Genomic DNA, 144179 nt, shown 5'->3' with positions numbered 1-144179 from the left:
TTGAAATATTCAAAGTTCGTGTCAACTATATCAATGATCAGTAGGTTAGTATACACAATATAGATAAAACTTGCTTCGCTTTAGTGACAGATCTACCTTTTCTTATCCATAAGTGAAGACAGGTCTATCAACACCTTTTCTCTTGAGGGTTTTACAAAGGTAGTAACATATGTATATAGATGTGTGTGACATGTTGGGGCAGTGCTTGCATTGGCTGACTGCAAGTTGTATCATTGTACAAACGACAGTATAAGGCTACCTATTGCTGCTACAATGTGTAACATTAATTGATGAATTAACTAATCTTCAAGCTAAGTTGTTTTGTGGTATGAAGTTGGATCTACACAGCCTGTCATATATATATATATATATATATATATATAACTAAAAGCAAGTGCAAAAGCATATAAAAAGAGAACTCTACACTAAAAACCCAAAAGTTTTAAAACCCAAAGGATTTTAGTTCAATTGCGTCTGAGGAGTGCTTCGCACGAAACAAATTTGTAACGCAAATACTAAAAGTTTACTTTTTTCGCAATAATTTTTCAAATATATATATATATATACATGTATATATATAAGTTGAGTTGTACAAAAGTGCGCTAATGGGAACAGCTAAGATCTTGAGGCAAGTGCTCAAACTCCCAGGTCTCTAGTAGGAGACCCGAGTTAGAGCAGAAATTATCACCCATATGGGTTAACCGGGGTGATAAAACAATTTATATACATATATAAATTGTTTTATCACCCGGTTATATATATATATTGTTTCATCACCCCGGTTAACCCATGTGGGTGATAATTTCTGCTCTAACTCGGGTATATATATAATATCATATATATGCATATATGCATATATACACAAACCATTATCAGTTGGACTCACAAGTTGTATCACTATACTTGAAGAATTGTACAGAATGTGATTGTTTTCAAGCTTATGGTCATCTTGTTGCTATAGCACCACACTTGGATTGCATTCAGGTCTTTATTACATTGCTGTTCAAGTTCTCTCAAGTCAACATGTGATCAAATAAAAATGAATAATAATAAATAATCAAAAAAAACTGTGTCATCAGCATAGCATATGCTGTAGAGGGCAATCTAATTGTTAAAAGATCATTGATATACATGTATATCAAAAATAAAGTTACAGGAAGTACAGACCATTGCGGAACTCTAATTACAATGGTAAGTTTACGGCACTGAAGATCGTTGAAGTTAACCATCTGATGACGATTTTTCAAGTAAGAAAGAATAATTTAACACCGTGATCCTACTATGTGGAAGCTCTCTAATTTCTATCTCGGAGTGATATGGTTCACACCCACCGTCAAAAGCTGTCATGTGATGCATCATTGGGTAAAAACAAAACGGATAGGCATATACTAGCGATCTTCAAATAATTCTGCACCTGTTAGCCACCTGCTGATATCCAGCCTTTAGCTCAGCAGCTAATAAAATATAAAAGAATTATGTTCTTAACCCTGGGATTCAACAGGCAACACAAACTCTTAAAGGTTGACTTGCAACAAAATTCACGTTACCGTTATTTGATATCAAAAGATTCACCATGTCTTACTCTGCTGTGTTGCAGGGGCAAAATATGTGGAAATGTGATTACAAGCTCTTGTCACGTGTCAAAACAATAACCAAATTGTTTGATTACGTCAGAGAAATAAATTGATTCCAATCAACAGCATTTTCAAGATGGCTGCGATTAACTGTTCTTTTTTGAGCTTTTAAGAGCTTGTAATCACATTTCTACATATTTTGCACCTACCACACAGCAGAGTAAGACATGGTGAATCTTTTGATACCAAATAACTGTAATGTGAATTTTGTTGCAAGTCAACCTTTAACATCGTTCATTTTAGTATTTCTATAAATAGGTCTATTTTCAAATGATGATACAAAAAAATGTTTTAGAATGCAAATTAAAATTGAAGTGTTTCTATATGAGCCTAATATTTACTATGAGCGCATTGTCCATTAATAAACAACTATAGTTGGGGAGGTCAAGGTCATGGCTAATATGATCAGGACTCTGCTCCACTTGCACTTCCATGACTTTCTCTTCCCAGAGCTTACTTTGATGTTACCTATATCTCTGTGGTTTAACGAGTTCTTGGTCATTCTAGCCAATATTTTTCCATTTCCTTGAATCTGTCTAGCTGTGTAAATGCTGTGTTACCATCTCTTTCCCAGTTTCCTTCCTTTTTTGTTCTTCAGTATCACTTTCCTTGCTTTTGTACCCTTCAACTGTTATTGACTGAGTGCCAGAATGTTGTATCTAATTTATCAGCTAAAATATTTTAGTCCAGTAGAATTCTGCTATGGCTGTAAGGCATTAGATAAAATGAATGAAATCTTTCTGGCAGATGCAAGGGGCTGGAATGGGCGATGTTAAATCTGCTATGACAAGGGCGTTATGCACAACATTGTTTAACCTACATCAATGCTGACAATTTCTGGCAGCTGGCTGGCCTTGTGACTAAATATACACGAATTCCAAAACTCATGAGAGCAATATGCACTTTTCCTTTTTGCAGTCATTTCAAGAAGTAAAATAGTGACAGCTTTGGCAAGGTTACAGATCTATTACATACATGTGCCCAGCTACACCTTTGCGCTTTATCTACTAATTCAGAATTCACAAAAAGGAACAAATTGGGCTCATGAAAAATATTCAACCAGTCAAGTTGAATTAAATTTATCATAAAACTAGAATCAAGTTTCGTTTAATTGAAGTTCAGGCAGCAATTAGAAAGGGGCGTTAACATTAACACTATATAAGGTACCGAATGTTACATTTGTTTCATCCAACAGCGCTGTCCAGGGAAGACAACAATCTGTTTCATTTTGCCTTATGAACATATCTAAGGTAGCTGACAAGTTGTTCATCTACCTTTATGAAGGCGTTTAAGGAACCTGACAAGTTGTTTCACTCACCTACGTGAAGGTAAATGTATTTAGAGTACCTGACCAACTCTTTAACCTGGGTACATATCAAATTGCGATACAAGGACATTTAATGGTTATGGTAATAGCTCCGTGTTTCTCTGAACAAACTATGATTATAAATCGTGTTTGCCTTTTGAATCCGGCCACATGTTTTATAACTATAGCTACTTGCAGTAGATGATTTAGTTAAAGAATTAATTGATTTCGTGAATATGTACATGTATAAGGGCATTACCAGGCTAGATTACGCTACAGTTGCGTTTAGTGGTTCGTGACAATAGATATACAACTCCTGTTGCAATTTCTACCATTATCCTGTTTTGTCATTAAATGATGTTATTCTCTTTAAAACTAACCGCACAGTCGTAGGTTGTTCTGGGAAAATCACCTCAAAGCTGTAGACGGTGCTAAATTGTTTTAGAGGGTAAATCCAGACAAGCGGCAAATGATCGTACAAAGTTGTTTGGCATCAAGTAAAACTTATCTAGTCTCATTATTATAAATAATTTCATGTTAGCATCATAGATTTAGATATATTATTAATTGCGTAATTGAGGTAGGAAGATGGGAGAGAAACGGTTAGGCAAAATTAACACATGACGCAGTCATGTTACTCGGCGTGTTGTTTCTTTTCAACAAATGGATGGCTATGGCAGCAGCCTATTTATATTTCTCTGATTATATTAACAGACCTGCCAATATATGGACCTATTGTTACAAACCATTAATCTCAAACATTAGACATGAACCGTGCAGTGGGCGGAGTCAATCGCGTATAAAGGCTGTAGCCTCACCGGTGGATATTTATTGTGCATGTAAACGAAGCCGAAGCCTGAGCAAAACTGCTGGGTTGAGAGATTTTGAGGCAACATGGATCTGATTACAATCAGTTTGATAACTGTGGTTGCACTTTTGTTTTGGGTTGTCAAGAGAAAAACTGATCCACTCAATCGAATTCCAGGACCCTTTCGTTTACCCATTTTTGGAAACATTCAATTTAATTTTCCGAGAATGCACATGCAATTTACTGAGTTTGCGCAGCGTTACGGAGATGTCTTCCGAATACAGATTCTTAGCCAGCCAGCGATAGTGATAAATTCTTACGCAGCTCTGAAAGAAGCCTACTTGCAGAAGGGCAAGCATTTTATTGGTCGACCACACATGCTAAGATTTGAAGTCGTCAGAGCTGATAAAGGCATTGCTTTCCAGGTGAGTCACCAGTATTTGTTACATATACATGTATGGTGTATCGGAGGCTAATTCCTACTTAGTAATGTATTATCGTTAAAGCCACTAGTTTTGTAAAGAATAATAAGGAGCGTTCAATACACTAAGTGCAGAGTGAATTCTACTACAATATAAAGAGCACATAGCTGTCAGCCAATCACTGCAAGTTAGTTTTACCCGCTTTCATCGAATGACAACTTCAGGAAATGAGCTGAAGTTATCACATGATGAGAGCAGTCCATAATCTGCTTAAAACAAATTGGTAGTGATTGACTAAAAGTGATCTTTGGGCAATTTTTAAATTATAGTATATATATAATATAACTCAAATATAATAGATAAAATATATAATATGCAAATATATATATTTTTTCATTTTTAGCTAGGAAATATAGCAATAGACATGGTGCAGTAAAGAAGCGTAACATGGTTTTATCACAGAGACATAAATACATGTAACAGTTAAGGATGTTGTGGTATCCAGGTGCCAGAGGGGGGGGGAAATGTTTTAGCTATAAGCCTTTTCTAACTAGGTTATCCGAAACCAAGGAAATGCAGTTCTCTCTCAAACATTCAAGGGAGGCTCCCATTCAGTTGTAATGCCAAACTCACAAAAAACTGTTCCCACAATTTGTAAGAACAGGAATGCTTTGATAAGCTCACCAAGGGTGGGCCCTTCCTCTAGTTGCTAGAGAGATTTATCCTGAATAACTGCCACTATTGAAGCAGGGCATCACATTAACATCACTTGTACCCAGCAAAACAATTCCTATTCTAATATTCCGAGTCTATTGTAACGATTTAAATTATGGAAGTCTCTGTTTGAGTGCAGACAGTGCTTAAATTCAAGCAGCAAGCATAAGATGCGCACTCAGCACTCATTAATTCTGCATTTTTCTTCACTGCCATAGATAAACTTTTGCTGAGAATATAACGAATCTCTGAATCCTGAACAAAAATGTTGATTTTTGATCAGATTTTCGTTGTTATAAATAAATTTTTTTTAAACATAAATATATTAAAAATATTATTATGTTCCTACGCCACCACTATACACAATTAGCCAGCAACCAAGCAACGTAACGCGATTGATATACAACAAAACATTTTACCTCAAATTATTTGTTGCAATTGAAAGCTTGAAAGCGTTAACAATAATTTTGGTCTGCGCGATGCACCTGTGAAATGATTGATATCTTGTTAAAAAGGATATGACTAATGATTGTGACACGAGTTGTAAAGCTTGGGTGCTAGCGTGAATCACAAACGGAAGGTAGCATAATGGATTAAGATTACACGCTGGATGGACGGAAATGTCGAAACATCCAACCAAGTTGTCTCGATGAGAATAGATAGTGTATCCACTAGCTGTGTCACTAATCCGTTATAGTTCTCTCAAGTCTATTTACGTAAAACACAAATAATAATATTTTATAAATATATGGGTCTTATGACAATTCTACTTTGCGGTAAAAAACCACAAAAATATCATTCATTAATCAACTCTGTCACAGTGAGACTTGAAAAAGCCTCTATCGAGTGTGCTGTTGATAAAAAGTGCAATTTCATGGTCTTTGTGTTGTGCAGGGGTACTCAGAAAAGCAGAAACACCTGAGGACAGAAGGGATAAAGGCACTCCGTATGGAGAGCCTCGACCATCTGAGCAGCACGATCAATGAGAACCTTGCTGACCTCACGAAGATGATAAGAGCCCAAAATGGACAAGCTTTCAACCCCAAAGTACTGATCAAAAAGTGCCTAGTGAACGTCATACTATCTATGGTAGGTGGAGACAACTGCTGCTAAACTTGTGGCACAGACACTGAGATTTTATTGACAACTTATGTTTGCATTCTTATTTGACAGCTTTTGTAAAATTTTTGTAGATTTTCGGAGAAAAAGTTGACAGTGACGACCCGATTTTGGAGAAAATCATTGAGTTCAACAAGGTAGCAGTAGAAGTTGCCACTATTGGTAGAGAAGATGTCGATGTCTGGACTTGGACTCGACACTTTAATCCAAATTATGCTCTGAGTGTGAAAGGTCGCGAGGTCTTTGACAAAAACATCATGCCTCTCTATCTCAAATATAAGGTTAGTTTTTTGACCAGCTATAAACAAAGGCTATCTAATGCAACAAATTTAGCATTTTAACAAAAGCGGACAACTCTCATTGTAAGTAGCAGCCTGATAAAGCAACTTCAAATGCTAAAAATCCTTATAATAAAAGTTGACAAATAATTAAAATTTGGTTGGCCTGTTTTGGAAAGCTCAACAGAATTAAATACTCACACCATTCTCAACAAACCTATCACCAGACAAGTCAAAGACATCCAAAGAAACATAAACCTTTCCCGGAGTATCTCATACGCAAAGCATTCAGTTTTACAAGCATCTAACCTCCTTGTTTCTTACGGCTATTTCCATGTTTATTTTAGAGCACTTATATAGAAGGTCATGAGAGAGGTGTTATAGACAAATACATCTCACAAGTGAATTCCGGAAAAATCACTGATGAGAATGTCTGTGGGCTTTTGATAGACTATTTCGTTGGCGGTGTAGAGACAACAGCGACCACACTTTATGGATTTCTTCTCATCCTCGCTCATTTACCAAAGGTTCAGGAGCGCCTACAGAGTGATGTCGATGAGATCATCGGCAAAGACAGACATCCTAGAATATGCGATAGACCGATGCTGCCCTACGTGGAAGCTTGTCTTCTCGAACTTTTTCGATACCAGTGCACTCTTCCCATACTAGTACCACGAGAGACCATCAGCGATACCGAGCTATGCGGATACGAGATACCAAAAGGAACCTGGGTAAGTTTATTTTTTAAGAAATGTTTGATAGTAAAGATCGAACTAAAAGAGTTAAGTTGGCTTAAAATATTTCAATGATCAGTTCTGACATAGCCCTAGTTTTATGATCTTAGCCTGATTTTGTTTGCTTTATTAAAAACAAACTGCTTGTGTCATCACAGGTTTACACCAACTCTTGGGCTATCCACCACGATGAGAATTTATATCCAGATTCTATGTCATATAAACCTTCCCGGTTCCTCGACACTGAAGGCCAAATACTGCCACAAGAGCATATCGCACGCAAAAGGTTGGTTGTGTAACTGTCATAGTATTTGCCTGCACTAAAAGTAATTAACTGTCAAGGCACCTGCCGCGGCATGCGCAGATTCTAATTTAACACTAATTTGGCATGCAAAATATGCTACAACCAATCAAATGTTAGTGCGGTCAAGCAAAGTGTTGCAAAATTGTTTATATAAGCACTCATATTTGATAGCGAAAACTGTTTTAGCAATATTTTTAATTTTTGTAATTGAGTAGCTGCCAAAGTGAGTGTTTTATGTTTTGACAATTGATGTTTGTGCTTGTAGCCTGGTGACATTTGGAATGGGTGGAAGGAGCTGTATAGGAGAAAACCTAGCCAAGAACAGACTCTTCCTCAGTATTTGTACCTTGATGCAGAACTTCACTTTCGAAGCTGACAAGAGCTGCCCCCTCCCTAGCTGTGATGCAAGAGATTACAAACTTAAGATTGTGTTTGACATCCATGACTATAGCATAGTCGCAAAGCCACGGTGCTGATTTCAATAGTGAATTATACTGTAAATAGTGTTTATACAAAAGCTTTTCTGTGATACAAAAGCTTTTTTTAATACAAAAGCTTTTTTTTTATATTTTACCCTTCTTGAAACCTACTGATAATAAACTATATAATTTTTAATCATTTAAAGTTATATCACATCTTTAATGGAAATCTAACATTTTGTACATAACTTCACAATTATTATAATATATTATTTTTGTTTGCTAGTCTGAAGAAAGCTAGTCGTTGTCAAGTACAGTATAAGTGTTTACAATAAAGAGATAGAAATTTAGCGGCAGTTGATATTTGTAGATCTTGACTCTATCACGTGCGCACTCTTAATAATGCGCTCTACTCAAAGGCTTATGTCATTATTAATTAAAATCATAGCAATTACTTGTCGTTGGCAGGGTATTAACTAACTCAAGCTATTGCGGTCACTTCACTCCTGCAATACCATAGTAACACTATAGTAACATCAAGTCATGGACATAGTAGCATCATAATAACACTAGAACATAAGTGTTTATACGACAGCATTGGTACGCTGTTATCACTGTATGGCTCAAAAAAGATTTGAGTACTTTATCTGGCTGAAAGTAGTAAAATATTGAATTCACGCTGGGGATTCTATTAGTTTTTCAGCAGTGACCCTGAAATACCTTAGTTTCAGGGCTGTTATGTATTGATTACAAAGAAGCTGAATAAATATTTCATAACTTAGTAATGACAACTGCATAAATTGGCAAAAAAGACATACCAAAAATTCCAAAAATTATATTTTTGCAAAAAAAAAGAAACAGAAAAAACTATAAAAAAAGAGATAAAATGAGTTGATCACCCTACCTTTGCCTTGCTAGAATGGTAGCCCACCATCACATGTATCAGATATGGTGCTGTGTAGAATACTCTGACAGAGATATTGCATTATCTTGTAAGAATGGGTATTCGTTGTTTTCCTAGGCACCTTCTATTGGTTTTATCTGACAACCATTTTTGGTTTGTAGCCTAGAATAATTAATTACATGATTAAATTATATTTTTGCAGATAAACAGAAACAGAAAAAACTATAAAAAAGAGATAAAATAAGTTTATCACCCTACCTTTGCCTTGCTAGAATGGTAGCTAACCATCACATGTATCAGAGATGGTGCTATGTAGAATACTATGGACAGAGATATTGCATCATCTTGTTAGAGAAATGGGTATTCATTGTTTTCCTAGGCACCACTATTAGTTTTCTCTGACAACCCTTTTTGCTTTGTAGAATAATTAATTAAATATCCAGCCCATATATATGCGCTATTGTACTTTGTTTACTGTATGTAAATTGGAGTCTTTCATGTACTTATTATAATCTTTGCCATTTCTCTTTGAAGGTTGAGCGCGTTCTTATATTATTTCTAGAAATCTATGCATTGGGAGAATAGTTGTGGGAGGATGGAAGACGGCTGGGCGCCGCCAATAAGGAAGACACGAACACTTATACTGCAATATACGTGTCAGCAAGAAAACATTTATTAGGGTTTGATAGTACACCAAACAGAAGTAAGCAACTTTTCTATAACCACTGAATACCCCTGATCTATTTATAACGATATCTACCTATAAACAGTCTGTAGGACAGCCTATCATTGTGAAGGGGGGATGCGCTGTCTAGATGAGTCTGGGAGGCCTACTTTGCTATAAGGGTGAATGATCTGGCTTGAGAGCTCATAAAAAGGGGCAAGGGGAGGATGCAGCCTCACCCTTAAAGTTAACAATATACGGGTGAAGATACACGTGACAGACTTGACTTTGTAGCCAAACTGTTGAAGTTCACCACATTCCTGTTTTCTATCTCCACTTTAATGTTTTCAACGGTTATCACAGATTTATAATAATAAATTTAAAAATGTGTTGAGTGAATATTTTTTCTATAAGGGTTACGCATATACCTGGTTCCCATATACGCCACAAGCACTGGCAACAGTGCCACAGGCTATCAATGGTGAAATGTGGACCTATGCGCCGAGTACCGCCGGTAAGTGTTGGCGGTCAACGCAAGAGTTTAGCGCTGTTCAAATTTTGCGAAGAGCCGCAGGCAAAACCTTTCGGAAAGGCACTGTACAGGTGAAGGTCAGTATTATTGAAACGGTATGGCGAGCGAACATTATTATGCGATTAGTAGCGATGCAGCTTTATGTGAACAGAAGACGCCGAACCTAGCGTCGCAGGTGTTCTGCTGCGCAAGATTACCGTCAAGGTTTTGCATTCGATATGGGAACCAGGCTTTAGTCGAGTGAAATGCCTTTGCTAGGGTTTCCCTATGAGCAGAGATAATTATTGCAGGCAAAGTTAATTACCATAAAACTGAGGTGCAAAATATATTCTATTAGAGTGTCTAAAAGCGGCAAATGAAATGACTCTAAGTAGACTTCAGCAGCAAATTAACAGACAGTTCATGTGACTAGATGTATAAAAAGCTCTAGTAATTATAAGTTTCGATGCATTGTATAGATAAACGAGGCATTGTAGTAGTTGTCTTACTTCTGTCAGCTGACAGCTGTAACCAGATTTCTGTGTGTTCATAGCATGAAACGTAAAGCACGATGCATCCTCTCCTATAAATGCAGTCTGCTTACTGCCACACCCCACTATTTATTACAAGGATTTGCTGCCTGTTACACCCCTAAAGAGCTAACCATTGTGTCGCTGTGCTGTCAGCGCTGCTACAATTTAGGCAACTACTAACTAATCAGGCCCTTACGATAATAACAATGATCCGTATTATATGATGATAGCTTATAAGGGAGTCGTACCATCTTTGTCTGATTGTGTCTTCCATAGCTTTGAACTAACGATTATTTACAACTTGTACATAATCAAGAAAAAAGAGGCCGATTTTAACTCAATTAGCAGATAAATGCGACTCACGGAAGCCGAAGAACGGCTTTTCTTTGTAGGCGTGCTGACCTAAAAAGAGAGGACAACTAGCAGGTCTAATCGCTACTGGAAGCTCGTCATGCAGAAAAACAAAATTACAAGTTATAGGTACAATGTACACAACCTCATATTTCAGCAAATATGTTATAGTTTGTATTTTTTATATCAACTTACTCTCTAATAACCTTTTGCAGTTAACCTACTTTTGTATGCCCAAACATACATACGTTTGTATGTACATACGTTTTGTACATGCGTTTGTATGTACAAACATTACAACAGACTGTATTCACTATAAAATGCTTGCTTTCTTGTTTAGGATATCGCGATTATTTGAGGGTTTTTCGTGTCACTCAAACAAAAATTTGTTCACTGACTTTCTTGTTAAACAACTCTTTCTCTGCTCACTGAAAACTAAGTGTTAAACACTACTTCTCCATGTTGGAGTTTATCGACTATACGTACAAAGATGTAGCCTTCCTCTCAAAGTTGAAAGCACTTTGACAAAACCTTCTTGATGGGAACCTAATAAAAATATCACATCATAAAAAACATTATTTTAATCCGAATGAACTAGCCAGTAGTTGATGAATACTTTCCAAGTAGATATTGGCAAGTGTTGCTTTGATTTACTAATTCTTCCAAGCGCTAATACATGTATATGCAGATCATCTATATATAGTATAGTTTAATGCACACACACAAATGTGTACCAGGGCATTGAAGCCTTATAGCTACTTCCTGCCAGCTGAATGAATTGACATTTATCATGCCCTGTTTTACCTTCCATTTCAAACAGTAAAATTGAACTAACAGGGGCTAGGCTTTAGCTAAATCTTTCACCTGCTTACCACCTGTCTTTGAATGTCCAATGCACTGCCTTAATGTCTTTTCTTGCTAGAAAATTAATTAACAAAAAATACACCATTAGGTTATTATTGTGGTAGCAGGCTTGGCAGGTTAGGCTGAGACAAGAGAGTAAGTTAAAATATTACCTACGCTAGAGTTTATGTTAAAAGACTGATTTCCCAATCCGAGAAGAAAATAAATCTATTCTGTGGCTACTAAATCACTTATCTTGCTATTTTTATTCTTGAGCCATTATTGCAATATAAAGTGGAAGTTTTTAAACCAAGATATGGCTAGGCGTGGAGGAGATAGGAGAAGAAACAAAACATGGTTGCTGAAAGCATGTGGAAAAAAGGAGAGAGTTAGAAGAAGAAAAGATTGCTATAAAAAAAAGTTAAAAAATATGCTTATTATCGTCTAGCTGTCGATTGCAAGAACTTTCACAGGCAATTTTATTACGCTTTATTTATGACTATACTTAAATAAAGATTAATAAAGCTAATCTAAACAATACCATGACACGACTTTGTACTTCCGTTATGTCAGCTTTACTAAAACTATTGAAATACAATTGTTCCAACACTAGAAGGCTCAGTTATTATTATTTACTTTATTATTATTTTTTCATCAAATGAGATTTAAAGTTATCATGCTATTAAAAGGGATTTAGTAAAGATGTATAAGGGATTATATTACAGAGGTCTGCAGATTCCGCCTGAGCTAAGCTATATTGCCTACTTAAAGTAAGCCTATGCGTTTATTACGGAAATACTCATGGCACTCGAGTGTCATAAAAAGTAAATGTCGAAAAAGTCTGGGATGTTTGTCTAATCCTGTGGATATTTTTCTCCTTATTGATAATCAAAGAGAAAAATTTAATTAAAAAAGGAAAAAAAGTTGAGTGATTAATAAATGAGTTGGAGTCATAATCTATGAACACAAACCAAAGATAATTCAATCTAATCATAAACATAAGAAAGTGGGTCAGCATTAGACAATAAACCTTTTATCATGGAGCCATTGTTTCGGAAATAGAAAAACATAATTTAAAAGCTTATCTAAGCTTACTGCCAACATGTCTTTAGCGCTTGCCACAGCCTTGGCTAAACTTTTAATAATCTAAAGCCATAATTTTTCACTTTCATAAAGATAACACAACTCAGCTAGCTTGAGATATCAGCTTGTAATAAAGCTCTTCTTTGCAGTTACTTGGTCATCTTTATGGATCACCTTAGCACACAGAATGCTGTTGACAAAATACCTGTCGAGTCTGAGCTAACCGTTTGCATCGAGAACTAAAATGAATGCTTTTAATTTAAATCATACTGAATTTATGAAGTTCACATATATGATGTTGTTGTTATGTTTTAATACCGAAGTGGACTTAACCTTTTGGCTAACAAAACAAATTTTTGTAGGTTTGACTAAATATATTTATGTTTACAAATATGTTTACAAATCTTTAGCTATAACAATATCCATAATTAAAATAGCAGGTATGTCCTAACTGGCATGTCTGGTGCTAACATAACTGCAGCAATGTTTAGCTTGAACAAAGTGTTTTCGCCATGTTGATGTACAGTTGATTTATTTAAACTACTAAAAATCTTTTAAAGAAAATTAAATAAAATACATTAATCATATTGCATAAATAATCTTGAAAAGCTTGAAAGCAAATTTTCTTCACACTCAAAGTTTCCATTGGAATTTTTATGGCCTAGCTCTTACCATTATTATTCTATAGATAGAAATACCATCGATACTTGAACGATATATTCAACACTTTTGAAAAGTTGCACGCAGCACCAAGCTGCAATAATAGCACAACAACCTCCTCTTCGCCACCAGCCTTCACCACCACAGCGATACACGCCCACAGCCGACTGCTGTCACCAATCTCACAGCAGTCTCTACTGTCAACCTGCGCCCAAGCTAAATCAGCAGCCTCACTGCCATACGATAGTCTTTTGTGACCAGACTACCACACCCAGATTTCCTGTCAGCAAAGGCACGACCACTCATAAGCTCATTTAACTGGCTCTCCTCACTGAGGTTTTTCCGCATCACCATCTAATTCATGCCTGTTTATATAGCGAGACCTGTGAGATGGTCTTTTTTGTGAAAAGCTAGCTTTTCAGAAGCCCTGACTTTCTATGCAAACCAGCCTTTGCATTAACCTCGGATTTTCACATAATATCTCACAGAAAGAAGGAAATGCACTCAGCGTGGCAAGACAACTTCCAAGTGTAACCATTCACAACCAAGGAGCTCCTACAATGAAATCTTTCATTTTTAATGACATAACTACAATAATTGTTCAGATTTATGAACTAGTATTGATGCAGCGTCTGTTTAAAATATTCCGCTCAGTTGAACTTTGTAGAGAGATAATCACTTTTTCTTAACTTTCTGTTGAATGAACAAGTATCCTGTGTAAAATCGGAGTTGCTTTCTCTGGTTGCTTATAAACGTGGCAAGAGTAAAGATTCTACCGATGTAGCAGAGGTTGTTGGCCCTTGATAGATTGACTGTCCAATTGACTCGCGATATCGCTACCGTAGACCAATGAGCGTCCTACCATAGAAAACTTGTATCTAAAATCGAAGCGGCGCATCTCGGTTTGGTCGCTATCGGCTATAACAGTCCGTAAGAACGAACGTGGTGCTATCGCTGCCTTTGCTTATTAATAAAATAACATCATTCAATTTCAAAGCAACCTTCTACAATGGACTGGAACTTTTACAGCATTTGTGAAGCCTTTACGCTTTTGCAAATGTGGCCCGTTTTTGATGTTGTGCATTACATTTTGATGGCTTTAAATATGAAAAGGGAGCTTAGTACTTCGGGTAAGTTTGAGGTTCAACAGCGGCCTTACCTTGGTTGCTACAATGGTAGTTATGAAACATTCCTACCCTTATTGTGAACATACTTTATAAGCACGAAGCTCACATTTGTTCAGGGCTCAGGTAAATCTACTTGGATCTGTTTTTGCTCAGCAAGAAAACAAAGATGGCATTTGATATGCTCTATTATACTTGACAACCAAACGATGAAGCCAACTACATATGCTTGTGTCACGACATAAAAACTATAGTGTGTTTTATTGAGGCCCTTTTTTCATTATCACTAATGCTCTAGGTTCTGATGTTTGATGGCTTGTTATATTCTTGCTAGTGTGGTGAGCGACCTAATTATATTAAACATGTATTACGATTTATGTGTTAGCGTTACTCATCAAAATCCGCGACGAAAACGTTACCTTGCTAATACTGAGTGCCTTGATATGATGCCAGCCAACTGATCACCCTCCATTTGGCTGCACTACTTGCTTAGGAAGGGCACATGGCTCCTTTACTTCACTATCAACCGGCGAATTAGTCAGTAGTCACTGACATTTCTGGTGTCACCATTTGTGTGCATCTCAGTAAAGTATAAAGTTAAGTGTGAAGTTATAAACGGTTGCGCATGACTAAGACACTACCATACCGGTGATAAGTATGTGCAACACTAACGCCTCGTTTTCCAGATGTTAGAATTGGGCCAATGTATTAAGTTCATATTGTATTGCCGGTTTATTGGGTAGTTTTGTGATTATTAAAATCAGTTTATTTACTTGCAGCAACTTCCTATTTTAAGACGTTTGTTACAGCTAACTATAACTTTATACAGTGTAGATAGGTTTATATGCATGCCAGACTGCAATCCGACACTAGAATAATATGCAAGTTTCCATCTTTACTTTTCATCTTACTAGTAGCGTAAAACTAATGGTTAACTCTTGTAAAAATAATGGTAGTGCGTGTACGAGTTTTGTCATCTCAGATACATGCAATAATTTTGGTTTCTTTCAGTCTTCTCTCTGTCACCCAAATTATTCTTCAAAGTTTGTTGTATTGTAGTTTTGAAACGTTTTCAAAAAGTTTTTGTTAGTTTGTTGAAAAGTTTGTCGTAGTTTTGAAAAGTTACTATTTGTTAAACATTTTTCTTTTGTAACAATTTTTAGAACTGTAGCACAAATAATGGCAATGTGGAATATATTGTTTGAGTCACGCATGATCTGATTGCTCCTACATTTCTTGTAAAACTAGAAATCCTAGCGAAACCTTTTCGCGAGTTTCTTCAACAACTTTTCAGCCACATTTGTTTTAGTTCAAACCTAGACGTTGTTTCATGTTACAGCTTTCAAAGAGACATTATGGTTATACGTTTTTAGAGGAAGTTCAAACCTAGAGAAGTCCGATCGGAACTACAACAGTGTTTATATAGTTTTTACTAGTGCACATTGCACCTTACCTCAGGTGCTTGCATAGTGTTTGTGAATATTTCTAGAAGCATGAGCAGAGCGTGCTTTTCATTTCTTCTGCTTGCAGCATGGATTGAATTTGTTTTAGTTGCTTTCGCATTCGAGAGAAGGCACCCTCTTGCCTCTTGGATAACCACCATGCTACTCTGTAACGCTGGCCCTATTCTGGTGTGTCTATATTTGGGGAAGCCTCTTGCCATCATACTCAAGAGCCCAGAAAAAATTGCCGTATCTACTCTAGTCTGGTGGGTATCGCCGGCTGTCAGTTTATACAATTTATGTTATACAATACATTCCAAGACAGCCATTTTGGAGTCTCCTAAAATATTGCTTATCTATATGTTCAGGTATGCAGTAAACTATGTACCTGGAGTGTTCACTCTGCTCACTAACCGCTGGATTACCTGTCTCCTCGTGTCCGCTAAGGAGGTGCAGAGAGTCTATGGTGTTTATGGGGGTGTGCAGGAGGCAAGCCAGTTGTACTCCTCCTATTATGTGGTCCTATTCACACTGGGGTTCATCAGAGGTCTGTTTCATCTGCTTATGTCATTTCTGTCTATCATGGCTGATGGGCGATCAACGCAATATATATATATATATATATATTTAAGGTTAATTCATTGATTATAATATATCTAAAAGCTATCAAGTTTGTACTTTAATTTTGTTTGAACTTTATTTCAGAATATTGTCAAACCGCCAGACACAAAATTAAACAAGGTTAATCCTAACAGAGATTTCCTTGGTATTCCTAAACTTTATGTTGGAGCAAATATTCTTATCGAAATACACTTTATTTTCTTTAATTTATTTTATAACTTAAAAATTTAGCGATAAAGTATGTCTATATATATAATTCTCAGTTGGTCTGTCTGTGTTTGTCCGCCTATAGCTATTAAAATCTAGAAATTTAAAATTTCGTATTATGATGGATTTGAACTCACTGAGCTATACAAGGCGTATTGATCAAACATGTTATCATATACCGTATAGCGTATGCACACCCTAAATGACGTATTATTTGAAACTATGAATTTTACTAACTATGAAACACGATGCGAGAAACTTTTATTTTCGGTTTTTTTTTAAACCGAATATAGAAGTTTGAACTCACCTTCGAACTTCTATTTTTGGTTTTCCATAAGGTTCAATTGCTATATCCGCGGAAAAGGCCAACTCTTTTCATGCAGACAATTATATTATCTCCGTAGGAAGAGCCTCGACATTCTCTCTCCCTTCGGTGAGACAATAACAGTACGATATCTCATGTTTAAATTTGTACCAGTATTGAGAGATACCAGTGTCGTCGTATTCAAAGTTCTGATGGATAGCTTCTGGTGGAACAGTAACCTTTTTTTATACACACTTCTATGCACGAATTGTTATTATTAATTCAACATATTCAGAGTTTTTATTTTTTTCTCAGTTCGTATTAATTGTATCGTACCCAAATCATCTTTTATTGTAATTGGAACAAGACAGACTTAATTTAGCTATTACTTGCTAATTATTTCACATTTACATTTAAACTCTTTTATAGTTCTTTTATTTGGTTTCTTAATTTATTTGACCTACACCAAATCAACAAAAATTTTCCTCATGATATGAAGTTTGCATGTTACGGTTCTTTGACAAAGTTTGAAAACCTTTACAGTTGTCTTTATTTTTTTCTGTTAATTTATTTAAACTTCACGAAACACTTTTCATGGTATGAAGTTTGAAAGTTAGAATGGTAACTGTTGTTATATGTTAAATAAAAACAATTTTTCTGTGCAGAGACTTATCAATCGAGCAATGCCGGGCATTCAACTAGTATATATATATATATATATATATATATATATATATATATATATATAATACAAATGCATTACTATATGAACTTATAGTAATGCATAGTTTATAGGTATGCATAAGTTTATAGGTACATTCAAACATGGATAACTCGTCCACGGATAGCTCGAACACATGGTTAATTCGAACGGTTTCTTTGGTCCGTTCCCACGTAATGATAAATTGCTATAGATAACTCGAACTCAACACTGTTAATTCGAACTGTTTTTTTGCCCAACGGCTACCGAAACGGTTGTTATCGCTTTAGAAAATCACTTTATTCAAAGCCATAGAGGTAAACCTCATCTTTTCGTAATTCATAAGCGTTGTTATTACCACCATCGGCAAAATAATTTTGTCAACGACTTTTCTAAAGGTTTGGTCAAATTTGATTTATACTGCTATACGATTAATAGCACGGGCTTGCCGGGTCACACGCGCAAGGATTTTCGCCGCGCACATACAAAACAAAAACAGCATGTTGTTTTGTATGTGCGTGGCGAAAATCCTTGAGTGCGTGACCTGGCTAGCCCGTGACGAATAGTTTTCCGACGTTGATTCCGTGTTGAATCAACGTCGGAATGTTGAATGTTTAAAACGTCTTAAAAATTGTTTTTATTAAACGTATACGTTGTCTTAGCTAAAAAACTATTCATCGTTTGACCTAAACACAGAATACGTGTGTACATTCAATAAGTATCCATTCAAAAAGCGTGAGTGATATACAATGTACCGTTAAACCTCGTAAAACTTTTAATTGAACTGCCTCGGAGTGTTGCTCTTAACGAATCCCAGGTAAAGTAAGGGATTTTTCTTTGGTAACTTTTTCTTGAAGTTGCATAAACTTCAAGAAAAATTGGCAAAATTGATCGTGGGTAAAACGCTCAAAAGAAAAAGATGTCTTTTCTTTTGAGCATTTCAACAACGATCAAGTTTTTCCAATGTCAATCTAAAAAAACGTCCTGGCAATAACATCACCTCAAACAACAAACCAATCTCAAGTGATAGAAAAATCTCTATACTTTTTGATAAAAACGTTTTAAACTTTACATTAGAAGCATTTAATTTGAAACAAGCCATTTGTGCTTTTGATTTATATTATAGTTTGCATATGTACATGTATCTACTAATAAATAAGTAAATACATGGACTTGTGACAGTGCTCTGATAACTTGAACGCTCTGATAATTCGAACACTTTTGCTCGGTCCCGTGAAGTTCGAGTTATCCATGTTTGACTGTATATAAACTTCTGGATTAAACTAATAGGAAGTCTTTATTGTCTCTTTGCCTTTACAGTAAGTTGAACCGCGTGTCTGTTTTAACTTTTATGATAAAAGAGACACGCTGTGTTGATTATAGGGATGTGGAGGTCTAATTCAGTTTATTGGAATATTAAATATACCTCATTTTTTTCATATTTTTATCTGTAATTGTCACATTCAGTTTTTCTACTTCTAATTGCTTGTATTTATCTGCATCTTCACTTTCTTCCTCGCGATATCCACTAGACGCCTTCTTAGATTTCTTTTTAAAGAGTTGATGTTTTCTTACCTAAAATTGTTTACTTTGATTATGAGAAAAGCATCGCCTTCTTTTTCAATCGATGATTTTAAAACTCATTTTTAAAACAAAAAATGAGGGTATGAAACATCGTTTAATAATATTGGAAATTATTTTGTATGTCAAGAGAAATATTTGCTCAAACTTAACGTACTACCTTGAAAAATTCATATGTAGAGGTTCGACTAGGTTATGCTTCTTTGGCAAACATTGAATCATGCTCTGCAACAACACCGCAGTGGATGTTTCCTTAACCAGGCCTCCTTTGCCATCCCTCACGTATTCTATAGAAAAATTTCACTCTGTTTTGTACTCTTTGTTTCTTTACCTTATCAATTATGACACTTGTGGGCAGCGTCAGCTGTGGCTATAGTAAATGACCTTGCCTATCTTTGTCTGTCATATAGTTGAACGTTGCATATGGGTATCTGTAGGCACAGCTTCGGAAATAATGATGGTCTTCGCTAGGTTGTTAGCTGGCATTATAAAAGTACATACAGCACAGACTGTCTCTCCCAACGTGTAAGTTTTGTACTGTTTCCATCGCATAGGTGGTTGGTTTATCTATTGGCACACTCTCTCTCTCTTTCTCTTTTTGGGAGAGAACACAACTCCATTTATTGGATGGCTTTCAGTTTGAATTCATTTGAATCTAGATAAGACATGCTTCATGAACCAGATGTCCTAAAGACATTATGATTACATAGTTGTGTTTACTTTGGAATGGTGTTAAGACTGAAATAGCTGATTATCATTGAATAATTATAGCAGATCATCTCTTCAATTGAATTATCATAGAGATAATTCAATTGAAGAGATCTTGGCCAAGTATGTGGATGATTTATCAAAACTTTTTGTGGAAAGCTTACTGTTTTCCTGGTATTATCTCCCTGCTCATAAAAAAGATGGCAAGCTAACTATTTTTGAGTTTCATGATTGCCACAGCTGGTTCATTGCAGTTTGTTTGGCTCCTCTTTGCTGTAGAATAATGAAATCATTTTCAGTAACTGTAGTTTTTAGATCTCGTCTCTTGAACTAACCTTTACAATAAAAAAAATTTATTCCAAAATTATTAACTGCTTTTAACGCAGAGAGTTTATATCATAAGTTCACGGTATTAAGTAATGTTTTGGCTGCAGTATGTATGATAACCCGTTGAATGATTAACGCTCAGCGTTGTTTCTCATAGAATCTTTAAGCAATCAAATTCAAATCTATACTGTATGAATATTTTTGCAGATTTCTTTTCCCCTCGTGGTAAGTACTGACTGGCTTGTATTTGCTAAGCTAACACTGTTCATGATTTAATCCTGTGTTGTGAGACTTGTGTTGTGATGTGTCTTGTAGAGAGACAGCGGTTTTGTTTTAGTTCAGGGTCCATCTAGACACGGTCTAATGTGCAAGGATAGAGATAACAAACCATATCCAGATAAATATGGTTTACAATATGCTAATAGCTAATGGTTATTTAGTAAATTTAGCTATTGTCTGCGCTACGCGCTCATTTCTTTAGGTCATAAAGTGTAACCTTTTTAGCCACAAAGTTTCTAGCAGATATCAAATTGTGAGCAGATAATCTTATTTTACCAGCGCCATCCACTGTGTTGTTTATGAGTATACTGTGCAGACAACTCATAAGATTGATTAAAAGAATTGAAAATATTTGCTAAGCCATATATGAGACTGATTATTATTGAGCCAACTTTTGGTGTTGACAAGAAAAATCATTCAAACAAATCCGATTAATAGATGGCTGGTTAAGATCTGTAGGAGTTTTTGAAGCAGTTATTCAAACATGGCTAAGTCAAGGACTCAAAGCATTATTGTACTTGCATTAGTTTATCAACTCCTTATTGCTGTGTTTATATAAATTTTAATTTTTATATAAAAATATGCTTGACCACATCTGCTCAGCTATTCACTAATTTTTACCTTATACGCTTTGAAAATTGTGAGTATGTATAATGTACATTAGAAAATCTTTAGATATTTCTGTTCAACTCGCAAGAGGAGCACCCTTACACCCTATATGTCTATGCCTTACATACGGAATGGGACTTTTTGGCCTGACAATTTCTGGCGTGGACATTTTGTCACAGGTTATGAGCTCAATTTATCTATCTTTCATCGCGAGTTATTACGGTTCAACAAACAAATTTTAAGCAAAGCGGGAAAAGAAATATTTTACATAACAGCTACATTCACATATTTGACAGATGTAGTTCACAAGATCCTTTAGTCGAATTTGGCGATGTGAACGTATACTTTCATGTAATTAACGAAATAGTGATTAAAAGCGAAAAGGAATGGCCACGGATCATTACTTGAAGCTACTCAAGCTAAATGTGCAATAAAACTCCCGAGTAAAGTATGGCAAACCGAACTAAAAATTTCTGTTCATTTTCTCTTATTTATTTCTCATGTGTGTATGTATATTTTTATGTGTGTATGTATCACGATTAAAATTTTTTTACATTTTCATGTTATTATAAAGGTGTTATTTTTTTACTGTATAACCCGTAAATAATCTTTCGGTGTAAAAATAAGAATACTATGAAGTCTGGAACCACAAAGTCCTGCATCAGAAAGTCCTAGACCGAGGTACTTAACATGCCATGTAGCTAATTACTGTCTGTTAAACATAATCAATAAGCTAAGCCCAATTTTCTGTGTACATTAACTTTTTGTTTGTTGTTGTAATATGACTCACTTGGATTTCACTCAGACTTGACTGTTCTTCAGACCTTTCTGTATGTGATTAACTACTTTCATTCGTCAGTCTGCTATCATACAATCGTTTACATTTTCAGTGCAAGGACTGTATTATACTTTATTCAGCCTGTCCTGTGTACATGTACGGCTGATACATGTGAGAATACAGCATCCGCTGCTCTTATCTCACTGTGTGGCCCTCTCATGTGGGCAGATTACTGAAATATAATAATCAAGCTTTAAGCTTAAGCTGTGCATGATGCGGGTTTTATTGCATGGAGTTCCGCACACTTATTTAATTGGTGGTGATGCACGTGGAAATATAATAATGAATGTAGGGTTGGAAAAAATCATGATTTTTTAACAAATCGAAAAATCTTTTTTTTTGCTCTAAATCGATTTGGTCAATTTTTTAATGTTTATGATTTTTTTCATAAAGTTGATTTTTGCTCATATTTGCTCATGCGAATTGTATGTGTAGCGCATCGCACATCAGAATGCTGGTAAGCCCACTTTTCAGTGCTAGTAACTTACATGCTTCAATTTGACAGCTTTTTATATTCCTTACAGTCAACAGTCATATAAAATTATATTGTGGAAAACACATTTAAGGTAGTGGAGTTGAGCTACTAGCAGCTTTACACAAACGTCGAATGAAAATCAAGACACTTTCTTCCTTGGTGTGATCGATGCAGTTGATCCGATGAACTGCATCGATCACACCAAGGAAGAAAGTGTCTTGAATATTTCATACCACTTTTTCATGTCCTTGATTTACGTGTATTTTCCACAATATGACTTTATATGACTGTTGACTGTGATAAATATAAGAATTTGTCAAATTAAAGCTTGTAAGTTACTAGCACTGAAGACTGGATTCACCAGCATTCTGATATGTGATCAAACTTGATCATGTTAAATCCAAATACCAGCTTGTCAGCTCTTTTAGTATCAGTTTGTTATTTTGGAATAAAAAGAACAATACTCTTTCAATGCATCCGAGCTGATTGCGGTATTAAAGTTTCACGTCATGCCATTTATTAACAGAGTAGTGAGGAGGAACTGTACCGGTTATAGTTGCTATCTCACAATTATTCCTGCTTTAAGGTTTATTAAATAAACTCATAGGTCCTAACTTCAGAGGTCCTTCCGTAGCATTGCACTGCACATATAATCAATTACCTCCCTCACACTTGGTAATTCATGACAAAGAAACGTTTACAAATTTATTACACATACATCAAAAACCAGATTGTTTGTCAAGCAACACTGATTTTTGCATAATTATAAAAAATTAATAAACGTTGATTTTTTCGTAAAAAATCATTAATTGAATCTACAATTTGAATCATTTGGTTTTTTGTGCCAACCCTGATCGCATGTAGAATGTTTTCATTGAATACAAGAGTGATAGTGTATGATAATTATATGCTGTGGCTATCAGTGTGTACGACTAAGTACATTTGTTGGTGGCATAAAGCGCATAATGGTAGCAGAGTGTTATTTATATTTTGTAGCTTGTTCAAGGCGAGTGCATTGGTGTCTGCGATGTTTTGCTTGGAGCACTATTCATACATACAGGTCAACCACAGCGTCTTATTCTCCTGCACCATCGCGGTTCTCATATACTTGCGTATTCTCATGATTCTCGGCGTCATAGCCGATCCTTTTGTGCCTTTTGAGAACCTGTTTTGTGCCATAGTCTTCGGAGGGATGTGGGATGCCTATAAGCTGGTTGTTAGGCAAGATCGAAAGGGTACACAGGCTAATGGAGCCGTTCATCATCAAAAAATGAAAACCAGTTGATTTTATTCTATTTATTGGCAGCTTGTATATTCATGGTGTAGGTGAATATTTCTGGTTGGTTCACCAGGGCTGCTCGTGGAATAGTTCTACTTAAATCCTTCTTCACTGATAGTTTCTAGCCAAATAAGCGATGCATATATCAAACAAACTTTTACAACCCGGTTATTTAAAATAAGATTTGTGTTGTCCTAGCTCAACTAAGTATTTTCATACCGATGTCCTTCTCAAGTTGAAAACGTAAATGAGCTCTATGGTTTAACCGGATGATAGCTTAATAGCTGTACATTAGAGTTGTTTCTCCCACATGCAACATATGTAAAAGTTAGAACATTTACGAGTTATTGGTTTGTGCCATATTATATTGCTATGTTAGTAACGAATAGATTTGGTGCTTTTAGCAGTTCTAGGACTTCGTATTAACGCATCTTGTAGCCATTATCTTAGAATTGCTCAACCTATCGGTAAGATCTGAGGCTAACTAGCTATTTCTAGCAATTACCATAATAGTTTATACAGGCTACATTAGTAGTGAAGGTCTATTACATTATTCGTGCAGCTAGATAAGCTTCATCAATAGTTTCAGAGTCCGCACAGCAGGTCTATTATTTTGATCACACGCTATGCACCGTTTAGTTCGTCCATTTATACAGAGAATTCAGATCATTATTATAATCTATGTTTTAAAGATTATTATATGTTCAGAGAGGTGTTGTATGAAAGATGTTAAAATTGTATTTTATAATATTGTGGAAGACATGGACTGCCTTTCATGTTTAGAAAAATATACAGACCTCTATGAATGATATGCAGATTAATTACAGCTTTCTACTAACAATCATCGAAGGGCGCAGACGCAATAGAACAAACAAAATAAAATCTAGCATTGAATCAGTCATATTTATTCAGTGTAATGTTGTTTGTGGTATGTGCAACCATTTGCCAATCAGTTTTGTCTACGAGGTGGGCAGGACTTCAGGTAATAGGGTTCACAATAGTCTATTAGCCATCGCCAAACATTTTCAGTTACTCTCTCACTTCCCTATCATCTTTGTTCTCTTCTGTCACTACTGGAATATCTTCTGTAGTTGATTTGTGCAAGGGCGGTGCATAAACTCGGGTTTTGGTCCCGTCTTCATGCTTGATATCATAGGTCTGTTCATCCTTCTCACTCCCTGATTCATCTTCCTTCCCTGAAATGTCAATAGAGTTACCAATAGAGTTATTCTCTGAAATGTTAATAGAGTTTAATGAGCAAATAAAGTGAAAGATGGAAATGCAAAATGAAAACAGAAGCTTTCATTTTGCTCTACACACTCTTCGTTTCGCGCGATTGCTTTTCTTCTTGGTTTTCTGTTGAGGAGATTTCTTCTATAGCTTGCCCATCTTTGCTAAGATGTCCATCCTTTGTCATGTTCAACCCTGTCCCATCTGTAAAATGTGTCACCATAAACCAACTTGTAAAATTAACACTGTCCATACAGCCTATTTACATCTCAGGAGCCACCACATGTACTTGAGTTGATAACAGATAGTTTCATGTACAAGTAGAACAACTTATTTACAAAAAACAAATTCTGACTGCTTGTTGGAATCTGTGCTTAAATACGGGTCAGTTGTGCGATTACTGGTAAAACTGCCTACCTGGTTCAGTTTCTCTGACAGGAGGAGGTGGTTGCTGCCAAAACCCATCCGATCTGAAAAATGAAAAGCAAACGAATGAATGATGCCTCTTTATGTATCAAGTTCAACCGTATTACATAAGATCTGGATAGCCCTGCTAACGAATGCCAGAAAGAAGACTAGAATAAGCTGTGTGGGTTTAGTCAATTTTTTGTTGCGTTGGCCTTGCACAGTCAACTCCAAACTGCTTATGCAAATTGAAATTTGGGTTTCGCCGAATTGAAATGCACAATTCAATCAGACAACAAATTCAGGGGTTCAAAGTTTAGGAGTGAGCCATGGCACAACGGTGAGACAGTTTGAACGAATCAATACTATACTCTTCTTCCGCAGTCCTCTCCTCATCGGAATGGTGAGGAGGCGCATTGCTCGTTTGTTCATTTCGCATTCTGAACTTGGAACTCTTTGGCCTACGACTGCGGAATTCAGTAGAATTCTCTCTCTTTGGACTGTCAGGTTCTGAGTACATCATATACTCAGTGGTAGTATCCACAGGCCTAGATAACACCAGCAACGAAGTGTGGCAACAAGATGATACAGACATCAAATAAGTCCTTCAAAAACCCTTGGTTAGCTCAAGCCTCTTGCCAAACAAAAATCTGGTTTCATTGTCTGTTTCAATACATTGGTCATCACAATAGGCTTTCTTTAAAGGTATTGTATGAACAAGTTGTTCTTATTTCTGCTACCAACAAGATTGTTTTAAAAGCTTGTGGTTTGTACAGAATGTAAATCAGTTTTGCAATGCTTGAAACTCGCTAAGCACAATCGAAGCTGTATAACAGTGTCCATGAAATAGTGTGAATTATCTACAAAAACCATCAATACGGTATTGATAATAACAAACATTTAGCCTACTCACTTTTTCATTCCTGCTTGCCTTTCTGAATCTTTGTCTTCCCTCTGATGGGCCGTAGACTCCTGAACTGCAGGAGCGCGCTGCTCAAATGGTTTAGGGGCAGATTGCCTTGGACTAACTTCCAAATCTCTTTCTTTCTGATCATTTCTGGCAGAGGCTGATCTCCTATTGTTCGGAAATTTGTTGACATATTTCCGAGATGATTTCGAAGCGGGAAATCTGTAATAAGCTGGAGGCGGGGGTTTACTGTTGAACTGCCTTGTGCGCTCACTGTTCAGATATTTAACATACTTGGTATACTCCTCCGGGGTGAAGAAATCTGTTGAGTAGTTAAGCAATTGTTATACAATGCTGTCGGCAGCTGTGCAGTGAAGCAAGACTATTAGCCAGCGATTTTTATCAGTTGAGCCTCAAAAGATAGTTTTTATCAACCAGCACCACGGCAAACATTCCTATCCAACAGCGTGTTAGCATTCTCAAACTTTTCTATGGCAAATCATGCTTATCTCTGTTGCCATGTATTAGTTAACACTCGGGTCACTCTGTGAATACACCTTAAGTGATAGCTACTATGTGTCTTACTGACAGCTACAGGGGATAACACGATTCTTTAAACTTTGTCAAGTCCAACTAACATTCTTCTTTTTTTGTGTATTAGGCAAAACAAACCTAGGTCCATTCTCTAATCGACAAAACAAAAATATCATTTTAAGTTCATCCAAAAATAACTAGAATTCGTTTTTTTTACTTCGACTCAATGCCTTGTTAGCGTGAGCTCAAGATTCATGCAGCAAATCCACTCCATAAAATAAATAAGCGTCTAAAAAGCCAATCAATGCGTGCTCAATTGTCTAAAGCAGTCAGTGTGAACAGCATAAACTTACAGAGAGCTGTAAAAATATATAAAAATGTTGATAATGGTTATTATTGATTATAAAATTGTGTGACTTGCAGTATCAAATCGTAACTAGTAGAGAGAGTTACTATTTGAGTGCCATGCTTGCAATATTATAAAACATGAGCAGCAGGTGTTGCGAGACCAACCTCTTGCTATAACAACATGAGACTAGCAATATCAAATCGTAACTAGTAGAGGGAGATACTATTTGAGTACCGTGCTTGCAATACTGTAAAACATGAGCAGCAGGTGTTGCGAGACCAACCTCTTGCTATAACAACATGAGACTAGCAATATCAAATCGTAACTAGTAGAGGGAGGTACTATTTGAGTGCCATGCTTGCAATACTGTAAAACATGAGCAGCAGGTGCTGCGAAACCAACCTCTTTGCTGCTCTCGGTAAATAAGCTGTAAATACTGGGCCTGTTTTAGCTGCTTCATGTGCGTCACGTCGTAGGTACATGCTATTGAGTTCATGTACTTCTTCTGACCGTAAGTCATGTCAGGGTGTTGCAACCATTTCTTGTCTTGCCTAACAAGTACATGTAATTACAAAATTTATATAGAGAGTGTTTTAGTATATTACGATTATTTATAAGCACCTGAAATGAAATGAGCTTAAACCGGTGTACTAGAATTTTTCACCAGCACTTAAAGTGCACAGAAAGAAAAGAACAAATAGACAGATGAATATAAAGCTGCACAGGACAATTTTAATGCACAAAATACCTCAACAGGAAGGTCTTAACCTTTTTTCAATGATTATGATAATTTAAAATTTGAAGGTCATTCACTAGCTCATCAAAGATTGAAATGTCAATCACACCATTTTACAAATCTATATCTTAAACCTACGGTATTAAGGCGTTTTCGTCATATGTGTTTCATTTTTATGTCAAGTTACAATTTCGGACACATAATGTCATTGCTGTCACCTGAAGCAAGGAGGCGGCTCTATAGCCTTAGATTTACGACCAGCAGACTTGCTTCGTACAGGAGGTGCGCTGTACACACGGCTGGGCCGGTCTACTTGACTGCTGTAATGGTGCCATTCTCTAGGTTGAGGAGATCCAGGAGTAGCGGGGTACCGATATTTTAGTACAGTGTGATCACCACCGGAAGTTGGGGGTCTTAGAGGGGTGGGGTAAAATATGGGAGAAGTTGAATCTCTGCAGGCCTCATGTCTGTCGGGCTTGTTTAAACTGTCTGAAAGACAACACAGGAAGTCATACACGCATGTCTATAGCTCTGTCAAAAGAAACGATTGGCTAAAACTTGGGCTAAATAATATATTTATGTGAGTATAGCATAGAATGAACAGAGCCTATGTTGGCTAAAAGATTTTACTAACCTCCAGTAGGTTGGTTGGGATCAGCAGCGGTTCCCTTCTCTTCACTGCTGCAAAATAGCGGAACAGTGGTAAGTCTAATAGCAGGGCTATAATAATAATTATACAAACAGTAACCCTAAGATAGAAATGATAATATTTTTGCAAAAACATATTTATTCAAACCATCTTTAGTATGCTTCGTCAATTTTAGCTAAAAATCGGCTTGTTAAAAATTCCAAAACAACATAGCTTCTAGCATTTTATTTTAGTAATGCATGTAGGCCTACACTCAGTGTTTATCGAACCAATCAGAAGAAAGCTACCAGTCACTCACATAAATATTTATAAATTTACATAAATCAGCTATTCATGCAGAGACTCTTTGTGACACCATGCTAAAATAATTTCAAATAAGCAGCAAATAACTTGATGCACAGACCTGTCAGAAGACGATTGGTATCTCCCTGACTGAACACGCAGATGACTTTTCTGTAAGGAAAAGATAACTAGCATCTAAAACTGCACCAAAGTAGACGCCATAGACCTATTAACTATACTTAATATAGTATAGTCAATAGGTATATCATGGTAAACACTAATTCATAAACATATTATATGTAATCTATAAATGCCCATATACCACTTGTTGACAGCCGCTTATTCACAGTATGACAACCCGGCTAGTTGTGCAGTTGAAGAGAGAGAAAAACTTATTGAGCAGCCTTTGAATATGAATGTAAGTAACAAACAGTACTTACTTGAGTCTAAACCTCTCTGGTAAGTACCTTACCTTCCGCATCTTGTTGTTGAGAATAATGAGGTTAGAGGAAGTGTTCCTGATGTCATATATCTGGGCAACAGGGCTCTCTGGTGGCCAGTCTTTTTCTGGAATGCTTGCTCTGCAAAATCAATACTACAAAGTAATATAGAGTAATACAAAATAATAATTTACAAACATGAGACAAAAACTTTGCGTTCAGCACAAAGCTGTGTCCTGTACAATATTGAACCACTGAACAAGAGTGTATTACCAGCTCTGATTGACAAAGTAAGTGAGCTTGGCAGAAAAAACTGTCCAATATATATATTCTTTGAGAATAATCAAAGTGCATTCATCTTATGTAAACATTTAACTGTAAACTAATCAATACTCATTTCTTTTTACAATCTTTTGAATGAATTGTTGCTTTTTTGGTTGCAAAGGCAAGACTCACAATGTTACCCATTTATGTCTATGAGATTGCAGACTAGTGAATAAGCCTGAGGCTATGAAGCCTTTTACTGTAAACAACACCTGAAACAATTCGAAATCAATTTACTGTGTTGCCTTAAGCAAAGCCCTCTATGTATTTCGGCTAAGAGATTGTATTGATTGAACATTTATCAATGCAACAGATTAATTGGAAATGCGGAGTAGACATAGTAATGAGATATAATAATTATCATCACATCAGTTAAAAATAATCCAATGTGTGACACTGAGAACAGGAAGTAATGGTGATCCTGGTTACTCAGATGGCTTAGTGCGAGAAGAACAATAGGCTCATTACCTTTTCAGGCTATGAACAGCAAAAGCTTGTGCACTTCCTCTCGTATTACATCAATATACGCGTTTACATAAACAGGCGCATTTACAAAATGTGCCTGTTTATTTATGCTTCTACTTAATTTTATGCTAACAGCTTGAATACAGCTGTTCTGATGTTACATGCTTGTGTGATGACACTCATCAATACACACAGGATCCATTATATACACTGTACTCTACAGTATTATATCCCTACACACTGTACTCTACAGTATTATATCCCTACACACTGTACTCTACAGTATTATATCCCTACACACTGTACTCTACAGTATTATATCCCTACACACTGTACTCTACAGTATTATATCTATACACACTGTACTCTACAGTATTACATCCCTACACACTGTACTCTACAGTATTATACCTATACACACTGTACTCTACAGTATTATATCTCTACACACTGTACTCTACAGTATTATATCTATACACACTGTACTCTACAGTATTATATCTCTACACACTGTACTCTACAGTATTATATCCCTACACACTGTACTCTACAGTATTATATCTCTACACACTGTACTCTACAGTATTATATCCCTACACACTGTACTCTACCGTATTATATCCCTACACACTGTACTCTATAGTATTATATCTCTACACACTGTACTCTACAGTATTATATCCCTACACACTGTACTCTACAGTATTATATTCCTACACACTGTACTCTACAGTATTACATCCCTACACACTGTACTCTACAGTATTATATCTATACACACTGTACTCTACAGTATTACATCCCTACACACTGTACTCTACAGTATTATATCTATACACACTGTACTCTACAGTATTATATCTCTACATACTGCACTCTACAGTATTATATCTCTACACACTGTACTCTACAGTATTATATCTATACACACTGTACTCTACAGTATTATATCCCTACACACTGTACTCTACAGTATTATATCCCTAGACACTGTACTCTACAGTATTATATCCCTACACACTGTACTCTATAGTATTATATCTCTACACACTGTACTCTACAGTATTATATCCCTACACACTGTACTCTACAGTATTATACCTCTACAGTACTCTGCAATACTGCTGTACTCTGCAGTATTGGATCCTATCAATGTGTCACTTCTAATTGGTAGTGCATAAAGCACAGGCTACAATACATTATGTGCGTGTTTTTTTACCAACCTGCGGTATTTGGACTTGACTAAGTCAGAGGTGGCTGTGATCTGGGTGGGTGTGTGCCGTCGGTTCAGACCTGGAGCTTTGAAAAGAACTCCTGGAGAGAGACTTGACATTGCCATGTCTGACCTACATAGAGATACAGGTATGATGGTGATACACATGTATATCATACAGTAATATACAACTAAAAACTATCAACTCAGTGCACTGAGTTGATAGTTTTTAGTTTGGTAAGTATGTACAGATATAGACTCCTGTAAGTTAACATATAGCTCAACAGACTTTATATAAACAGGAGGCTCAGCCTTTGAAAATATGTAAAACAAACTATTTTGGTTTAGCCTAAGGTTCTGGTGAGTTGGTTTGAATTGCTTTGTTGGGCTTCAAATGTAATCCTCCCTTTTAATATCTTTAAATTTTGAGCCATTTTTACCGTTGGCACTTTGTCCTTGTGGATGTGAAAACACAAAGTTTTAATATACATGTACCGCAAACTGTCACTTGATTCAATAGATTGCAATGATATAAGTAACAACTAGCAAGTATTTATGATGCAATGTATAGCAGTACTACACATCACAAATACTAGGTACCAAGAGAAGGATACTTTTTCATGAGCCACTTTCTATAGTAAAATTCAGATAAATGTATGATGTAAGAGCAAAGCACTTTAAAGTTTTTCTCCAGCATACATCGAGCAGTTGAAAAAATATTTTGCGAGACAATGACCGGCTCGCCGAATTGTTATGATTTTAATAAAAAGAAAAAAGCAGTTTTGTTAGTTTTTCTATTCTTATTGGATGAAAAATTTAAACTGCTGATTTGTATAAGCAACTTCAAACAGAAAAAACTAGGTTTTTAAAACACATATTTTGCAAATAAGTGTTTACGTTGTCTTTTGCGTAGCTAAGAAACAAAACACGTGCTTGAACCATTAATGGACACGGATTGAGTCTATGCAGCTGTTTAACACTTTAGAGTTGAGCCATAATCCATGCCAAAAGCATTAAATTTGAAAAATAACTCCTATCTAGGTAACTGACTGATGAAGCACAGATCAACACTATTATCTATCTTCTGAATTGCAAGCAGGGACTAGGCCCTGCGCTCTTTATTATGTTGCATAGATCTTAGTCTATGTAACTCCAGAAAACTCCAACCTTCAACTTTTCTAATGTAAAAACAATATTTTAGTAGCAGAAGATAAGTAATACCTGTAATTTAAAATCAGAAGTTTAATAAGTTATCCAGAATGAAACAGCCACACAGATTCAGCTCATAGTCTTGCAAATGAGCCGAGTTCTTGAACACTTTTTCACCGAGTGTTATTGATTACCAAACATGTCAAGTGAAGTGTCTATACATGACACGACATGCCAAGTGCTCCAAGTGCTCGGTTCACTACTAGCTTGTAAGCATGTACGGGTTACTGTTGCTATAGGCCGCTGGTAGCTATGCAATATATCTTGAATGTGTACACTAGGAGCTGTTTCAACACAATACATAAGATAATGAGGTATATTAGTGCGTATTGAGTTTCAGTTGAAAAGTTGAACTGTTGGTCTATAAGCAGAGCTGAATAGAGCTCTTGTTACTGAGCACAAAGAACTCATTCCAGCTCCTAGAAGGAATTCAATCTAGTTCTTTTCTTATCAAGTAGGCTGGTTTACGTAAATGTTATGCAACAACCAATCATAGACGACTTATTAACAAGCTCACAAAAATGTAATAGAATGATATTTGAAAACCTGTTCTGCGGTTTGCAAATGATATCAGCGTGACAATAAAACTTTTATACTGTAGTATTTTAGCTATTTCATGTGTGATGTGAAATGTATAAAGCAAGTTCTCAAATATACAAGCGGATGGAGTTTTAAACAAATTATAACCAGCCTAAAATTTGCTCTCAACTCAAATGATAAAAGTTTATTAGCAGTGCATACTAGCATGGATGTTAGCAGATTGGAGCTGCTAACAGCAAATATCGGGAGTTGATGGCGAAGGGAACATTCACATATTCCTTTTGAGAGTGATCAATGTAATCTCGTTCCTTGTCAGAGTGGAAAAACTGACATACTGTGTCTTGTTACAGAAAAGAACTAGCTTTACGTAATAGGTTGCTGATGAGCCTCAGTACTATATGACATAGCCTCAGTACTATATGACATTGCTGACAGTAAAACAGTTGCTGACTATTATTTTCCAAAACAGCTAAGAAACCAAAGTTGTCTTCACCTACACATTATAGCTTTGTTTCTCAAATAACCACGCTTCCTCCCATTTGACAAATTCGGTAAAAATAACACAAAGCTTGCAATGCAAGCAAACTTTAATTGTGGGGTATTATTATTTCTGCAGCTACCGTCATAGATAGATAGATAGTTTTATTTTACTGGTTTAAAAACATTGATAAACAGAATTACGAGCTGGGCTTGTTATTCTAATTCAAAAACATAACATAAGAGAAAACGAGATACTATGAAGTACCTCGTTTTCTCTTGTGTAATGTTTTTGAATTAGAATAACAAGCCCAGCTAGTAATTCTGTTTATCAATGTTTTTAAACCAGTAAAATAAAACTTGACACGCATTTCTGAAAGGCCTTATTAATCTCTTCAAAGTTATAATAATGCTTAACAAACTGTTATTTACTCACATTAATACTTCAAACAAACTTTTACTGCCGCGTATTGATTGATCAGAATATATTTGCATGCTGCATTTGAAAATGACTGCATAATACTCAAAAGCGGCTTACTCGCTTCTACGGCGTTTTTAATAGCGCTTCATCTTGGCTTGGCACCGCCCCTCAGCAGTATGGTTGACTCGGCAACCGACCCTTCTCCGACTGGAGGTATCAGCGGGGGCGTGCTGTCTGCCAAGTCAGGACTCGGCCCGATCCTGGCATCAGTCACCTCGGGGTCGGCTTCTCTCTCAGATCCGGCTCTGGCCTTGGCAACTCGGCGTTCACCACAGTATCTCCATTACACTAGGGGGCAGTGGCACTCTCATTGGCAGAGTATGCACAGAACCATTCATTCTTTGGTGTAGGGGTTTTGTCTACACTGAAAGTATGAAGTGTTAAATAATTTCTGTTACAGTTATTATAGTTATTATTTTGTAAGTTGGTCCGTATTTCTTTCTTTCTTCTCTTTTATGTTGTTGAAGATACACACATACAATGTTATGTAAAGGTGCACTTATAACAATTTGTATTTACCAATGACTCTATTTCTAGTTGTAGCGGTGGAGGCAGGAGATGTTTTTTCTTAGGAGGGAGAGGGGCGCAGGGCGAGGCATGACAGAAAATAATTGAGAATCACTGCATTAACATGAAGTTGGAGTAACAAAACGAAATAAGAGTTATCATTTCCTGCTAACGATTGACGAACGGTTGTTCGGTCACTTCTGCTCGACAGGTTCTACAGTATGCATCCGCAAGCTGCTTGCTGATACGCGTAGTGATACAAAAACGTAAAGCTCCACGTGCTGCGATTACTTTTGACCGCGAGTTACAAAAAGTATTGTACATGTACGTTTAATAATGATCACGCACAATGGATGACTTACGCTTGGGATGGCTAATGAAACAAGTAAATTTAGCTCTTGATGTTAAAGATAACCAAATATTTGAAGAATTTTTATTGCGAGACAACAACGAAGAGGACTTGAACCGTTTTCTTTCAAATCCTAATCCAAGCAAGGAGCGTAATTCAAGGACCGTATTTTTCTACAAGCAAACGTCTCATGTTGAAACTGAAGAATTAATAACAGTACCCGCAGGTAATTTATTTTATAATGTCACGCATATTGCGTGTTTACGAAAAAAGAAGAAAGTTTTTGCTTGTTAAAAGCTTGTTATTAACAAGGTTTCCACGTTGTAGGTTGCAAGGAACCCGTATCACAAATTATGCCCATGAAATAATTTTCATGTAATGATTACATAGCGTGTAAGAGTTCGAGTCTGTGCATTACTAGATTAATATACATATGTAACAAATTTGCAAAAAGGCAGCTTGTTTGCCCCATAGATAAATACGTACTTATAAGAGTTGTCACTCCTACGATGCTAATGAGATGGCAATAGTTTCCTACCTCGCTGTGCCAGTCATGGCATAAATTACGCATAAATGATTGATTACCCGACTATAATAATTCACACTCGATAATTACTGTAAAATAAACAAAGAAGAATAACATGGTGAAGTGAACGTACTAGGCCAGGTAGACAATTCCCAGTGCAATGGCGAGCCAGCACTAGACTCGAGACTGAGCCGATAAACAGACTTGCGGGTGAGCCGATAAACGGACTCGAGGGTAAGCCGATAAACAGACTTGAGGGTGAGCCGAAACAGACTCTTGGATGCCTTTTCCCAAATTCTACACCCTGGTAAACCAATGTAATAGTTTTTGATGTTCAGTCAATAGCACTTACGGTGAATGCTGCCATGATTCGCTGGCTGATATCACAATGCTAAAGTCAGAAACAGTGTCAAGAATTTGATACTCTACTTTCCTTTGGCAAATCAAGCAGAGCTATAGGTGGGAGTGAGGTGAAATGGCACAATTTTTGGTTTTTCATTTCTAGTTCATAGACCATTCTGGAGAAACAACTGAATTTATAGGAACCCATGTGGATACATATTACCCACCAATTTGTTGAAATTAAAGGTTGTAGACTTTTTTGAATTTTGTATATGACTGATAGCCTAGTTAAAGAACGCAGTATCTCTATTGGTACTATAACTCACAGCGCAAGCAGTAAAACACCCAGAAATGGTGAATCTGAAAAGTTATATAGCAAACCAAGGGAAAAATCCACAGGCAATTGGCTGCACAATGTTTAAGTTATAATAATAATAATAATTGTTGCCACTATAAAATATTTCAAACACAAAAACGATAATATTTGTCACTAACTAATCGTGTAACTCGAATATTAACAATTTTTTGAGTATTTATATAGTAACACGCAAATCCTAAAACAGTATGGTAATAAATGGTCAACATAAAAATTGCTATTATAAACCATATATATACTTGTATATACTACATCGGACAGATGTTAAGCGAGCGCATTGTAATTAACTATTCAAATTTAAATAAACTGGGATAAATCAAATTTCATACAACGTAATATAAGCGCATAGAGTCAGCAATTTAGAGCGGCCGAGTTATAGACTTATCTAGGGAACGAATCACCAACCTTATTACGCACACTGGCAGCCTGTAAATACGGGTATTAACTGATAGTCATTTTATTCATTCTCTTTTCCCATCTCGGCCTTCCTCAAGGCCACCATTTGTGTCTCAAGACTTCTATTTTGCGATGACAATGATGAGATATCCGTGTCGTAATTATTGCCAGCTTTTTTAATTACAATGAGATAAACTCCTCCAAAGCTCATGGTACGACTAATGTCGACAGAAAAATATGAAGTGGTGAAAGGTTGCATTAGGCTGCTAATGACCACCCACTGAAAACAATCTTAATTTGTGAAGCAATAAATATTGGCTATTCAAACATGTCCAACATCAAAATTAATGGAAAAGCATGAAGTATGAGTTCAGGATAACAATTTAGTTGCCACTATAGCTGGTTTAGAAGTTTTTAGTGAGACACAAAAAATTGTGTGAGACGGTTTGGGCAATTGGGGAATTGTCTGACACTGGTAATGGACCAGCTGCAAGATTGAGCAATTCCTGCTAATTCATGCCAATCTACCAGCTGGCGAGTACACAATAAGGTAGTCTTAAAATGGTTAATTTGATGAAGCACAAGTATGAATATACCGTATATAAACTAGAAGGCATATATCTACTTTGACCACTCCCAAATAAACTATCAACACGCACCGGATTTACAGAGATGGACTCACATTATGTAAAAGAAATACAAAGCAGGTAGAGAGAACAAAAATTAATCTGTAAAACCAGCAAGCAACAACCTAAAACTAAAAATCGAAGCAAAGAAACAAATTTCAATTTTTTTGATGTAATTTTCAACTTAATGGCAAGTCCGCACACTCCCTACCTAAAACCAGACAATCGCATAATATATGTACATAAACGGAGCAACCATACAAAACCGTCATCAGTAACATTGGTATAGACATAAACAACTAAGCACACATTCATCAAACAAAGGAATTCAACAAGATGAAACAACCATACCAAGGTGCAGTTAAACAAAGTGGCTATAACCACCAACTTCAATACACAACAGAAACAACTACAAAAACAGTAGACAATGCAAAACAATGTGGTACAACACCCATATAAATCAAATGTTACAACCAACAGAAAAGAACATTCAAAATATTGCCTAATGCTTCCGCAATGAACATTTTGCACAAAGTCTTAAGCCAGCACATGGCAAAACTCAGCTACTCGTGCATCCCAAATATGAACAGCGTAATAAATGCACAAAGCATTAAACTCACCTAAGAAAAACACAATAAATCAAGCAAAGACGCAATTGCAGACAAAGAGACAAATGCGCACTAGACAATAATAAGTATGCGAGTTGATAGTCACGTGGTGCTCGAGGGGAGCTCGTACAAGTTTGTCGGCATTCACCACCTGATGTAGAGAGTCGGCCATGTTGCATTCTGGTAAAGGGCACTGTTTAGTTAGCTCGTGATTTGAGACCTTCGCGGTGTTTTTTCGCTGTTACAGATAAACTATCTTTTCTTGTCTGTTTGGGTCTTGGTGACTGGTGGTTATATTATCTCTTAGAGTAGTCTGGCACTACGGTGTTTTCTGGCAAGACGCGCAGGTAGAGTAGGAGTGACATAGGGGGAGGTTTGGAGGGTCACCGCTAACAGTCTGGTACTGTGAAATTTTTCTTACAAAGTTCATTACCAAAAACATAAGTTATAAAGCTAATGTAACAAATGTAACCAACAAGAAAACATAATCAAACATTAGATTGAGTGCAACAGAAATCGAATCCAGATACAATGACAATAAAGCTTGATTCAACCAGAAAAGTGAACTAAACCAAACAAAATTAAGTAAATACATGAAATTTGAAAACAAAAACAAAACTTTGATATTAATTGGAAAGCAACTGCTACAACTTATGTCTATCAGCAAAAATATTACAATGTTCAAACCAGTATTACCAACACCAAATAAAAGCCATGAATTCACATCACGGAGGTTGGCACGTGACTATCTTTTCGGGGATTCATAAGTACCGCCTCTACACCCGGCCATCTTGCCAAACCATCAAGCGTTTAACAGCAATGTAGCTGGCACCACAAATTTTAGTTGTACCAAGCAAATCTTATCTAGTTATTTGAGTTGTATCTAGTTAAATATCTTAATAAATGATTTAAAGGTTGACTTGCAACAAGATTCACATTACAGTTATTTGGTATCAAAAAATTCACCATGTCCTACTCTGCTGTGTTGTAGGTGCAAAATATGTGGAAATGTGATTAAAAGCTTTTGAAAGGTCAAAAACGAACAGTTAATTGCAGCCATCACGAAAACACCATAGATTGGAATCCCTTTTCAAAATGGCTCGAATGGGACATAGATGAACACGATGTGTTTCTGTTTACACTTTCATGCAGCCTCATCCATCGAAATATTTTCACAAATATACTTCACGCATTCAATAAAACCATGGCTATTGCCCTTATGCGTCTATTTCATCATCATTGTAATACTGTCACTTTAAGCACTGATATCTCAAAACCTACCATAAAAATTCAATTAATTTTTAATCTTAACTCGAAGGAGTGTATATCATCCTTTAATAAACATGACGAGCCTGTTGATCACCTGTGATAGTCGAAAAATGCTGCAGAAATTGTTCGCGCCATTTCGCAAAAAGTATGGGTCACATGATCAGATTACGACTAGATGATTAGACCATACTGAAACAAAACTGTAACATAGCGAGCATCTATATTTGATAAGAGCTTTTCAGTAGAACCCCGAAGTGTTTGTCATAAACTAGTGCTACGAGACGTTTTATATTTAGCTTTTTATTGGCCTTTAATTTCACGTGATCAAAAACAATAACCACAATGTCTGAGCACGTCGTCGAAATAAAGAGATTCCAATCTACGGCATTTTTGTGATGGCTGCGATTAACTGTTCACTTTTGAGCTTTTAAGAGTTTGTAGTCACATTTCCACATATTTTGCACCTACTACACAGCAGAATAAAACAGGGTGAATCTTTTGATACAAAATAACTGTACTGTAAATTTTGTTGCAAGTCAACCTTGAAGTAATGGTTTGTACTTAGCTTTCAGCTACTCTCAAAATCAAGGATGCTGTAGTTCTTCTCATTAAGCTATATATATACATATTGTACCATTTCAAGTTTGTTGCTTATAACATATATAATACACTTTTTAAATAAAACTTGAAATGGTTTTATAATAGTATGTTGACCAGGTTTGTTTTTAAATAACAACCATAAAAGCACATTTTTAAAGGATCTTTTTTAGGAAGTGAGCTTGAGATTGGAGAAAGTCAAGGTCATGCAGAGTCTAGCAGAACAGATATATCTACTGACCATGACTTGAAAGGCACGGCTTCTGTTGGCTCTACAGTAAAACAAAGAAACAAAAAGGCGAAACTCAAAGCCCAATTGAGTGGAAGCAGAAGCAAAAGTGGGAGCAGGAGTCGTAGTAAGAGCAGGGATGAGAATGTTGCAAGTGGGGATATTGCAGCAGCTAGAAGCAATTCAGGTGGGCGGGCTGCAGCCTCCGCCAAAACGAAAGGGAAGAAAACGACAGCTCGTAGTCGTAGCAAAAAGGTCAAGCCTGGTAAAAGTAAGTACCTTTTTTACCATTGTCTTGTATGACCAGTTTGATTTCCGACTGAAAAGCCCCTTTTAATTGCTCATAACTATTAGTTAAACCTTGTTTTCTATGTAACTAGCTGTCAATTTGTTGATAGATTAGTCTTTCTGTTTCCTATATAAGAAAAAGGCAAGGGAAGCACCCTGGTTGTGAACAAAGTGAGTTTGCCTCAACTTGACCTGCCCCAAATAGATATTCCTACAGAAATCGAAGAACCTATTGCACTGCCTGTCTTTCAGCCAACCACAGAGGTAAGTTATATTTCTTAATTTACGTTGTTACTCTTAACTGAAGCTTTTAAATGTTCATGTTATCTTGGAGTAATGGTAGAGTGTCTATGGTTGTAGGAGGTGAGAAGAGTGGTAAAAGAGAGCACTGACATTCACATGGTCCTGGGAAATCCTAACACAGAAATCTGTGAGGCTGAGCATGCAGTCTACTTCAGCAGGGTTGGGGAGGGGTTCATTCCCGATGCTACCACTCCCGAGGAAGCCAATTCCTTTATGTGTAAAGGTCTAGAAATGGGAACTTTTCGCACAAAGAATATTGCTGATTTAGATAGATTGTTGGAACAGGTAAATATTTGCATTGTATTTCAGCTAATCTTACTACTTTCTCCTACATACGAGTTGAGAGACACCAGTGTAGCACACCTTTGATATGTTTCTTGTTAACTTAAGATATAGAGTGAGGTGTAATCAAATCCAAAAAGCGTATCACTTACACCATGATAAATTGGCTCAATCAAGAAATGTGACCCAATAATTTTGCACCACTTTTTAGATTTTGAGTTATGTCAAAGCCAAATGTAGATGGTTATGTTGGCCTGCCATTTGCGCAATGATATGAATTTGATATATGTGAATGATATGAACCGCTGATTTTTAAAAGCATGCAGTAAAAATTTGGATTGTTTTTATGTTCCTAGGCCACTAAATTGCATATGTTGTTCTCACAATATTCAAATGAGTTTGTTATCAAAAAGCTATAATATAATTTGAAATAAATTTGAAAACGCCTTTTGAAATATTGCAACAGTGATGTAATATAACGCATATCAGTTGACAGAGCCACATAATCGACTTGACTTGGCACTGAAACTTGGTAACGACAAATGCACAATTAGGACTGTGGGATTTGTTTTCTTCACTTGTATTAGCCCATGTGCAACAAAAAATCTGGGTGATAATGCTGTGTTGCTAAAAGCATAATGTAGCTGGATAAATTGTTGGATACATTGCCCAACAACAATAGGCCATTGCTATAACAACAGTAGGTCTTTGCTATAACAACAAGAACAGGCCATTGCCATAACTACTAGTAGTTGTTACTACAACAGTTAGTAATTTTTGCCATTCATTTCCTGTATGCGAGCGTCCTGAACACAAGAAATTCATAACTTTACTTTGATTAACTTATAGTTATTTTTCCAAAATTTGTTTTTACAACATACGTACATTAAATGCATACACATTGACTGTAGAGAAGTCCATGACATAGAGTAATCACTGACATAGAGTAATTACTGACATAGAGTAGTCACTGACATAGAGTAGTCCATGGTACACAAATATCGTCCTACTTTGAAAGTGATCAAAAATAGTTTTAGTGTCAGGTATAAAGTCAAAGTAACCGTAAAAAGGATTTTGGGTACTTTTTAAGTTTGTAAATCATCACAAACGTTAGAATAGAGGAAAGCTGCTCGATTGCTAAAGTTGCAAGCCTTTGGCTCTCAATATGCTGGAATAGACCATTCAGTTTGCTTGTTGTATGTTGTTTAAAATATGAAATCTTTGGCAATTTACGCAAGCTATGGAGCAACCACTTTCTGCACATTTCCATGATTCCGTAGACTTTAAATTTGCTAAGGTATATGCTTGTCGATAAAAGACGGAGATATAAAATGTGAGATTTGTTGGCAGAAGGGTAGAATGACAGTTGGGGAAGTGAGCTGACAGAGATTTGACTTTAAGATACAGCGATGCCAGAAACTTCTACATATAACGTTATGTCCACCAGTGTGTAATGATACATTTCGAGTTAGTCCGAGTTTCTTGTTTCTTACAGCTCTACATCCCAATGCTAGCCTATGACTCTAAAAGGTACAGCATGCATGAAGGAGAGGCAAAACAGCATGCCAAAAATGGTACACCCATGACCAACACAAGAGATGAGTTTTATGGAGCGATGTTACGTTTTTCTAATATAATGAAGCAAACTTCTGAACAACTGGAAGGTGCAGCAATATTAACACATAACATTTCCTACTTCACTTTATCTACCTTTTATCCTTACATCAAATGGTAATAGCAACAGCAACAATGGTGTGTAACACGCTTTTTAACATTAGGTACTGTGACTCTGGACCTTCCGACACTTCCAGCCCAAATCAGTGACAATCCTCAAGAAAATGCTGCCAACCATGAATTGATGACAGCAGTCACTGAAACCTGTGGTACCTGGTTCAGCAAGCTGTCTACCGCTTTGGCTGCTCTCAATCAGGGTGAACCGAAGGCTAACGGTCCTCTTGCTGAGATAGCCTACTGGAGGGAGCGGCATGCCAACTTGAGCGCTCTCAGTGAGCAGCTTAAGAGACCAAGAGTTCAGGAGATAATCAAGGTGAAGTTTTAACATATGCTGAAAACACACAAACAGATTTTCAGTGTGTGATTAAGGATAGCTGAAACTCAAGCCGTTCAATTTTGTTTATGATCCGGTCTCTAGCTGTCACAAAAAAATATGGCAGTGTCTCACATTGAATCTATTGCTCCTTTCCAGCTTATAAAGCATATTGGAATAAATAGTTCGTCAAACAGCATTTAAAAACATTTATGCATTTAAAAACTCAACCTGGTAGATTTGTTGTTTTTAATATCTGACCCATTTGAGTTTATCATTTTCGTCTGTGTTTACTGCTGAACCTCCTCTCACCTGTATTTCTGTTCTTGTTAAAGAATAGAGAAAGCATAATATTATTATGCTTTATTATTCATCTTGAGGTGTTGACTGATGTTCTAAAAAAAGAATCAAGGAGATTGACCAACCAGAAGCTGAGATATAGCCAGCCAAACACAGGTCTACCAAAAAACAAAAGTGTTTTGGTAATCATCAATATATGACGTATGAAATCGACTTGTGTGTCATTGGTCAATTAAGCCAACTAATGCGCTCTCCTATAACAATCACGGCGTTTTAATTGGTTTAATCCCTGGAAGTATAGAACAATCAAATTGGGCCTAACAATCATCGCTCCTAGAATTCCGAACCAGTCCCTCTGACGTGTAGATTAGTTTTAGCATAAAATAATTACACGCATCTATTATTTCGCAACATTTCGCTATCTTGCTAGTTCAGCTCAGTTTTGTTGTTCTCCTACTTAGCTTCCCTATTCAGACTCATCTTTAGCGTTGTTCAGATTTTTTAACTATAGCTAATAAATAGAATCAATTAAATCAATCTCGGTTATCATTTGGAATTTTCTACAAATTATATTAGTTACATCATTTATTCTATACGCAGTTATATTATTATTTTGTATAATATGCATTATGAATATTATATAAATCATAAAAAATAATCATAGATAAGATAATAGATCAATAGAAAAATCAAAGCAAAAGTTATCGTTTTCTTTTCTTATAGCAAGAGCAGCACGGTCAAGTTAGTCTTTTTAAGATTATGGCTGTAGTGAACTTCCAGTCTGTTAATAGTGACGATAATCATGAAAATCAACTGAATGCTGCAGTAGATACACAGTAGAAAAATGATGAAGGAACAAAAAGTCCCATTCCTATTTCGTATTCTAAAAAAACTGCAATCGCGGATATCGCATATAGACTATACACGCGCCGTTCGTTGAACAGATGATCTTCGGAGCATATCCGTGGAGATCGAGTTAAAATTTGAAGCACAATAGTCAAAATCTGCTCTTCTGCTTTAAAAAATCATGACGAGGGGTTGTGGGCAAATGCCTTTACCACACAATGTTTGGATGATTTTCCTGAGAAACCAGAGCTAGTATGTAAATTATTTACTATCGCGAGAAGCGTTTCACATCTCGTAGCCAAAACAATCATTATAAGTAACGGCGGTAAGGGTGCGCAACTCCGGCACATGACCATTAAGTCGATTTTATACGTCATAGTTTTCGGGATTTTCGAAGGGTTTTCCTCTGATTCTTTATTAGGTAGACCTGTGTTTGGCTGTCTATATCTCAGCTTCTAGGGGGTCAATCTCCTTGATTCTTTTTTCAGAACATCAGTCAACACCTCAAGATAACTAATAAATCATAATAATATTATGCTTTCTCTATTCTTTAACATCAATTATAGAATATGTGATTTTTAAAATTCCTTTCCATGTTAAGCATGTATAAATCTTACTTTTCAAACCTACTCCTCGTGATGCAACACTTTCCATAAGCTTTTGCAATAAATCAAGTAGAGTGATACATGTCTTTGGCTGTAGTGTACTGGGTTGGTTATCTTTGTAATGTGATGGTACAGTATCTTGTACTTTCACTCTGGTGTCCTGGGTAAGTTTTACTTGTGATGAGTTGAGATTCTGTATCAACACTTTGGTGTGCTGAATGAGTTATTTTTGTGATACGATGGTATCTTGTATATTTACTGTGGAGTATTGGGCAGGTTATCTTTGCGATTTGATTAGGGTTTGAATATCATGTCATTACTTGCTTCATAGCTATGATGAAATTATCACTTGTTCAGGTGAACAGTCAAGTAGACAACAGTTTGGAGTACCTACGAGAGGACATACACAAGTACTTCACAGAAGCCAAGGACAATGCACGGTTCCTCAGTACTGTTGACAGACACATGAAGAATATAACTTATGGTTCTACCTTTGCTATGGTTACAGAGACCCTACCCAACTTGATGGTAGCCTTGAGAATGGTTTGGATAATCTCTAGGTATTATCTTTGTTCACTCAACGATTATATTCTTAAAAATTTTTATGTTACTTGTTCTATACTGTGTTTAGGGTCTTCGATTGGGTTGGCCCTATGTTGGTCGACCTTTGAGACATTGTTTCCCTTCTTAACTAGCAGGTCCTGTCTACTAAAGCTTTGGTAGAAACCATACAACACTTGATCTTATTTGATAACATATTTTTTACAACTACTACTCCTTGTCTTTCCAACTTTCCTTGTCTTTCCATGTTTCGGATGTTAGATGCATGGTAGTCTTCTCCATGTGTCTACCATTACTTCTACGATGTAATGAGTGTTTCACATACATTTGTGTAGTCAATAACATACAGGAACCAACGTTTTCTTCAGCCTTTTTATTGTACTATTATATATTTAAGTTTTAGTTGTATTGGGCACTACTCTGGACTGTTTTAATATGACGGTACTAGCTGGTCTCTTGTCCAGTTCATCACTCTTTATTTTACTATCATTTTAACTTGGTATATCATGCTGGTGATGCTCATATCAGCAGCGGTATGCTTATTATTTCTATCTAAGTTGACTGAGAGTTCAACTGAAGGTTCATTTAAGATTTCATATAAAAATGTATAGGAAATTTTTTTTAAATGGCGGTTTGTATATTTCTGGAGTAGCTAAAAAATAGGATATGCCATGTGTATGCCTACTGATTTGAAATATTTACTAGACAGTGGAATGAAATAGACATAGAATCCTTAACAATGTGTATCTAAAAATCTAAGCGTGATAGTAATGCAAATTAATATAAGTTGTTTGACTAATAGTCATTTTCATAAAATAGGTCGACTCTGCCTCTATAACGCCTACTTTAAAGGTTGACTTGCAACAAAATTCACATTACAGTTATTTGATATGAAAAGATTCACCATGTCTTACTCTGTTGTGTTGTAGGTGCAAAATATGTGGAAATGTGATTACAAGCTCTTTAAAGCTAAAAACGAACAGTTAATCGCAGCCATCACGAGACCGCCATAGTTTGGATTCTCTTTCCAAAACGGCTCAAATGTGACGTAGTTGTGGTAGATGGTTTCTGTTTACACTTTCATGCAACCTTATTCGCCGAAATATTTTCACAAATATACTTCACGCATTCAATAAAACCATGTCTATTGTTCTTACGCGTCTGTTTTATCGTCATTGTAATGCTGTCACTTTTAGCAGTGATATCTTATAACTTACCGTAAAAATTTGTTTAATTTTTTAACCTTAGCTCGAAGGAGTACATATCATTGTCTGGTAATCATGACGAGCCTGTTGGTTACCTGTGATAATCGAAAAATGCTGCAGAAATTATTTGCGAAGTATTGGGTCACATGATCAGATTATGACTTGCCGATTAGACCAAGCCGAAGCAAAACTGTAAAGTAGCGAGCATCTATATTTGATACGGGGTCTGATTTGATTTGTTACTTAGGGATTTGATACTATTGCTACGATAAGTTTTATATTGAGCTTTTTATTGGCCTTTCAATTCACGTGAAAACATCACGTGACAAGACAATAGCAAACTGTAATGAATGCTTCAGATAAATGAAGAGATTCCAATCTACGGCGGCTTTTCGTATTTCAGCTTTTAAGAGTTTGTAATCGCATTTCCACATATTTGGCACCTACAACACAACAGGGTAAGACATGGTGAATCTTTTGATACCAAATAACTGTAATGTGAATTTTGCTGCAAGCCAACCTTTAATGTTAGCATATGCTGATGATGATATACCGTTGAATTGATCCTGCAGGTATTATAACACAGACAACAGGATGGTTCCTTTGCTAGAGAGAATAGCCTGGCAGCTGTGTGAGAGGGTCAAGAGGGTCATCAATGTCAGCACACTCTTTGAGTATGTACCTTAGCTGCTGGTTGACTCCAACTGTTAAGACGGTACAAACCTATCTATAAATGGTTTACTTCTATTGCAGGGAACAACCTGAAGTTGTCACTCAGAAGTGCCTAGATGCAAAGAGAATGTTAGACATGTGGAGGTCATCATATTTTCAAACTCGGGCTAAGATCGAAGATTCAGGCCGAGACTCTCGATGGGAATTTGATAGAAAGAGGCTATTTGAGAGGACAGATTATATGTCTAAGATATGTGAACACCTTGCGAATATTGCTAGGGTGGGTTGTACTGTTTCATGCCTACATATTACAATTCATATATTAATACATATCCCTGTTGAGGGTCTCGTTTAATCATGTTATGGAAGTTTTCAAACTGCCATTTGTTAATGTCTAACAAAAAAAATATTATTAATTCATCAAACATGTTGTGTCAGCTGTTGTGATTGTTTTGTAAGCCTTTCAGTTGATTAGGCTGCATTTTAACAGCATTAATTTGTTGAATCTACATGCTTTTCTGATGCAAGTGGGAAACTATTCTTTTCGCAGTCGCTGTCATCTTGATGACATGAACAAACAGTTGGCAAGTTCAATATTACTTATAGACGTTTTTCTCCCAACACATATTTGGTTACCAGACAAGTGTAAATGTCTCGTCTGCTTGTCTATTCAGATGGCTCAACAGTTTGGGAGTAATTGCAAGACACTTAGAATACTAGTTAAATACTCGATGTAGCGTTGTTCTACTTATTTGTTACCTATATGGCTCCCATATATGCACCTTGATTAACAGTAGATCGATCTTCTAAAAGATACGGTAAAATCTAAAGTTAGGGTATTTGCCCTTTTGACCTTGACATTTGAATCTAAGGTCTCCCATTCTGTGTGATGATAAAAGTTAAAATAATAACTTAGGATTAGGCTAATGATGTCACGAGATTGGCAGCCTCAATGGTTGGCTCAGCTGGTACTTGGATGTCTGAAAATTGTCAGCCATAGCTATTACTTTGTGATGTTATGGCTACTTTTTGACCCCATCAATTCTTACATGAGCGATATTTTCTTGATAGGATTGAGCTTTCAAGCTTTAAGCTCTAGTTTCTGATGTTCTTAGTCAATATCATGTCGGCCCATGCTTATCTTTCTATTGATCTTGTAACGTATCCATCTTTTGCTGATCCAATCTATGTCATGAACTGTGGCTCTGTTTGGTGCATGGTTCTGCAGAGCCTATGGACAGGGCCTTCCTTCCGGTGCAAGGTGTCTGAACTCTCAACCATTTAACCCCTTTTCTTAAGGTCGTTCGACCCTCTTTCCATTGACCTTATAGCATATTTTTATGCAGAAGACTAGATTATACAACAAATAGATTGGCTTGTTTAGGTACCCATTGCTTTACTATTATTCGAAGCATTTATTAGAGGGTGCATGTGGTTGACACGTCCATACAGTTGCGCCAGGCTGGCTGTTTGAGATAACCAGCCAATAACAAACAGTTTTTGTGGTAGAAACACCTTTAGACATGTTTTATTGGTCTATAATATCCACAACATTATTCACTGTCTTTTTGGTATAACTGCATTTGTTTAAGATTGAGTCTCAATAAAGGTTAATATTCTGGTATCAATTCCTAATCACCTATTGAGTAAGTAGTTGTTATATAAAAACAACATATTTATTCCAGCTTTAGTTATCACTAGCAACAGTGGCCAATGTCCATTAATTGTTGATGATATTTTGTTTTTACTATATGAGTTGTTGGCATAAACAACTTATTTGTGTCAATATTCATTATTTTAGCCAGTTTTTTGTGTCTAAGATTCAATGTTTATCAAAAATTCCATGGTAAACTTTTTGTTCCCAGGCTATTCACGAGTTCCAGACAATATTCAACAGTGACTTGAAAAATGTGACGGGGGAGGTCAAACTTGTCAATAGCATTCTTGCTAAGGTGGACAACCTTGTGGTGCCTATTAGCACTGTGAGTATTTCACATCCTAGTATCTTTTATTTCTTCATTCACTAATTCGCTAACAGTTGTTTCTAGTCAATTTTCTATTTGTAATTACCGTAAAACCTCTAATTGAATGCCACCTCTATTTGAACGTCACACTATTTGACCGCCAATAAAATATAGCGCCATGGCGTTCAATTAGAGGTTTTATAGTACCTGCTTAAATCATTACTCGTAATTTAACCACATTCTTTCATTTTGCATTCGAATGTTCGATTAATCTGTCTCCATATGCATTTTTTGAAGTTATATGAACTTGTAATGGCATCTAATTTTGTAGAGCTGATTGTTAACCCATTTTATGCTTTTGCCTTTCTCACTTTTGAATAACTCTCTGTTGAAAAGCGAGGTTTACTTCCTGGCAATGTTATTTTTCGATTGACAGTTCAAGGAAAATCCTTTTGACAAGCAACACGCCAACATTTGGAGTCGAACTGTCGACTGGTTTGCGGTTGAAGTAGCCAAAATTGAAGAGGAGACTATAAACTTCATAAATGAATCATTTAAGAAACTGAGATCAGCAGAAGCAGCGTATGACCTGTTCCAAAAGTTCAGGCATGTTCGCTCTCGCAGCAGCATCAATGAAGAAATGATGAAACGCTTCAATGACATTCTCCTTCAGTTTACTAAAGAGGTCAGTGTATAGCGAGCGACCTCGCTAATCTCTCTATAGCGTCATACGTGGATTCTAGTTAGTTTTACAGTTGGTTGTCAAGGTTTGCCATATTTTATTTTTGCTTGACAATGTATTTTAGGGTCTCTTTTTCTGCTGTGTTCTCTTCTCTATTTTGGGTGGCCTTTCTCTGCAGGTCGAAAAAATAGAAAAGATATTTAGGGAGAACAGACGAGACCCGGCAATTGCGAGGAGTGATCCTCCAGTAGCTGGGGCTATTCGCTGGTCGAGTATGCTGCTGTTTAAGCTCAAGACGACGGTTCTCAAGTTCTCTGTAATGGATGAGTTCACCACTACTGAGACTGGAAAACGGGTACCTTCTTTTCTATAGATACTTCAGCTCTACAGCTGCCATACACTACTGCCAACTACTATACATCTGTGCCTTCTGAGTTCTGATATATTACATCGGTACTCTCAACCATATCTAAGAGTAGAGTATAACCAGTAAATTACTAGTTTTCTGTGTTAACTGTTTGCTTTTTATGATTGCACAGGCTCGAGGCAAGTATCTCTATGCTGGCCGTACTATGAAATCATTTGAGGACAGCAAATACTTAGCTTGGAGAAGTCATGCTGAGAATATTGTTGCCACCCTTCTTAAACGTAACCTTTTAGTGAGGGCATCATCCAAGGTTTCATCAGTCTACATAGACAAGGAGGCATTTGACAAGGTATGTGTTTAACTATGTCCACTAGACGAGCTGCAAACGTTGTGGGATATGATTTTATGTCAAGTGATGTTACACTGAACTTATATGACATCATTACTGTATCCAAGTTGAATCATATGAGATGTATTGATGTGCATGAATTGCATGGTTCTTTGTGTTCATTCCTGCTAGGTACTAAGGCTAGTCTCAGGTAATAGGAATGCCTATCGCTATGGTAGACAGATAATCAAACCGGAGGACACAGATGTTGACATCGCGTCTCGGATGCCCTTGAAAAATGCCAACAACGTCGTCATAGGTAAGGTATCGCTCCTAATAATCTCCTATTAGTATTATGTAGAAAACTTTGGATTACCAGCTGCACACAGAATCTTCTTTTAGACATGAAGATGAGATTTCTCATCAACTTTGATCCCGAGCTGTTGGAGATAGCCTGTGAGAGCAAGCACTTGGAGAAGCTGGGCTACCACATACCTGAGCTGACACGTAACCTCGCTCTACAGCTACCGAAATACCTCACTGCCCAAAACAGACTTCAGATAATGATAGACAAATATCACCTCTTGTTGGACAGCCTCAATGTGGCTGAGGTCAGGTTTCCTAGCTTGCCACGTTTTGCACTATTATAGTCTTCTATTCATCAGCAATGATTTATTCCAATCTTTCCTTTATTTTTGAAAAGACGAGATGGCAATAGAAGATGCTTTCGTATTGGTGTCAAATTGTCATTTAGAGTGTATATGGTTCTATCCAATACCATCATTGTGTATAGTAGTAGTAGTAGCCGTAGTACTTGTTGCTACGCCGTAACTACTCACATGGCTGTACTTGGCATCTATTAATAAGGAGATTAATTGTCTGATAACTACTGACTTATTCATACCAAAGAATATAATTTACTTGTGCCCAGCTCCTAAGATAAGTTCGGATACATACTAAATACTCAGTTGATGGTTGTTATACTTATTTTATAAATGCTTTTAGACAAAACTTCTAGACAAAGAGTTGCGGGATCTGCGACGGACCCTGAAGCCCGGAATGACTAGATTGAACTGGTACACTCTTGGTATTATAGACTTTTCCGTCAAGTGCATGCAGGTACTTGCTTATTGTATTTGAATTTATATGTAACTCCGCAGGACCTGTTACATACCTACACATACTTCTATGCTCTTTTTATGACTGCGCCATATCTGTGAAGGCTTATAGCTTGTAAAAGTATTCTCCTACTAGGCTATCGAGAAGGTAGAGACTCTAGTCAACCAAGTGCATAAGAATGCTGCTGACTTGCAGAGCAGAGTTGACATCATCTCATCTACCAACTTGTTCTACCTGCCCAACATGAACAGCACCACGGGTTTGCCTACAACTAAGGTAGGCCATCCTTTCATTACTTCTGTTCTTTATTAGTGTTAATTAAATACATCAAACTGTGACTGTTATTATATTTATTAAGTTAATCAAGTTAAAAAATTATACGGTTGTGCATAAAAAGGCACATGTAGACTAGGCGTTTGTATTAGATATCCTGATACAATCGTTACGGAGGTTAGGATGTGACTCATTTAGTTAAACCAGCAATTTGTAATTAATTTGTTTTCCTTTGATGTTCACTAAAAAAATTCATTGTATAGCAGCTACTGGTAATGGCGAATTAATACTCAGTATACCTTTGTTTTATTTTATAGATCGTTACTGGGGTCAAATGTGCCACAAAGAAACAAATGAGAATTATTGTAATGACTAAAAACAAAGTGCTATTTTATCTTGCTGATTAACTGCCAACAGTACAATCATGTAGAGTACAGTTAGAGTGATATGGGAGTCAATGTTTGTACCTTTATACCTTTTGTCATTAGTGATTTGAAACTGCGACCCTTCATTAGATCTGGAAATCCAAAAGCACTTTTAGTGATGGTGAATTCTCTTTAGGAGTTCTTTGAGCAGCTGGAGTACCGAAGGAACTCTGCAAGGATGACACTGGTAACTAGCTATAGAGCACTGAGCCCCATCCTCACCAAAATAGAAGGTCTTGTGGTCAACAAAAATACAGGGAAAGCTTGCAAACTGGCTCCATACTACCGATATTGGGAGCAGATTATCTATGACAGTATTAGACAGGTACTTCCAGCTCTTGGCAACACCTGTCATATACCATGTTCTCCACCTTATATTCTAGCCTCAGACTTGTTATTGGTCTCCATCATTTATTCGCAATAAGAGTGTTTAGACAAGCTAAAGGTTCTAGTAGTTAAGGTGAAAGTTTGAGTTGTTCGGAGGCGAGTCCATCGGTCATAGTAATTTCCTCCTTTTAATTCTTTTCTATCCTCTCTATGTTAATTTACCCTCTAAAACGGTTAAATGTACAGAAATTTGTATTGTATGTAACCTAAACACCTCTCCATCTACCTTGCACAGTAGACTGTCAATTAGTACATAATGATTGTTTCATTCTTTTATACTGGGAATTATCTGCTGGTGAAGCATGATAGTCTACGAATCCTTCTTTAGCAACTCTTTTACACTAGCTTATCCACTTGTTAAACATGATTGGTTCACTATTCTCTCTGGTAACTATTCTTACAAACATCCACACTTGCAGCCATATTTAGTCATAAAAAACTTAGGTGATGGAATCCTGAAAATTTCTACCTTTTAGTCTAAGTGAGCATTCCTTGTGAGTCTCCTTGTGAGTAATGCTCAGCAGATGTGAGCAATTCACCATCCAACCTCACCCGCTACCACTTCTTACACTGCTAGTATCATCCTAACCAATCTTATTAGTTCAATACATATTCTATTTCATTCTGTCATATCATCTGTGCTACGGCTTTCTATTCAGTTCGTAATAGCAAATCTGAAGAGGCTTCTGGGTATGGTCATTCGGTCAACACCGTACTTTGTGGTGGAGTGTGCATTGGTGCCCCCAGAGGTCACTCTTATGCCTAGCTGTAATGACCTCTTCAAAAAGTTTGTTAGCTGCACTCGAGAGACAATAGAAATGTAAGAATGTTGATTGCATGCTCATTGTTTGCAGTTCAGTTTTCTGTTGTCATTCTTATGTTATATCAGAGCTTTTTTGTTTCCTTGTTTAGGCAAGGTCATTGAGATGTCACAAATGTGCCCAAACAAAATGATTTAGCATGTTGATCACTCTGTTAATTAGTCTCTTGTACTTATTACCTTCACAAATTGAATACTGACCAATGATATTATTAGGCCTGTCGCTTTATTGTTTTCTTTTTTTCTAGTAGAAGTAATAAATTTGTTCTTAATAATGTGAGAAGATCCTTGGACTCTAGCAAATATGAAGTAGATTCGAGCAAAGGAGAATTGTTAACACAATGTCTTGTCTGATTCCTATTTCTCTTATACACCTTTTTCTTCTGAGCCTTTTAATTGCGTTTAAATTCTGTCAATTTTAATCTTGAAACACACTGGCCAGTCAGATCACCTAATACAACAAAAAATCTCAAATGATAGAAAAATATCTATACTTTCTGGTAAAATCTACTAGAATTTGATGTGGTCATATCTTTAATGTCATCTTCCTGTGAGGCAACTTCATCCTGTTTGATAGTGTCTTATTTGCCTCATCCTATTTACACTCTGGAGCTGACTTGCAAAACTACATTGACACTCTATGAATAGAAGATAAGTTAGTTGTGGTTGAGAGGCCTAGTAGCTGTCAGTCTTATTGGCCATGCTGCCAATGCTATGCATTTACAGGTCCATGGCTTTCGTTCGTTGGATGAATGGTACGTGCATAGAAACGCCCCCTCAACCAGTTGCTTCATCTGATACTCCATTCATCTTCACCTTTCACCCTGATGTGGTTAACCATCCAGATGTAGTTGATCTCACCAATGAAGTCCTATCTAGAACTAAGGATGTTCTCACCCGCCTTCAAAGATACTTCCTGAGATGGGCCAAATACAAGCAAGTCTGGGTTCTTGACAAGGTGAGTCTCAGCCGGTATGAATATCCCAGTAACCACTTTCTATTTTACTTTTTTAACAATAGAACATAGATATATTGACTTGCTGTCATTTCTTGCTACAGCAACAAAGAGCTGAGAAATGGTGTGCTAAGGAGAAGATACTGCAAGCGGAGCAGTATGATGAGAAGATGCTTCATTATAAAACTATAATGGATAAGATGGATGGATTAGGTACTACCTACACAGTAAACTGTGTGCAACTGAGTCTAACCCCATTGCTTGTCGGCATCAAGACTCATGCTAAAGAATGGCTGACGATTTTTGGAAATTTGCTTCAAGAAGTAGCTAAAACCCACCTTGTCAATGCCCTCTCATATATCAAGGTACCTTTACTAGCGCATACCCAAGAAATATTCAGACGGTTTTGCTTGTAAGTTTTTGAAGAGTCCAAGTGTTTAAAATCTCAAACAACCGCAATATTTGTGTGACGTTTTGGATGGTTTTAGGAGAAATATGAAAACCTAAAGCGTGTACCCGAGGCTATAGATGACCTCAAGTACTGCTTAGGCCAGATCGCTGAGGTGCGCAGCAACACAGTGGAGAATGAGTATAACATGAGAATGATGCAAGAAATGTACAGAACTCTGGCTTCTTACGGTCACAATGTGAGTAGAGTGTTCGCTTTGTGTTGCGTTTTTCTGGGGGAAAATGGCAGCAAACTAATTCATTGCTCTTTAGCATCACAATGCGCATGTTATTCTTGCTATAATAGCTTGTGAAAACAACAGTAAAATTGTACAAAAGTTTGATATATTTTCGCAGGTAGCTGCGTCTGATAAACAGAGCAGCCAGCTTGTGCTTAATCAATATATGGATCTCCTCTACCATACCAAGACTGTGGAGTACGAGCTCAACCCTGCTAAACTCCAGTTCATCAACGTAAGTCACTCACTATTCATCGTTCAGTAGGTGTGTATGACTAACTTAGGCATCAGTAGTGGGAGCTGTCATCAGGTTGGGAACCCGACATCTTTCATAAATGTATGAATGTTGTTTTAGTACACTAAGGATCAGATCAAGCAATTTAAATTGGATCTGTACGAGTTTTCTCACCAGATGGCTGTAGAAGGCCCAGGGACTGTTGGCAGGGAGTTAGGACGAGGTTAGTCACTGTCATGATTTGAATGGTGGTCAATGTATGACTAGAGGTTCCCAAGGTATTACCAAAAGTGTCGAGGTATGGCCAGAGGCAGTCGAGGTATGACCAGAGGTGGTCGAGGTATGACCAGAGGTGTTGAGGTATGACCAGAGGTGTCGAGGTATGACCAGAGGTGTCGAGGTATGACCAGAGATGTCGAGGTATGACCAGAGGTGTCGAGGTATGACCAGTGGTGTCGAGGTATGACCGGAGGTGTGTCGGTATGACCAGAGATGTCGCGGTATAACCAGAGGTGTCTCAGTATGACCAGAGATGTCGAGGTATGACCAGAAGTGTCAAAGTATGACCAGAGGTGTCAAAGTATGACCAAAGGCGTCAAGGCAGTTAGCGAAGGAAGTCACTAGCTGTGTACTAATTTAAACTAAGAATGTTGCTTTAGTTTAGGCAGCGTTACAACTATTTATATCAGTGGAGATAACCAGTGTTAATAGAAAGTGAGGGTAGGTGTCTGTCCTTGGAACCATATGTCAATGATGAACCACAGTATTGCTGGCCAGGTGTTGAGCTGATGGAGATTTTCAAAGCAGCCTTGAGGGAGTTGGAAAAAAGACAAAGGGAATTAGTGCTTGCTGAGAAACTGTTTGACCTGCCCATTACTATGTATAGCAAGCTGGTACAGGCTCAGAAAGAGTTGGCAGACCTCAGCAAGGTCTATAGCTTGCACAAGTCATTCATGGTGAGCTTGCTAGTAGCTCTGTCAGTCGTTGTATATTGTGATTAGTATACAGATTTGTTGAGTAAGTTTTGTCCATGTGTTGCAGACATTGTCTATGGCCCTTGTTGGTTGCATAAACAACCATTATAACTGAGATAGATTACTTGTCCTGTCAGATGGTCAACTTTATAATAATGCTATCAATGCAATCACTCAGCTGACGAGTTATGGTGAAAGTAAATTTAAGTGCTCTTTTGTTGGTATGTGATAGCATCAGTATGGTCATCATTCTCTACTTGCCGTGTGTCATATGCTACTATGATATGATAGTTTTACTAAATTGACTGCAAATTTTCTGCAAGCCTTTTAAATTATCAGTAAAGTTTTTATTTACACATAGCTTTTGGCAATTTATGGATAATTACAGGTCAAACATTATTCTTAACGTGAGCATCACAAGTCCACAATATGTCAGCGATAATAATTAAAAAAAAGTGGCACTTTAGCATGTGTTGATGATTCTTTGCTCCGTAGAGCACTCAATGCATTTACTTGCCAACAGACCATGAAACTATGTGTGTAGGAGGAGAAGCGACAGTGGAGCGAGACTCTTTGGGTGAACTTAGAGACAAGAGTTATAACAGAGAGCCTTGATGAACATATTCGCCAATTGCGCAAGATGCCAAAGGATATTCGGCATTTGCCACTCGCTAAAGTAGTTGATGACCTAATGAGAGAGTTTCGAGACTCTCTGCCCCTATTTTTAGATCTCAAGCATGAGGCACTTAGACCAAGGTAAAACGCGTTGCTCTTTGCTTGCCCTCTTACATGTACAACCGCATTCTCAAAAGTCGTGAGCAATCCTAAACACTTAATCGAGCCAATCATAGCCACTAGTAGTTGATCACTGTAGTAACATCAGTGTAGCATCAGTAACATCACTAATATCATCGTATCTCTTTCATTTATTATATCACCTATCTGTTTCCGGTTCGGTTTTCACAATAACTAGTAACGAATAATGCCAAACTGAGTGATTTCTGAATTACTGAGTGAGAGGGCGAAAAATTTGCATGTTGTACATCGTAGGGCGAAAAAAAATCCTGTCAATAATATAGTACTGTATATTATTCCAAGGTCAGGTAATAGTGATCAGCACATTTCATTTGTGCGCAGCTTCATCTTTCTCAAACATATTTCTGTGGTGATCAACGTTACACGCATAAAGATTTTGAGTGGGCTGCTTCATGTGAAAAGAATACACTTTGGATCCTCATGTACTTGGAGCTGATGAATATAGCTAACAGTTTCTCTCATATTATTTTGTAGATTGTACTCTACTGCGTGTCCATGATGGTTGCGATTAACTGTTCGTTTTTGAGCTTTTAAGAGCTTGTAATCACATTTCCACATAATTTGCACCTACAACACAACAGAGTAAGACATGGTGAATCTTTTGATACCAAATAACGGTAATGTGGATTTTGTTGCAAGTCAACCTTTAAGGCTCAAACGCCCTATGTAACTCAATATCGCGCTGTGTGGCACCAATCCGCGCCGGAACTCGCCAAGCAAGTTGTTGCTGAGCGATACGCTAGACTTTTTCTATTAGAACTTTATCGTGCAGGAGGTGCATTTCGATTGGTTGCTTTTATCCAGAATGCAATGCTTTGTCTGCTAATTTTTTCGTGTCATTGTTTACCAATGAACAGCAACAACATTTTGCTATTTTATTACGATTGAAACATCATCAATATGAACACTGAATTTTTCATAGATTTAATAAGAGTGATATTCATAGATTCAATAATAATAATTTGCAAGTCAACCTTTAAATTAATTAACAACCTTGCAGAACATGGCGATATGAAATTTTATTGGCTGTTTGTGAGCATGCCCGCATTATCACTTACCGGTGAATCATAAATGTGTAGTCTACTCATGACGCGCGTGATAATATTGCCTAGTGTGTTTGCACCATTAGGCTAATAAATATGCCCTTACCAGTCAGAACTCACATAAATACCGTATATGCATAGTTGATTATTGAATTTATGACAGATCACCTGAAAAGTTAGCAACACATTGTGGTAAATAATAAAATACGGATAATGCTATTGAATCAAGTCTTTTACGATATTTCCATGCTGAAAGCTGTTATTTCTAGAGTTTCATCCTATATCATTGCCAGACAAACCTTAACAATCCTGTATGGAGTTTAGATCTGAGATCAAACTTTATGGGTCATACTGATGTTTCCTGTTAACTAATAACTCTTTTCCGTTCTTGTAACATACCTGAATCTATATCTCTTCTACATATATCTCTTCTCTCTATATCTCTTCTCTCTATATCTCTTCTCTCTATATCTCTTCTCTCTATATCTCTTCTCTCTCTATCTTTTCTCTCTATATCTCTTCTCTCTATATCTCTTCTCTCTATATCTCTTCTCTCTATATCTCTTCTCTCTATATCTTTCTCTCTATATCTCTTCTCTCTATATCTCTTCTCTCTATATCTCTTCTCTCTATATCTCTTCTCTCTGTATCTCTTCTCTCTATATCTCTTCTCTCTATATCTCTTTTAAATATATCTCTTCTACATATATCCATGCAGTATGGTTCACATTGGGCACTGTCATTTCACCCACATACTCTCACAGTTTATATCGATCTTGCATGATAAAAACAGTTTAATGAAGCCACACATTGTCATCTGTATCGCATGTCTTTTACTTGCTAATTTTGTGTCATTCTATTTAGTCAATTTTGCTCAGGAATGATGGAGGCTAATAAGGAACGAAATAATGGTCGCATTGAACACTCAAGATACACTTGCTTTTTAAATTGTTCTTTTTCCTGGACCCAATCATATGTTTTTAAACTGTTAGCATGTTGGCTAAACATGCTGAATGTGTTGCATGTTATGCTAGTATTGGCTCCTTTTGTCTAGTGAAAATGGACCTTAGAGATTCTTGGTATCACTGGTTAATTTGCTATAGACATTGGAATCAGTTGATGCAGCAGACTGGTCAGTCATTTGACATAAATCCTGACACTTTCACCTTGGAGAATGTATTTGCCATGGAGCTTCATCAGTACAAGGAAACCATCAGTGACATAGTAGCCGCAGCTCAGAAGGAGCTTAGCATTGAAAAGGTCAGTGCGCAGCTTGTCTATCATGCCATGTTCAAAGCATAAAGGAGATGTTAGCAGCTGTTTCTCTCACATTGCTCATGCAGCTCGTGAAACAGTAGATGATTGAAGATGCTGATATCTAATGAAGTCATGTGAAGTTATGGCAACCAATGAATTTCATGTGATACTCTAATTCTTGAATCGTCTAAACATCTTAAATGTTGACTTGCGACAAAATTCACATTACCGTTATTTGATATGAAAAGATTCACCATGTCTTACTCTGTTGTGTTGTAGGTGCAAAATATGTGAAAATGTGATTACAAGCTCTTAAAAGCTCAAAAACGAACAGTTAATTGCCTCCATCACGAAACCGCCGTAGATTGGATTCTCTTTCCAAAACGGCTCAAATGTGACGTAGTTGTGGGAGATGGTTTCTGTTAACACTTTCATGCAACCTTATTCGTCGAAATATTTTCACAAATATACTTCACGCATTCAATAAAACTATGTCAATTGTTCTTACGCGTCTGTTTTATCGTCATTGTAAAGCTGTCACTTTTAGCACTGATATCTTATAACTTACCGTAAAAAATCGTTAAACTTTTTAACCTTAGTTCGAATGAGTATATATCATTGTCTGATAATTATGACGAGCCTGTTGGTCACCTGTGATAATCGAAAAGTGCTGCAAAAATTATTTGCGAAGTACTGGGTCACATGATGTAAAACTAGGTCACAATGGTCACAAAACTGTAAAGTAGCGAGCATCTATATTTGATACGGGGTCTTCGGTAAAACCCGAAGTGTTTGTCATAAACTAGTACTACGATAAGCTTTGTATTGGCCTTTCAATTCATGTGAGAACATACGTGACAAGACGATAACCAAATTCCGTGGTTATGTCATCAAAATAAAGAGATTCCAATCTACGGCGGCTTTTCGTTTTTGAGCTCTTAAGAGCTTGTAATCACATTTCCACATATTTTGCACCTACAACACAACAGAGTAAGACATAATGAATCTTTTGATATCAAATAACTGTAATGTGAATTTTGTTGCAAGTCAACCTTTAAGGAAATTTATCTTGCATGTAATACTAATACTAACTGGATGCTTATTCTATTTAAATATTCAACTTTCTCTATTCAGATAGGTAGATAGGTTTGTATATAGGTAGGTAGTCTCCGGTACTATATGTTGTACTAGTAATATTAATAGTAACTAAACTGCGGTATTACTACGAGTCTCCATTACAGATAGCGAGCAAAAAATTCATTATAAAAATTCAAACATGTTTCTAAACTTCAGAAATTGCAATTGCGTAGAGTCCCTCGACACAAGGAGATATGTAAAGTTGTGACAAGTTTTTGTTTGATGTTCATTCCTTGAAGAATACGAAAGATATGTCAATGAATGGGATTAACAGACTTTAAAGATTTCAGCTCCTTCAGTGGTAGCCAGTTTGTCTTCACAGCTGGCTGTTAAAACTTTCATCTGGCCATATATATCCATATTTGTATACTATAGTGAAAAATTAGTTTAATATAGTTTTAAGCTAAAACCAAATCTCAAAAACTGCCTACTAAACTTTTAAAATATAAATAACCTTCAAGACGAATTATTGAATTTGTAGATCGAAAGTTGTAAACAGGCGGAGTACATCAACAACTATTTGCAATGCGTTCAGCAATTTATTAGTTTGTTTACCCTGGTTTTGGCTTAGAAATTATAGTGATTTGTAAAATTGAGCTACCCCCAGTTTGCTCTTGGGAAAGCTGCCTGATTTTGTATGATTTCTGTGAAGGATACCTTTGAAGCTTAAACATGCAGTGATTATCTGTATTTAATTTTGGCTGAAGATCACTAAATGCCATCCCATTATGAAGTCAATTTTATTCACACCAAAATAATTACCAAAAAATATGTATACTGGAGCAAACATCAAGTTTGAGCACATTTTATAGTGTAACTCCTGAGATAGCCTCTGCGCACAGTCTAAAGAGGTGAAAAACTTCAAGAAACTCAGGCTTTAGACCACACACTACTTTAATACATATAGCACTTCCGTCATTTTGCTTAGGCCCTTTTGTGTCCATCTTTCTCTTTGCTCATGTCCTTCTGCAGTCAGTTCAACACTTTCAATCTCTGTCAATTCTTTTTCATTCCCAAAGTACTCTGCCAACTCTTCTTTTGTCGTGGCCAATGGTGGTCCCCCGTATTCGTTACGATCGTATTCGTGAACACACAACATATGAACACCGTTGTTATCCAAAAGTGACTGCATAAGTTGTGCGTACCTGCTTCGATCTTGCTCATTGAGTGCTTCGTAGGAACCTCTATCCCATATCACGTCGTATTTGTCAAATGGAAGTTTGTGAACATCATTAAATAGGAATAGATCACCTTGTCCTAGGATTAATCTACCGTCTGCAGTCATAGTATATGGTTGGTTTGCAGTATTCGTTTCTGTTAGTCCATTATCTTCAAAAAACTCGGTGATCGCTAGTGGGGCATACTCTATACCCACCACTGTGCAGCCAAGCTTGTACAGAAGGTACATATCATAACTCTTCCCACACAATGGTACAAGCACCTTCAAATCCTCTGGCTTTCGTCCCGGAAAGTTTTCCGTAATAAGCTTATCCAAATGCTTCCACATCAATTGGTTTCCACTTTTTTGGTGAAACGTGATGTTTCTGTCTGTTGGTGACCACCGCTGCTCCCACATGCTGAGGGTATAGTTGTTGTTTGCCGGAGAAGGCTTGACTTTCTCTTCCTCTGTCATACTTACTGCAACGTATAACTGTTAATTGTCACTCTTTTTCCCCCTTGCACTAGTAGCTACTTATCAGTTCAGCTGTGGGCTCATTCACTGTCATCTATTCATTCAAGCTGGCGATTGTTGGTTTTATCGCTAGTGTTCACTGAAGCGTGTTACCACTGATTACTATTACATTGATCATATCAATGCATAGAAATTTAGGTGAATTGATCTCGCAATTTGTCTAACAATTTGTATGCAGGCTGTTCTGGTATGAACCGAGTTTAGCAATTAGCTGTTCCTCCAAATTACCGTATTTGTTTTGTAGCATGCTATTGATTTGAACAACGTAGTGATAGAACTACATGGATTTTTAATATAACAAAAGTTCAACCTTCAATATTGGTAAGCTGATATAAAAGAAAAGCTTAACAATGGCGAGCCACACTTTCTATTCTTCTTTTATTAAAGGTAGCAGCTGTTCTCTATTATTAATAACACACATAAAACAACTGCGGTGTGTTACTCATAAATATGTCATCGTATATGTAGTGAGAGAGCTTACAAGAAATTATCTGCTTCTGTTAATAGTTCGGCAAAACAAGGAAACATCAACATACATCTATATACATAAATATCAAAGTTTGTCGTCTGTTCAGATGTCTGCCTGTCCAATTATAGCTATTATAATCTTGGAATGAAAAGTTCACTTCATGCTGGATTTGAACTCACGGAGATTGCAACCACAAGTATTAAATGATGCCTTTAATCACTGAGCTATACAGTCTTTATCATTCTATCGCTCTTATCATATAACGTATATCATGTACCGTATACTGTATGCACACACTGAATGTGCACTTATGATTATTAACTAATATTACCTTCTGCATTTTTTACTTTTTGAAATTGTTTAAAAACTAATTTTTTGCTACCATTACCAATTTTTTCAATTTGTAATTTTTAAACGAGTCGTTTCAATTTCAAATGTGTCGTTACACTTCTATTTCCAGTTTTTCGTAAAGTTCGATCGTTAAACGGTGAAGGCTAATAATTTTCACGTGGACAGTTGTATTATCTCGAGTAGGAATAGCCTCTACATTCTCTCTCCGCTCGGTCAGACAAAGGCAGTACGATCTCTCATTTTTACAGTTGTACCAGTATCAAGAGGTACCAGTATCGTCGTATTCAAATTTTTGATGGATAGCTTCTGGTGGAACAGTAACCTTTTTTTATACACACACACTTCTATGCACGAATTGTTATTATTAATTCAATATATTCAGGATTTTTATTTTGTTTTTTTTCAGTTCGCACTATTGTATCATTACTAAATCATCTTTTATTGTAATTGTAGCGCAACAGGCTTAATTTAGCTATTACTTGCTAATTTTTTCACATTTACATTTAAACACTTTTATAGTCGTTTTATTTTATTTCTTAATTTATTTGGCCTGCACAAAAAATTTCCTTCATGATATGAAGTTTGAAAGTTACAGTGGTTTGAAAAAGTTTGAAAACCTTTACAGTTCCGTCTCTCTCTTAATTTATTTATACTGAACAAAACATTTTTCATGATATGAAGTCTGGAAGTTAAAATGGTACCTGTTGTTATATGTTGAATAAAAATAAATCTTTTGTGCAAAGATTTTCATTGCCCGGGCAACACCGGGCATTCACCTAATCTATATATATATTTCTCCAAGTTTGTGTGTATACGCGTTGTCCAGCTATAGCTATTAAAATCTTGGAATAAAGGATTTGTAGAGTAGAAGATTTAATCTCGGAACCTCCCATTCACCAGTCGACCGCCTTACTAGCTGAGTCACAGAGCTTGATCGATTGGCCAAGCAATATATGTCACTATATGAAAGCAAATAGGTAGGCTAGCGCTTTAGATCAGGACGTTAAATCATCATAGCATAGCTCCGTAGCAGCCGTAGCTCTCATTAGTAAGCTTACTCAAATTTTTCATTGGCATTGTGCCAGGCTAATAGCAAGTGGCAGGCGACTCTAAATACCTCTCAATGTTTATAAGCTGATTTTTAGTACCCGGGTAATGCCGGGTAACACCGCTAGTGTAGTTATAAAATCAACTCCCAAATAATAGCATGAGTTCATCATGCAATAACAAACAGCATCGAATCTTAGCTTTCAAGTTCCTACATTTGACCGAATACAGGGTGTGAAGGAGATAGATGACCAATGGAAGCTAATAAAGTTCACAGTGATCAAGTATATGAAGGGCGAGTCTGAGAGGGGCTACATACTAGGTGGAGTGGAGGAAGTCATGGTTCTTTTAGATGAACACATAATGAACCTTCAGGGCATGTCAGCGTCGCGATATATTGGCCCCTTTCGGAACACAGTCTATGAATGGGAAAAAAGTCTCAGCTATATATCTGAGGTCATAGAGGTTGGTATAACTAGTTTTTCAGCAGCTCTTTTACTGGTGTCTACATTTGAGGTAATTTCTAGCAAATGATGCCCAGTTACGTAAACCACTGCAGTTCGTAAGTCGGTACATATGTACTAATTTTTCCTTTTCAAAGTGTTTCTATGGTGTTCAAATAATACTCACTATTAAACAGCATTACATACTTTTCTCCTCAGTTTTATAATCATGGACACTGTAAGGTTCCTCCTCTTGTGTTGTCAAGGTTGTTCCCCCATTTGCCTGTCTTAAATGTAAAGTTGAAGAGACCATAAAAATATTTTTTGTTGATTGTTAATTAATTAATTTAGTTCTTTGCAAAGTTTAATATGGTTCATTTGTATTACTATTTTGTATAATTAATCGACTTCTATATTGTTAGCTTTAGAGCTGTGGAATGAATTAACACAACTACAATATATTCTACAAGAATATTTGCTATGGCATGACTGGTTTGACATATATGGCAAATATCGCAATGGATCAATGTTAACGGATTCTATGTAAATATAGGCATTAAAGATGTAGTTGCGTCAAATTTGAGTTCATTTTAAAAGAAAGTATTTATTTTGTCTATCAGTTGATATGTTGCTTGTTGTGTTAGGCGATCTCATTGTCAAGATATTTGGAGATTAAAAAACGCTCAGACCAAAAAACATGCCCAGACTTGCCAAAAATGATACAACCTGTCTCTATCTCTCGTATTCCCATCGGCTAATGCAATAAAAGTCTAGTCCTACGTGGCTCTATTGGCATATATTTTAGTTTGTATTTCCTCATGTTGGCTAGAATAAAATTTTAAATCCAGCTACAGATACATTATTATGAATGTTTCAAATGCCTCAAATAAGGGAAATTGAAAACTTGTCATATTAGCTACCTCTAAATGTGTAAACATTTGAGTACCGACTACCAATTTTACTGGTCTAGGGTAATTAGGTCGTCGAGTTAGCTTATTTCATCACAGCCTTTGTATCAGTTAAGTTCTCAGTTGCTACACGCACACCGGAAACTAGCTACTAAATAAAATAGGCACGCCGCCATCTTTGGAAATAATATATTCGAATATATGGTGAAACCAACTGCATCCCAAAAAGTCATGTATAGTCTACGTTATCTAGTCATTATTAGTATCAATTTGTAGAAAATTTTACTGGTCCATTCGATTACTCAATTCAAGTACAAAACAAATGGGTTTATGAGTTGACCGAAATAGTGAACGCAAAACAACGTCAAGTTCGTTGAAATCAATTAACTCACCGATTCTGGTAAAGGATTAATAAAACCATTATTGCACCTGGTTGGCGGTTTGTGGACTCAGCTGTTGTCGCTTAGTAGGGTAGCGCATAAAATTTTTTGAACTTAATATTTGGTCCGTTGGAATTGAGTCAAGCTATTCAAAAGTACTTGTCAATACAGCTCTGATTACACTTCATAAATCCATCTATCAGAGAAGATTTTAGCACAGATGATAACAGGGCTATAATGTATTCAATATGTTCTGCAAATCATGTCTTGCATTGTCTTCAACAATATTATTTTCTTATATAATTTTACAAGCCCAAAATTTTTTTATCGCAGCACAAAGTTTTTATTAAAAACATCCATCCAAGTCGTGGCCATTCACATAGTTTCAGTTCATATAACAGGACAAATTATTCTACTGTAGTAAACTCAAACAAAACATATTATGGTTTGTGCAGCACACATTTGTGTCTCTCTTTCCCATTTATGGCAGTTTCCAGACCGACACGACTGCTCCTCTAGTGAACCTGTAAACATAAACATCCTGCAACATTAAAACAAATGTAATAAATGTCATTCATATATCTATGTCATTCTAACGCTTATCTACTGAAAGCTTTCAATTTGAGAGTTAGATAGATTGCGAGTGTAATTTTCAAAACGAATAAATGTTTAACAAAAGCATAAATACGCCAAGCCAACAATTCGTAGCTTTGTTTCTGAGAGTTGAAGATGAGCATTGATCAATCGATTTTCCTCACTTTTTACACCCGGAACATAAATTCTGATAATAAATCTAATTTACTAGCTAAAAATACCAAAGAAAATGCTATAGCTAGGTGAAATGACAAAAAGTTGTGAAATGATTAAAAAGTTATGCAATGATGATTCGTGATTGCAAAAAGTTGTAATTTTACTTATTAGTAGATGTATTCATGAGTAGGCCTACTAAAACTATTACTGTTAGCTTAGAATATATGTAAAGGATACTCAAAGTTGAAAATAAATTCACCTCCATTCTCCTATCTTCCTCTGCAGCATAACGCTGCTGACGCCTGTCAGTTCTAACCATAACCTGTCTGATGATTAATGTAAAATAAATATGTCGATGCATGTAGCTACTAGAATCTACTAGTAGTCGATACGCGTAACTAACTAGTAATAGAGTAATCTCCCTAACAACGAGAATCTGCGACATCACAGACAAACCGTTTTACAAGCGATAACATTTAATATGACCTATATAAAAAATTCGCCCTAATGATTGGCTAAAGAAGAGATCTTATATTTTTCGCTCATGGACTCTTTTCTTATGTACCACCCATGACGTCACGAATGAAGCACCCGCTGGAATCTGAGCTTTTTAAAAGATGGCCTCATTCAAACGCATTTTTTTCTGGACAGGGTTAGTCTACAAAGACAAAAATAACATCAAATTGTAGCTGATGTTTTAACATTTTATTGGTCTTAATTTCATTAAATCGACCATTTTGACGCAGCCACATCTTTAATGACTTATAACGCAAGCACCAAGCTGTGGATGTAAATCTGCCTAGTAAAATAAAGGTTCGGTGTGAAGCATGTTACAGGAACACAATATGGGATTTATAGACTAAAGATAGTGGTGTAGCCTAGGTTACCAAACCAAAACATTCTCTATCATGCTACAAATACTCCAAAATATTTGTCATTAGACAAACACTTTGTTGCTAAGGTTCCCCATCAGTCTGGCCAGATTAAACCCGGACATATTAAACCCAAATGCAGTATCAAAGAAGTTTAGCATGTAGATTCAAGTGTAAATTATATTTATCTGACCTTATGTATTCCTCTGCAAATATCTTCTCTCACATCTTATTTGACTTTGCTTACTTAAAAAAAATACTAGACATGAATTGCTGCGCAAAGCTCAGCTTGTAAAGGGGTTTGCTGCGCAAAGCTCAGCAACCCACTTTACAAGTGCCTCTACAAAGGCACTCGTAGCACGCAAAGACATGCTACGAGCGCCTTTATATGCCCTTTTGTTTCTAACTTTTTCAAGGCTCAAAATTATAAGGAGATTGTAAATATAAACCACACCATTCATTCAATTCTGCAGTTGATGTATTTGTTGACTGTTTGCCCTATTACTGGGTGCATTTAAGTCATGCTCACAATGATAACAAATATCAACAAAAATTTTATGGAGTGAAAAATTATTTTTATCTAACTACTACTAACTGGAGATATTTGCAAATGTTAACTGCACTTTTACACGATTTGCTTAAAATCACATCTTGAAAATGTCATGTTAATCAAGCAGTTATCATAGACTTATTGGCTCATTGCAAAACGCCCTGAAAGCCTACTTCCTCTTATAACAAACCTCAATTATAATCTCATCAATCAAGTTATTGAACAAATTAGTTATTTTCTCTTATAGAATTGCTAGTTCGAAACGATGAGCTCCCCTTATTTGACCATTTCATGTTTTCCACATTATATACAACAGCATTTCTCTACTATTATTATTACTATGTAAGCTGATGCATTTTAGTATTATAGAACTCAATTGTTAGAAAACAGAATTCAGCAGACTCAGGTCCTAGAGCTTTCATAATTTCATAAACCCATAATTTTAGATGAGGAACATAGCATTACTAGACTACTCTTTTTAAGTTTTCAGAAAAATACAAACTTGGATGTTTTGGAATATTACCCTACTTCCTGACCCCCTTTTTTGGGAAGTGAAGTTTATCTCACGAAGCACTGTGGCAGTCCAGTGTGCCGTGAGAGGTCGTCTGGTCTGTCAATAAAGCACAGAGAATAAGGATATATGCAGAATAGTTCTAAAACAATTGACAGTTGAAGACTAGCGCAGGTGACAGTGAGCCGGGTGGTAAACATGGTTGTAGCGGGTTTGATATAAATATGGTACAATCTTTTTTCCATTTTCCAATCGTGGTTTTGGACAGACGAACAGACATGGCTCTTGTTATAGTAAAGATTTTTTTCAGTTCCACATTTTGCCTCTTAACCATTGAACTTTTAAAGTCCTCCATGTTTACTATTTTCATCTTGTTGTAGACAGCATTTCATCTCTTACAGCTATTGCTGTTTTAATTCCTGAGTTTTTCAATTGTCTACATCTTGATGCAGAGACTTGCTAAAACATTGCTTATCACTACATAACTGATTATAAACAAAAATATCTAGATATGAAGTCTAAAATAAAATGTGCTTTATGATTAATTTTCTGTATCATCACCTTCATTTTGGTAGACACAGCTCTGATGGTAGTGTATAAGACTATCCCCACTGACACACGCCTATACATTTGACTTAGATTTTAACTTCATCAAAAATGCTGATTTTACCAGCAAATGTCTTTGGCAAATTTTAAGATATATGAATATATACATTTATTTGGTGTTGCGTATAAGCGTTTCAGTCAAGAGATGGTAAATAGATGTACCACTTTGTGGTGTTACCGCAAAGCATTCTATTATCCTTGTTGGCACTTAGAATAGTTTTTAGTTAGCTCATCGAGTCCGTATCATAGCTTGGCTGTTATGATATGCTATTGTTGTGCAGGCTTGGATGCACGTGCAGAGAAAATGGATGTATCTGGAGAGTATCTTCTTGGGAGGAGACATCAGATCTCAGCTGCCCGAGAGCGCCAGACGCTTTGATAAGATTGACAGCAACTTCAAAAAGGTTAGTGTCATATGTTAGACATTATTTTTCTCTGCTGTACCTCTACTAAAAGCTATATTTCAGCAATTAATTTAGTAAAACAATATGGAACTTGTTTTGGCTGTTAACTAACCTAGATTCAGCTGGAGGCGTTCAAGAGCCCTCTCATTCGACCCATCTGTCACGCTCCTAGACGCCTCGAAGAGCTGCGCCTCATAGCGGATGGTCTGGAGGCCTGTCAAAAGTCACTCAATGATTACCTCCATATCAAGAGAAATGCATTCCCACGTTTCTTCTTCATATCTGATGAGGAGCTGCTCAGTATTCTAGGGAGTTCTGAACCACAGTGCGTTCAGGAGCACATGATTAAGGTAATCTGTCTCATCTCTCCATTTCTCTCATCCTGTAATGATCAACACATGATTAAGGTAATCTGTCTCATCTCTCCATTTCCCTCATCCTGTTTATAGCTAGCTTCTTAACGGGTCTGTTATACGCCTCTCTTCTTGCCGATTATCTTCCTACAACGATTGCCTTGCCCGAACTATATGTATTACATCTGATGGGTGCTTAGTTATACTGTGTTACTTGTAGTAAATGCCTAACCTAGTTATATACAGGTACTAACTGGAAAACCGGGCGTTGCTCGAGTAATAAAAAGGTTTTTGGACAGAAAATTAGTTTTATTTAACACATACAACATGAAGTATCTTAACTTTTATGTGAAGCCGTTTATTTATATATTTGAATATCTGTAGACATATTGTCATTACCACACCACCCAAGATGTGAATGATTGCAGGTTCTTTTCTTTGGAGGCATTAGGTTATGTGTAACTTTTCAGAATACATGTATTTAAATGATAAATGTAAAATCAAAACTTTAACTGAATATGGAAGTATTTTGTAATTGAATTAGATATATATATATACAGTCAAACATGGATAACTCGAACTTCAAGGGACCGAGCAAAACTGTTCGAATTATCAGAGCGTTCAAGTTATCAGAGCACTGTCACAAGTCCATATATTTACTTATTTATTAGTAGATACATGTACATATACAAACTATAATATAAATCAAAAGCACAAATGGCTTGTTTCAAATTAAATGCTTCTAATGTAAAGTTTAAAACGTTTTCATGAAAAAGTATAGAGATTTTTCTATCACTTGAGATTGGTTTGTTGTTTGAGGTGATGTTATTGCCAGGACGTTTTTCAGATTGACATTGGCAAAACTTGATCGTTGTTGAAATGCTCAAAAGAAAAGACATCTTTTTCTTTTGGGGTTTTACCCACGATCAATTTTGCCGTTTTTTCTTGAAGTTTATGCAGATTACCTTACTTTACCTGGGATTCGTTAAGAGCAACACTCCGAGGCAGTTCAATTAGAAGTTTTACGAGGTTTTACGGTACATTCTATATCACTCACGCTTTTTTAATAGATACTTATTGAATGTACACACGTATTCTGTGTTTAGGTCAAACGATGAATAGTTTTTTGTAGCTCAGACAACGTATACGTTTAATCACAACAATTTTTAAGACGTTTTAAACATTCAACATTCCGACGTTGATTCAACACGGAATCAACGTCGGAAAACTATTCATCACGGGCTAGCCGAGTCACGCACTCAAGGATTTTCGCCACGCACATACAAAACAAAAACAACATGCGATTTTTGTTTTGTATGTGCGTGGCGAAAATCCTTGCGCGCGTGACCCGGCTAGCTCGTGCTATTCATCGTATCGCAGTATAAATCAAATTTCACCAAACTTTTAGAAAAGTCGTTGACAAAAATATTTTGCCGATGGTGGTAATAACGACGCTTATGAATTACGAAAAGATGAAGTTTACCTCTATGGCTTTGAATAAAGTGATTTTCTAAAGCGATAACAACCGTTTCGGTAGCCGTTGGGCAAAAAAACAGTTCGAATTAACAGTGTTGAGTTCGAGTTATCTATAGCAATTTATCATTACGTGGGAACGGACCAAAGGAAATGTTCGAATTAACCATGTGTTCGAGCTATCCGTGGACGAGTTATCCATGTTTGACTGTATATATATGTAGATATATATAAAGATATATATATATATATATATATTTACTACCTGTATTACTCTATAGTTATGGATGTCTTGTTGTGTACCTTTGTAGATGTTTGACAACATAGCTTCCTTAGACTTTGCTTCCAGTGGTAACTCAGACTTGTTGGCTAAGGCAATGGTTTCAGCCGAGAAAGAGGTGATGGTTTTGAGAGAGCCTGTGCTAGCTGAAGGAGCTGTTGAGGACTGGATGACACGTCTTGTGAACGAGATGAGGAAGACCAACAGAGTACTTACGAAAGAAGCTATCTTTTATTATAGCTTCAAAAAAACTAGGTATCTTACCATAAATGGTTGATCGCTGTTGCCTTTCTGCTGTCTTGCCAGCGCAGAACAATCAGTTTAAAAGAACTACATTTCAAAGTAGCGTTCACATTAAGGAAAAACTACATTATATGCTATGGGTAAGCTAAGGTGGTATGAATTTTACAGATTAATTTCTAGTTCATTAAAGTACATGCGACTTACATTCAGTTCAAGTAGGACTTTCTCGGACTACTATACATTGAGTAGTATAGTTATGTGCAAATAATACCCTCCTGACTTTCAAGCATTGTAATCGGGATATACTATCGCTTGCATGAGATGGCGACATGCAATAGACTTAAATTCTTTAGCAATATGTATTCAAAGGATTAGATGGCATAAGAATGCACCTGTACTTATATTTATTATAAATGTTCTTTTCATAACGAATATTAGGCTACATTCAACAAAGTTTGTTACAAACATGGCACCAAAAATGTTGTGGTGGTAATGTGTCCAGAGTATTAAACCTATTAGTTGAAAAGATGATGGCAACAATGACAAGACTAATCACGATACATTATATAACACAAGTTTGTATTATATATTGTATCGTGAGAAAAAACTAGTGTTGATTAAAATTCTGTTGTTAGCATCGCAATCATGTTCATGCGCCAAATTTGCCGCTGTCACAACTTTTTTTAGCATACAATCAAATATACATATACAGTACATATATGCTACATTCCTTCTACCGTTTGGTTTTAAAACTGCCTTTAGTCGGTCAAACCGGCCTCTGAAGCACCCACCTACTGGTTATCTGATTGAAAATGATAGAAATCGCTGGCATAACTGGGCTTGATGCTTGTAGGATATAATTTAAAGAATATGGCATATAAAATTTTGTAAAGCTTCTAAGCTATATAAGTTAAAGCAAAGGTGAAGGTTACAAAGGAAACATGTCAAACAAAAATAAAACATGAAGAAAATTTATAAAGACAGTAGTTCAGGTAGTCCCGAGTGAGTTTAGGTAGTCCCAAGTGAGTTTAGGTAGTCTCAAGTCAGTTCAAGTAGTCCCAAGTCAGTTTAGGTAGTCCCAAGTGAGTTTAGGTAGTCCCAAGTGAGTTTAGGTAGTCCCAAGTGCGTTTAGGTAGTCTCAAGTCAGTTCAAGTAGTCCCAAGTCAGTTTAGGTAGTCCCAAGTGAGTTTAGGTAGTCCCAAGTAAGTTTCGACATCTCGTCTAGGTTAGAGTGTGTTGCACTTGTTTGTTGTATTTTTGAGGTGAAGAAACTGAGAAACCACTTCGTTACTTCATTATTAATATATGTTTTACGTCATTCTTTAACAAATTAGTTTTATTTGGTAAGAAGTTATAGTAGATTTTTATCTGAAGATCAAATTTACGGAATTACAATGTAGTCTTGTAGGAATACTTTCTCTAACGTAAGATGATGATTTTAACATATGTGATATAGGTCACAGAACGAATTCACATTGTAGAGGTTTGTGTCTATTAAACGAAATTAATTTCTGCAGATTGAAGCCAGTTAGTTCTGTTGCATTGATGGAATTTCTTCGCAAGATTACTAGATGCTGATAAAGCAGATTTTGTGATCTGTGTGCAGGGTTGAGTGGATGTTGGACTACCAGGGCATGATCTGCTTAGCCGCTAACCAGGTATGGTGGACATGGGAGTGCGAGGACACTTTTCACAGAATGAAAAAAGGAAAACACAAGTCAGGCATGAAAGACTTTGCTAAAAAGCAGCACAGACAGATAGATGAGCTTGTTGTGAAGGTTAGCTATACAATGTCATGCGCATTTGTACTGGGTATATTTATTATGTATTTATATAAAAAATATGTCCAACAGCTACAGTTCCAATCTATAGTGAGGATTCCATTGCACTGTCATATTATAAATGTGATTGCGTATCTGTGACTCTGACAAGGGAGTTTTGACATTCTTATGAACCTTTACTACTGTTTAGAGCAAGAGACAATGCTTTCTTTTTATTCGAGTTACTAATGGATTACCACACGTAATTCACTGAAGAGTTGAATGTTGTTGATAGCCATGACCTTCATATATATTTTATAGGTGCGCTCGCCTCTAACACCTAATGACAGGACAAAGTTCAACACAGTTCTGACCATAGATGTACATGCTAGAGACATCATTGATGGGTTTGTCAGAGACAGGTATGTCTAATTATCTTCCTTTTATTCGCTTGTTCAGGCTCTTTTCATCACTACCTAATCTCTATCTCTGTACTCTCTTTTACAGTGTAGTTGATGCGAGTGAATTTGAGTGGGAGAGTCAACTGAAGTTCTATTGGCTAAGGGATCCAGATAATCTATTTGTCAGGCAGTGCACAGGAGAATTCCGATATGGGCGAGTGACTTCTATTGCATATTGTCTTGGCAAACATTTTGCTCTCTTAAATCTTAATGTCTTTAAACCTTTTATTTAATTTTCACACATCAATTGATGTATGTTAATAAAACCTTATTTAATATCGTTTTCTTTGACAATTTTGTGACATTGTTGAATGAACTTTTATCTGAGAAACTCACCTTATCTTCGTGAATGAATATTTCTTAGTTTTCTGTGCAGGTATGAGTACATGGGTCTCAATGGCCGCTTGGTCATTACCCCTCTCACTGATAGGATTTATCTCACACTCACCCAGGCTCTGAGCATGTACCTGGGTGGGGCACCGGCAGGCCCTGCAGGTACTGGCAAGACTGAAACAACAAAGGATTTAGCCAAAGCTCTGGGACTTCTTTGTGTGGTGACCAATTGTGGGGAAGGAATGGATTTTCAGGTGAGGACATCAAGTAGGAATAGCAAAAAGAGATTGTGCACAGAAATGGTTATATGTGTACATTGTGTGTGTTTATGGTAAAGGTAACCTTTGTGTGAAACTGAGAGTTGTAAGGTAAAGGAATGGTCTAGTATGAAACTGAGAGTTGTAAGGTAAAGGAATGGTCTAGTGTGAAACTGAGAGTTATAAGGTAAAGGAATGGTCTAGTGTGAAACTGAGAGTTGTAAGGTAAAGGAATGGTCTAGTGTGAAACTGAGAGTTGTAAGGTAAAGGAATGGTCTAGTGTGAAGTTGAGAGTTGTAAGGTAAAGGAATGATCTAGTGTGAAACTGAGAGTTGTAAGGTAAAGGAATGGTCTAGTGTTAAACTGAGAGTTATAAGGTAAAGGAATGGTCTAGTGTGAAACTGAGAGTTGTAAGGTAAAGGAATGGTCTAGTATGAAACTGAGAGTTGTAAGGTAAAGGAATGGTCTAGTGGAAAACTGAGAGTTGTAAGGTAAAGCAAGGGTCTAGTGTGAAACTGAGAGTTGTAAGGTAAAGGAATGGTCTAGTATGAAACTGAGAGTTGTAAGGTAAAGGAATGGTCTAGTGTGAAACTGAGAGTTGTAAGGTAAAGGAATGGTCTAGTATGAAACTGAGAGTTGTAAGGTAAAGGAATGGTCTAGTGTGAAACTGAGAGTTATAAGGTAAAGGAATGGTCTAGTGTGAAACTGAGAGTTGTAAGGTAAAGGAATGGTCTAGTGTGAAACTGAGAGTTGTAAGGTAAAGGAATGGTCTAGTGTGAAACTGAGAGTTGTAAGGTAAAGGAATGGTCTAGTGTGAAACTGAGAGTTATAAGGTAAAGGAATGGTCTAGTGTGAAACTGAGAGTTGTAAGGTAAAGGAATGGTCTAGTGTGAAACTGAGAGTTGTAAGGTAAAGGAATGGTCTAGTGTCGAACTGAGAGTTATAAGGTAAAGGAATGGTCTAGTGTGAAACTGAGAGTTGTAAGGTAAAGGAATGGTCTAGTGTGAAACTGAGAGTTGTAAGGTAAAGGAATGGTCTAGTGTGAAACTGAGAGTTGTAAGGTAAAGGAATGGTCTAGTGTGAAACTGAGAGTTGTAAGGTAAAGGAATGGTCTAGTGGAAAACTGTGAGTTGTAAGGTAAAGGAATGGTCTAGTGTGAAACTGAGAGTTGTAAGGTAAAGGAATAGTCTAGTGTGTAACTGAGAGTTGTAAGGTAAAGGAATGGTCTAGTGTGAAACTGAGAGTTGTAAGGTAAAGGAATGGTCTAGTATGAAACTGAGAGTTGTAAGGTAAAGGAATGGTCTAGTGTCAAACTGAGAGTTGTAAGGTAAAGGAATGGTCTAGTGGAAAACTGTGAGTTGTAAGGTAAAGGAATGGTCTAGTGTGAAACTGAGAGTTATAAGGTAAAGGAATGGTCTAGTGTGAAACTGAGAGTTGTAAGGTAAAGGAATGGTCTAGTGTGAAACTGAGAGTTGTAAGGTAAAGGAATGGTCTAGTGTCGAACTGAGAGTTATAAGGTAAAGGAATGGTCTAGTGTGAAACTGAGAGTTGTAAGGTAAAGGAATGGTCTAGTGTGAAACTGAGAGTTGTAAGGTAAAGGAATGGTCTAGTGTGAAACTGAGAGTTGTAAGGTAAAGGAATGGTCTAGTGTCGAACTGAGAGTTATAAGGTAAAGGAATGGTCTAGTGTGAAACTGAGAGTTGTAAGGTAAAGGAATGGTCTAGTGTGAAACTGAGAGTTATAAGGTAAAGGAATGGTCTAGTGTGAAACTGAGAGTTATTAGGTAAAGAAATGGTCTAGTGTGAAACTGAGAGTTGTAAGGTAAAGGAATGGTCTAGTGTCGAACTGAGAGTTATAAGGTAAAGGAATGGTCTAGTGTGAAACTGAGAGTTGTAAGGTAAAGGAATGGTCTAGTATGAAACTGAGAGTTGTAAGGTAAAGGAATGGTCTAGTGTAAAACTGAGAGTTGTAAGGTAAAGGAATGATCTAGTGTAAAACTGAGAGTTGTAAGGTAAAGGAATGGTCTAGTGTGAAACTGAGAGTTATAAGGTAAAGGAATGGTCTAGTATGAAACTGAGAGTTGTAAGGTAAAGGAATGGTCTAGTGGAAAACTGTGAGTTGTAAGGTAAAGGAATGGTCTAGTGTGAAACTGAGAGTTATAAGGTAAAGGAATGGTCTAGTGTGAAACTGAGAGTTGTAAGGTAAAGGAATGGTCTAGTGGAAAACTGTGAGTTGTAAGGTAAAGGAATGGTCTAGTGTGAAACTGAGAGTTATAAGGTAAAGGAATGGTCTAGTGTGAAACTGAGAGTTGTAAGGTAAAGGAATGGTCTAGTGTGAAACTGAGAGTTGTAAGGTAAAGGAATGATCTAGTGTGAAACTGAGAGTTGTAAGGTAAAGGAATGGTCTAGTGTCGAACTGAGAGTTATAAGGTAAAGGAATGGTCTAGTGTGAAACTGAGAGTTGTAAGGTAAAGGAATGGTCTAGTGTGAAACTGAGAGTTGTAAGGTAAAGGAATGGTCTAGTGTGAAACTGAGAGTTGTAAGGTAAAGGAATGGTCTAGTGGAAAACTGTGAGTTGTAAGGTAAAGGAATGGTCTAGTGTGAAACTGAGAGTTGTAAGGTAAAGGAATGGTCTAGTGTGAAACTGAGAGTTATAAGGTAAAGGAATGGTCTAGTGTGAAACTGAGAGTTGTAAGGTAAAGGAATGGTCTAGTATGAAACTGAGAGTTGTAAGGTAAAGGAATGGTCTAGTGTGAAACTGAGAGTTGTAAGGTAAAGCAAGGGTCTAGTGTGAAACTGAGAGTTGTAAGGTAAAGGAATGGTCTAGTATGAAACTGAGAGTTGTAAGGTAAAGGAATGGTCTAGTGTGAAACTGAGAGTTGTAAGGTAAAGGAATGGTCTAGTATGAAACTGAGAGTTGTAAGGTAAAGGAATGGTCTAGTGTGAAACTGAGAGTTATAAGGTAAAGGAATGGTCTAGTGTGAAACTGAGAGTTGTAAGGTAAAGGAATGGTCTAGTGTGAAACTGAGAGTTGTAAGGTAAAGGAATGGTCTAGTGTGAAACTGAGAGTTGTAAGGTAAAGGAATGGTCTAGTGTCAAACTGAGAGTTGTAAGGTAAAGGAATGGTCTAGTGGAAAACTGTGAGTTGTAAGGTAAAGGAATGGTCTAGTGTGAAACTGAGAGTTATAAGGTAAAGGAATGGTCTAGTGTGAAACTGAGAGTTGTAAGGTAAAGGAATGGTCTAGTGTGAAACTGAGAGTTGTAAGGTAAAGGAATGGTCTAGTGTGAAACTGAGAGTTGTAAGGTAAAGGAATGGTCTAGTGTGAAACTGAGAGTTGTAAGGTAAAGGAATGGTCTAGTATGAAACTGAGAGTTGTAAGGTAAAGGAATGGTCTAGTGGAAAACTGTGAGTTGTAAGGTAAAGGAATGGTCTAGTGTGAAACTGAGAGTTGTAAGGTAAAGGAATGGTCTAGTATGAAACTGAGAGTTGTAAGGTAAAGGAATGGTCTAGTGTCAAACTGAGAGTTGTAAGGTAAAAGAATGGTCTAGTGGAAAACTGTGAGTTGTAAGGTAAAGGAATGGTCTAGTGTGAAACTGAGAGTTATAAGGTAAAGGAATGGTCTAGTGTGAAACTGAGAGTTGTAAGGTAAAGGAATGGTCTAGTGTGAAACTGAGAGTTGTAAGGTAAAGGAATGGTCTAGTGTGAAACTGAGAGTTGTAAGGTAAAGGAATGGTCTAGTGTGAAACTGAGAGTTGTAAGGTAAAGGAATGGTCTAGTGTGAAACTGAGAGTTGTAAGGTAAAGGAATGGTCTAGTGTGAAACTGAGAGTTATAAGGTAAAGGAATGGTCTAGTGTGAAACTGAGAGTTATAAGGTAAAGGAATGGTCTAGTGTGAAACTGAGAGTTGTAAGGTAAAGGAATGGTCTAGTGTGAAACTGAGAGTTGTAAGGTAAAGGAATGGTCTAGTGTGAAACTGAGAGTTGTAAGATAAAGGAATGGTCTAGTGTGAAACTGAGAGTTGTAAGGTAAAGGAATGGTCTAGTGGAAAACTGTGAGTTGTAAGGTAAAGGAATGGTCTAGTGTGAAACTGAGAGTTATAAGGTAAAGGAATGGTCTAGTGTGAAACTGAGAGTTGTAAGGTAAAGGAATGGTCTAGTGTGAAACTGAGAGTTGTAAGGTAAAGGAATGGTCTAGTGTGAAACTGAGAGTTGTAAGGTAAAGGAATGGTCTAGTGTGAAACTGAGAGTTGTAAGGTAAAGGAATGGTCTAGTGTGAAACTGAGAGTTGTAAGGTAAAGGAATGGTCTAGTGGAAAACTGTGAGTTGTAAGGTAAAGGAATGGTCTAGTGTGAAACTGAGAGTTATAAGGTAAAGGAATGGTCTAGTGTGAAACTGAGAGTTGTAAGGTAAAGGAATGGTCTAGTGTGAAACTGAGAGTTGTAAGGTAAAGGAATGGTCTAGTGTGAAACTGAGAGTTGTAAGGTAAAGGAATGGTCTAGTGTGAAACTGAGAGTTGTAAGGTAAAGGAATGGTCTAGTGTGAAACTGAGAGTTGTAAGGTAAAGGAATGGTCTAGTGTGAAACTGAGAGTTGTAAGGTAAAGGAATGGTCTAGTGTGAAACTGAGAGTTGTAAGGTAAAGGAATGGTCTAGTGTGAAACTGAGAGTTGTAAGGTAAAGGAATGGTCTAGTGTGAAACTGAGAGTTATAAGGTAAAGGAATGGTCTAGTGTGAAACTGAGAGTTATAAGGTAAAGGAATGGTCTAGTGTGAAACTGAGAGTTGTAAGGTAAAGGAATGGTCTAGTGTGAAACTGAGAGTTGTAAGGTAAAGGAATGGTCTAGTATGAAACTGAGAGTTGTAAGGTAAAGGAATGGTCTAGTGTGAAACTGAGAGTTGTAAGGTAAAGGAATGGTCTAGTGTGAAACTGAGAGTTATAAGGTAAAGGAATGGTCTAGTGTGAAACTGAGAGTTATAAGGTAAAGGAATGGTCTAGTGTGAAACTGAGAGTTGTAAGGTAAAGGAATGGTCTAGTGTCGAACTGAGAGTTATAAGGTAAAGGAATGGTCTAGTGTGAAACTGAGAGTTGTAAGGTAAAGGAATGGTCTAGTGTGAAACTGAGAGTTGTAAGGTAAAGGAATGGTCTAGTATGAAACTGAGAGTTGTAAGGTAAAGGAATGGTCTAGTGGAAAACTGTGAGTTGTAAGGTAAAGGAATGGTCTAGTGTGAAACTGAGAGTTGTAAGGTAAAGGAATGGTCTAGTATGAAACTGAGAGTTGTAAGGTAAAGGAATGGTCTAGTGTCAAACTGAGAGTTGTAAGGTAAAGGAATGGTCTAGTGGAAAACTGTGAGTTGTAAGGTAAAGGAATGGTCTAGTGTGAAACTGAGAGTTATAAGGTAAAGGAATGGTCTAGTGTGAAACTGAGAGTTGTAAGGTAAAGGAATGGTCTAGTGTCGAACTGAGAGTTATAAGGTAAAGGAATGGTCTAGTGTGAAACTGAGAGTTGTAAGGTAAAGGAATGGTCTAGTGTGAAACTGAGAGTTATAAGGTAAAGGAATGGTCTAGTATGAAACTGAGAGTTGTAAGGTAAAGGAATGGTCTAGTGTGAAACTGAGAGTTGTAAGGTAAAGGAATGGTCTAGTGTGAAACTGAGAGTTGTAAGGTAAAGGAATGGTCTAGTATGAAACTGAGAGTTGTAAGGTAAAGGAATGGTCTAGTGTGAAACTGAGAGTTGTAAGGTAAAGGAATGGTCTAGTGTGAAACTGAGAGTTATAAGGTAAAGGAATGGTCTAGTGTGAAACTGAGAGTTATAAGGTAAAGGAATGGTCTAGTGTGAAACTGAGAGTTGTAAGGTAAAGGAATGGTCTAGTGTCGAACTGAGAGTTATAAGGTAAAGGAATGGTCTAGTGTGAAACTGAGAGTTGTAAGGTAAAGGAATGGTCTAGTGTGAAACTGAGAGTTGTAAGGTAAAGGAATGGTCTAGTATGAAACTGAGAGTTGTAAGGTAAAGGAATGGTCTAGTGGAAAACTGTGAGTTGTAAGGTAAATGAATGGTCTAGTGTGAAACTGAGAGTTGTAAGGTAAAGGAATGGTCTAGTATGAAACTGAGAGTTGTAAGGTAAAGGAATGGTCTAGTGTGAAACTGAGAGTTGTAAGGTAAAGGAATGGTCTAGTGGAAAACTGTGAGTTGTAAGGTAAAGGAATGGTCTAGTGTGAAACTGAGAGTTATAAGGTAAAGGAATGGTCTAGTGTGAAACTGAGAGTTGTAAGGTAAAGGAATGGTCTAGTATGAAACTGAGAGTTGTAAGGTAAAGGAATGGTCTAGTGTCAAACTGAGAGTTGTAAGGTAAAGGAATGGTCTAGTGTGAAACTGAGAGTTGTAAGGTAAAGGAATGGTCTAGTGTGAAACTGAGAGTTGTAAGGTAAAGGAATGGTCTAGTATGAAACTGAGAGTTGTAAGGTAAAGGAATGGTCTAGTGTCAAACTGAGAGTTGTAAGGTAAAGGAATGGTCTAGTGTGAAACTGAGAGTTGTAAGGTAAAGGAATGGTCTAGTGTCAAACTGAGAGTTGTAAGGTAAAGGAATGGTCTAGTGGAAAACTGTGAGTTGTAAGGTAAAGGAATGGTCTAGTGTGAAACTGAGAGTTATAAGGTAAAGGAATGGTCTAGTGTGAAACTGAGAGTTGTAAGGTAAAGGAATGGTCTAGTGTGAAACTGAGAGTTATAAGGTAAAGGAATGGTCTAGTGTGAAACTGAGAGTTGTAAGGTAAAGGAATGGTCTAGTGTGAAACTGAGAGTTGTAAGGTAAAGGAATGGTCTAGTGGAAAACTGTGAGTTGTAAGGTAAAGGAATGGTCTAGTGTGAAACTGAGAGTTATAAGGTAAAGGAATGGTCTAGTGTGAAACTGAGAGTTGTAAGGTAAAGGAATGGTCTAGTGTGAAACTGAGAGTTGTAAGGTAAAGGAATGGTCTAGTGTCAAACTGAGAGTTGTAAGGTAAAGGAATGGTCTAGTATGAAACTGAGAGTTGTAAGGTAAAGGAATGGTCTAGTGTGAAACTGAGAGTTGTAAGGTAAAGGAATGGTCTAGTATGAAACTGAGAGTTGTAAGGTAAAGGAATGGTCTAGTGTCAAACTGAGAGTTGTAAGGTAAAGGAATGGTCTAGTGGAAAACTGTGAGTTGTAAGGTAAAGGAATGGTCTAGTGTGAAACTGAGAGTTATAAGGTAAAGGAATGGTCTAGTGTGAAACTGAGAGTTGTAAGGTAAAGGAATGGTCTAGTGTGAAACTGAGAGTTGTAAGGTAAAGGAATGGTCTAGTGTGAAACTGAGAGTTGTAAGGTAAAGGAATGGTCTAGTATGAAACTGAGAGTTGTAAGGTAAAGGAATGGTCTAGTGTGAAACTGAGAGTTGTAAGGTAAAGGAATGGTCTAGTGGAAAACTGAGAGTTGTAAGGTAAAGGAATGGTCTAGTGTGAAACTGAGAGTTGTAAGGTAAAGGAATGGTCTAGTGTCGAACTGAGAGTTATAAGGTAAAGGAATGGTCTAGTGTCGAACTGAGAGTTATAAGGTAAAGGAATGGTCTAGTGTGAAACTGAGAGTTGTTAGGTAAAGGAATGGTCTAGTGTGAAACTGAGAGTTGTTAGGTAAAGGAATGGTCTAGTGTGAAACTGAGAGTTGTAAGGTAAAGGAATGGTCTAGTGTCGAACTGAGAGTTATAAGGTAAAGGAATGGTCTAGTGTGAAACTGAGAGTTGTAAGGTAAAGGAATGGTCTAGTGTGAAACTGAGAGTTGTTAGGTAAAGGAATGGTCTAGTGTGAAACTGAGAGTTGTAAGGTAAAGGAATGGTCTAGTGTGAAACTGAGAGTTATAAGGTAAAGGAATGGTCTAGTGTGAAACTGAGAGTTGTAAGGTAAAGGAATGGTCTAGTGTGAAACTGAGAGTTATAAGGTAAAGGAATGGTCTAGTGTGAAACTGAGAGTTATAAGGTAAAGGAATGGTCTAGTGTGAAACTGAGAGTTGTAAGGTAAAGGAATGGTCTAGTGTCGAACTGAGAGTTATAAGGTAAAGGAATGGTCTAGTGTGAAACTGAGAGTTGTAAGGTAAAGGAATGGTCTAGTATGAAACTGAGAGTTGTAAGGTAAAGGAATGGTCTAGTGTAAAACTGAGAGTTGTAAGGTAAAGGAATGATCTAGTGTAAAACTGAGAGTTGTAAGGTAAAGGAATGGTCTAGTGTGAAACTGAGAGTTGTAAGGTAAAGGAATGGTCTAGTGTGAAACTGAGAGTTGTAAGGTAAAGGAATGGTCTAGTGTGAAACTGAGAGTTGTAAGGTAAAGGAATGGTCTAGTATGAAACTGAGAGTTGTAAGGTAAAGGAATGGTCTAGTGTGAAACTGAGAGTTGTAAGGTAAAGGAATGGTCTAGTATGAAACTGAGAGTTGTAAGGTAAAGGAATGGTCTAGTGGAAAACTGTGAGTTGTAAGGTAAAGGAATGGTCTAGTGTGAAACTGAGAGTTATAAGGTAAAGGAATGGTCTAGTGTGAAACTGAGAGTTGTAAGGTAAAGGAATGGTCTAGTGGAAAACTGTGAGTTGTAAGGTAAAGGAATGGTCTAGTGTGAAACTGAGAGTTATAAGGTAAAGGAATGGTCTAGTGTGAAACTGAGAGTTGTAAGGTAAAGGAATGGTCTAGTGTCGAACTGAGAGTTATAAGGTAAAGGAATGGTCTAGTGTGAAACTGAGAGTTGTAAGGTAAAGGAATGGTCTAGTGTGAAACTGAGAGTTGTAAGGTAAAGGAATGGTCTAGTGTGAAACTGAGAGTTGTAAGGTAAAGGAATGGTCTAGTGTGAAACTGAGAGTTGTAAGGTAAAGGAATGGTCTAGTGTGAAACTGAGAGTTGTAAGGTAAAGGAATGGTCTAGTGGAAAACTGTGAGTTGTAAGGTAAAGGAATGGTCTAGTGTGAAACTGAGAGTTATAAGGTAAAGGAATGGTCTAGTGTGAAACTGAGAGTTGTAAGGTAAAGGAATGGTCTAGTGTGAAACTGAGAGTTGTAAGGTAAAGGAATGGTCTAGTGGAAAACTGTGAGTTGTAAGGTAAAGGAATGGTCTAGTGTGAAACTGAGAGTTGTAAGGTAAAGGAATGGTCTAGTGTGAAACTGAGAGTTGTAAGGTAAAGGAATGGTCTAGTGTCGAACTGAGAGTTATAAGGTAAAGGAATGGTCTAGTGTGAAACTGAGAGTTGTAAGGTAAAGGAATGGTCTAGTGTGAAACTGAGAGTTGTAAGGTAAAGGAATGGTCTAGTGTGAAACTGAGAGTTGTAAGGTAAAGGAATGGTCTAGTGGAAAACTGTGAGTTGTAAGGTAAAGGAATGGTCTAGTGTGAAACTGAGAGTTATAAGGTAAAGGAATGGTCTAGTGTGAAACTGAGAGTTGTAAGGTAAAGGAATGGTCTAGTGGAAAACTGTGAGTTGTAAGGTAAAGGAATGGTCTAGTGTGAAACTGAGAGTTATAAGGTAAAGGAATGGTCTAGTGTGAAACTCGTTCAAAGACAATGAAGGGATACGTGCATTACATGTGTTACAACAAAGTAAACAATCCTCTTTTTTGTGCAGGCTGTAGGAAAAATTCTCTCCGGTTGCTGCCAGTGTGGAGCTTGGAGCTGCTTCGATGAGTTCAACAGAATAGATGCTTCGGTGCTCTCTGTTATCTCTACCCAGCTTAGGACCATTCATAGCGCACTCTCTCACAAGCTAAAGAGGTTTCTGGTTAGTTGATTGGCTCTTTATATGCATTTGCTTATTTCTGCTTGGTTGATTTAGAACACTTTATGTTTGGCCGCTGGTTGCTATGGTGAAAACTACTCATATACAGTAGACACTCCTACAACTTAAATAATCTGTTCTGAAATCGCTCATGCTATAGTATTTTACGTTATGCCAACAGTGAAATACATATAAATTGCCTAATCCGTTCCAAGTTTATACCATTCTCACTCTTTTGGCTCTTCAAATAGGACACAACCTAAACCTCACTTTTCAATTCAATGACTGTACAGCAACTGTAGTATTATTGGTTTGTCTTGACAACTTTTCTCTTTTTTCTTATTACTTTTACTCGGTTTAGAGTTCATGATTACAGTAGTTTTACATTAATTTTACGTTTTATGCTTTCGGCTTTTGTACTTGGCTGGTGCTTTACTTGTGCTCTCTGGTTGATTACTTGGTTAGTATTTTGGTTACGCTCTTATGGACCTATGCACTTATCCACTTATGGCTATACTTTGTCCTAGTTGTTTGTATCGTGTAATTAGGTGTATGCTCTTTGACTAATTTAATTGCTGATTGGTTGAGCTGGTATAAATAAATATACACTTCGAACTTTTCTCATTTCAGTAAACTGCAAGCAATTGTAATGACTGTAGATGGCATGAACATGAATTTTAGTTTGAAGGACTTGAAATATCATTGGATGAGAGAGTTGGAGTTTTTATAACCATGAACCCTGGCTATGCGGGACGTACAGAACTTCCCGAGTCGGTCAAAGCACTCTTCAGACCAGTGGTTGTAATTGTTCCTGACCTTCAGCAGATCTGTGAAATTATGTTGTTCTCTGAGGGTTTCCTTATGGCCAAGGTTTGTTGGCTGTGAATATACAGAGGATGCGCTGTTTACCACATTGTTGTAAGGAACAGGTCTATCCTTTTACACTTCTTATCAGTGCTTTTATCAGAAATATTGCCAGAACATCTTTTAAAAAGGTTCACAACTAGTTGTTCTCCTTGCGAGCCCAGCAGTTCTGAGCCCATATTAGTGTTCATAAAGTCTTGTAATATTGTTTTGCGACCACCTAAAAAGAAATGTAAAGTAACCTAAAATTTAGTTTCAGTGTGCAGTCAAGATTACCTATCTTTAGTTGGATTAAAATTTACCCAGTAGAAATAACGCTTTCTGTTGACAAAGTCGAACATTTTGGTATGATGAAAATTTTGTATTACACTGTTATTATAGGATGAAAATACAGCTGATCTTATACCGATATTATATGGTTAACATACTATTTATACCCTATTCTTATTGTTACGAGTTTGAATCCCGTATGATTACTATTTTTTTCTAACCTCCAACTGTGGTTTCTGACGGACGGATGGCTGGACATGGCTCCGACAGTCTTTTGTGTCATGAGACACAATAGACTGCCAGAGCATGAGACTGCCGAGCCAGTCCACCAGCCTTAACTTTATGTACAATTATTCAGGAATCGTGTAGTGGATGGTTGATTGTTGCAGTTGTTAGTGTCAGACTACTATGGTAGATTGTTGCGGGTTTGAATCCCATTTAGTGCAATATTTTTTCCCCACGTCCAACTTCGGATGGACAGACAAACGTGTTCTTATTGTAGTAAAGATTGTTTGATTAATTTGTTATTAAATTTTGGTGATAATTTTGTCTGTTACTATGAACAAACTAGTCTGATGAACTTTAGGTATACATAGTTGCTTTAACAAAAGCTTTTTTGAGTGCTAGGTGATCCATTGTCTCACTCTAACTCGTTAGTTATTGCTCGTAGGTGTTGGCCAAAAAGATGACAGTTCTGTACACATTGGCAAGGGAACAGCTTTCAAAACAGCACCACTATGACTTTGGCCTCAGGGCACTCAAGTCTGTGCTTGTCATGGCCGGTGAGCTGAAGCGTTCTTCTCCTTCTCTTGCAGAGGTAAGATTTCTCTACTCACTAACCCTCTAATTTTATAGGTCTATCCTTTACTCTACCTATCTCTACTCTTGCTTTTCTGAAGGGATTAACATTGGCTTAAAGAGTATAATTTCATAAGTTTGAGTGGCTTCATTCTGCTCGTGGTAGTATGCAAAGGTTATTATTCATAGTCTTCAAGGCTCAAGTTCTGTCTTGGTGGTGCCATTGAAGGTAATAGAAATATGTTTGTGCTTGCTCCATGAATTAATCTAGTCTAAAAATGGACCAACGTGGACTACGCTGTTGTATCTTCATTTGCTTTTTAAACGATTTATGAGTTTTTTAAAAAAATTAGTGGTTTAACCCTTTCAGGCTTAATCCCAGAATATTCGGGGAAAAAGTTATCACCTGGGCCGAATCCCAAATTGTTTGGGAGCGACTTTTTAAGCGATTTGTTCAAAAGATGTTTGTTATATCATAGTTCTGTTGCAATATTCCGAAAGTACACATTCTAAGCTTTAAAATGAATACCAGTTTGCTATAGATTGGAGCTTGTAAATAAGGCTTTTTCTCTTTGTAAGAAAAATCCACCGCATCTGCAAAATTTAAGAATGTTTCAATATTTCAATGTTATATTTCAACTCTACAACTTTATCACTTTACCATTAGCTCTAGATAGTCTCAAGAGCAGATGTGATTATAAGATTTACTTACAGGTAGCTACTAGACTGTGAATAAAGGATGAGCTAGACATTAAATAATAGCAATAGATTTTTCAAACCGAGTTGTTTGAGTTGATTGCGAGTTGAGTATGAAGTTAATTTGCCTTAAGTTGTGATTGAGTAAACTTTGATGTAGTATGATTTTATTTTCAAGCAGCTTTACTATTTGCTGCTAGAATTGACTACATATATTGCCAATCATAATTACTCAATAGCAGCTGAACACAATCAGAAGTTGCCCAACTATGTTTTACATAATGGCAATTATCTCAGCTTGTACTGCATTGATCTTGATAATTTCTTTCGCTGTTCATCCTAACAAATGTGCCTACAACCTTAACTTATAGTTTGTTGAGTTGAGTTTGTTTTTCATGCTGTTTGTAGCTAGTACTTATTTTTAATTGCTTAATGATTTGAAACAACGTTTTTTCATTTTGCTCATAAAAATTTTCTTTACTTGTACATGCTACATTATTATAACATAGAAATGTAGCTTGAGGTGTCTTCTTCCTGAATAAAAAAACAGAATAAAGATAGAATTAATAGAAAAGGAGGTATAGGCAATTTAGTAGCACTGAGTTTATCACTCGTGAACAGCCAATTGATTAATTGAGCCTGGATGCATCCAGTCTACTTATTTGATTGGGCCTAAAATGGTTAAAATGGTAGTACTGTAGTTGCTAATGTCTCATGCTCTCTGCAGGATGTTGTGCTTATGAGGGCCCTCAGGGACATGAACTTGCCTAAGTTTGTTTATGAGGATGTGCCCCTTTTTATCGGACTAATTGCTGACCTATTTCCTGGACTAGACTGCCCGCGAGTTCGCTATCCTGAGTTCAATGATGCGGTGGAGCAGGCCTTGGAGGAGGCTGGCATGATTCACCTGGACAACCAAGTCGATAAGGTTTCAGCTTACCTTCATACTTTTGCTGTATTACGCCTTCTAACATAACTTATAACACAGTTTATGGTCACAGGTTTGGGCAATATGTTTAGCGGGTGACAGGGCATTCACCTGACTAGTCAAAGTTTGATAGATGGATGGTTTGTTGTCTAGGTTCACATTAGGTGGGTCTAGTGTAATGGGGTGTCATGATAGGAACTCAGGTCTAATATCTGGCGATGGCGGTTTCATACACAGATGAGCTCTTCCTCTGCCCCCTGTCTCACTTCAAATCTATAGGATATTGCTATGGAGGTTATGCTAGTTTTGATCAGTCCCGCTACCTTTACATAAAACAGGATTATAGGTCAATCACAGACCATGTGCTAAGAAAATTATTTGCCATACGATTTAGTGTAATACAACGATTGCAAAGTTTTTTTTATAAAGTAGAGGCATTTCAAACTGCACTACAGGTGTTTATTTTATTTGTTAAGGTTGTGCAGCTCTATGAAACCATGTTGACAAGGCATACTACAATGGTGGTTGGTCCTACAGGGGGAGGTAAATCGGTGGTCATAAACGCCTTGGTTGCAGCGCAGACCAAGTAAGTCTAAGTTTGCTGTTACCTCTAGCTCTTCTCTGCTACCTTAGAAATTACCTATAGCTCTACTCTGCTACCTTAGTGATTACATATAGCTCTACTACCTTAGAAATTACCTATAGCTCTACTCTACTACCTTAGTGATTACATATAGCTCTTCTCCGCTACCTTAGAGATTACCTATAGCTCTACTCTACTACCTTAGTGATTACCTATAGCTCTACTCTACAGTCATACTTCAACTTACGAGCTTAATGCGTTCCGAGACTGAGCTTGTATGTCAATTTACTTGCATGTTGGTGCAATTAATTTATATATAGAATAATTAAATATATATTGATTGGTTTCCATACTCTAAAAAAAGCAAATAAAACACTCAAAACAAGATATTATAACAGAAAGAACATGTTGGTTATTGTCCTTACGTAGTACATGTTTTCAAAAAGCAACAAATAAAAAACAATGCAAGGAAATGTGATTAATTAAAATGTAAAATTAAATACATACAATAGCAGTTAACACTCGCATTTGCCAGGGAGGGAGATATAAGTTATCCTTCGTTACAACAGGTGACTTTGGTAAATTTGGATTTTATCAAAGTGTTAAAAGACAAACTTACAAGCAAACCAAAAAGCAAACTCTCATTTTCAACTAAACGTAATTAAAATTTCTTCGGCGTTCCTAGTTTGAAATTTCTCGCTGGTTAGCGAGAAATGTTTCCTTTTTTTCGCTTTCACGACTAGCCGGCCGTTTTAAGATAAACCTATCTAAGGACGTTTGCCTTTGTCGCCCTTGCAACATGTTGCGATTAGGACGAACACAGGTGTCGCCACAAATGGTTAACGCACGACCACTAGCCAACTTGTACGAATGTCTATTAAACAGTTTGGATAGATAGCGCCGGCCTTTTCACATAGCATCGTTTCAGTTACGCTGTCACCGGCCAATTGTTTGTCCAATGCCATCAGCGGTCGTGAAGATCGCTGCACCGTTTAGAAACTATGGTGAGTCCTTTTGCGAACTAAATGCCCTGAATATAATCCTTCTGTTTGATAATTATGAATGTATTTCTGTCATATTGCCGAGCTAGCTGAATCACGCATACACATTTCGCATATTTTTCAATATTTTTCCGTTTAATATCAACTGTTATCATTTGCTTTTTCTTTGTAATATCTTTCATTTTACTGGCAAACTTTCGGTCTACGCACAGTACTTTTAATTCACATAATTCTGCACAGAAAATCGTGCACAAAAACACGGTACAACAGTATAACCTGAGCAGTTGAAAAATACATAGTGATGCTGTTCTCATAAAACACCTCCGGCATACTTGGCAACTGACTCAAGTGCTCGTATCTCAAACATGGCTCGTATGTTAGTGCTAAAACGTGCTTGAAAGCTGGCTCGTATCTCAAGTTTCTCGTACGTTGGAGCACTCGTAAGTTGAAGTATTACTGTACTAACTTAGTGATTACCTATAGCTCTACTCTACTACCTTAGTGATTACATATAGCTCTGTTCTAGTACCTTATTGCTCTTGTTGAATCACGTGTAGCCTTTGTTTTACAATAGATTAAGTTTCACTACAGAATGGGCATACCGACAAAACTGTGGCTAATGAACCCAAAGGACAGAAGTGTTGTTGAGCTTTATGGAGTCCTTGACCCAAACACTCGAGACTGGACAGATGGTCTGCTCTCTTCCATTTTCCGCCAAATCAACAAACCAACTGATAAAAACGAGAGAAAGTATATCTTATTTGACGGAGATGTCGATGCCTTGTGGGTGGAGAATATGAACTCGGTCATGGACGATAACAAACTGCTAACCCTTGCTAATGGAGAGCGGATAAGGCTGCAGAAACACTGCGCTCTTCTCTTTGAGGTTTCCATTTGAAGCTTTTCTTCGCTACCCTTGAATGCTTCTGAGTGTAGTGATGCTTGTTTATTACAGCTGCCTTTATTATTAGCTTTGATAGTGTAAACCACTGCTTTCTGATCTCCTACCGACAGTGCTGGAAAGGTCCATGCGAGTAGGTTTGTTTAAAAGCGCGAATGAAGACAAACCAAGAGGAAGTCATTTAATATTCTTGTACATTGACTTGTACTTCATCGTTGCGCATGTTTCTAGGTGGCTGATCTTCAGTATGCGTCGCCTGCGACAGTGTCCAGATGTGGGATGGTCTATGTGGAACCTAAAAACTTAGGCTATGCGCCTTATTGGTTACGGTGGTTACGTGGTAATTATGTTCTCTTTTTGCATGAGGCTTGAAGGCCTGACATCGTTTCATAAAGAAAAATAGGTTAGGCAAGGTCAGATAAGTATATTGATGTAGCGCATACAGCCTCGCTGTATTGCAGCCATAAATAGCAACCAAACTATGTTTCAGGTCGGGCAGAGACGGAACATGAGTTACTTCAATACTACTTTGACAAGTATGTCCATTTAGCGGTAGACCTTATTCTGGATGGAATGGTAGACAGCAGACAGGATGAACCTCTCAAAATGGTTGTACCATGTACCAGTCTCAACTTGGTAATTATTGTGTAATTACCTAACCTTTAAGCAAGACTCATGGGTGCTGATATCGTAGTGTAAAACTAAACATGGGTGCTGATATTGTAGTGTGAAACTAAACATGGGTGCTGATATTGTAGTGTGAAACTAAACATGGGTGCTGATATTGTAGTGTGAAACTAAACATGGGTGCTGATATTGTAGTGTGAAACTAAACATGGGTGCTGATATTGTAGTGTGAAACTAAACATGGGTGCTGATATTGTCGTGTGAAACTAAACATGGGTGCTGATATTGTCGTGTGAAACTAAACATGGGTGCTGACATTGTAGTGTGAAACTAAACATGGGTGCTGATATTGTAGTGTGAAACTAAACATGGGTGCTGATATTGTAGTGTGAAACTGAACATGGTTGCTGATATTGTAGTGTGAAACTAAACATGGGTGCTGATATTGTCGTGTGAAACTAAACATGGGTGCTGATATTGTCGTGTGAAACTAAACATGGGTGCTGATATTGTAGTGTGAAACTAAACATGGGTGCTGATATTGTAGTGTGAAACTAAACATGGGTGCTGATATTGTCGTGTGAAACTGAACATTTCCAGACATGCAACTAAAACAATGATTTTATGAATAAGTACCAGACAGTGATGTTGGGAGATGAATTGCTGGCTAAAGATACAGTGTACAAGTAGTACAAGTAGTACAAATACTGTATAGTTCCATGTGCTTCCCAGTCAGTGACTAACTCGTTCTTGCGCCGCTAGGTTACTCAGTTGTGCTACATGCTCACTGCGCTACTGGATAAAGATTACTCTGATACACCAGCAATACTAGAGAATGTATTCCTGATGGCTGCCTACTGGTCACTGGGAGCCTCCCTTGTAGGCGACAGTAAGGAGAGGTTTGATCACTATATGAAAAGAGCGACCAACTATACTGAAGCTCCTGAAGGCAAGCAGCCTGTTGCAGGTATGCAGTTTAACCATTATTCACTCGTCAGACGCCTCTCTTATAAGTTATGCCATGTGATCTCGTATCTGTCTGTTGTCATTTTGATTCTGCCAGTTTGATTGTACATAATTTGCAGGTGAGCTTCCCTCTAACAATGGAAGTTTTTATGATTTCTATTGGAATGTAAACAAGCGTTGTTGGATACCGTGGATAAAAATGGTACCAACATACACACACGATCCTTCTGTAAGTACCGGTATCCTCGCTGTTTCATTCATCTATTCCTGCACTTATCTTTCTGGTGTTTCTACTAACTGTCTTGTTCTACCAGATAGATAAGTCTGCTGGTACACTGGCACACACTGTATTGTATTCATACGTGTTCTCTGTAGGACATAATTCTCTTGTATACATTCTCTACTGACATATACAGGTTATAACTGTTCTGTATTATTGAAACAATATTTGATGCAAAGTTTGTTATTTTTAGCAAAAAGCTCTCCTAATATAAGTGTGCTGAAACGATTGTGATCACTACAACGCTTTTGTCAAGTTATGTCTCTGATGTACCGAACTGTTAGCCATAGTTAATTCATTGAAATATCCATAAATGGCCATAATAGGAAGTTGTGTGCTACAGATAAGATTCAGTGAGATACTCGTACCTACAATAGACACTGTCAGAACCACATGGCTTCTAAATTTGATGAACGAAAGGAACAGACCAGTGCTTTTAGTTGGAGAGACTGGCACAAGCAAGACAGCTACTATCCAGGCCTTTAACAGACACCTTGATCCTGACAAATATGTGAGTTCTTCGTACTTTTCTAGTTGTGATGTAATTAGTGGTTATTTGATAGATGGTGGGTAAAGCAGTTATGACTTGATTGATGTCACATTTACTTTCTGTGTAAATTAAGTTGCTTGATTAGATCTTGCTGCTGATGAACTTCTCCTCTCGCACTACGTCACTGGATGTCCAGAGACACTTGGAAGCGAATGTGGAGAAGCGAACTAAAGAGACATTTGGGCCTCCCCTCGGCAAGAAACTTCTTGTCTTTATCGATGATATGAACATGCCTCAGGTCAGCAACATTAATTATCCTTGCGCCTTGCTGTATAATGGCCAGTTTTTCTGATGTGTCTGCCAAATGTAATAGCCATTTACTAGCTTTTGGTAGCTTAACATTGTCGATTTAATGCTAAGGAATTTAGTCAGGGGATCATCAATAATTGAACAAATCTTCACTTCAAACGTCTGTAAAAATGGATTGTCTAAATCAGTTTAATTGGGCAGTTAAAGTTTGTGAGAACTGATCTTACATATCAATTGAATAATCGATTGAAAAATGGCTGTCACTATGATATGGATAGCTGATGGAGTGAGCGCATTGTATATTTTACTGGAGCTCAGGTGGATACATATGGCACTCAGCAGCCAATTGCACTCCTTAAGCTATTGTTGGAGAAGAACGGATGCTATGACAGAGGCAAAGACCTTATCTGGAAGAATATGAAAGATCTCTCATTCCTCGCAGCTATGGGAAAGGCCGGTGGTGGCAGACATGAGGTTGACCCTCGCTTCATATCCCTCTTTTGTGTCTTCAATATGTCTTTTCCTACGAGTGCAACTCTCTACCACATATATAGTAGCATCCTCCAAGGACATATGACAGGCTTCTCCGACTCTGTTGCTCAATTGGTCAGCCCCATTACCAGGATGACGATGACACTGTATACGTTAGTAAATATAATTGTCTAGTCAATCTTCATTGTGCTCCTAAGTATTGCTTCATCCATTCTAAATTTTGATGGTAAATTTTAAAGTTTTGATGATGTAGTAGCCCCATTGTTACAACTCTGTCTACCATATGGCTATGTTTTACCCAAAGTTCATAAGCATTAGCAAGTGTTTGATAGATGCTCTCTGGTGAGATTTTAGTATTTGTTTTGATATACACCACAAGTGGTCTTTTGGTTTATAGGGCGATAGTAAGAGAGATGCCTCCAACCCCTTCCAAGTTTCACTACATATTTAACCTTCGTGACCTTTCGCGAGTGTTTGCGGGGCTATGCCAGACCACGTCTGATGTGTTCAGACACAACCACGAGTTTATGAGAGTATGGAGGAATGAGTGCATGAGAGTGTTTCATGACCGGCTCATCAGTGTTGAAGACCAGAACAATGTAAAGGTAGCTAGTTCTTTAGAGTTACCTTCATTACTGTTACTGATCTTCTTGTTATGTATGGACACAAGAGGGCAAGTACAACCAATGAGATTCTTTCACAGAGCTACATAATAAATCTGGTGGAGACCAACCACCCAGAAATGGCCAAGCTCGTGCTGAAAGACCCTATTCTCTACGGAGATTACAGGTTGGCCCTGGAAGAGTCAGAACCAAGGGTATATGAAGACATCATTGACTATGAGAGTGCCAAAGCACTATTCGCAGAGGTTGGTAGTGAGCGAGATATTTAATGCAGAGTGAATACTGGATGTAAACATTAGATATATGCTGTCAAATCAATGTCAGTTTGAGGAAAGCTGATAAGTTATACACAGGCTAAAAGACATGTAATTAGAGAGCTCTTGGCGTCACATAGGGCATCATATAGGGCATCACATTGCATAGGGTTACATGATGAACTACACATAAGGCATTCGGATTTCAATTATATATCCCTCAAATTGTAGGTAAACCATGTAGTTTTTGCCTCTATTGGACACAGATTTACACAGGATTTTTATAAATTATCTAATGCTGGCATTATTTAGTACGCTCTTAATTGGTTCATTCATATAGACATCAATGGAATAATTATGGTGTCAGTTATGTAACACTTAAGGCATCGTGTAGAGGAAAACTAAAATTTATGAATATGAGTAGAACTAAAGGATTCCTTATTGTATGCTCTATTCCACAACAAATGTTTTTTGATGTTTTGTCATGTACATCCCTCAGCACCTTCAGTATTTACGTGTAAACATGCTGTAAGCTTTGTGGAGGTTTGTATGACTGTTGTATTATTTTACTGATCAAGTTAATCACTGGGCACGTTCATAAGTTTAAATTTCTTAGTTTCAAGTCATTTTATTGCCAGATTTGCAGCAGGTTATGCGCCGAGTTACGAATAGTTCTAGGCATTGTTAAACTGATCACACATGAATCTACATCATAGAGGAATGATGGATAATAACTTAACTAATCGCAAGCAATTACAGCATGAGAATGTGTAGTGTATTGTTACCCTTTCCTTGTTCTATATAGTGCATTAGTAGTCAAAATACAGTAAAACCTCTATTTGAACGCCATGGCGCTGTATTTTTCAACCCTTTTCTTATAGTGACGTGTTATGTTGGTGATGATCAAATAGAGAGTAGCGCTCAAATTTTGGGAAGAGAAATTTAACCCATTTACAGGCGTAGCAATGGTAATGTTGTCTATATTTTGCACTTTCCTTCAGGTGGAGCGATATTGGCAGACATGACATCGGCTGCAACATTTTTGTTGAACTATTTTTCATTCGGAAATTCCAGTTATATCTATTAAAATCTTGGTATAAAGAATCTGTATCGCTCAAGATTTGATCTTGGAGCCTCCCATTCACCAAGCAAATCCCTTACCAATTAAGCCACAAAAGCTTGATGGATTTATTAAGTGATATAAGTCACTATATGTGTGAAAATACACTAACCATTGATATCAGATTTGCTAGAATGGCCAAGGTCACTCGCGAGTATGATAATCTGCTGGCAAATGGTACATATATAAATCTCATTCACTATGTTTCCATGATGCGCAGTGCTTCGGAGTTGCGCCCTCTTCGAATCATGGAAACGGCGTCTTCGCACTGAAATCACTGCGCACTGACCAATGCGAAGCCAGTGCAAATTTGTAGCAAGGAAACAGCAACTGCGCAGTGGCTGCGCATAGCTCTCATGCCGTGGAGACGGATTCTTCGAGGGCCATAAACTAGTACAAATGTTATCCCGTTAATCTTGTTTTTTTCTATTCTTCTGATCTTCTTTCATCTATATTTAATTATGGTCCGCACCCATGAGGATGATGAGGTGATTACTTTCCTAGACTTTGTTATCGATGCCAACACTTTTCGAAAAATAGGTAGCAAGTCCTAAATTAACGTTTAAATAATATATTACTTAAAAATACTTATTAAAAATATATTACTTTGTAAAAATTGTGTTAAGGTTTGTAAAACCTTGTGAATGTGTATTGTAAATAAAAGTATAATGATGACAGAGGCATAAAAAGACCGTTTCTGACGTTCGGTATCCATGATCGATTCAATTTCTCCATCAGGCGATTCGATTTATACAATTTCTCTTTTCTGACTAATTTGCTGAAAACAACTGCGCAGCATGGAAACGTACAATCCCCTCGACTTCGGAGGGGGCTGCATCGCAGTACTGCGCACCATGGAAACATAGTGAATGTTTGTCCATCTATACTACTGTGTATGTACTTCCATCTGTCCAGCTATAGCAATAGAGTTTTAATAATGAAATACCCACTGTGAATTGGATTTGAACTCAACCTCCAATTCTGCGGACATCCCTTTATCCAATACACTACTCTGTGTCCAATGGAATAAATTGGCACATACTTGGAATACATGCCAATATTTCATGGTTTCCCATTAAAGCCTGCAGCTAGTATTAAGTGTAAAGCTTTACCAGAAGAAGAATCTGTAAAGCCATACCAAAAGAAAAATGCATGCCCGTAAGGGGAGAAAAATGCGTAAACTCACACAGCCGACAAGACTATTGCAATCAGAATAGATCTGTAGTAGGCACTGCAGCCGGTACAGTATGAATTGCACAGAAATGAACACAGTAAACAGAAATAGCACAGTACACAGAAATAATTTATTTAAAAAGTTCATTTAAAAGTTAGAATGGTAAATGTTGATGCTGAATATGTTGATTTAATGTAAAAAAATTTTACAAAATCTTTTTATTACTTCTGCAATGCCGGGCGTTCAACTGGTATATATATCGAGAGGTTTTGTAATAAATACCATAATCAAGCTACATGTAGATGCAATCTGCAAGATACAATATGATGCAGAGAACGATCGGTGTAATACTGTCAGTTAAGATACGATATGATGCAGAGAACGATCGGTGTAATACTGTCAGTTAAGATACAATATGATACAGAGAACGATCGGTGTAATACTGTCAGTTAAGATACAATATGATACAGAGAACGATCGGTGTAATACTGTCAGTTAAGATACGATATGATGCAGAGAACCATCGGTGTAATACTGTCAGTTATGCTCATAAAGACAAACAAAATCTGGCTAATATTAAGGGCATATGTCTGCCATAAAAAGTAGCACTGGCTGCAAGTGTCCTCTGATGGCCTTGGCTCATATGACACACATGTTAGAGCTTTTACCTGTACTGGTGGTCTTTATGCTGTAGATTTTGGAAGATTATGCTGAGCAGCATGGGCCCACAAAACTAGTCATGTTTGAAGATGCTTTGGAACATCTAACAAGGATACATCGTACCCTTAGGATGGAGCAAGGACACACTCTACTTGTAGGCTTGGGTGGTGGTGGAAAACAGTCTTTGACCAAGGTAATCGATCATGCTAATTGTAGCTTTCGTTTCTATTCTTTGAATAAGGGTAAGGCTATTTTGTCATTGTTGTTCAACTAGTGCAGTTTGCTGTTTTATTTTTAGCTGGCAGCTCATACTGCGGGCTGTGCTGTGTTCAGCATCACCTTAGCCCGTGGCTACAATGAACATAGCCTTAGAGAGGACTTGAAAAACCTGTATAACCGTCTCGGCTCAGAGAGGAGAGAGATTGTTTTCCTCTTCACAGACCAGCATGTGGTTAAGGAGGAGTTTTTGGAGCTCATCAACAACATGCTTACCTCCGGTATGGCAGCCTTAGTGTATTCTCTTTGGATGGCCTCAACAGTTAGTGTTCTTAAAGTACTTCTGTGAGATATGCGCAGCTGCTAATCAGAGATGCGGAAGATATTTGCGTATTCACATTGACAATCTGTTCTTTTGAGCTTGCCTTTTTCTCATGGTTCCATAATTCCCTTGTTCTACCTTCTTTTACTTTTTCACGTATGGTCCCTGCTAATAAACTTATGGCTGAATGACAGGTATGGTGCCAGCGCTTTATTCAGATGAGGAAAAAGAATCTATTCTTTCCTCCATCCGGCAGGAGGCATTGGATGCTGGTTGCAGCTTGGCTAAGGATGAAATTTGGCAGTACTTTGTCAGAAAGTGCTCAAGCAACCTACACATGGTTATTTGCATGTCTCCTGTGGGCGAGACGCTCAGGAACAGGTGTAGAAACTTTCCAGGACTTGTCAACAACACGAGCATTGGTGAGCCACTAGTTGTGCTACTGTAGGGGAAGGAGAGAATGGATCTCTGATGCTGACTGTCGTAATAGGAAATATATTCAAGGAAGACAGGTGGCTTTGACCATATTTCATTGAGATTCGTCTAGACTTTGTTTTTACATTGTTTTTGCAGACTGGTTTTTCCCATGGCCACCACAAGCCCTACAGGCAGTAGCTGGAGTATTTATATCTGAAGAGAATTCTCTCATACCTTCTAATCACAGAGATGCTATCATATCACACATTGTGGATGTGCATCTCTCGGTTGGAGAGTATAGCAACCTTTTTCTCCGAAAATGGCGGAGAATAAACTACTCAACGCCTAAGAATTTTCTAGATTTTCTATACAGATATCTGCAGCTGTTGGACAGCAAGGACAAGTACATACAGAGTCAGGTGGGCTTATACTTCAACACGAGGGCATGATTGGTAATCACTATGAAAGCTAACCTCAATAGTTCCTCACCCTGCGTCTGTCAAGTGTGTATGTAATCTTCTGTAGTGCAACAGGCTAAGTGGGGGCATGTCCAAGCTTGCGGAAGCCTCACTACAGTTAGCTGAGCTTAATGAGAAACTGGTGACTCAAAAGGCAGCAGTTGAAGAAAAAACGCTGAGTTGTGAAGCGCTCCTTAGGACTATAGCTGAGGGAACTGCAAAAGCTCAGGCTAAAAAGGTTCTCAATATACAACCATCTTTTCATGCATAAAATGATAAGTAATTCTTAGTTTTGTTAGCTTTGAATGGAACAGCTTCATACACTAATACATGTTCGCCTTGCAGCAACATATCTGGCTCATATATAATTAGCGGTGTGGATTGTTACCATTGAATTGGAAACTGTATGCAGTGGTGGTAGAGCACTTGGTTCAACCTCTATTGGTATAGGTTTCAGCTGAAAAAATGTCTCTATTGTTTTTGTGTACATCTGACTAAACATATTAGTTCATACTATCTGTAGTATATCATACTAGCAGTGGTACTTTTATCAACCACTTTGTGCTGTCCCCGCATGTGCCCAGAAGTGGATCTTCCTAAACATTGTATGTAGTTTCTAGATTCCTGCACCAATCATTATGGTGTTTTATGAAGTAAAACTGTTGGTTCATATATCAAATGACAATACTTTTAGATGCTTATAGACAGTATATTGCTGTAATCCAAAAGTAGTGGACGCCACTGTGCTAACAGTGTCAGTCACGCAAGACTTCAGCATTCCCAATATTATCATGCCACCCCTTGCAACTCAAGAGATCCTCGCGAAAGAATTTTAAGTGGAGATCACCTGTGTATTTGATAGGAAGTTGCTGTGGAGAAGGGCAAGGAAATAGAAGAGCAGAGCCGAGTGATTGAGATAGAGAAACGTGAGGCGGAAGAAGCACTGACAGATGCCTTGCCTGCACTAGAGGCAGCAAGACTTGCCCTTGATGATCTTGACAAAACAGATGTTTCTGAGATCAGGTCAGGTCTAGTTGCAGTGGCCAGTTTCAGGAAGAAATATACTTCTCTACTTAAATTCTCCCTTGTAGGTTGTCAAGACTGATTCTTCTACGCTCGAATGAAGGGAATGGGTGTTTTGTAGGTCATTCGCTAAGCCTCCCAAGCCGGTGCAGACAGTATGTGAGTGTATAGTGGTGTTCAGGGGTATCAAAGAAGTCTCGTGGAAATCTGCTAAACAGATGATGGCTGAGCCTGGTTTCCTACGTAGTCTCACCACCATGGATGTAGACAACATCTCAAATAAACAAATAGCTGCTGTTAAAAGTGAGCACTTCATGCTATTATATAAACATGAGTTTGTCTTCCAGGGCCATCCCTCGTTTCTCATTCTTCTTTTGCTCATCTTATGCTTGTGTTGAATCCACAAACATTTCTCACGCTCAATTGGCTTGCAGTTTGGCAACATAACTTTGAAGTCGACACTTTGTCATAGATTGAGACAACAAAAATTAACATAGAGATAATTTATATTTTACATGAGCAACGTTTCTACCCGAATCTGACACCTGTGCTTGTAGCCCTAATGTCTGAAGGCTCACTCAGCCTCAGTGAAATGAAAGCGACAAGCAAGGCTGGCTATGGACTCCTTAAGTTTGTCGATGCAGTCATGTCTTACTGCGCTGTTGCAAAAGAGGTTAAACCAAAGCGTGAAAAGGTTACTTTTACTGTTAATTTCTGTGTAGATTATTTAGTTGGCTAGTTTAATAATGGAAAAGCAATATTAATTAGACCGATGATGGAGGTGTTGTGTAACAGTTGTTTTGAAACCTCATGCTTATATTGCATAGATGTTGCTTATGCGTTAGTGAGACCTGATCTTCATACACCCAAATCCAAATAGCCTAATAGCGGTATTAAAGTAATTGAAAATAATAGGCAGCGGAGGGCATGTAGCTATGTGTACACAGGCTTTAAAGTGAGGCAGTTTATAAAAAATAGTTACTGAGCAGACAACTTTACATTAATTGCCAGTAGTTTCCTCGTGAAACAATTTATATTTGTAAAGCAGTCAAGCAAGCCGATAACAAGCGTGTAGTTTTGTCATTATTGAAAGTCTATGAAAAGTCTCCCATTTTTCGCCGCACCAGAAATATGTTACAGTGGACCCTCGACATAGGATTTTAATTCGTTCTAGTGTTGGCATTGTAAGGTAAAAATTTCGTATAGAGGGGTATAGAAACCAAAGTAAATATCTAATGCAACCATCCCCTAGTAAAAATCATCAAAATTTTATATCCCTGTGCATGTTAAAAATTAGTGACAAAATAATATGTTAACTTTACTATCTATAGTTAACCACAGTAACTTTAGTGTATTTATTGGTTATGATCTGCAATAAAATGAAACATTACTATGTACTATGTGCAGTACGTACTGTAGGGAGTTTTTACCTTCGAGACAGACATATATCATACACGTTGGATTTAACTTAAATGAATTTAACTTACTAAACACACACTTGAAGCTAAGTTCTAGTGAGTATTTTTAAATATTTTATCAAACGTCAACTTTTTCATCACTAAAATTTTATCACCTATCTGTTTCCGGTTTCGTTTTCTTAATGGCTAATAATGAATAACGCCGAACTGAGCGAGATCGGGCATTGTATTTCTTTCTTTCGTTATTAGAGGGATTTCGACGAATACCACATCAATTTATTTGTTATTCCGATGTAATCAGCACACTGAATCCCAAATTTGAATATCGAGGAAAATTTTTGTTGATATAGTATGGCGGAAAATATTTCAAAGAGAGAGGCGAATAATCGTCTTTTCCTACATCATAGGGCAAAAAAATTGTATGACATTGTCACCCGAGGGCGCAGTGTAGTTAATTAAGAATATTTTGCCATAGATTCCTCCCTAATGTTATCTCCAATTGCTTGCATTAGACATTTTACAAGTTTTATTGGGAGAGCTCTAAGGTAGTTTTTATTGCCGACTTCAGGTTTTCTGTCAGAAGTCTCTCCCTTAAAAAAGGATGCCATTGCTCATATCCTATAGTCAGGGTTGAACCAGTGTCCCGCTGCTTGGCAGTCCGAACCGCTAACCACTACACCATGGAAACATACAAACATTCCAATTTTTCAATTTTCAGTTTCTATGCTTTTATCAAGTATTTTGCAGTCGTCAATAAAATGCATAGTTTTCAGTATTTTAACATTCATTGTGTTAAAGGCAGACCAAGAAAAGCAAATCTGTAATTGGTTTTGGAATAAATCCAAGCATGAAGATGTCATTAATGTATGAAGTCGTTGATGTTTCCGTGGCCCACCTCCTTTAATATGAACAAATTTAGGACAATGAACTCTGCTACACGTTGGTGATAGGCTTGTTTTCTATCGTAAGTTTTACAGTATAAAGCTCTTTCTCTGCGTACAACAGTTTGTCACTGCGTCATAGGTTTAAGCTTGCAACCTTTCCAAGCTTGTTTTTGTATTTTTAGGACTTAAACACAGCAAGGTTTTTAGTTCTAGGCATCCATAGGTGATGATGCCTCTGTTAAAATGATTCTCTGTTATTTGCTATCAAGACTAGAATAAACAATTTTCTATGTACCTATTTATTTTAACAAACCTTTTCATGTTTTGGCTCATCTAAGAAACAATTGCTAATCTGGCAACAACACGACTCTAACTGAGTACGAAACACTGACTCATGGCATGTGATTGCAGGTTGCCAAGTTAGAGAAGATGTTTCACGTGGCCAAGAGAGATCTAGAGAAATTAAATAGAGAGGTTGCCAGCCTTGAAGAAGAGCTCAAAGCTTTAGCAAAGCGGTATGAGGAAGCGATGGCCGAAAGAATGGCTCTACAGGCAGAGACAGAGCTTATGGAGAGGAGGGCGGTGGCCGCTGACAAACTCATCAATGGTCTTGGATCTGAGAATGTCAGATGGTTAAAGGAATTAAAAGATCTCAAGAAAAAACGCCTGCAGCTACTTGGGGATTGTCTTCTCTTTGCTACGTTTCTCTGCTATGTTGGGGCTTTCAGTTGGGACTTTAGGTTTGTAGTGTGCAGCTTGCACAACTGTGCATCTCCAAATTCTAGCAGTCTTATCCTAGCCACAGTTGATAACTGTTGGCACTTGCTATTGCTAGTGATCTGTGTCGGAGGGACCTATTGAGCACCAGTAGGAATATACCAAGTGGTCTGGTTTTGATGGATTAATTGTTAGCTCTGCCTATTGTTCGAAACATTTAAAATATCTCCGGTACATCATTGCTTTTGTAAAGTATAAAGTTAAAAATAAGATATCTGCAGAGACTTTTATATTGGTGATACTGTCATAATGACTAGATATTGATATATTAAATGATTTTAGTGAAAGTGCAGTTATATATTAAAAGTATCGCTAGTGTTTGTTCTTCTGTATTGTCATAGAAATGTGATGGTTTACAAGGATTGGAAGGAGAACATTGAGAAACTTGACATTCCAATAAGTGAGGTGTTCAGATTGGAGGATCTGACTAATGATGTGGAGATAAGCAGGTATGCTCCCAGCTAAACCTTGGTTCATCGTTGCTTTTGAATAAGCTCTGCCCATTAAGTAGTTTTCTGTGCGCTGCTTTTGTCTAGGTGGACCTCGGAAGGGCTGCCACCTGATGAACTGTCTGTTCAGAATGGCATTCTTACGACACAGTCAAGCAGGTTTCCACTGTGTATTGACCCTCAAGAGCAAGCCATCAACTGGATAAAAAAGAGGGAGGAGAAGCACAATCTTAAGGTGGCTGCTCCAATAATATAAGACCCCGTGTTCTCTTGTGTGTGTGTGCGTGGGTGGGAATCCGCTCTTTATTGACTATAACTTGTGTCACTTTTAATGGTACCACGATGTGTAATATACATATATTCAGTCTGGTTAGGTTGTCATTTGCTGACTGCATGACAGATAGTTTGCATATTTCTGTGTACCATTGTATGTTGTTTCGATAACTGTTTTAGATAGCTACATTCAATGACGCTGACTTTCTAAAGCAGCTTGAGTTGGCTATTAAATATGGCTTTCCTTTTCTGCTGAAAGACATTGATGAGTATATTGATCCAGTTATAGAGAATATCATGGAGAAAGAGGTCAAAGGTATAACATACCTGTATATAATCATGTAGTACCTGCCTGTTTGACCCTTAACCGCCGTATTTTTCCTGTTACAATCCTTTCTATTGTTTTGATTCAGGGACTGAAGGCCGACAGTTTGTTGTCCTTGGTGACAAGGAAGTAGACTATGATCCTAACTTTCGCCTCTACCTCGTTACCAAGCTCTCTAATCCCAAATTTACACCAGTTCATTTCATAAAGTCATCTATCATAAATTACACCGTGACCTTAAAGGTAATCAAACCCACTATCTTTTTCATCTTCTCATTTTGGGTTGATTATCTCAATCATGGAATATATTCATCGATTAGGCCAAATTTTGGCTTGCATTAATTCTATGTTGTTGGTATTTTAGGGCCTTGAGGACCAACTGCTTTCCTTCATAGTTGCTTTCGAGAGGAAAGATGTGGAGGAGCAGAGAGAGAAACTGATACAGGAGACGAGTGATAACAAGAAACTTCTGAAGGACCTGGAGGACATGCTGCTACGAGAGCTCGCTACCTCTACTGGCAACATGCTTGACAATGTTGAGCTCATTCAGACCCTTGAGGACACTAAGACTAAGGCCTCTGAAGTAAGTCGGTAGGGGTGGACTCTTCCACCCTCTCATAACTATCCTGAGATTTTAAAGCAGTTCAATCAACTCACTCCTGCTAAAGTTGTAAATTGAAAAGTAAAAATGCTGTTAACTGGTAGGTTCTGGAAAAACTTGCTCTAGGAGAAGTTACTGCTAAAGATATTGACAAACTACGAGATGGCTATCGACCAGCCGCCAAGCAAGGGGCTATTTTGTTCTTTGTGCTATCGGATTTAGCTTCAGTAAACACCATGTATCAGTATTCTTTGGCAACATATCTGGAGGTTTTCTCTCATTCCTTGAGGCGAAGTCAGCCCCACTCATACCTGCCAAAGAGGCTAGGCTTTATCAAGGACACACTCACATATAATGTCTACAACTATGGTTGCACAGGTGCTCTGGCCACTCTTTTTTATCACTTATAGTTCTTGTTCTGTGCCACTCTCCAACTCTCGTTAGACCTATTTTTTATTTTGTTACATAGTTTTCATTTCAATTCATTCTTATATGGCTGCTCCTTTTCTTTGCTCTTTACTATCGCTGTTTTTGATGGTGGTCTCTTCATTCTTCAGTTTAACTAAATTTTTCATTTTTGCACTTCTGATCTCTTCCTCTGTTTACAAAACTATTCCTGCTTTTTCGCTCTTCTCTGTTCGTTTGTCTGTTCCAATTGTTAATATTATCTGTCAAGTAGATTATAGCAGTTAATCATTGCTCCCTTTCTCTCTTCCTCACTCTTGTTCGCCTATGTCATTTGGTGATAGCCATTTGTCATCCATGGTCACTCTTGGTCCTTTTTGCTCTCCCAATTGTTGTAAAACACCACTCATTAGAAAATATTTTTCCCAGGTATCTTTGAACAACACAAGCTGCTCTTCTCTCTGCAGAAGGCCATCAAGATTCAACAGAATGATGGAGAAATAAAGCAGCAAGAAATAGACTTCTTTATCAAGGTAGGGATTAGTAGATACGCAAGGGAGTAGATTTGTTTCTCCTCTCTTTAGGTTAAAAAAGGTTTCTCATGTTATCTCAATGTTACCTCTATGTTGAGTAACAAGCACTTGGCTACATCTACTCATGCATCGTGTTACTCCTGACACGACTAGCCCTTTACACCTACAGGGAGACATTGCTTTGACTAACTCTGGGAACAAACAATTTAATTGGCTAACGGATAAGGCATGGCTAGACTGTCTAAAGTTGGCTAAAATGGCTGGATTTGAAGAGCTTATGGATGCCATGGCTGAGCATTCACATCTCTGGAATGCATGGATTATGGGTGACGCACCTGAGGCAGCTATCTATCCTCCTCCCTACTCTGCAGAAGGTTCCCTCACTCCCTTCCGCAGACTAATGCTACTACGGTTTGTATCACTTTTCCAACTTTATGTAACTCAGCCATTGACTGAGTTCACCTCTCGCTACCTATCTGATTGCTTAGTGATGCTGAGCACGGGTTACGATAACTAAGGTAAAACAATGTTTTACAGGTGTTTCCGTGTTGACCGGATATACAGAGCTGTTAACTTATATGTGACTGCAGTGATGGGGGTAAAGTTTGTCACCCCACCCATAATCAGCTTTGAGACTATCTATGAACAAAGCAGCTGCTTTTCTCCTATAGTCTTCATTCTTTCTCCTGGTTCTGACCCGGCAAGTGATCTGGTCAAACTTGCTGATTGTCTTAATTTTGGCAGTAATAAGGTCAAATTCCTTTCCATGGGCCAAGGTCAAGAGAAGGTAACACTTACAGACCTATTCACTTGCTGAATAGGTCTCACATCAGAATATACATAATAGGTTTAACAGGCACAAACGATTTACATTTACTGATAGGTCTAACAAGCCCAAATGATTTGCATTTCCCCCAGTGCCCAATAGAGGCTATAACGCAGTAAAACTTGATGAAGCGGTTTTGTTGCCTGATGGTTCCATGTCATAAATTTTTATGGCTCGTTTTTAAAGATGATATTACAAAGTGGATCAAACCATCAGCGTAGAAATGTTTAAATGAGACCTGTTAATGACTGATTACAGCTCGCCATGACACTTCTTGAGACAGCAATACAGAGAGGACAGTGGCTCATGCTGCAGAACTGTCATTTGCTCGCGGATTGGCTTCTTGAGTTAGAGAAGGTTCTAGAGAAACTGATTAAGCCCCATCCTGATTTTCGTCTTTGGCTGACCACCGAGCCAACTTCTAGGTTTCCTATAGGAATACTTCAGAGATCATACAAGGTTAATCACATAGCTTAGGTTCTTGTAGGCCTACTATAAAGTTCTACAAAGTGTGCCTTAGAGCTTGACAATCTGTAGGAATATTTCAGAAGTCCTACAAGGCATAGCTTACAATTTGGGTTTTAGACGAGGTATTACTGTATAGGTTCTTCTAGACCAAATATACTGCTCAGGTTTTTTGTTACAACACTCCCGAAGACCTGCAAGGTAAGCCATGTAATTTAGGTATCTGCAGACATAGCTTACGGACCCCACAAGGTACAATGTTATGTTTACAGACAACCTCAAATAGTTACACTGTTTTGCACGATATACAGCTTCTTGACTACTTCTTAAAAAGTAATCTGTTTTTCTCACTAAACTCGGTTGTACTCAGTGAAACTCATGCTGAAAATCTATGGCAACCTTATCTACTATTTGCTTTTAACCAATTTTTCAAACTTGTATGGCTCACACAAAAAGTAATGTTGCATGCTGCAAATCTAGCATGCTGGTCTCAATGTAACTTATGGTATCTTTCTATTATATGCCTTTGGTAAAGCAATTTGGTGCTTATGGCAGCTTGTGTACTGTGCGTATCAGTAATATTGTATATTTAGGTGGTCACGGAGCCTCCAAATGGCTTGAAGCTTAACCTGAGAGGCACCTATCACAGGATACCATTGAATGCATACCTTGAGTGCCACCATCCTGCTTTTCCTTCTCTTGTCTTCGTCCTTGCCTTTCTTCATGCTGTTCTCCAAGAAAGGAGGAAATATGGAAAGATCGGCTGGAACGTTCCTTACGACTTCAATGAGTCGGATTTTTCTGTCTGCCTCACTATACTCAAGACATACATGAGCAAGGCCGATGCTAGCGATAAGGGCATTCCATGGCCCAGCCTCAAGTATCTTATAGGAGAGGTGATAATATTCCAGGATTTATTTGTTTCAATGTCAAATTGTATAGTTTTTACCATAATTTAAAACTGTGTGAACGGGTGTGTTGCGTTACTTAATGATTCTGGAATGCTGTCTATACCGTCAGGTGATGTATGGTGGACGGGCGATAGACAGCTTTGATCGCCGGATTCTTAACACATATGTAGACGAATATTTTGGCGACTTCCTCTTCGACACATACCAACCATTTTATTTCTACCATGATGAAGAGGTTAAATATGAAATTCCTGCCTTTAATGCTCCTAAAGACACCTACATCGGTATGTTGAATTCTGGCAGCATTGTAAGATAGCTAAACACCATGCCTACATTCCTATCTACACACGCAGATTTATGTATGCAGAGTATGTGGAAAACCTGCCCCTCTCCAACACTCCTCGGGTGTTCGGCCTGCATGCAAATGCTGAGATTGGTTACTACACGAATGCAGCGAAAAACATGTGGAATCACCTGCTTGAGTTACAGCCTCAAACAGGTGAGCATCTGAAGTTCACGCTCTATGACTGTTTCAAGAATTAATAGACTGTATATCTCTTTTGTATAGTTTATGGATAATTTTAGAATTTTATGTTTGATTTAGAGTAAAAAATACTCTAGTAAGTATTTCATAATTTTTGAGATAAAATAAAGAAATTGTTGGGCATGTAAGAACATGTTCCCGTGTTAATGTCATGCGTGCTGCAGGAGAGGAAAACGAAGGCGGCGGCTGAAAAGTTTTCTTTTGTTGTTTTCCTTGTTAAAATTGTGCGTGCTGCAGGAGAAGATGAAGAAGGAGACAGCCGGGAAGACGTGATTGACAGGATAGCGGTTGATATCCTTAAAAAGGTTCCAGCCCCTTTTTCTTTAAATACTATTCGTAAGAATCTGGGTATCAACATCTCGCCGACAACAGTTGTCCTCTTGCAGGAGCTCGAAAGGTTCAATCGACTTCTTAAACAAATCAACTCTTCTCTCATCTTTCTACGCAAGGTCTGTCTCTATTCCAGAAAACAGTTATATCTCTGGTTCATTGGAATGCTTGCCACTCAAAACATCAACTCTCACTGATTATCAATATCAGATGACCTCACCTGCCTCGTGTTGTAAATTTAATATATTTTCATATTGACAGGCTCTTGCAGGTGAGATAGGAATGAGCAATGACTTAGATGACATATCGAAAAGCTTGTACAATGGTATGTTGCCACGTGTCTGGCAGCGTCTTGCTCCAGCTACGCTTAAGCCTCTCGGTAACTGGGTAACCCACTTTCTGGCAAGATATGAACAGTACCACAAATGGGTGAATCTTCACTATCTTTTCTCTCATTTGTATTGTTTCATATTCAACAACTTTTTACTGTACCGTAAGTCCTTATGCTGAAGCCGTGCGGCTTGTCGATGGGCGCGGCTTCTGGTGCAAGGTCATAGACCACGGCTAAAGCCAAGTTTTTAAAACTTACGTGGGGCTTAGAGCGGCGTCTCGATAAATGCGATCATTGCACAGCTCCGCGCTATAACCATAGAATCGCAGTCATGATACACTTTTATGTACGGGGTTTTGGCGACCTACTCGTTTATTTTCAAGGTCATGTTTATGGAATACTTTAGACTAAAGAATTTATCACTCTAATTCGATGTGAATTCGTGACGCACGAGTGAGAGACAAGTGGTTGGGAGCATGTTAATACCTGCTGACATCGAAGCAGATAAAAATCTAGCTGAGACAAGGCAAGTAAGTTCTTGATGCAAGGGTTCAGGAATTTTAATTCGAACTTGGAAGTGAATGAAAATTCTTTTCACGTGTACTGATGTAGTCTGTTTATTTATTCAAGAGGACGGGGGTATAGTGAAACCCATCTCAACACTTTCGCTTCCGAAGGGGTCAAGGACGACAAAACCTCAGTCGTTAGTCGCGGTCTGTGGGCATATGCGGCTTGTTGGTAAGGGCGGCTAGATACCGCAGGTGGCTTGTTGGAGGATAATTTTTTATTTCGTGAGTCATTTGTTTTTGAGCACAAGCTGCGCTGCTTGAGCCTGGGACTTACGGTATAACAACTTGTTTGCATGGTGACATTTATTTCTCAATTGGATCGTATAGCTGTTAGCGTTCACTGAAATATAGCTATCTGAAGAGCATTCTTGATCAGTCCTATGTAATAGAAAATGATGGTTATATGCTCTGTCATCAATATAACCACAAACTGCATTATTAAATACAAGTTAACCCATATAACCAGTTATTGTAAATACTCATTCCTGATTGGCTTAAGAACTTCTTCTGTTGTCCTAATTTACTCACTGCCCTTGTTTAGGTAGAGCATGCAGAGCCGAAAGTTATGTGGCTGTCTGGCCTGCATATCCCAGCCTCCTATCTAACAGCCCTTGTGCAAGCCTCCTGTCGTAGGAACAGTTGGCCGCTGGATAAGTCAACTCTCTACACGACTGTCACCCATTACACCGACCCTGATGATGTGACGGAACACACAGGACAAGGTAGAGTCGCTATCTGCCAAAAATATGCTGGTTTTAGCGAATGGACTTGTTTTCTAGACTGCCAGATAGCTGTATGTCTGTGTTTTGCTGAAGCGTGTAAACCTGCGAGTATAACGTGTGTCATTGAGCGCAAGGCTACAGTATGAGATGGATATGGTTAGGTCAATTAATGTATGAAAAGCCTAAGCTGACTCATAATATCAGTCCCTTTCAACGTCTATGACTCCATAACCAGACACTGATTAGTCTTGACTAACCATTGGCTTATTCAATGATCAGCGGCTTTCAAGTCTTGAAGAGTATCTTACCTCATAGCCCTGGTGACTTACTTTGTATGTCCTATCATGCTATGGAGCTCTGATTGGTGCTAGCCTACATATCAATCTAGAGACAATATGTACATAATGTATCTACCGCATGTTGCAAACTTTGTGTTATTATCACTAATTTTGTAATACTTCCAGTAGTTAATTTGAAAAAGGTTGCTATTCTAAATAATCTTATTTCTATAGAGCAAACTTATTTCTATAGAGCAAACTTATTATCTATAGAGCAAACTTATTTCTATAGAGCAAACTTATTTCTATAGAGCAAACTTATTTCTATAGAGCAAACTTATTTCTATAGAGCAAACTTATTTCTATAGAGCAAACTTATTTCTATAGAGCAAACTTATTTCTATAGAGCAAACTTATTTCTTTAGAGCAAACTTATTTCTATAGAGCAAATGGATTTCTATAGAGCAAACCTATTTCTATAGAGCAAACGGATTTAAGCTTTGAAATTACATTGCTATAAATCATTGAACTAATCTTGAAAAAGAAATATCTCGCCCTGCTTTATAATATGTAGTATTTATCCAGTGTTTCTCAGACTAGAGCCTCAGACTAGATGTATAGTTGCATAACATGTGATGCTGACATTGCATTTTTTCTTAAATTTTTCATCAACATAATGTCTTCACTTTGCTTCCTAATATTTATAGATTCTTGCATGACTCTCTGTTGATTGTGTTTGTCTTATGTCCTACAATATTGTATTGGTTATAGCTCAGTCATCTGCTAAGGATTTTGTCGTAGTTCTGTCTTACCAATGATATACAGCCCACAAGGATAGCCGACGGCTCTCATATGGGCGGGGTTTAATGATAGAGCTCTATTGGGATGAACCCGAACGCGGCACCCGAACAAACAAATATGCTGAATAAAGCCCCTTGTAAATTTACAAATATTATGAACTATAGTGATTATTTTACTTATCTGGTGAATTCACTTTGTTGTCAAATAAATATAGTATCCCAATATTGTCACCATTATGATCAGTCAGTTGCCATTTGCAAGCATTCGTGATATTAATAGTCACTATCGTAAAATAGCTCAAATTCGGTTTTTTATTTAGATTTTGAGTATGAAAACTACACTGCACAGCTTTGCCTGCTGTCCCATCTCATTGGTCAGGTAAAACCATGTGAAAACGATGGAAGACTTTGTCATTTTATATTAGGGGTGGCAAAATATTAATCAAAAACTAGGAAAAAAAGCCGTTGTTCGGGTAAATTATATTCAACTTTAAGCATATACTACAACCTTTACAAATTTTAAAATTACTAAAAGTAGGTAATTTGAAATGTCTTATTTTGTATGGTTGTATTATTTTGGTTAGGTATCACCCCTATATTGTAGAAATTCAAGGTTTGCTATTGTGAACCGCGGGTCTACTGACTGAATGAGCTAATGAAACGATAACAGCGAGTCGTGTTTTTCAAAACCTAACAAGGCAATGCGATCGCCCCGCGAGAGTTGTGTTAGCTCCGAAACCCAGGCTAGCATAATCCTAACAGAGCTCCATCATTAAACCCCGCCCATATGACAGCCGTCGGCTATCCTTGGGGGGCTGTATATCATTGGTCTTACATGTGATTCTGACCAAATAGGGATTTGTGTGGTAGTTCTTATGTTTATCTCCGCTCATAAATATTAAATAACAAAATATATACATGAAATGAAGATACTCAATGCATTAGCATACATAGAATGTATGATCTAGTTTTTTCTCATGCAAAGCACTTTCCTTCAATTGTTAATAAAATGTTAGGCGGCTCTAGATTTTTAGAATCCTACAGATGCTCCCCTCGAGTGTGTAAAAGTTGAAGCGGTGTGATACTGGTGTGATACTGGTGTATTACAGGTTGCTTCGTACATGGTCTGTATCTGGAAGGGGCCGGTTGGAACGTGAAGAAAGGATGTATAGTCTACCAAAACCCTAAGCAGATGACATGCCCTCTGCCAGTCATCAAGGTCATACCTATTGAGGCTCATCGTCTTAAGATGCAGGTAGCCCTGTTTGTCCTCAATGGCCCTCTATTTATAGGCAATAAAAAGCTTAAATAAAAGGGTCATAGAAAGCTTCCTAATTTTTCCAACTCATTGAAGTATGAAAGAGAAAAACTTCAAAAGTGAATGCTAAAAAACTTTGTTCCCTCAAATGAAAACTTGCAAAACTTTTTTTAGTGTTGCTGGCAAAAACAGTTGGCATTGTGCTCTCTATTTTAGAACACTTATCGAACACCGGTTTATGTAACGTCGGAGCGCCGCAATGCCATGGGAGTTGGCTTGGTATTTGAGGCAGACCTGTTTACACCTGAGCACATCAGTCACTGGGTCCTGCAAGGAGTTGCCCTCATTCTCAACACAGACTGAGTCGCTTTATGTAACAGTTTGTTTTATTAGCTGGATTAGGAATGCCTTCTATCTGATTGGCTCTAATGCTTATCAGGCCTCACCCTAAAGTTGTCTCAATCTTAATAATTATAGTTTTATCACCTCTTAATGCTTCAGTTCATCCAGCACTTCGCTCATTAGTTTCTTTATATTTTATATTTCAGTTTATTTTCTTTTGGAAAAGTAAAAAGTTCCCTTAATAATAACATTACTTCTTCATCAAATATTTTACACCGAACTTGAGTACAGAGGTTGTCGGTGGGCGAGTATGGCAAATAATAGCTCATAATTCACAAGCAATGATGACAAGTTAAACAACTTATGACTAGCTTTTAGTAGCAATAGTTTTATTAAAAAGGATTTCTAGTTTCCAGGCTAATACCAAAGGATGATTTAGCATCTCTCTTTATGCCATCAAAATCGTCTCCTTTGTTTGCTTAGTCAAAACAAAATGTTTTTTCTAATCATAGTATGGCTTTATCTCCATTAGTAGAGTCATTTCTGTGTGAATGTTCTTACATATGCAGGTTTCTCTATAGCTACAATGGTTGTACGACTTGTTTAAAACACTGGTTTTGTCCGAATATATAGGTTATTCTATCTATTTAGATGGAGAGCATATAGCCTTTATATCAAGGGTTATTCAAGACGGCATCAAAGCAAAAATAGCAAATTTTCAAATGGATATGACCTATAATATGCGCAATGGGGATGTGATAAACAAGTTGGTGTGTGCGTAGAAGGATAATCATAGCAGACCCACTCACTCTTAGGACACTCGATTCCGGGTAATGGAGTTAAAAACTAATGAGAATAGCAGATGATATGTGACATTGTGGAGTCGCCTAATACGCCATTATGTAGGCGGAGCTTGTCTGTTTGCCCATTCACTTCACTGCCCATACTATTGTAATCTCACTATTCTCCCTCTTTTGTGTGAATGCTACGCTGTACATTGATCTATGGCGTGTATGCACATATGTGGATTTCTTTGAGCTTATTCGATCATTAAAACAAGACTGGCACTAACTAGGACCTCAAGCACCAGGTCAGTAGTTTATATATGCAGTGCGATAGCTGTAAAGGGTTACATAATGGCTAGTGCTGCATGAAAATTTACTGACAACATGTGGTGTTGTTCATAGGCCAGTTACATGTATTTAGTTTAATTAACTTCTCAGCATTGACCTAAGTATATACTCTGAAGTTGTACTATAACTTTGTGTTTTTCATCTCAAAGCATATTATTAATTTTGTTTGATTATTTGATTAATTTGTCTAATTATTATTTCATAATAATTAGAAATATCTTCAACTATTCATTTGTGTCGCCTTTTTAATGATTGCTAATTCAAAGTTACTAGTAAATAAAATTTGCTTCACCAAGAAACTTTGAAAGAAATAACTCGGTCATTTAGATGTTATTAAATGGTTATTCAATTCTACACAATTTTTATTTAAAATGGTCAGTATGAGTATATAAGTAAAGAGATTTAAATGCTTGTTTGCTTATATTACTCCTTTTGTAGTATCATCAGCCGACAACTACCAACTTAAGAACAAACATGAGCTCTACAGCAAAAAGGACCATAGTTGAGGTTTCTGTTAGAGATATCGAGAAGCGATATCAACCTATCAGATGCTATGTGAGTTTTTGCCATCAAATTAGCACATCCATCTCTAACAAAGTATCTTGAATTTACTTTGGTTGCACCAAATGAACCAGCCCAGAGGTTATATGGCGTCATTTTTCATTTGGTAGAAATTTGTGCTTGAGGTGACGTGGTCAGACAAATCCCGGTACGTAGTCTACAGGTCCTACAGTGAATTCATGGAAATACATGTAAGTATATCCTTTCCCTTTGTCTATTCACAGGCAAGCTTGTGTCTGTTGAAGACCTATTTAGACCCGATGAGTTTAAGCTATCTAAATTTAGTGCAAGATTATTGATAAAATGAGCTCTAAATACTAGTAGTGAGGCAGCGTAACATACACTCCTATATTTCATCTTAAACGTAGCCACAGTTGAGACAGATGATTAGATAAACTTGTGTCTTAAGTTAAACACCCAAGACAGGATCTGACAAACTATGCAAACCATTTGAATGTAACAAAAAAACATTTCCGTTAACATTATTGTTTAATCAAGACTCGATATGTTCTATAAAGATATATTAGCAGGCGCTATATATATGTGTTGCAATATGAAGATTCTGGGTAACTTTGTTCATATAAACCCATGGATTGTTTGGATTTTGCCTAGCTTGCTAAACAAACTCCACAATTTTTTCGCCAAATTATTAACCATCATGAAAAGTAAGTTTTTTCACCCCAGAAAAACAAATGCTCGCACAATAACGCAACTTGTGTACACATTATTAGCCATGTGGAAAAGGCTGATTTAGCGTAGCACGATTGGTGGCATCTAGTTATTAACCTGTAGATTTTATTCACAGCTGTTGACTCTGTCAATAGAATCGCACTGGCTAGTTTCAGATCAAGTTATACAGCTGGTATGTTATATGGTTTTAAGTTCTGAGCTGCATTCACACCAGCCGATTTCAGGCCGATTCTTTGCCCGATTTTGCTACGGACCGAGAACTGTATCGTGCGAACAAAGCAAACGAGTCCAAGACCGATTTTGTCTAGTCCTGAGAAAAATTTTATTAGGCAGGGCCCAATCGATGACAGATTCAAGGCCGATTTTCAATTTGAGTAGCTAATGAAATAAATCACTTTCACAGTTAGGCACACATTGTCATTTAAAGTGGACGCCATATTTGTTTTCACATTTGTGCATGTTTTGTCAAAGCTTCAAGCGTGAGTGATAATTCCATTGATAGCGCCCCTGAAAGGTGCTATCAACAGATAGAATTATTGCTTGTGTTCGACTATTAAGCCATTGCTATAATAGTTGAAGCAGGTTATACTAGCAAAGGATCGTACTCCCTATAGTTATCCATTATTAGTGATGAGCTGGGCTGTGCAAAATAATCAGTAAACCTGCTAAACATCTTAGGAAACAGTCAAAAAAATGCAAAGCATGACTCACTAAAAGTATATCAGCTAAAGTTATCTGACCCTGCAAATAAAAACTGGCGAAATTGCCCACTCTCAGTCCAAACTCGGCCTGGTGTGGACAGAAAAATCTGGCTGGTTGGTCCCATAAAATTGTTCAGAGATCGGCCACAAAAACTCTGTTTGCAAATCGGCATGTGTGAATGCGGCTTAATACTCATTTATATATGACTCTCTGCTAAGCCCTGGGCATGATGGTTCATCAGCTGAGACATAAACGCTAGCTAAATGTAATCGCCCAGCCAGTAGCAGGCCTCTTCGTCTACAATCTACATCGTCTAAGAGAATTTAGGTCTCATTTACATTAAGTGAAATGAAATTAGATCACTGATGGCTGTATTTTGAATAGAATTAAATTCCAGGCAAAGAAAAGCAATCAAGCATTAGTGACATCCTTTCTATGGGTGTGTTTGTGTTATCTAATCGTTATAATTCTGCTAAGGAGACATCATTGACATCATCCTCCTCGCATGGACGTAGTTTATTGACATAAAACGCAACGCCATGCATTATTGTTGTTTGCGTATGTCCCCCTTCTCAGCTTTCTCACTTTATTGTGATAGATAATTATAGATGTTATTGTGAAGATTGCGAAGATTGTGAAGATCACACTTTATTGTGAAGATAATTATATCTCAACATTAGCGAAAGATCTTAAACCAAAGACACTGTTTACATTTTAACAGTTTAAGGTTTCTCAATAGGAGTTAGGCTTGACTGTTATAGCCATTTTAGTGGACTATACACAGGATCTGGTTGATATCGAGTACAACACGCTTGGTCGATTCGATGTTGTACAATACGATCTGATTTTAGAAGCTAGCATGCTATTTTGAAGAAAATTATAATTGTACATTTGTTGATACACAAATGCTGAAAACTGGAGCATCAGTGAGCGATGGAAATAGTCAAGTGTTTATAAATGTAAATACAATATAATAACTTTACAACCCAATGGTAAAGAGAATGAGAAACTGCATCAAATCGCGTGACTTCTGATGCTATATCTGTCAAACATATCAATTCATTCAATTCACTCTTCATTCTGCAGTTTTCAAGACTTTGGACAACAAGAATAAAAGTTACTGTGTCTAGCTCTTCATTCCACTTCTGAAAATAATTGTTCTAAGAATTAAGTTTACTTAATACTGATATTTACTTAACAACTTAAGGTTTACTCAATTATTTGCTTACTTAATACTTGAGCTTGAGAAGTTTGTTACAATATTCCCAGCTGTGTATGAGTCCACTGACCTGGTTTCGATCAGATGCGTGTACTCTTTCTAGAGCTTTTATATAACATTCATTTGATAAACCGATAGTTGTTGTGTAAGAGTGTCAAGTAGTCGAATTTCGAATGAGCGGTTTTTGTCGTTCCTTTCCTTATAAGAGCGTCAGCCAATTGTATAGCCATTGCAGTTAATACTGAAATTTGAATACTCATGAGGTCTGCATGCGTTATAGTTAGCATATTCCAAACTCAAGTTGCATATTATTGAATCAAACATTAACTATCCATATGATAGGTTTTCATCATCAACCTGTGGGTTTAGTACTTTGCTGTTTGAATGGCTCATAGTCATAACATGCATGAAGCGAGTGCATGCAGTTACTCCCAGTTTGTCTATCTTGTGCTTGTTTTATGAAGCAGGAATTCTCTTGCTCCATGGAGCTTTTAAATGCAGCCATTGCCGAATCACAATGCTATCGCAGTTGAACAATATGATAATGCCGCCGACGCAGATGTAACTAAAATAATAAATAACATGTGATTCAGATTATAATTGGCTGCCTATGTCAGCTGGCAGGTTGCCTCCGGCATTACGCAGAGAAGCTTATATTCATCTAATATTTGATAAATATCATGGACACTGTGTGTAGCAATGTACAAAGGAGTTACGAAAGACCGATGCTATTGCCATCCTGAAGTGAATCAGCTGTGTTTTTGGAATTTGAGAATTTCTCGCTGACTCAGTCCTTTTTACTAATTAATTTTAAAATCAACATCCAATCAACTTCAAGCAGCTTGAAGGAAGTCTGTTTTCAGTATCATCTGGCCTACTAACTTAGGCTGTGCTGTGTATGGGAATAGGAAGGCTAGAATGCTCAAGGAGGAACTAGGTAAAAGAAAAGTATAATTTAAAGGAGACATTGAAACGCTATGCTCACTTCTTTATGGATGGATTTACGACAAAATCAATTAATGATTTGCCTCCTTTTGTCCTTTTTGCGATAGGATGCGAAAATGCTGACAACCACACATTTTTATTGCTCCATATAGGAGCATGTTCGCAGAAAAATGAAAAATTCAGATGTTGGTTATTTTAGTACAACTAGAAATGGGCAATTTTGCGCGTGTTGATTTTCATATTTTGTAACTTTCATGGAATTTTGATATAAACAACAAATATTCAAGTAACTTTAAGTTTTACTGTCTTTCAAGCTATAACAATAGTGATATAATATAGCTCACATGCTTAGCAATGCAATTTGAATGAATTTGGGCAAATAACAATAAATGAATTATTATCTTGGTGGTATGATTAGTTTTAATCTTCAAAATCTTCAAATCTTTGAACAAAAGAGAGCGACGTGGTAAATAGCATGTATCTGAGAATTCTATTATTTAGTTGGATGAGTAGATACTAGGCTGTATAACAACAACAGCAAAACATTGTTTTATTGACTTGTTTTACTGCTTGTGCGCAAGTCTGCTCAAATGTCAGTTGACTGTTTCACGGGGACATTACTCTTAATTAGAGTAATGTCCCCATAGTGTGTATTAAAGTGATCTGCCTCCGAGCCAACTGCGTACATTTCGCTTCTGTCATACTTTTTAAAACTTGGTTTACTAATGTAACTGGTTTATGATGGAGAGCAAGTTCTTTGAATCTTAAAAAGCTATTGACTTTGCTTACCTCTTATGGTACATCTATAATATATATAGCTTCTACTAGAGTTGTCTCACCTATGTCTTGTCTACTGCACCGTGAATGTTACTCGCTAGCAGGACATCAGATGTTGATGCTATGTTAGCCCACTCATCAGGCTCTAGCATTCGGTCTGTTTATTTTAATATAATGAAGGGTAACATTTAATCTATAAGACCATGAGCATAACACATTAGAATATAATTTCTAATCATGTCATTTTGAAGTATTTCTCATCTAATATAACAGAGGGATCAAGCATAAATCAGATTGGGTAGTACTAGAATAAGGCCTTATTTTTAGGTTATCATCTAGAGATGTGTATATTGTAGATCACTCTAATGAAAGCATTTCCTCTAGAAGCCGGAGAAATCGACCCGAATGATAGAGTTCTACCAGAACTAGAAGGTTAGTTCTGAGCAATATATGTAAATTGAAACAGCAGGTGTCACTATGACTCACTCGTTAATCACCAGACGGTATGCTTACATGATTCAGTTTATTCATTAGTCAAATTATCTACCCTCTTGTGACTCATGACAACCTGGGATTTTTGCAAAATTGCATGTCATGGCTAGTTAATTGTTCTTTATAAAATTTTTTAAGTTGCTTTGCTTTTTAAGTTTAGCATAAACGTTTGCAAAGGAAGCAAGCCCTGAGATGATATTAATATTTACGCCGATAGAATTTACTTTTCCATAGCTTTGAACTGTGTGTTGGTTTTTAATTAACACTGTTTTATTGTTGTCATCTGTAGGCTCATCCATATTCTCGAGAGGTGAAGTACAGAAAGTGGCTGCAAAGCGTAGATCGGAGATAACAGACTACTGCAATAGACTCATGACCCTCCAGCCAAAGATTTCCCAGTTTCCTAAACTTCTAACCTTTTTTGAGCTTCGAAGTGATGACTTGAATGTTCCTAGTAACAGCAAGTATGCTCTCTGTCTCATTATATTCTCCTTCTCGGTACGCTCTCTGTCTCGTTATGTTCTCTGTATAGTTACGCTCTCTGTCTCGTTATGTTCTCTGTATAGTTACGTTCTCTGTCTCGCTATGCTTGTCAGTATATCTAAAAACTCAACCTATTCCTATTTAATATTTTCTTTATATCTATTTCTTAGCCATCTTTGTCTGCATCTTCCTTGTCTCTGTTCCTTTTAGGATTTGCGAAATATGCTCACCATTTCATATGCGCCATCATTGTTCAACCTTTCTATTCAAAATCACTAAAGCAAAACATTTGTTTTCTCCATAAGGCTAGTTAGGCTTCTGTGATTGTATTTATCCTACCAGGCTTCAAGCTGACAAATACAGTTAAAAAGCCAGAATGAAATTTTGATTTTGATCCCAATTGACCTAGCAAAAGAAATGTGATGCCTTCCCAAAAACTGCATTGTCAAAAATATTGGAAATAGTGGAACCCGCTAAGCTAGGCTTACATCTTTTTACACCACAGACTGACTGGCTCTCTTCCTCCGTATACATCAATGATATACAGCCCCCCACGTGTACATGTGTATCATTGATATACACGTACACTTAATTTTCTATACAAGCCTTTTTACCATTTAGAATCTTTTGCCATACCTATAAACTAGGTCATCTTATATTTGCTATCGCAATGTAATAAATAGTCGTCTCTCCTAGTCAGGCTAAGATTGTGATGTGAGTATTCAGTTGAGAAACCAACTTGCATGAGAAATTATAATTGTACACGCTGAAAGGAATGGGTGTTTGTGACGTTGAACCCTGCAATAAAAAATTTCATTTTTTTGTAGTTATATTGTAAGTGGTTATGGTAAAAATAGAACATGACAGAACAGTCTTTGCCATTTTAAAGCTGTCAAATTGTTTATCAAAGTTTGCTGAGGAAATTCTAATTGTAGTTGCAGGGGTTCAGTTATATGTACCGGCAGTTAATCTCTTATCACTGGTGTATGTAACCTCAGGGATCTTAATTTTGTTTGTTAAAACTTAAAGTTCAATATAAAATTAGTCTAATTTCGACATATCAAGTTATCTCCATCTTGATGTTTGCATCCAATATTGACACCGTCATATATTTGTGCAAATACTTTTTATAAAAATAAATATTATTTGTTCCTTTTTTCAGTACCAACAAGGATAATTACTTCAAATAGTTATATATATGTAGTATCAAAAAAAACATATTCTATAAAACTGTTTAAAAAAACTACATGTAACATCTCTAATTATCTATAAATGCTAAATTATTAAAATAATGTGCTGAAAAAAAAGTCTTGCTTCTTAAGGGACAGGTGAGTGGACGTGAGTGGTTGAGCAATGCGTCGGTACTGTGACAGAGTAAGTGATAGAAATATGCAAATTAGTTATGTTCATGTTATGTTCAAAAACAGTTATGTTCATATTTTCTTACAAAACTGTAGTGTCGGGAATTTTTTTATGCTATTTGTTAGAAATCACTATATGATCAGACACTTATTTGCTCAATCTTTGCATCATGTCAAACAATTCATATGTAAAGGGCTCGATATGCACTAAATAGGATTTTATTCCAAGTTTTAAAAAAATGTTGCCTTATATACTACTGTTTGCAGTAGAGTGTGCTCTTTCAGAATGTTTGCATTTTGTTGACAAAGACCAATGCAAACTCTAAAAAAACGTTTCTATTGCAACGCTGTAATAAAAATTTTATTAGAAAAACCGCAAGAATGCAGTCTTTGGCAAATCGGGCATGTTCAAAGCTTTTTCTAGCGATCCTTTATAGTTTCAACCACCAACAACTGTAAACACCTCACTCACAGCCAACTGAACTTGTGAATAAAACTCAAGTGCAGCTAAGTATTCTGGGCCTGGTACCATGGCCACTCAACTTTAAGGTGACCGCTAGTCATTGTCTATAAGTAGAATTACATGGCATCTCTAAATATTCTGATAAGCATTGGAGGCATGAAGCAAACATATGATCAAAGGTATTTTGAGTAATCATCTCCTTACAGCTTCTCATCCCTTTCTCTAAACAACTCCATTCATATCCTCAGGCTAGGCTGGACGAGATGAAAACAATAGAATTATTATGTTTTTTCAGTTTGATTAGGTTGAACTTGAAATGAATCATAGAAGAAATGTATCTGGCATTTCAGGCTAGGCTTTTATTAATTGTATCACAGAAGGTGACTGCATCAACTCAAAGTGATCTCTTGATAGCTTCTATGATTTAGACAAATCACTTCTGCCACGTATCTTTACCATCTTTCTCACTTACCGTTACTCACACGCATTAGAGTATTCACATGGCAGTCACACAGTGATTTGCACAGTTGTATCTAATATCTGTGTGCGATATACAATGGCAGATTCATGTTTTGGCTTGTAGAATGAAAAAGAGCTCACCGTTTACCAGCATTGGCAAAAAACTGAAGAAGAAACAGAAAAAACGTAACAAAGAGGATAACCTTCCAGACCCTAGTGAGTGTTCTTGTCTCTTTCCTCTTCTACACTACATTTTGTACCTACTTACATACATATGTACATGTATAAATACATATTTTGTATTTTATATCCTTGTAAAATCATTGCATAAAAAGGCATGAATCTTTACAAAGCTGAGAAAGAACAAAGAAGGTAAGTAATTATCTTTCAGAACAGTTTAACTTCCCTTATGTACTCTTTTCTGTTTATATGTAAAGCACTCGTGTCTTATAATTACAGGAGCAACCTTTCTAGAATAGAATCATATGTATATCTAAGTTCATTCATATGTATATGTGTGGAATTCGATGTCTATGTGAAATCGTATAGACAATGAACATGTCTTAAGATTACCATAAATTTTTTCATACATTTTATTCAGTCTGGTATTTGCTTCCTATGTAAAAAATCACTGCATGTTGGAGATGATATGGGTCATGTGCATGATCACAGAAACCATGGTTAAGTCGGGATTGTAAGATTTGGAGTTATTTACATTAGCAGAAGGAAAAAATCCTTACAGTTATTTTGCAAAAAGAATTTTGATTCTAGCTTAATTACAGCAGATTTTATGGTCAATAAACTGAATGCATGTTTATCATTAGTGCGAAAACATCGTTCTGAGAAAACTGGCGTTAAAGTTTGAGAAACGAAAACCAATGCACAATTTTGTTTACATTTCAAAACGTCATAGCAACCAATATCAAGAAGTTGTGATATTTATCTAGATTTCTGTATTTATATCCAAAATATTATGCTAAATTTAAAAATCTAAACAGATTTTAGCTGGTTGTCATAGAAACACCTGTATACTTATAAGAAAATTTATTACTTAATTTTGCAGATATTAAAAATGGTTTGGCAGTACCGCTATATTGGACACCGCCAAATCATCAACAAAATCTTTAGAAAAATAACGACAGTAACAACAGTAACAGTATTGCACACCATCAGTCTCTATAATTTATACTTCGGTCTTGGAAATTCGAATAATTATTCTTATAATTAAATCTGATAACAATCCTATAAAATCGAATAATTATTTTTATAATTAAATATTGTAATAATCTTGTAAGAATTTTTAGAAAAATATCATCGTAATTCTCTTTACTTTCAACGCTTTTGACATCAGCTGAAATACCAAACTACTCATTATAAGTGTTAAAAATGTCAGAGTTATCTTTAAAGTCGGCAAAAAAGAAACGATTCTATTTATCGGACGCCATTTTTCAGTACTTCCTGTTTAGCATAGCAACGGTTTTAAGGTTTTTTTTCCAATGGTTAAAGACTTCTATTCTAACTGACTTCAGATTCAAAAAGATCACTCTTTGATTGGTTTAGATGCACGTGTTACAAAAATCGTTCCCAATATTATAAATTCTGTTGGTGCAACTTCAAAGTCGGATAACTCAACTTCGTGATTTGCGACTTAACCATGGTTTCTGTGACCGCGACACATATCGCTTTATGAATACACTGAAATTCATTTTATTTGTTCCACAACCCCAAATACTATAGTAATCCCCTAATGAATACTGCAAGAAATGCTCGTAACGTTAAAACAATTGCATTATTTAAAACATGAGAAAACTAAGTTTTACATAAAACTTAATAAGATTAATTAATTAATCTATACATATCTCAGTGTTTCTGTGATTCTGTGAATCTCTCCGACTATTGCTATTAATATCTTGGGATAAAAAGCTCACATCGTGCTGGATTTGAACTCACAAAGATTGCAATTGCAAAATTATAAACTTATCATTTAACCGCAAGTCTACAAAGGCTCTTATGGTTCTATTGCTCTTACTATATAATGTATACCCTTTTCCCGATTTCACACGCTAAATAATGTATTAATTGATACATTCCGCCGACGGGTTACCATGCCTCTGTTATAATATATATTTTGCCAACTAAAAAACACGATGCTTTTTTGTCCTCGCCATACTAGGGCAAATTTGTATTCCCACCATATGAATGATATGATATCAAGAAAAATTTCTTTCAAAATTAAAACTTTGGCGATTTGTGTACTGATTATATATATTATTAAGAGATATACGTTGCCATCTCAGTTCAGCATTATCTGTTATGGTAAAAACAAATTCGTAAAAATGTGATAAAATTTTAAATTAACGTTTGAAATTTACTAAAATACTTAATAAAACTTCCTTCAAGTATGTGTTTAGTTAGCTAAATTCATTTAATTTAGATTCGTTTATGTTACACGTCTGTCTCGAAAGTAAAAACCCTCCACGGTACATTCTGCACGTAGTACATTGTATTCTTACATTTTCTTGCAGATTATAACCACAAAATGCACAAAAGTTATAGTAGATAACTATAGTTACTAAGGTTAATACATTGTTTTGTTACTATTTTTTAAAGATGATGATTTTTAGCAGGTGTTTGCTTTAAATAATTACTATGGGTATCTATACCACTCTATACCACTCTCTTATGATGCCACTACTGAAACGAACTAAAGTTGTATAATTGTATACCAAATAATTTTCCATTGTAATCATAGCAAAACATTATATTTAGCTTGCTAATGATTTCACATTTACATTTAACTCTTTCGCTACTGTAAGCGACTTTCGCGGTAATAGAAGTACAGTCCGTAAGCCGATGTATCAGCTAATCAAAAGGTTTTCACTTTTCTTTTCATTATAAAGCCCGCACATTAGCTAGACCAAATAAATTTTATCTCCAATGGAACAACCTTGTTGCCAATCACGTGCAACCAATAGAAAATCTTTTGGCTCAGCAATTCCAATTCTAATTATTTCTTCAAAATGAGAAAACCAGTTCGTTATTGTCATGGCAATAAGGAACACACTGTGTTCGTTCAACGCAAAGAAAGCGTCAGAGATTTTGTGACAGTGGGATCACTAAACAATTTTATACTTATTTTGTAGAGAATTTTGTTCTGAATAGGATACATTATACAGTAAAACAAAATTTGCTTTGATTCTTGAAATATTGCTTAAATACTAGCAGTATATCGATTTTTCGACGATCCGTTCGAATTAATTTGGTCACAATAACGAATTTAGTGTGGTAGTGAACGAGTTAAGCACCTTTATGGTTTTATTTTTCTTCCTAATTTATTTCACCAAAACACTTCTTTTATTGTATGAAATTTAAATATTACAGTTGTTTAAAAAAGTTCGAAAACCTTTACAGTTGTTTTATTTTTTCTCTTAATTCATTTGAACTGCACAAAAGACACTTTTCTCATGATATGAAGTTTAAAAGTTGGAATGGTAAATAAAAGTAAATTTTCCGTTTAAAGACTTAATTATTACCCGGGCAACGCTGGTCATTCACTTAGAAAATCTATATAAATTCCTCTAAGTTTGCTTGGCTCTGTTTGTGTATGTCCAGCTATAGATATTAAAATGGTAGAAAGAAGAATCCATATCACAGAAGATTTGATCTCAGACCTTCCTGTTCACCAGTCCAATACCTTTCCAATTTAGCCACACGAGCTTGATAGATTCATTGGAAGATACATGTCCGCTATGTGGGAAAAATACCACTCTCCGTTATGGCGCAACGCTAAGCTAGTTAAAGCTAGTTACGGTTCTTCCTAATACATAGAAGACGTTATGGTGCAACATTTCCTATGTATTAGAAAGAGCTGTAACTAGCTTTCTTAATTTAGCCATTGGCAATGTTCCATGCTAATGGCAAGTGGCATTGCTTAGAAGCTGAGTTTATAAGTGTGACATTGCTATCACTGATTATAAGCTGATTGTTAATACCCGTGCAACGTCGGACATTCCATTAGTTAATAAATAAAAAGAAGATATGCCTGAATGGAAGTGTAGGCGCGGAAGTAGATATAGTAGAGATAGGTGACACATAACTTACTTTAACTTAGAAGGGGCGAAGTCTAATAACTATTGTAGCATATAGTGATTATTCTTTTTATCTTGTAAGTAAAGGTTTGACTATATATCTAGACTTGCACACTGAGTACATACTTGAGTATAGACCACACGAGCTCTGTGTCTATGTTCATATCCACCAATACCATTACCATTGTTATGTAATCTGTTTCCTCTGTTGTGATTGCAATATATATTTAATGATCAATTTTCAGAGTTTGAAGTTACGCACCCTTTGCTGCTGGAGACCTATGTTGTTGCCTTCAATTACAAGGCTGCTGGTAAAGGGCAGATAAATCTTAGCAAAGGAACTAAAGTAGATGTGATAGACAAGAATGAGAATGGTATGTTTGGCTGTTTTTAATAGCTTGTAACAAAACTGATTCATCTGAAACCAAAAGCAGGAAAGCTTGAAGAAACTCGTTGGAAACATAATAGTGGACCATAGAATGATAAATATTTTTATTTTTTCCTAAAAGAGTTGCTCATTTCGCTTACAATGTGACACTGGTGTACACATCAACCACTAGCTGACAGTACTGGTCTACATTAACAGGTTGGTGGTACGTATCATGTGATGGCGCAGAGGGCTGGGCACCCGCAACTTACCTAGACAAGACCTCCGATGGGGATACCAGCAAAGATGAAGTGCTATGCTTAGGAGGTAGTTACTAGATCTTTGCTTAGCTGTTAGAAAATACTTTCTTATGCTCATGTTGAGAGATGTGACATAGACTACATCCTGTGACTTTATTATATTTGTTTTAGATTTGGCTCGTAAGGGCATTACAAGTATGTTTTTGATTGTATTGAATTAATTCGCATATTACTTTGAAATTATTTGCTTTCCTTTCACAATCAGTTTTCCCCTTTGATTTGGTATTGATTTATTTAATTTCGAATTGTGTAGCTTCAGAACCCATCTTGTTTCTTGTGATGCTAGCCATGTATAATTGTTTTATTCCATTAGGCTTCTTGTTATAATAAGTGACAATCAACTACGAATGACCAAATCTCATAGAGTACGTGCTATGAATTAATAGAAGGTTGTCGATGTATTGTTACTTTGCTCATAGAGTACGTACTATGAATTAATGTGGCTGTCGATGTATTGTTACTTTGCTCATAGAGTACGTTCTATGAACTAATGTGGCTGTCGATGTACTGTTATTTTGCTCATAGAGTACGTACTATGAATTAATGTGGCCGTCAATGTATTGTTACTTTGCTCATAGAGTACGTACTATGAATTAATGTGGCCGTCAATGTATTGTTACTTTGCTCATAGAGTACGTACTATGAATTAATGTGGCCGTCGATGTACTGTTATTTTGCTCATAGAGTACGTACTATGAATTAATGTGGCCGTCGATGCATTGTTTGCAACTGCCTATGCAGGTGAGATGTTTCTCACAGTGAAGGCGTATAAAGCCCAGCTGGATGATGAACTCAGTTTTGGTAGTCAGGTGGTAGTTGAAGTACTCAACAAAGTTCTAGATGGCTGGTGGATTGCGAGGTAGGTGCAAGATTTCTCATGTTGGAGTCAACTTCTCCTATTCTTGAGAGCTTTTATGGTCCAACTCTTTGTTTATCCAAACCCTTTAAGCTTCTATATATATGCAATTCAATTTTTTGAGTAGAAATGAATTGATAACATCTGTTGTCTGATTCAAACTCACAAATTCATAGTAGATGGAAGGGAATCTCTCAATAGGTATCAGTTTTGGTTTTACCTTATATACTCTCCTATAGGTTGCGCCAGTACATGTGTCGCACCTCTAGTTTACCTTTATCGAAGTAAGTATATGGGACTGACCCAAGGCTATAATCCAAGTGTGGAATTAAATTACACTGTTCACTCTAACGAAAAATATTAAAAATCCATGCCAGATTCAATTTTAACATATAATTTTTTAGAAATCCAGATTTAATTCAAGACTTTACTTACAAAATACTGTCCCAAGCTTCTTCCACCAAGTTTACAATTAAACTCTGTCAGGTCTTATCAGTACTCCACTTTTAGTGAATTCCGTTACCAGATGATATCTGAGTAAACTACAATTTACTCATGCGATCTACTGGTAGGCCTAAAAAAACCTTATAAAAAAATTTTCTTTCTAGGTTTTTAAACTATGCTTTATGATATGACATCATTACACAATGTAAATATTTCGCACGCGCAAGTAATATAATTGCTTCTATGAATTAGTGAAAAGGTCAAAGTCTCCCATCACACGCTATTGGTGGCATTGCTTAAAAAAGAAATAAGACTAACATGCTGGTACGATTCAGGAATTTGTAGCAGCATCAGGTCAGAGGACAAGTTGCACCCCTAGTTATGACAGATTTTTGTTAAAAAATGGTGACTTCTCCATAAGTATATATGGTATATACATACGCATATCATATGTAGACCTACTATAGCTCTGTTGTCTGTCAGATAATTCTACATGTTGTTTTTCTTTAGTTACAACCAGAAGGTGGGCTACGCGCCATCCACCTATCTTAAAGCCTATAAAAATCCATACCTCCGCTCTTCCCCACAAAGTCCGTCTAATGCGGATGGAAGCCCACTGATGCCGACTCCTCGGAGACAATCGATTATCCCAGATTCTCCCTCCACCAGAAGAGATCTTCAGCCCTACAGAAGGGCAACCGAGAAAAGGCGTCAAAGAACTATAAAACAAAGAAAATCTAATGTAGGCTACTTGCAATGTTACATTTTTAGCATACTGCTAAATCCTGCTTTGATCTTTTTATCTTATTTCAACCTGAGCATGAAATATGTGACCCCGGCATTCAGAATGTACAATCGTGCGGTAATTGGATTGTTCACAATAGAGCGCAATGCGTGCTATATGCTATTATATGGCTCACCGTCACTATTTTAGTAAACAGTGGTTTATAGTGCATTCAACCCTGCTCTTTCGCCGTGGTTTTGTTTATTTTTGTGTCTGACCAATCATAAAGCTAGAATTACCATTTAAATCTACCCAAATCGGTGGTTGCTATGGAATGTGCCATAACACAAGATCTCAAGTATAGACTCTAATTGCGGGTGGTTGCGTGTACGTAACCATTTTCTGTTTCAACGCCTCAGGCTAAAACAAAATGAGCCGTCGCACAAATTACGGCTAGTTGACGCTAATAATTTAGGTGTAATTCTAAGTATGTCTACTTAGAATCTAAGTATGCTGCCTCAGATTATAGTGAAAGCGATGATGAGGATTGTGATAATAAGGAAACCTCAGAAATACAGCTGCTTACGCAATATGTGGCTGCTAACGATAAGGAGAGTACCAGCGATCATCCTAATTAATTAAATTACAGAGAATAACGATCAGCCTATCACTGCTGATAACTTTCCCATTATAGATGTTGACATCAAACTAATAAATAGATGCAAATGTAAGGAATTCTGCACTAGTTTTATGTCATCTAAACAAATAAATCTCCTTAGAACTGTGTATCAAGGATTACCGAAGGACACATTTGATATGGTTGTGTTGGGACAAACTGCCACTAATATAACAAGCAATCCCGTTGAATGGGCTACAGTAAATCTCTGCTGTGTACTCTGTGTTACAATGTGTGAGTGTTAAACTCCATAAAAACAGCTCTAGATTGAATGGTCACTTGATGAGTTGGGTTGATATTTCCGCATCTTGATGCCCTCTGTGGTCACTTTTCGTTGACCTTACCATGACCTTTTGTATAGATCAGCATTTTTGATGGACAATATATGCAGTCATAGCAATATAGCTTGATGAGAAGTGCCCAGTTTGAAGCATACCCTTTTAATGTAAATCTCCAGGAAGGTGAGCTTTTAGCCACATATATTGCTGACCTTACCCTGACCTTTGGAAGGTCAACCGACAATCAAATTTAAATAAAAATGTGACCATCATCTTTTTCAGGGTTTTAATGTGTAGAATGCCAGGTTTCATCAATATAGGTTGAGATTAAGCGGTCTGTTGCTATGACATTTTGATTTGTAAACAAATACCATGATTTATGATTCATGAATCGGCAACCTTATCCTGCCTAAACTCAAAACAACAGTTTTAGTTCATCGTGAGACCTTCTCTACTAAATCTTGCATAACCTGGGCATATATAACCCAATTTAAAAAATTTAAATTGCATTAAAATCCTCAGATGTTGCTGATTTGAATCTGTAAATAACTCAAAAATGTTGTTTTAGCACGATTGTACATTCTGACTGCCGGGGTCACATATGGTACAATATTGTTTCATATAAAACTTTGATTTTAGAAAATTGTTAATTTGCTTAGAAAGCTTTACCAATAGGAAATAGAGAACTCAAATTCTCTACATGAGAATTTATGAGGCCATTGTGGCTGGTAGCTCGTAGTAGATGCTACACCTACTGTAGACTTCTCTAACAAGCAGAAACCTCTGGAGTGGACTAGCTGAAATAAATAATTTTCAACAGAGAACTAAAGGGATAGAGTGTGAATATAAATAACAATACAAACGTTAACTGATATTAATTTGATAGTTCTAAGGCAGTAAATCAATGTTTGTCTGACCAGGAAACTAAGGATAGCCAGTAACGGTTAGCAGTTAGCTCACCAATTGTTGCTAGTAGCTTATCCGAGCATTCTCATCGCTGCTGTTCATTTTCCATATTTTATTGTCTTACTAAAACTGTAAGAATTTTTACACTGTTTATTAAGCACTGCTTCGAATATTGAATAACAAACAAGGGAAATCAATTTTTCTGATGCAGGAAAAAGATAATACTGAATTGAACATCAATTTATCACTCATCCTTGAGGGAGATGACGATTACCTTGACCCTAATCTACAGTCTAACAATTTTTCTCAGTCTTCTATCTATATCGACCCTGACCAGCAAAATGGTAAGTCAGTGGCGCTTCATTTTATTTGTGATTACTGATTTTTCCAATTATCGTTCCATGGTTTCACCTGTAGTCACACTCTAATGGTGCTGAAGAGAATTTGTCTGCTCTTGATGAAAAAAACAACAGTCTAGCGAGTTGTTGAAGAGTTATGTATAAGGTTATGCTTATCTATCATTGAAGGATTAAAGGAGGCAACTCCAGATGTTACTGTGTCATCTGCTAAGGTTTCTGAAAACCCTTTAGCAGTAAAAGTCAAACCCCGCAGTCGGCAAGTGAGTGAATGTTTTTCGTAGCATATGTAGAGGAAGGTAAACAGTTTCTGAATTATAGTTCATGTTAAATGGAAGCGATATTAGTTTGACTTGCGTGCAGGCATTAGGCAGTGTTCTCAGACTAGTAGTCACTCTAATCACATGGCATTTGCAGAATAACCTCCGAGTTGAGAGATCTTTAGGAGTGCAGAGCAAGCTGTCTGATACTGATGGCTATGAACCTGTCAGTACCTATGACAAGAAAGCTACTGATGTCATTGTTCCTGCTTACAGAGCACCTGGTGCTCCTGCCACGCATCCTGATGATTACCTTAAGCCTAAGCCAAGTATGTCATCAAACTCTGCCATTTATAATTTTGGTTCAAGAACCGGCCACATTTTTCGTTGTTAACCAATTTGGATATGTTTAGTTTTCATAGAGTAATCAACAATTCTGTTTAAAAACTATTTACAAATGTTTAATTACTATCCATGGTATAAAAGACAGAAAATGATTTGCATAGACATATTACGTATAACCTGTGGCCATACCATATCACATTCTAACCTGTTACCAATTGGTGGAAAGGTCAGTTTTCCAGCTTGCATTTCTCATAGATCTAAAAGACTATTCATTTCATATTATTGAATATCAGAACTTTTTGATCAAAATGGTTGAAATTGTGAGTTGGAAGCTATAAGTTGGTTAAGCGTAAAATTATAAATAAAAGCTACGTATAAGAGAAAATGTATGTAAAAAAGCATACGTCATCCAATTGTTTACTAATTGTAAATGCACAATAATAAGTGTAGTTCTAGAAAAGATAATGTTTATGAAATATGCACAAGTGAGATAGTTTATATCAGTGAGAATGGTGATCTTGTTGGATGTATTTCTGGATTTCAGCTCTAAATCTGTTCCTAAAAGATTTAGTCTCTCATCATCAATCCAGTGTTTTTCATTGGTTATATTTATATGGCTCCAAATCAATCACTACTTTGCCTTCTGCATCAACTATAAGCCTTTCAATATAGTCCTACCTTAATCTTGGCTGTGTCTCTCATTGCAGGGTCATTTAATGTGAACAACAGGTTTACCTTGGACGGGGAATATGAACCAGTTGTAACTAAAAGGGCGAGCACACTTCCACCTGTTATTAGCGAGTGTAAGACTGATCATGGTCAGAAACTGCCTCCACCAAAGCCCGATGAAGCTCTGTTAACAAGACTCAACATAGAAGATGATGATTACGACTACTCACCAATATTAATCCCGCCGAAACCTCCTACCAGAATCTCAGTCTCTGGTAACTCATCTCAGATAACGCCTCCACCACGGCGCTCTCAAGTGCTAAAAACATCTGGAAATGGCACTGATGGCAAGACTCGGCCAACAGCATCTCCTCGCTCTCCACTGGATAAGCCTAAAGACGCGGCTCCTAAATCGAACACTGCACCGCCAAAGGCGCCAAGACAAATACCTCAGTCGCAAACTCCTGTTGTCATGGCAACGGAAGCCTCCTATTCGCAAAACCTGAACATTAGTGTAAAGTCGGTCAAGGTCAATGAGAATAACAACAACACTGATGGGAAGATATATGAAGAGTTTTTAGTAAAGCCAAGCCAATTAAAAGGCAGGAAGAATGCTAACGTGCGGGTTCCAAAGTAGGCCAGTTCTTGCAGCTTGTCCTCACTCAGATCAAACCGTTATTTCTCAGTCATTCCTAATAGACCTGCGATATGCTCTTAAAAACTGAACTATGCTCATAGACATCTATGAAAAATACCATATATGTGGCCAAAAACTTCTTACATATGTAGTAGCTGCCACTTTTTAAACAGTGTTTCTTATTCATGCAAAGTATTTAGCCACTTAAGTGCTAACTCCTTACTTTTTCTGTATATAATATACATGTATGTATTGAAAAATATGAATTTTCTACTGTACTAACCAAAATGTTTTTTGGCCGATTCCATATTAATGAAAGTTTATATTCTATAAGTTGTGAAATGTAGGTAATTTCAACTCTTCCCGCAAATATTCTCTCTTTCTACCTGTTCGCTCTCACTTTCTACCACAACTCCCTTTCATTATTTTACTTTCCGATGTCTTCTCTGCTCCACTCACTTTTAACCACATAATTTTTTTCTGTTCTGGTATTCTAAATACTTTGTTCATTTATGTATTGTATATGTATAAAACATGAAAAGTCGATAAAATATAAACATGGAGATACAATGTATCTAAACTGTAGTATGCAATTTACCGATGGAACCAAATGATGGCATCTGAATGTAGGAACTAGCACTAACAATATCTTGTTTTCTGCATACGATGTAACTCTAACATTCTTCTTTAGAAGCTATTTCCTGTATTCCCTGCGAGTTGTCATATATTTGCTACCTCCTGTTCTTGAATCTCACATTGAGCACTTGCAATGAGTTTGTACGTACTATCGAGCAGTGCAGAAGGTTTCTAGAAGGCTCAGCTATTCTTATGAACAGAGATTTAGTAGCTTCGGAGCAAAATAATTTGACACATCAATATTTGTAAATCTCGCTTTGCCATTGTGTGCGCACGCGTTTGTGTATGTGTCCGCGTGTTTGTGTATGTGTCTGTGCTTGTATGTGTGTCTGCGCTTGTGTGTGTCTGCGCTTGTGTGTGTCTGCGCTTGTGTGTGTGTCTGCTCGTGTGTGTGTGTGCTCTTGTGCGTGTGCGTGTGTGTGTCTGCGCTTGTGTGCGTGCGCTTGTGTGCGTGCGCTTGTGTGCGTGCGCTTGTGTGCGTGTGTGTCTGCTCTTGCGTGTGCGTCTGCGCTTGTGTGTGTGTGTGCGCTTGTGTCTGTGCTTGTGTGTGTGTGTCTGCGCTTGTGTGTGACTGTGCTTGTGTGTGAATATGAGTGTGTGTCTGCGTGTGTATATGAGGCTGTGTGTGTATGAGGCTTTGTTTATATGAGTGTGTATATTTGTGCTCGTGTGTGTATATGAGTGTGTGTGTGTGTATATGAGTGTGCGTGCGTATGAATGTTTGTATGTGTGTATGAGTGCTTGTGTGTGTGTGCATTTGTTAGTTTGAGTAAGAGCTATTCATTTCTAGATCTTTTGGCCAATCTCACTGCCTGGTCACAAAAATATTTGGTTTCCAAACACCGTCTGGTTTTTGAAAACCAGCTTCCTAAGCATCTGCCTGCAGGCTATTTGATTGAACATGGACAAAATCCAAGCTTACTGCTATTAGACTAATAAACCACTACTATTAGTACGAACAATGATCTTATGTATATTATTAATTATTAGAATATTCGCAAATCCAATGTCAGAAGATTTAAAACGATTCTAATATGTACATGTATTATATCTAGCACATTAAATTTATAAAAAGCACAAAACTCAGGGCTTTTTATAGAAAAATTCAAATGCAGAATTTGTACACCGATACGTAATGTTGTTAGAGATGCATGAGGTTGTGATGAAAACTTGAAAACAGTTGTACTACAACTAGTGCCAGAGGCTAGCTAGCAAGAGGATCAGAGCGCACATTGTAGTCTGTACAGAGGCAGTAAACAGCCGTTAAAACGCAGATGTTTGCTACCTTAACTCGCATTAACATCAAAAAACAGTTAATTCTTTTACCCTGCTTTATCTTTTTGCAAGCAAAAGTCTGCGTGATGCAGAGCATAAGAGATAAATGAAATGAGGGCTGTTATTGCTCCCCTGGCATGCGGGAGTAGTGTGTTTGCTTGCTTGATGATAACTGAGAACTCAAAGATAGATAACAAGTAAAAATACCCTTCACACTTGAACAATAGAGAACAGTTTAAACTTGAATTAAAAATGAAATAAAAAAATTACAGGGGAAAATAGAATAGTTTTAAATGCATATATATATATATATATATATATATATATATATATATATATATATATATATGTGTTTGTCCAGCTATAAGTGGTAAAATTTAAAAATTAAAAGCTAGCAGCCTGCTGGATTTGAACTCACGAAGATTGCAACCGCAAGTTTCGAACCGTGCATTTAGCCACCAAGCTACGCTGCTTTTATCATACATTGTATACTCTTTTCTTGATTGCACAGGCTAAATGACTTATTAATTAAAGCTCTATTAACTCTATGAAACACAATGCTTTTTTTGTACTCACTATACTACGGCTAATTTGTTTTCCGCCATATGATAACAACAAACATTTCTCTCGAAATCAAATTTTGGCTATTGTACATGTATCTCAGTTCAGCGCCATCTGTTATGGTGAAAACGAGTTTGCAAATTAACAGGTGATAAAATCTTAGTTAAAAGTTCCTTCAAGTATGTTTTTAGTAAGTTAAATTCAGCGTTTAGGTTAGACATCTGTCTCGAAGGTAAGAACTCTGCATGTAGTACATTTTAATGTTACATTTTTTTGCAGAACATAACACAAAATGCTCTAAAATTGTTGTAGGTTCCTATAGTTACTAAGGTTAACATATTGTTTTGTTACAATTTTTAATGAGGATGACTTTGATGATTTTTACCCAGAAGTGATTGCTTTAGATGAGTACGATGTATTTCTATACCACTTTATACATTTATACGATATGTTTCCCTTATGATGCCAACACTGAAGCAAACTGAAATTATATAACCATATACCAAATAATTTTGCATTGTAATCGTAGCAAAGCAAACTATATTGAGCCATTACTTGACAATGATTTCATATTTACATTTAAACACTTTTACAATTTTTTTCTAGTTTATTTCAACAATATACTTCTTTCATGATATAAAATTTAAAAGTTACAGTTGCTCAAAAAGGTTTGAAAACCTTTAAAGCTGTTTTCTTTTTTCTCTTAATTAATTGGAACTGCACAAAAAACACTTCTTCCATAATATGAAGTTTAAAACTCAAAACGGTAATTGTTGTATAAATAAAAATAAATTTCCTGTCCAAAGACTTTTTTATTACCCGGGAAATCCCGGGCATTCACCTAGTTACATAATATAGTACATAATAATTAAACAATATGTAGACAGACCATCAGCTAAGAACATCTCTTAAATAGGATTTAATTCTGTTCTAAAACACTCTCTTATTCTCCTCAGGATTACAATAAAGTAAAATTCCCAACTTGTTCTGCTACTGTGTGCTGTACTCATAAAAGACTATTGATAGACTTTTAATATATGACAGAATTTCTTTTATAGTTAGTGTCACATGATGGGGTAATCTATTACAGTGATGAAATATAATATTGTCAATCACATCCCTGGGTTTGTAATTCTCATTGTCACAGTTCTTGATAAACTGTCTCTTAATAAGAACTTGTGCTATCAAATATTTATCAAACTGAAATACATATTTTACAATCTTTGTATCATTTACTTCTGAGTTCTTTTAAAATGAAACCCTCTAATTGCTTCTTTATTTTTTGGTTTTATTCAAGCTACCACAGAGTAATGAATAACTGAATAAATTAATTGTTATTAAACTCCCTTGTATGAAGTTATGCAAAGTTAGAAACCGGTTTTGATCAATGATTCTTATAATTGACCCCACGCATAGTACCTCACACCCCGTACTGATCAGTGACGGCCAGTGTCAACCTGTTTTACCATCAGGTTAGTTAATCTCTGCTTGTGAATAGCCGTGTTATCAGTAACTTCTTGCAATTCAGGTAGAAATAATTTCATGAATGACTGCAGATGGACTGGATGGATTAAGAAGTTCATCTGCTTACCGATACATGCAGAGCTTTATTGCAAGCAAAAACAAAACCTATTTTCAGCTTTTATGTAAGTAGAACTGTTGCTCTAGTGGCTTTGTACTGAATGAAACCGGAACTTTAGTGTATTTTTGTTTGCGGTGAAAAACTGCATGCACTAATAAGTTGATTAGCTTCTTAGCTTACAAAAGTCTGCCTACAATCATCGCTGTTTCTTGCTGAGAGGATTAACAACTGCTCTTTACTTTAACTGTAAGAATTCACTGAAATCACTTTGTGAACTCATGGAGAAGAACATGTGGCTGAAATGGTTCAGTTTATTCATAGTCATAAAAGTATTCCAAAAAATATTTAGACATTCATTTATGTTATTCTTCTCATTTTATGCAAACACGAGCTCCTAAGCATAGCACTACGTCTATATCCGATAAGTGAGAAAAAGAGCTCTTCCTAAAGCTCGTTGGCTGATAGCCGTATTACATTATTATTTTCAATAAGACAAGTAGGGAGGCACGGAGAGGCACGTGCAAGGGCATACAAGGCTATCATTGTAGTCTGAATTATGCACAGCTAGGGGTCCTTTATGCGATAGTGGCTGGCACTTCAATTCGCACTCACTGAGAGAAAGGAAGGCATCTAGAAGGATACATGTAAGAGCTGATAAACTAACAATGAATTATCTTGGCTTAAACTATGTTTGTGGCATCTACTTGTTGTTATTCGGAGGTAAGTAACTGAGAATTAATTGACCAGATACTTATGTACATGTATTTTAATTACTATTTTAGCTTTGAATATAGGTATTCGAAAGTGGACAAGAGGTATTCGGTTTTGTCAATATTGTGTAACGAAATGTTTAGTTTTGTAATGCTGGCTAACTATTTAAAGTTGTGCCTCATCGAGTACCCACATCATATTTGTTCATCTTGAATTCTAAATTTATGACTCCATTATTTCTCGTAAACAACTACTAGAAACAATAGTTCTCCTGCCTTTGAATCACACTTTAAATTGGACTACGTGATCATATAATTCACGATTAAATCTGAGTGTAAACGCGCCGTGTACTCATGGGAAGACAAGCAATACAGTAACTATATCATCACTAAATATTGGCAGATAGCCCTGTTATGACAGAAGGAATTTTATAGGAATGATAATTACACATGACACATGCGAACGATGCAATAGGTATCAATTATGTCTGAGATATAATGTAGTCTCCTGCCGCTGGCTAAATATTGGAATTGGACCATCATAACAATTCATGTCAAATATCTTTCTGCAGGTGCTGCTGGGAATACAGTTTCAAATGTTCAGCTCATACTGTCACACAAAAAGGTACAGCTCGGTACAACCTTTAAATGTTATTGTGCTACTGTTAGTGGCTCAAGTAATGTAACCTGGTACAAGAGAAAAGGAGAGAACAACTACACCATTTCCATAGGCACCAAAGTAAGTTTACTGAAAACAATAGCGATATTCTCCCAAATGTGAACCACACAAAATAAAATTTAAAAATTGTTGACAATATTCATACCATATACAGTCCATAATTTTTATAGGTTACTTAATGCTAGAGAATTACAACGCAGGTGAACTTATTTTCTTACAGGGTAGTGATGGCTTAAACAGTCATGTTTGAAAATTAGTTTTGCAAATCGGGTAGTAGTATCACTAGCCTTCAACAATTATATCTAGCACTCAATTTATAACTATTGATTTTATGAAATTTGCACACCATTCTCAAGCTGAGAATATTAGATTAGAATGACTAACATGCCATTTGCTATAACAGAGTGACAAGCATGCCATTTATTTTGACAAGCAGAATGGCTGTTGTAATGCTTATCGGCTGATAACTATTATTCAATCAGTTAGATGAGATCGACTAATACGTCATTCACATGATGAAAGTAATTGAGAAGTCTTCTACTGGCATGATCAGCAGTCAAATCAGAAGTTTCTGATGACTAAGTCCTTGTAACTACAATGTAGATGTAGTTTTTCCTTTGTTACTCGTTTTTAAAACTAGCTTTCATTAATATGTAATATTTTTTCAAGTTCGTTGACTGCAAAATATATTTTGCTAACACCTGCATCTATTAAGTGTCTGATAAGCAACACTGGATCACAATTAAGCTGACTAAACTGACTAATAAAACTTTTATCTTCATCCTTAAGTTACATGAATAATTAAACTTGTTAAATTGCGCTACTGAAACAAATAAAATAATAAATTAGCATGATTTTCCTTTTAGACAATTTTAGCTTTTGTTCTAACTCGACATGTACTACTCATTGACAAATATGAAATATTTTTTATTAATTTTTTTAGCAAGGCTCTTGCTTTAGTCATTTACACTAACAGTTCCAAGGTTCTAAAACACAATCAACAGCCATTCCATTTGTTTTCTTTAACAAGCCTCTTTTTTTATTTGCTTTACATTCATGAAATGTTTTAATACTTTCATTTGGTTCGATTTTTCATGTTTGCATAATATGTAGAAGATAGCCCAAAATATGGCTACCTAATGCATTATAAATACTACTTAAGGTAGAGCCACCATTCTCAGAAACAGGCAGATATTCTGTGAGACAATGGGAATATGACAGCAAACCCTTCGAGTTAGAAATTACAGGTGAGATTAACTTTGTGTTTGCCAGTATTTCACGCTATCAAGTACTTCAATGCAATTTAGTAGGCAATCAGTAAATTTTCCAAGAGTTGGTTGGCCTTGTATAAAGCTATAGTAAGCTGTAAGCTGAACCCAAGTAATAGAGGGAAACTGAACAAAAGTAAGAACAGTCAAAGAAACTAATGATATTAACTCTCTCAGGAAGTTGTCGGTCAGGAGTTAAAGAACACGGCAGCAGATTTTAGTCTCAATTAAGCAATCTTATGGACTGCTAATGCCTATTTCAGCAGCATACAAAGATCTTTGATTGAAATAGTATTAAATAAGAATACATGTACTTGTATATAATAACTAAACATTCATTGCATCTGCATGCAAAGTAGGTATTTCTCTGGTACAATAAGCTGCAGCACGTTTTCATCTCACTGTTAACTTTTTCTCGAAATTTTCTCTGTATTCTACTGTCTTCACATAAGCAAAGAACAGTTCATTTTATATGTGCGACAGAAACATAAATCATTGGTCTAAAAAGCTTGGTGAAGTTTCATTTTTTAGCCAATGACAACCCCGTTATAAGTCAGTCAATGAAAAGGCTAAGTTTTAACTACTATGAGTGTTCATCAAGTATGGAACAAGTTTTAATTCAAAGAAAAGAGCAGTTAAGGCCATGCTAACTGAAAACACGAAGAGTGGCCTGCAAGATGAATTGGGTACTGTAAATAGAATCAACTATCCTCTCATCTCTCAGTGCTCTAAAATCTCGTTATCATCATCCCGGTTACAGGCCTGGCATTTATATGAGAAGCTCCATCTCCAATCACTATTCAATCATCATACTGCTGTTTAGTATATTCTCTACTATCATCTGTTAATGTGTGCTACTTAGGTATTATTACAGCAAATTGTATTTTTATCTCAGGCTGATCGTAGCGAGACATTAATCAATAAAGGTATATACACCTTCCTTTAATATCTCTACAGTTAGCATCAACATAATTGTTTTATAGTCCTAGCCCGATTTCCCTCATAGTTCTCAGTCTACTGAGTCTTTTCTATAAACACTCCAGCGTATTTCTTTCTAAAATAGTTTCTTCACATCAATAGCATGATTTTTACTTTTCTGCACTTTTGTGCATTTGTGAAAACATCATTTTTTTGTTTGCTAAATGAGGTCTTTATTTTGTAAGTAATTTTAATTTTTCCTCAATACTAAGAGTTAAAAAAGTTGTGTTAAGATTCTGTCAACTCTTACGATAGATGATTGGAGGCTACTGATTAGGATCCTAGCACAACACTATCAGTGAATATGAAAGGTTTATTAGGGGCCTTGTATTTTCATTTATAAAAAAAAAAATACAGCTATGCGTATCTAACCATTTGTAATTCACAGATTAGCCAACAAATGTGCCAGTATTTAATAAAAACATGCTATAATCTTAGCAGTCTTGTGGCTTCATTTCAAAACGGTCATTTAAAGATATGGTAACTCTAAATCGTTTGACCTGTTGAAGGAAAGAGTTGTTGACCCCCTGACCAAAAGTTATCGACTCAATGTTGCAATCTTTAAGGTTTTGCCAAATCGATCATCGGCACTAACTGTACGAGCATGAAATGCCAGATAGCCTGGTGTAAATTGATTTAGATACTGAACTTGAAGCCATTTTTATTTTAGAAAAGCGTCAATGACTAACTTTATTCACAAAAAATAATGCACAATTTACTCATTTGTATAAAAGATCCTTGGAATCGTTTGAAATCCGCTATGGTTCATTCCCAAATTCAATACTTTAGTATACAGGGTTAAAATGACAAAGATGGTTAGAATGCATACCGTGTACAAATATGATGATGAGCAGTATATGTATATATCATTCCTTTCTTATTTAATATTTGACTAATGAAGATATGTAAACATTTTAAAGTATTTTTACACAGCTTTAGCCTTGGTACCTCACACTTTATGACTAAGCAATAAAGTGCCTGCAGTATTTGTAACATTCACAACCTTTGGAACAGAATTGAAATGTTTACTAGATCTCAATCTTTTATGAAACACTTTAATTGCTTTATATTATTATTTCTTTAGTCTGACGGTGTGAAGGTTACAAGATCAAAGTTATATTAGTACAAGTAATTAACTGCCTTCCAGCTTTGCAGAATAATCTTTATTATTAAAGCCCATTTTATCATCGCTATGCATTTCCAAATTTTTTGGCCGGTTTCATCCAAACTTTATGCGCTTCCAGCTTTCCGCCAGACCGCTAAAAATATTTCATTTCCAAACATTGTTTGAATATTGACAACCCGCCCCTAAACACCCTCCTGCGTACTACGTGATCGAAAATTGAAGAAGCGCCAGGCATTGCCAGACTGATGCTAGTGTTTGCTAACTCTTTTTTAACTTGGCAGATTTCACTATGGTATTCCTGCACATCATATAACTAAATTCTATATTTACGATGCTGTCAAATAATTGGATTTTGTTTCTTTTGGCAATTTGTAAAGTCATGCTAGGCCAACATAGCAAAATAAGTCTTGGTATACCAAATAGTTGTGGTCCTTTTATATAAAGTAGTAGTAGTAGTAGTAGCAGCAGTAGTAGTAGTAGTAAGTAGTAGCAGTAGTAGTAGTAGTAGTAGTAGTAAGTAGTAGTAGTAGTAGTAGTAGTAGTAGTAGTAGTAGCAGTAGTAGTAGTAGTAGTAGTAGTAGTAGTAGCAGTAGTAGTAGTAGTAGTAATAGTAGTAGTAAGTAGTAGTAGTAGCAGTAGTAGTAGTAGTAGTAGTAGTAAGTAGTAGTAGTAGTAGTAGTAAGTAGTAGTAGTAGTAGCAGTAGTAGTAGTAATAGTAGTAGTAAGTAGTAGTAGTAGTAATAATAGCAGTAGTAGTAGTAGTAGTAGTAGTAGTAGTAGTAGTAATAGTAGTAGTAGCAGTAGTAGTAGTAGTAGTAGCAGTAGGAGTAGTAGTAGTAGTGGCAGTAGTAGTAGTAGTAATAGTAGTAGTAAGTAGTAGTAGTAGCAGTAGTAGTAGTAGTAAGTAGTAGTAGTAGTAGTAAGTAGTAGTAGTAGTAGTAGCAGTAGTAGTAGTAATAGTAGTAGTAAGTAGTAGTAAGTAGTAGTAGTAGTAGTAGTAGTAATAGCAGTAGTAGTAGTAGTAGTAGTAGTAGTAGCAGTAGTAGTAGTAGTAGTAAGTAGTAGTAGTAGTAGTAGTAATACTAACAATAGTAGTAGCACTGGCAGTAAGAGTGCTTGTGTGTCTTTGTGCTATCTCTGGCTGTGACAAAATGTTTAGGTCAAAAATTTGAAATTTGTTGTACAAGATTTTCAATAAAAATAATTAAAACACATACATAAATCAAAAACTTGGTTGCTCACCAATTCTTTGATACTAAATCTAGTCAAACTGCTAGAAGAAATCTTTCAGTACTGAAAGGCTTGAATATGGTTAGATGACGCCACTCGCCACTGACATTATTATAGTTTGGTGCCACATGAATACATGGATCAATATTACTCCAAACTGCCTGTTTGCTTCAAGGCTCTAATCACAGAAGTCAATATGTATATTTAGTAGAGATACGACTGTTAGTCAAATTAAACTGCTTATGTTCGAGAGTCAGCATTTGATGTCTTGGATAATATTAAACCGATTCACATAGCCGGGACTAGGAGTTTTCTGACCGGCACTTTAGGTAAAAAATAGTGTCGAGGATGCTCTACTCTGCTTATTTTCAGGTGCTAGAAAAGCAGATGAGGGCATTATTGGCTGCAGAGAGGGAGGAGATTATGATGAGTCAGAGTTATCTATTCTGGGTAAATTTTCCTTATACGATTCTAAGAACTCACACTTGGTATAAATCATGCTGTCTTATAATGACGCTATTGATACTATCCGCACCTTTTTCAACTGCAGTGAATTATTAGCTTTCTAACAGTGGTGAGAAGATAGCAAAAGAAAATAAAAGTTTGCAAACAAAATTCATTTACAAAATAGATTTCAGTTGCTAACATTGATACTAATAGAATAAATACCTTGGTTAATGCTGCTGAAATACCATTTAAAAGATCAGTTAAATTACTTCTAAATACAGATTGATAGAAACAATTTAGTTTGAATTTTGAGCTCGAGTTATTAGTAAATATTCTCTCTGTCCAGCAATCCTTGCAGCACCTACCGCTTCCAAACCAGCAAAATAGCAAACCAAGGTGAAGATATAAATTTTTATGAATATGTGGTGATGTGAATTTAGAGATTCAACACTTTATAGATGCTTCCTGTTGGAGACAAACATCACTCCTACAATCAGCAAATAACATTCTACATCTTCCGTGTTGCAACTTTAAAAGACATCAGAAAATTGTTTAAAAGCTTGCTAATGATAGCATTGTTAACGTCACACTGCATGTTGCAATGAATTTATTTACAAAACTCACCTATTGCAATGTAGGGCTAGCTAAG

General features: G+C 36.8%; 7 protein-coding genes across 7 annotated transcripts in view; 5 read left to right on the top strand and 2 right to left on the bottom strand.

Annotated features, from left to right (window-relative positions):
- The first annotated feature begins 3784 nt into the window (after nucleotides 1–3784).
- On the top strand, nucleotides 3785–8088 carry LOC137385675 (steroid 17-alpha-hydroxylase/17,20 lyase-like). Its single transcript, XM_068072193.1, has 6 exons — nucleotides 3785–4173; nucleotides 5779–5973; nucleotides 6078–6284; nucleotides 6629–7012; nucleotides 7174–7301; nucleotides 7585–8088. Exons 1-6 carry the CDS (start codon nucleotides 3835–3837, stop codon nucleotides 7793–7795), a joined length of 1464 nt encoding a protein of 487 aa, XP_067928294.1. The 5' UTR covers nucleotides 3785–3834; the 3' UTR covers nucleotides 7796–8088.
- A 6113-nt stretch (nucleotides 8089–14201) lies between these two features.
- LOC137402049 (trimeric intracellular cation channel type 1B.1-like) lies at nucleotides 14202–24598 on the top strand. The gene is made up of 6 exons (XM_068088527.1): nucleotides 14202–14417; nucleotides 15963–16119; nucleotides 16222–16400; nucleotides 19704–19791; nucleotides 20509–20526; nucleotides 23499–24598. The coding sequence occupies exons 1-6, from the start codon at nucleotides 14297–14299 to the stop codon at nucleotides 23785–23787; spliced, it is 852 nt and encodes a 283-aa protein (XP_067944628.1). The 5' UTR covers nucleotides 14202–14296; the 3' UTR covers nucleotides 23788–24598.
- Nucleotides 24599–24784: 186 nt separating this feature from the next.
- LOC137390428 (transcriptional regulator ATRX homolog) lies at nucleotides 24785–27005 on the bottom strand. Its single transcript, XM_068076764.1, has 6 exons — nucleotides 26996–27005; nucleotides 26330–26645; nucleotides 25788–25964; nucleotides 25429–25481; nucleotides 25102–25215; nucleotides 24785–24977 (listed from the first exon to the last, which is right to left on the bottom strand). The coding sequence occupies exons 1-6, from the start codon at nucleotides 27003–27005 to the stop codon at nucleotides 24811–24813; spliced, it is 837 nt and encodes a 278-aa protein (XP_067932865.1). The 3' UTR covers nucleotides 24785–24810.
- A 13649-nt stretch (nucleotides 27006–40654) lies between these two features.
- On the top strand, nucleotides 40655–113032 carry LOC137407536 (dynein axonemal heavy chain 10-like). Its single transcript, XM_068094079.1, has 73 exons — nucleotides 40655–40723; nucleotides 42216–42384; nucleotides 42499–42749; nucleotides 44930–45078; nucleotides 46857–46958; nucleotides 47038–47236; nucleotides 48822–48938; nucleotides 49357–49605; nucleotides 49781–49957; nucleotides 50142–50288; nucleotides 50490–50616; nucleotides 50700–50908; nucleotides 51303–51416; nucleotides 52251–52359; nucleotides 52446–52464; nucleotides 54048–54279; nucleotides 54381–54641; nucleotides 54765–54923; nucleotides 55081–55197; nucleotides 55318–55420; nucleotides 55975–56153; nucleotides 56716–56927; nucleotides 59134–59290; nucleotides 64216–64449; nucleotides 69286–69408; nucleotides 69525–69758; nucleotides 71546–71769; nucleotides 73364–73535; nucleotides 73839–73939; nucleotides 74025–74132; nucleotides 74355–74565; nucleotides 84165–84317; nucleotides 84996–85184; nucleotides 86119–86265; nucleotides 87670–87870; nucleotides 88347–88456; nucleotides 90046–90340; nucleotides 90587–90695; nucleotides 90846–90991; nucleotides 91745–91949; nucleotides 92068–92177; nucleotides 92572–92739; nucleotides 92864–93016; nucleotides 93346–93671; nucleotides 93917–94124; nucleotides 94223–94387; nucleotides 97385–97543; nucleotides 97649–97847; nucleotides 98083–98310; nucleotides 98462–98724; nucleotides 98831–99001; nucleotides 99626–99786; nucleotides 99908–100089; nucleotides 100344–100480; nucleotides 102500–102828; nucleotides 103207–103314; nucleotides 103402–103549; nucleotides 103768–103903; nucleotides 104001–104155; nucleotides 104277–104495; nucleotides 104618–104891; nucleotides 105348–105451; nucleotides 105621–105862; nucleotides 105989–106238; nucleotides 106536–106736; nucleotides 107336–107638; nucleotides 107763–107937; nucleotides 108021–108152; nucleotides 108435–108646; nucleotides 108789–108956; nucleotides 109969–110149; nucleotides 112337–112482; nucleotides 112702–113032. The coding sequence occupies exons 1-73, from the start codon at nucleotides 40670–40672 to the stop codon at nucleotides 112846–112848; spliced, it is 12834 nt and encodes a 4277-aa protein (XP_067950180.1). The 5' UTR covers nucleotides 40655–40669; the 3' UTR covers nucleotides 112849–113032.
- Nucleotides 61151–62161, bottom strand: LOC137404534 (thiopurine S-methyltransferase-like). The gene has a single exon (XM_068090762.1). The coding sequence runs from the start codon at nucleotides 62055–62057 to the stop codon at nucleotides 61314–61316; it is 744 nt and encodes a 247-aa protein (XP_067946863.1). The 5' UTR covers nucleotides 62058–62161; the 3' UTR covers nucleotides 61151–61313.
- Nucleotides 113033–113808: 776 nt separating the features above from the next.
- LOC137405940 (SH3 domain-containing kinase-binding protein 1-like) lies at nucleotides 113809–133596 on the top strand. The gene is made up of 14 exons (XM_068092420.1): nucleotides 113809–113917; nucleotides 114399–114515; nucleotides 114632–114712; nucleotides 119211–119286; nucleotides 119636–119810; nucleotides 122237–122328; nucleotides 126446–126574; nucleotides 126787–126894; nucleotides 127629–127746; nucleotides 128698–128929; nucleotides 130983–131115; nucleotides 131299–131390; nucleotides 131545–131716; nucleotides 132440–133596. The coding sequence occupies exons 2-14, from the start codon at nucleotides 114435–114437 to the stop codon at nucleotides 133036–133038; spliced, it is 2088 nt and encodes a 695-aa protein (XP_067948521.1). The 5' UTR covers nucleotides 113809–113917; nucleotides 114399–114434; the 3' UTR covers nucleotides 133039–133596.
- A 4109-nt stretch (nucleotides 133597–137705) lies between these two features.
- Nucleotides 137706–144179, top strand: part of LOC137390419 (uncharacterized) — a 19602-nt gene continuing 13128 nt past the window's right edge. The window contains exons 1-4 of the mRNA XM_068076755.1: nucleotides 137706–137812; nucleotides 138375–138541; nucleotides 139644–139728; nucleotides 143456–143533. Coding sequence (XP_067932856.1) covers nucleotides 137758–137812; nucleotides 138375–138541; nucleotides 139644–139728; nucleotides 143456–143533 — 385 coding nt within the window. The 5' untranslated portion in view covers nucleotides 137706–137757. The remainder of the gene's footprint in view (nucleotides 137813–138374; nucleotides 138542–139643; nucleotides 139729–143455; nucleotides 143534–144179) is intronic.

Source organism: Watersipora subatra, chromosome 1 (assembly GCF_963576615.1).
Source record: "Watersipora subatra chromosome 1, tzWatSuba1.1, whole genome shotgun sequence".
In the NCBI taxonomy this organism is placed as follows: domain Eukaryota; kingdom Metazoa; phylum Bryozoa; class Gymnolaemata; order Cheilostomatida; family Watersiporidae; genus Watersipora; species Watersipora subatra.
Note: the sequence above shows the minus strand (reverse complement) of the source record. Positions and strands in the feature narration are given on the sequence as shown.

Excerpts from the sequence above, each read along its gene's own strand:
- LOC137385675 (XM_068072193.1), top strand. The coding sequence starts at position 3,835 with ATGGATCTGATTACAATCAGTTTGATAACTGTGGTTGCACTTTTGTTT. Across the intron at positions 7,013-7,173 it reads AGATACCAAAAGGAACCTGG|GTTTACACCAACTCTTGGGC; the intron begins GTAAGTTTATTT and ends GTGTCATCACAG. Across the intron at positions 7,302-7,584 it reads GAGCATATCGCACGCAAAAG|CCTGGTGACATTTGGAATGG; the intron begins GTTGGTTGTGTA and ends TTGTGCTTGTAG.
- LOC137402049 (XM_068088527.1), top strand. The coding sequence starts at position 14,297 with ATGGACTGGAACTTTTACAGCATTTGTGAAGCCTTTACGCTTTTGCAA. Across the intron at positions 14,418-15,962 it reads AAGGGAGCTTAGTACTTCGG|TTGCTTTCGCATTCGAGAGA; the intron begins GTAAGTTTGAGG and ends AATTTGTTTTAG. Across the intron at positions 16,401-19,703 it reads CACACTGGGGTTCATCAGAG|GCACAGCTTCGGAAATAATG; the intron begins GTCTGTTTCATC and ends GGGTATCTGTAG.
- LOC137390428 (XM_068076764.1), bottom strand. Across the intron at positions 25,482-25,787 it reads GAGAGGACTGCGGAAGAAGA|ATCGGATGGGTTTTGGCAGC; the intron begins GTATAGTATTGA and ends TTCATTTTTCAG. Across the intron at positions 25,216-25,428 it reads TGTCAGAGAAACTGAACCAG|ATGGGACAGGGTTGAACATG; the intron begins GTAGGCAGTTTT and ends CACATTTTACAG.
- LOC137407536 (XM_068094079.1), top strand. The coding sequence starts at position 40,670 with ATGGGAACTTTTCGCACAAAGAATATTGCTGATTTAGATAGATTGTTG. Across the intron at positions 49,958-50,141 it reads CTACTGAGACTGGAAAACGG|GCTCGAGGCAAGTATCTCTA; the intron begins GTACCTTCTTTT and ends ATGATTGCACAG. Across the intron at positions 50,617-50,699 it reads TGCCAACAACGTCGTCATAG|ACATGAAGATGAGATTTCTC; the intron begins GTAAGGTATCGC and ends ATCTTCTTTTAG.
- LOC137404534 (XM_068090762.1), bottom strand. The coding sequence starts at position 62,057 with ATGACAGAGGAAGAGAAAGTCAAGCCTTCTCCGGCAAACAACAACTAT.
- LOC137405940 (XM_068092420.1), top strand. The coding sequence starts at position 114,435 with ATGAGCTCTACAGCAAAAAGGACCATAGTTGAGGTTTCTGTTAGAGAT. Across the intron at positions 119,811-122,236 it reads AATGTTCCTAGTAACAGCAA|AATGAAAAAGAGCTCACCGT; the intron begins GTATGCTCTCTG and ends TTTGGCTTGTAG. Across the intron at positions 122,329-126,445 it reads GGATAACCTTCCAGACCCTA|AGTTTGAAGTTACGCACCCT; the intron begins GTGAGTGTTCTT and ends ATCAATTTTCAG.